Below are 116,246 nucleotides of genomic sequence, written 5' to 3'. Positions count from 1 at the left end.
CCCTGAAACTGAGCTGCAGCACGGTGGCCAAAACCATACGGTTTAACAGGACAGGTTCCACTCAGAACAGGCCTCATCATGGTTGGCCAAAGAAGTTGAGTGCATGTGATCAACGTCATATCCAGAGGTTGGTCTGCATGGCTGTCATTCCAGAAGGAAGCCTCTTCTAAAGATGATGCTAAAGATAGCCCGCTAACAGTTTGCTGAAGAAAAGCAGACTAAGGGCATGGATTACTGGAACCACGTCCTGTGGTCTGATGAGACCAAGATAAACTTATTTAGGTTCAGTTGGTGTCAAGTGTGTGTGGCTGCAACCAGGTGAGGAATACAAAGACAAGTGTGTCTTGCCTACAGTCAAGCATGGTGGTGGGAGTGTCATGGTCTGGGGCTGCATGAGTGCTTCCAGCACTGGGGAGCTACAGTTCATTGAGGGAACCATGAATGCCAACATGTACTGTGACATACTGAAGCAGAGCATGATCTCCTCCCTTCGGAGACTGGGCCGCAGGGCAGTATTCCAACATGATAACAACCCCAAACACATCTCCAAGATGACCACTGCCTTGCTAAAGAAGCTGAGGGTAAAGGTGATGGACTGGCCAAGCATGTCTCCAGCCCCAAACACTATTGAGCATCCTCAAACGGAAGGTGGAGGAGTGCAAGGTCTCTAATGCCGCGTACACACGATCAAACAATCGGGTGGAAAAGTCCGGCAAACTGAAGTCCGCCGGACAATCCCCCCGTGTGTAGCCTCCGGCATACCTTTTTGACCCGAAAGTACGGCGGACTTAGAAAGTAGTTTTCCACTCCAATCTTCCCACCGGACTCGCATTTCGGCGGACAATCCGGCCGTGTGTGTGCCAGTCCGCCGTACTTTTAAAATGAGCGGACTTTTCCCGCCCGGAGAAAAGTCCGCTCATTTCGAGCGGGTCTCCAGGTAGGCGGGGCCCGCGAAGGTGACGTCGCTGGCCCTGCCGCCTGGTATGGACTTAAAGGGGAACCCCAACGCCAAAAAAAATCGGCGTGGGGGTCCCCCCAGGTCCACATCAGACCCTTGTCCGAGCACGCTACCCGGCTGGCCAGGAAAGGGGGGGACGAGCGAGAGGCCCCCCCTCCTGAGCCGTACCAGGCCGCGTGCCCCCAACATTGGGGGTGCCTTGGGGAAGGGGGGGCGCGCGGCCCCATCACCCCAAAGCACCTTGTCCCCATGTTGATGAGGACAAGGGCCTCTTCCCGACAACCCTGGCCGTTGGTTGTCAGGGTCTGCGGGCGAGGGGCTTATCGGAATCCGGGAGCCCCCTTTAATAAGGGGGCCCCCGGATACCGGCCCTCCACCCTATGTGAATGAGTTTGGGGTACAATGTACCCCTACCCATTCACCTGTAAAATAAAGTACAAAAAAACACAACACACAAGATAAAATAGTTTATTGCACAGCTCCGGGGGTCTTCCGTCTTCGGGGGTCTTCTCGCCGGACTCCTCCGCTATCTTCTTGTAGCTCTTTTACTAGCAGAGAAGCCCGGCTTTCTTCCTCGCCGCCGGCCTCTTCTTCCGACTTCGGGGGTCTTGTCCCCCTCTTCAGTTCTTCTGCCGGGCCACCGCGCCTTCTTACAGCTCTTTTACAGGCGGTGGCCCGGTCTGCTGTCGCCGCCGCCTTCTGTTCTCTTCTTCTTCTTCAGATGTTGCCTCGCCGAGTCCTCCGCTCACAATGACGGGGACCGGGCACGCGGCGACTTATATAGGGACATCACCGGATGATGACCCCGCCTATTATGATGTCACAGTCCCAGCATCCTATTGGACTGTGACACCATAATGGGTGGGGACATCGTCCGGGATGTCCCTATATAAGTCGCCGCGTGCCCGGTCCCTGTCATTGTGAGCGGAGGACTCGGCGAGGCAACATCTGAAGAAGAAGAGGAGAACAGAAGAACAGAAGGCGGCAGCGGCGACAGAAGACCGATAAGCCCCTCGCCCGCAGACCCCAACAACCAGGGTTGTCGACAACATGGGGACAAGGTGCTTTGGGGTGGGGGGGCCGCGCGGCCCCCCCTTCCCCAAGGCACCCCCCATGTTGAGGGCACGCAGCCTGGTACGGCTCAGGAGGGGGGGCCGCTCGCTCGCCCCCCCTTTCCTGGCCGGCCGGGTAGCGTGCTCGGACAAGGGTCTGATGTGGACCTGGGGGAACCCCCACGCCGATTTTTTGCGGCGTTGGGGTTCCCCTTTAAGTCCATACCAGGCGGCGGGGCCAGCGACGTCTCCTTTGCGGGCCCCGCTCGAAATGAGCGAACTTTCCTCCGAGTGTGTGGGCGAGTCCGTTCATTTCAAAAGTAGGGCGGATAGTACGGCGGACTTAGTACGCCGTATTAGTCCGCTGAAAAAGTGCCGTGTGTGGGCAAGTAACCCGTTCGGAAAGTCCGACGGACAGTCTGGCGGGAAGTCCGCCAGACTAAGTCCGTCGGATAGACGGCTACGTGTGTACGCGGCATAACATCCACCAGCTCTGTGATGCCGTCATGGAAGAGGACTCCAGTGACAACCTGTGAAGCTCTGCTGAACGCCATGCTTTTGTTTTATTTTGTTTGTTTCATAGTTTTCATCTCTAGACCCCAAATGTTGAGGTCTAGAGAAAAGTTTATTTTATCCTAAAAGTAGATAAGCCAAAGAATAATAAAGGAAGATATTAAAGCGGGATTCCACCCTAAAGTGGAACCTCCGCTGATCGGATCCCTCCCCCCTCCGGTGTCACAATTGACACCTTTCAGGGGGGAGGGGGGTGGAGATACCTGTCAAAGACAGGTATTTTCACCCACTTCCGGGCATAGACTCCCGCGGGAGTCTACGCCATTTCCTGCCCTGCCGCGCTGTCTGCTGGGACACACACGGGTCCCAGTGACAGCGCGGAGATTTCCTATTGCGTGGCGCGGCTCGCGCATGCGCAGTAGGGAACCGGGAAGTGAAGCCGATTCGCTTCACTTCCTGATTCCCTCACCTAGAATGGTGACTGCAGCAGCCGAGAGCCGAGCGATCGATCGGCCTCGGCATCGCTGGAACCCGGGACAGGTGAGTGTCCATTTATTAAAAGTCAGCAGCTGTAGTATTTATAGCTGCTGGCTTTTAATATTTTTTTTTTTGGTGGAATCCCTCTTTAAGCAGCGATATAAATATAATGTATTATAGATTAATAGTCAATATAATTCTTACATATTAGGTATACGTTGAGGCTATAGGACCCTATTAGATATTAAAATGAATTTTTATTAGGGTGGCATATTTATAATTTGTATTAATCTTTAGTTCATGAATTTAATGTGTCGCTGCTGGTCTGTTGTACTTGTTTAGTGAGGTTGGTTTTGATATATTTTTCATTTTAAAAATGGGTCTATTTCCTTTTTCTGTTATTATGTAAATGTTTTGTTATAAATGGAAAAATCTTTTGAATAAAGAATACTTAAAAAAATAAAAAAAACTCCATGCCCAAGAGGGTTAGGGCAGTGCTGGAAAATAATGATAGCCACACAAAATATTGACATATTGTCACTTTTGGCCCAATTTGGACATTTTCACTTAGGGGTGTACTCACTTTTTTTGCCAGCGGTTTAGACATTAATAGCGTGTGTTGAGTTATTTTGAGGGGACCACAAATTTACACTGTTATACAAGCTGTACACTCACTACTTTACATTGTAGAAAAGTGTAAATTCTTCAGTGTTGTCACATGAAAAGATATGATATATAATAAAATATTTTAAAAAATGTGAGGGAGGTACTCACTTTTGGGTGGGGGCATTGTCTAAATGAAATGTATTTCTATTATTGGCTATTTTTTTTTTTTACAGTAGAGTAGGAATCTAAATCACAAAAGCATACAGGTCATCAAGAATTCATCCCCCCCATAGCGAATTCAAAAATAAAGAACAAAATCAGTAAGCAGATACTGCCCGAGAAAAATCACCTTTGAAATACTTTTATATTGAGTCCTGATGTTTGTAAGTTTATAGCAATATATATTATTATTACAGTATATTAGTAATATGTATTATCGATAAAAAAAAAAGATTGCAATAGGTATTATGAAATGCCTGCTGTACTATTTTATATGCATCTAACCTTGAACAGCAGATAAAATGCAAAAATCCATGACCATAAAATACAAACACACAGATTAACAAGTTTATTCAAACATTGGTCCTAGGTAAAAGATCTTTTTATGTGGAACAGAACAGAGCTTTATACAAGATCCAAGCTGAGAAGGCACCTGATAATAAACTCTCTCTTTATCCAACATGTGGAATACATTTGTACAGATCTTGGTTGGTTCACCACTTTCGACATCTCTAGGTTTTCTTGGTTTGTCCTAGATTTTACAGACTGCCTCATGATACGGTAGCTATAGCAGGACTTGTGCAAATTAGTAATCAAACAAGGATCGTTGAAATTTATGTAATAGCAATTCCTCTCTACAAATGGCCAATAGAATAAAAAAAAAAAAGAATGAATAGAATTAAACATGCTATGTTCTGAGCGGCTATTGAACCAGCATCTGCCGCTAACTAGTGGCTGACTGCACAGATGATACATTATTCCAAAGAAATTACCAATCTTCTCCATTTGCATTTTGAGAACAAGGAAAGTCTAAGTTCAAGTCTTTTGGAGAACATAAGGCAAATACACTCTTGAAATACATATACTGTATGTGAACCGTTTTAGGTTGCAAAGGATGCGAAATTTTGCTTAGTTACGTTGGCTATACACTTGCAGATTTTCAAATAAATCTTAATAGGAAAATTTGTATAAAAATTCTGAGTATGCCCGATGACTTGACAAATATACTTCAAAATTGAGTTTGCTTTTAACATTTGAATGGCCTTTTTTTGAGTAAAAACCACATTCACACAAATTTGTTTGCTCAAGAAAAGTTTTAGATCCTGCTCCTTCAAAATTTCTCATCACTGCAGAGGAAAATTAACATCAATTTGACCCTCACTAATGATTGGGCGAAATTCTACTCTTGTATGGCCAGCTTAAAGCGGTCCTCCACCCTGAAGTGGAAGTTCCGCTCATCTGATTCCCCCCCCCCCCCTCCGGTGCCACAATCGGCACCTTTCAGGGGGGAGGGGGGTGCAGTTACCTGGATAATCCAGGTAACTGCACCCACTTCCGGGACAAGACCCCCGCAGATGCCCCGCCCCACCCCCGTTGTGTTCTGGGAAACACACAGTTCCCAGGACACAGCGGGGACCAGCAGAGACGAACAGCGTGACTCGCGCATGCACAGTAGAGTACCGGGCAGTGAAGCCGCAATGCTTCACTTCCCGATTCCCTGACAGAGGATGGCGGCGGGGGCAGCAGAGAGATGAGCGATCGCTCGTCATCTGCCGCCGACATCGCTGGACCCTGGGACAGGTAAGTGTGAATTTATTAAAAGTCAGCAGCTGCAATATTTGTAGCTGCTGGCTTTTAATATTTTTTTTTAAAGGTGCAGAACCACTTTAAGTTGTGTATTCAGAGACCTCTTCTATGCTTCTTAGTCAAGCATGTAACACTTATTTTCCAGTTCAGATCTGCAGCTGTGTCTCCTACCTGCATACTAAGCAGACATCAGCATTAACACCCTGCTGATTTATTTTCCAATGAGCAGGCAGATAAAAAAAAAAAAAAAAATACATATGTGTTTCTATGTTAACTGTGCATTTAACCATTTGCTGGAGCCCCACTGTAAAGGAAACCTACTCTGGGAGAAATATGTAGGCTAATGTTGACCTCACCCTTTTTAAATGCTATATGCCTGGCTGTTAATGTCCCAAAAGCTTGAATACTTTAAGTGAAAATCACCCAGAATAAGTATGCATACCTTAGGAATACTGAGTACAACCTTGCTTGCTGCATGCTTATTTCAGATCAGAACATATTTATGTCAGGACGGAGCATTTTCAGGGGAAGGTCAGCTATGGCAGGCCTTGTGCATCATTCTATAAAAGGTTTCCATTAAAGGATCAGACCAGGTAAATTGATATTTAATGCCTGGTACATACAATGCGATTATCAGACGAATAACCGTCCAGTTGTTTTTGCATGCTAATCATGCTATCAAAAATAAAGCCATTACTAAAATTTATGAAAATGCTCATATGACAGAACAAAAATTTGGTAGTAATGTTATGCATATTTCGGAAGGAAAACTGTACTGGTAAAAATGAAAATCGTACGATCTGGTATTGTACGAGAAAAATTTTCTTCCTTGTTGCATGGCATAATATTGGATGAACTGTCATGATCGGCTCTCGAAAGCTGTGTACGAACGATTATCAGATTATCGTACGATTGTTTTGAAAGCAGTATTTTTCGGACGATTTTCTGATCGTGTGTATGGGTCATAACAAGTCTTGGTGGGAGATCTGTAAATTTGCTGCAGCAATTATAAGGGGATGTGATTTTACTGCTAGATCCTATAGTTATTGTCTAGTAGCTAAAACACAGGAGAAGGAGTAAACAAATCCTGCCATTACAGACATGCAAGTCTCCATGCCAAGAAATACAGAGTTAATAAGTAAAGATGAAAGATACCAGAATACACCAATAATTAAAGGATTCATTATGGATGGACTGATCCTTCAAGAACAAACTTATTAGAGTTGACTTTAAATTATAATAAAGAATGTTGTAACCCCCCCCCCCCCCCCTCCTTCGTACCTCTGTACCTCCCTGGCCTTCTGTCACTACATAACAATGATAACCTCAGGCCAGGTGAGTGCAGTCTGCAACTCCTACCAGTCAAGTGTGGTGGCTTTGTCGACATCTGTTAGAGTTCCTGGAAGCATACCAGAGAATACAATCTGCAACCCATGCCCTAGCTTGGGACTAACATGCAGGCAGCTTATAGAAGTATAGACGCATTTTGTATTTATTGTGAAAGCAGAACTTCCCTCTCTCAATCAACATTGACTATTTTTTTATTTCCTCTACTTCTAGCATTTGTAAATAGATAGCAAAGTATATTATATTTACCTGTTTAAACCTTTTTTTTTTGTACAATTCTTCAGTTACTTCCTGGTTTCAAGGCCTAGGCAACTGATGTCATACATCCCAGGAGTCCTAATGAGGAGAAGGGGGGGGGGGGGGCTTTCTCAACTAAGCACACCTTCCTGCCTGCATGCCTGAACTAAGGGCAAATGGATTCTAGGAAGTAAATGCTACATGAATCATCTGCCCTTATTCAAGATGGCCACGGCCAGAAATGCTAGGGGGTAATTTTTCAAAGCGAGTTCTCAACAAAATAAAGTCTAGAGACATGGATGGACGAGTTTTCTTTGAATGTTAAAAATGAAATAAAATAGTCTTTTCAGTTTGTGGTGCTCAGATGCAGTGTAGTTCCGCTTTAAGGGGAGCTAATGGGGGTGGGAAGATTCAATCATTCTTTATCATTTCGGTTACAATTTAGAAAGCCTCCACTCTTCTGACAATGACCTAACCTTGAACAGACTGTTCTCGAGTTCTGGCTTGTAAGCTAAGAAACAGAACTTAATACAGGGAAACCAATGCACCACAAACAAGATGACCTTGATCTATCTGGGTGAGCAGATATATAGAATAAAATAGATCTGCTGCAACTATCAATATATATGAAGCACAATAGAAAACAATGAAACTTCCATTTAAGGAATACGGCATTAGAGGCACATGAAAAACATTTTAAAGCACATAGTTTCTAAAAAAAGAAAACAAAAAAAAAAAACAAAGGTACAATGAGATTCTTTCAACTGTGGAAACTGGTTGTTGCAAGATAGGGATGGTTGCAGAAAGGAAGGTATTTTAGTGCAATTATATCACAAATGTTACATCTTATCAGGTACAAGCAACTGATTCAGGAAAATTTCCTCAGAAATAAGTTTGCGCTGCGATTCCCTACTTCAGATTGTCCAAGGATCTAACCATTTAAAAGTAAAAGCTTAGATATCCTCACCTCCCACTTACAGGATGAGTGCACATGGGCTTTTTTCTCATCTTGCCCCCTAGGTCAAGGGCATCCTGTTTGAGAGGAATTTAACAAATGTTATTGTTTAGTAACCTTAAAAAAAAAAAAAAAAAAAAAAAACAACATACACCATGCTAAAGGAATTAAACAAGGTTACATACTCATAAGTATATATGTAAATTTCCCATGTGAATATATATATATATATATATATATATATATATATATATATATATAAAAACACACACACACATAAAACAGTGCATGGCGTTTTCAAATTCATTTGTGAAAGTCCTTTAAAAAAAAAAATCACTTTCCACATTTCCCAACAGTGCAAGGAAATAAGGATCTCCACTACCATAGAAAATCAGGGCAGACTCATCTCCAAAGATGGCTCTTTAAATTATCAAGAAGGTATAATCAGGCAGGCTCCCTTTCAGAAAGTCAGGATCGGCTGTAATGGAGGATCCAAATATCTTCAATTCCTATGAGTCTGCTCAAGGAAAGTATATTTTGTTGCAGCCTCAAAAAATATAAATGACCGATAATTGTGCTCTTGGTTTCCTACAAGCAATATCTTTATGTATCAACCCCCCCCCCCCCCCCCCCCACACACACACACACACACACACACACACACAGTATAAAAACAGCTTGAAGCATTAGTCAATACAGAGCAGGGTAACTCCTGCAGCTGAACAGACTAGACTGATCATGCCGACAGCTACACAGGCATGCCAATTATCGGATCGCTGCTAGATATACTCATATTATCGATTATATGTGCAATATTAGATTTGTGTTCATTTTGAGCTGTACATCTGTATTGGTGTGGATTTGGCAATTACTCTGCAATCATGATTATTCCTTTAGCATGGTGCACGTTTTAAATTTTTTTTTTTTAATAGAAAGCTGTCCAACTGAGTGCTGTAGCAGATTTGTTTTATTGGATTTATTACAGGGTGAGAGTGAAGAAGAGTGAAGAATTTAATGCCCCTTCCAACATGCTCTGGTGCAGATCTTTGTGCAATGTGTCCAGGTGTACCAAAAAAGTATCAAAAAGGTCTCAAAAAAAAGCAGCCCTTCCCTTTTTAGGCCTGATTCACACCTATGCATTTTTAGTGCTTTTTGCATTTTGCAGATTTGCAGTACAGTCCATTTAACATGGTTTCCTATGGAACACGTTCTGTAGTGCAAATCTGCAAAATGCAAAAAGCACAAAAAATGCATAGGTGTGAATCAGGCCTTAAGTGGCTTGAAATTCTTGCTGACCCAGATTCTTTTCAAGCTCATTTTTGCAAGTTAAAGGTCACTAAAACTACCAATGTGTCATTGAAGAGGCTGCCAAATTGGAAAATACAAAAACACCACCAAAAATTAAGACTTTTTTTGCAAACCATTGCTTTACTCGCTTTAGAATTCACATTGTTAGATTAATTAGTGTTTTTACTGGAATGCTTTCAAATAGCAGAACCATAAACGAATCTTTCCTTTTCCTATCTTGAAATATCAATAACAGGCATTACAGACAAGAAAAGAAAAACAAAAACACAACAATAACTAAAACATGTTCAGTGTTAGTGCTACCTAAGGAAAAGTTTAGGAAACACGACCCTGAAGTGTAATTTCAGCTCAAGGGAAGCCTTAAAAGACAAAGCTTCTCCATAGACATTGCGTAGAGAAAGTTTGTGTATAAGAAGCAACAATAATTTTGTGGAAGACAACCACATGGGCTTCATTTCACGCAATGCTGTAGTATATACTGCAAGACTAGAACAAGGCATCATCAGGAATGTAGAACTCATATTCAAAGCATAATGTATTTCTTTAGTTCTTCTTCTTCTGGTCAGCATCTTCTTCATCTGTGTATTCTGTTGGTTCCTCTCCATCTCTCAGAAGTTTTCCCACATGGTGATACTTAACTGAAATAAAACACAAATAGCCAAGTTTATAAAAATAAATACACATGGGAGTGGATTTGTTAAAACCAGGAGAGTGCAAAATCTGGTGCAGCTGTGTATTGTATCTTCAATTAAAACGTTTCTAAAAAGGTTGTGATTGGTTTAAACAACAAAACAAAAAACAACAACAACAACCAAACATGTTATAATAACCTGCTCTGTGTAATGGTTTTGCACAGAGCAACCCGATCCTCTTCTTTTTGGGTCCCCCCCACTGCCAGTTAAAAGGGCAATTGGGAAGGCACCCTCCTGGGCTGCGCTTCTGTGAATGGACAGTCTTTGGCCTGGCCCTCGCTCTTTCCTCATTGATTCACTGGTTGTGTATGAGTGAGAAGTGAGAGTGATTTCATGCATATTGCTGGATCGAGATGGGGCTCAGGTACATATAAGGGGGAGTTGCACCCAGAAGGTTAAAGTCTTAAGGTTTTTCACCTTAAAAAAAAAAAAAAACCCACACACCTTCTGTGCTGCAGCTCCCCCCCCTCCCTCCTCCCTTTATTTATTTTTTATTTTTAACCGGAATCTGATCCAGTCCAGCGATGTGCTTGTGCGCGGTGGCAACAGCCACTGTCTCTCTCCTCATTGGACAGATTGATAGCAGCAGAAGCTATTGACTTTTACTGCTGTCAATCAAATCTTGTGACATGGGAGTGGGGGGGGGCACAGCATCAATGCAGCATTGGGCCTCAGGAGCGAACCCGCATGGGCCCCTCCCCCCCGGGGAAGAGTTTTTTCTGTGGGGGCACCCAATGAAGAGGAGGAGCTTGAAATGCTGGTGGGGCACCCCAGAAGAAGAGGATCGAAGCTGCTCTGTGCAAAACGTTTGCACCTAGCAGGCACGTTTGTTATTTTTAAAAACCCGAAGTTTACAACCACTTTAATACATAGAATGCGTTAAAGGTTCTAAAAAAAAAAATATATATATATATATATATAATTTTTTTTTTTTTTTCTGTGCATAGCTGCACCAGATTTTACACTCTCCAGTTTCAGCAACTAGAGCCCCATGGTTTACAGTGTACCTGTTACGTGGTTATCTATGCACAAACAAGCATTAAAGAAACACTTTAAACCACTTAAAAAAATGCAGCTAAATACAGCTGAAGACAACTTTTTAATGCCTACTTTGCATGCAACTTTTTTCTCCTCCATAAATTACTTTTACTTGCAATGTGCCTTTTAACTTGCAGGAAATTTGACTAGTTCGGGATCCCCTTACACAGCCCACTCCCTTCCTTGCATTCCATAATCCTCTCCTAGTCTACAAGTGTCTAATTGTTCTCCTTGCTGGCCAGGCTCCTCCGTCGCTCACCTTCCTACACAACTTTACGTAGCCACTGGATGTGGCTACATAAAAAGAAGGAGAATACTATAGTGCAAGGGTGTCCAACCTGCGGCCCAACACAAAATCGTAAAAACGTACTTAAAAATAAAAAAAGGTTGATTTAAAAAAAAAAAAAAAAAAAAAAGTTGTTTGTTTGGGACACACATACACTAAAAATGTATAGCTGATGAGCAAAAAAAGGAACAATCACTGAGATAGATAATGTACCTGAGTAATAAAACTTAATTAAAACACATATATAAAAAAAAAAAAAAAAAAAAAAAAAAAAAAAAAAAATGCAAGAGGGCAATAGAAAAAGGAGCGCGATATTTGACACGGTTTCACAAAATAACGCATCAATTTGCTGGTTCGATGGATCTAGTAGCAGCTCTCAGTGAATTCTCAAGGTGCTTATCAGATATTTTACCCTTTTGTGTACTTAATTCTTGAAAATAGTTGCTCACCAATATAGGTGCTGCTGAAAACTGATGACCTGAATAAGGTGCGATTGTGAAGAGTGGGATATTTCTTCTTTCAGATCATAAAACTCATTAAAGTCCAGTAAAGAGACGCTGTCAAATTTTTCTTTGGCTACATGTGTTCGCCAAGTGTAAACGCATTTTAACAAAACCATTTTTTCTTCCAACGTGGCTCAGGAAGTTCAAAGAGTTGGACACCCCTGCTTTAGTGTCACTTCAGTGACAGCTCGGAGTCTGGTAGGGCAGTCAACATCACTTCCATAATGCAGCTCCCAGCAGCAGTCTCAGCCCTTGTACACACGGTCGGAGATTCCGACAACCAAATCCGTCGGATTTTGTCCGAAACTGTTGTATACACACGGTCGGACAAAGTTGTCGGAAAATCCGATCGTTCAGAACGTGATGACGTTATTTCTTTACAACGGGACTACGTTCAGGCTAGTAGCCAATAGCTTTGATGTAGGAATTTGATCTGAGCATGCGTGGCACTTTGTCAGATCGGAATTCTCTACACATGATCGGAGTATGTCCGATCGGAGAATTTTGTCGGAAAATATTTCCGGCAAGTTGGAAAATTTGGTCCGACGGATATTCCGACGGAAACAGTCCAATGCAGACCACACACAGTCGGAATATCCGACAAAACGCTCCGATCGGACACATTCCGTCGGAATCTCTGATCGTGTGTACAAGGGCTCAGAATGAATCCATTGGGGCAGGTAAGTGTCCGATTATTAAAAGCCAGCAGCTGCAGTATTTGTAGCTGCTGACTTTTATTTTTATTTTTTTAGGGGGTACCCCACTTTAATACCATAAATAATAATAACAGGTTATTCGATTTTTACTCCAGGAGTATATAATGAGTTTGGCAATTCTAAAGAAATGCTTAAATAAAGCATTACATTTTTAACTAAACCCATTCGATTTTAGTCAACTAAAATAATAATAAAAATACATTTAGATGACTAAAACTAAAATGGGCTTTTAGTCAGAAGACTAACTAAAACAAAATCGAAATTTGACATCAAAATTAACACTGGTTGCCCAATGTTATTCGAGGGAGTTAAAAGGGTGTTGAAATTCACTGGTCAGTTCATGAAAACATTATTAAAATAGGGCAGCTTCTTATAGGAAACCAGTCAAGGTTTTGGCTTTTTCCAATCTATACTTAAATCTAGCTGTGAAAAGCTGTCCTTGCATACAAATCGAACAAATGTACATTTTCAATGTGTCCAAATTCTATAAAACTTATAGCAAAGCTTCCATGCCAGACAGAAACGTCTCTTAAAAGTGGTAGTAAATCGTTTTTTTTTTTTTTTAAATAACAAACATGTTAGGCCCCTTTCACACTTGTGCGACTTTGGACATCAGTTGTATGACAAGTTGTACCCCACGATTTCCAATGATAACCATTCATATATGTATGACTTCAAAGTAGTACTACTTGGGTCCGACTTTGACGTGAGTTGAGGTCCATAGACCTCATGTTTACACAGGCATTCCTTGAAATTGGGTCAAAATTGTGGCCGTAAAGTCGCAGCAGTGGGAAAGGGGCCTTATATACTTACCTGCTCTGAGCTCCCATCTTTTGCTTTGGGTCCCCTGCTAGCGCTCCTGGCTTCTCGCCTTCAAACAGTGCACCCAGAGAAAACAGCTTGCCCTGGGGGCACTGCTGCGCACTCGCTCACGAGCTGCTGCTCTATGCCTACATAAGACACAGCTGCGGCTTGCCCGCCCCTCTCTCCTCATTGGCTCACTGGCTGTGATTGACAGCAGTGGAAGCAGGTGGGTTCCCACTGCTGCTTCAGCCAATGAGAAGTCCCTGGCCAGCCAAGGCTATAATGAACACTGCTGGATCGGAGGAAGCTCAGGTAAGGATTGAATGCACAAAGCTAAAAAAACAAAAACAACAAAAAAAAAAAAAAAAAAAAAAAAAAAAACCTTCTGCCTTTAGAACCACTTTAAAAAACACACAAAACCTTCAAACTACAACTTCCACTGGAGGCCACATGCTGATACACAAGTTTAAGTGCTGATCTAGAAGTTCTAGTAGCTTATAACAAGAATGAACGTCTTCTATGACACAACTTACAGGTAAATTGTTGTTCCCAGTCACTTAATGTCTCCCGCTGTGAACCTGTTAAATCGGAGAGGTCATCATATGTATCGCTTAAGGCTTCTTTATCAAGGCAGAAAGTGGCAAGACCACGAGAAGCATCACGTCCGGCGAACACACCATAAGGCCCCTCTGCAACCAAGACAATAAAAAGTTTTAGAACACAAAACATGGCATCCACTTTATGAAGAAATCAGTTTTAGAACTGTAAGAAACCCTGGTAACCATTTGAATGAAAGTATTACTGCTCATAAGTATACACAAAATCTGTGCAATTATGTACGTGTATATATGTATGTCAAAACGTATACTTTGTATTGTATAACCAGCAAGAGGCTGCTGATTGTAGACAGATCACATGGGAACTTCAAGGTCTTTGGTGAGCACAACAGAAAACAAATACATAAGAGTATCTGTAATCTGGGGACTAGATTGTAAAATAATCGAAAAATAAAAAAGTTTGGAGTTGGGACTTTGTAGGGTGCCGGCCCACATCAGTCAGCTAGAAACTGCAGTATGTCCATAGACATTAAACAATTCCATGAACACATAGCTGGTGGGATTGGCCAAACCATCATTGTACATCTATGGGCAGCCAAACCGAGAGAGAGAGAAAAAAAACAAAAAAAAACAAACAGAGGAAAGAGAAGAGACACATTCTTCTAGACATAAAAATTAATCCAGCCTAATAGAACATTTCTAAATGAATAATAATAATAATAATAATAATAATAGCTAGCCAAAGAGTCTTACCTCTGCCAAGAAACAAGGTCAGCATTAAAAGAAGAATGGTTACCCCTTATTACTGAAATACATAAACATTCATTGTAACATCCTTTGTGTACTCCTGAACCCCCCTCTCTGTCTCTCGTTTGTTTGGAGTACATTACAAATCCCACAATCCATCTCGGGAGTGAGCAGGAGAGGGTGGTTATGTTTCCTATATACAGTGGGACCATGGAGGAGAACAAACTCAGCCACCCTCTAACAAAGTCATATAGCAGAACCCCCCCCCCCCCCCCCCCCCAAAAAAAAAAAAAAAAAAAAACCACCACCACAACAAACACATAAACAATTTTTTACAAAACAGCAAATTGGAGATTTTTTTTTTTTAAAACAAGAATTTGGTGTCACTTCAAAGCGATTGTAAAGCCCATATATTTTTTTTTATTTATCTAAAACAAGCCATTATACTTACCTGCTTTCCAATAATTTTGCACAGAGCAGCTGCGATCCTCCTCTTCCAGGGTCCCTCGCCAGCGCCCCAGGCTCCTCCTTTGTGTGCCCCCATAGAAATCTGCTTGCTATGGTGGCACACCCGCAGTCTCACTCCTGTGTTCCCTCCTCACGATATTTAATTGACAGCAGCAGGAGCCAATGACCTCTGCTGCTGCCGCCAAGTCCCTTTGAGAAGGGGAATACAGGGGAGATGAGGAGACTAGAGCTGGGACAGCGCTAGATCTTTGACAGGTTCAGGTTAGAGAGGGGGAGGGAAATATTTAGTGGAGTGTTTTTTTTTTACTCTAGTGCATCACAAAAAAAAAAAAAAAAAAAAAAAAAAAACACACACACACACACACACACACACACACACACACACACACCTTTAGAACCACATTAAAGTGTCACTAAATCCACAACAGTAAAATCAGTCTGTATATGCAGCAAGGCAAGCCAACACAGGCAGGGTAGCTGACTTGCACATGCTCAGTTGTGTCTTTTATGCTGGAAAGAACAGTTACTTGTTCTCAGAGCTAGCCAGGCCACACGATATTGACATCACACATGTGGGCGTGTATACAGGCTGAAGTGGAAGTCTCCTCCTTCCTGAACTCTCAGAACTGGAGAAACTATTTTCAAATTGCTATGTTTAGTAGCACTTTAATATTACGAAGTACAATAGACATATGGAAGGACGTACACTAGTTCTGGAATGTATTAGGCCCCTTTCACACGAGACGGATCAGTAATGATCCGCCCCGTGATGATCCGCTTGCACAGCGGGGATCGCTCCGTTGTCTCCGCTGAGCCGGCGGATAACAGGGCGGTCCCGACACACTGTGCAGGGACCGCCCTGTCAGCTCTCCGCTCTCCTCTATGGGGGATCGGATGTACACGGACCGTCTGTCCGTGTTCATCCGCTCTGCTCTGCAGACGGATAGAAAAATAAGATTTTTCTCCATCTGCAGAATCTGACAATAGCGGAGGCGGACCATAGCAGATGTTTATCCGCAGACACCCGCTATCCCATAGGAATGCATGCATGTCCGTATTTCATCCGCAAACGGATGGATGAAATACGGACATAATGTCTGCATGTGTGAAAGGGGCCTAAGATACTGCATTTGTTTCCTTTCTACAAAGAAAATACAACACACTCCTACGTGTCCTGCTTACTCTGGCTCAAGGTCAGGTATATGCAACGGTTTGGTATCACAAATAGGGTTTTACAATTACGACCTAGCGCCTTCCTATAAACAAGTTCATAACTTAATATTTACTGACTAATGCATATAGACAGTCTAAAGACTTTGCATTAGGACGTTAAAAAATCACATGTCGTAGTTACTAGTCGCACATTGAACTCTGTATGCAGTTAGAGCAGGATAGAAAATCAAAGATCACATGACCAACACACCAGGATATTTGAGCTTCCTTATCAGTTTGGAATTCTCAGTGCTCAGCAGCCAGGCTCTTTGAATAACATGACACAAGTAGCGTTTTAAACTATTTCATTTATTCTAAAAGTTCTCAACCACGTAGTTTAGAGGCACTGCAGATTGTAGAGTTAGATTTAGGCTCCATTCCCACCTGAATGTTTTCAGCTCATAAAACAAAAACAAAAAAGCCTCAGCTCTAAAAATTCAAGCAAAATCCCATTCATTTAAATGGCCCCTGTTCACAGCTGAGCGTTTTGTAGCCTGAAGCAAAACGCCGCAGGCTCAAAAAAGTAAAGGAGATTCTTTTTTGGGCAGATTACAGGCGTTTTTCTGCTTTTTACATTGGTGACCTTTTGACCTGTGCAAAATCGCAGCCAAAAAGTACGACTTTCTGTCTGAAAATGAAATGCTCAGGTTGAAATGCAGCCCAAATGAAATTGTTTGCCAGGTAATTTCTGCAGACCTAAAGGCCCTTTTCACACTTGTGCGACTTGCTCTGTGACTTGGGACTGCAAAGTCACATGACAAGTCATACCCAATGAGTATCATTAATATCTGTGCGACTTCATAGTAGTCCCTGTACCACTTTAGTCTGACTTTGATGCGAGTTGAGGTCCGTAGTGTGAAAGGGGCCTAAGGCTGCATTCACACCTGAGCGTTTCGTGTGCAGGCAGAAAGTCACACGTGTACCGTGGTTTTTGCCACGATTTTGTACAGGTCAAAAAGATCACCAATGTAAAAAGCAAAAAAAACGCCTCTATTATGCCCAAAAAGAAGCACATGTACTTTTGCACTGGCATTTTACGAGCTGAAACCGATCAGGTGTGAATGCAGCCTAAAAGGTTTCCACAGACATATGATGATAAGTAGCTCCCACGATCTGGTCACTTTTGCCCAGATCTGGCAACAGACCTATGACCGAGGATTGAGCAGATGCTACTGGTCAAGGGGCAGTCAGGTAGTTTGCAAACAGTTAAGGTTTTCTAGTTTCCCTTTGTGCAGGTACTATCCATTCTCAGCTTCCTCTCCACTCCTTTTCTTAAAGCGGAGGTCCACCCTAAAATGGACCTTCCGCTCATCGGAATCCTCCCCCCCTCCGGCGCCACAATTGGCACCTTTCAGGGGGGAGGGGGGTGCAGTTACCTGGATAATCCAGGTAAATGCACCCACTTCCGGGATAGCTCTCTGCGGAAAGGGGCGTAGATTACGCCCCTTTCCGCAAGTGTCCCGCTGCCTGCTGGGAAAACACACAGATCCCAGAGGCAGCGGGGACCGTCCTTATTGCGCAGCGCGGCTCGCGCATGCGCAGTAGGGAACCGGGAAATGAAGCCGAAAGGCTCCATTTCCTGATTCCCATACCCAAGATGGCGGCGGCAGCACCCGAGAAACGATCTACAGATCGGCTTCGGGTGCCGACATCGCGGGCGCGCTGGGCGGGTAAGTGTCACTATTTTAAAAGTCAGCAGCTGCAGTATTTGTAGCTGCTGGCTTTTAAAAAACCCGCTTTAATGTCTTTGATGTTTGAATACTAATGGTTATGAGTATCTTTACTTGTGTAAGAAAGACTAAAGATGCTCCATTCTATTGATGGCTCCCATTAAAAATGAGTCAAGTGTCTGATAAAACACAAAGCTACCGGCTCCGATAGTACCACTTACAGAAGGACAGAGAAAGCACAAAAGAGACATGAAAAGCAGGAAGAAAGTCCTTACTTTATGTATATGAAATATATTTTAGTGAAAAGTAGAACTAGAATTTCTACTGTTTAAAAGTTCTCATTTGCTGAGCCAGTTTGTTTGTGTCCAGTGGGCATCATTACGTAAAATGACAGAAAAAGGGAACACAAAAGGGGACAAAAAATAAAAAATAAAAGGGCACAGACACCTCACTGTGCTAATTTTCAACCATTGTCTCTCTTGAACATAGGATTCCAGTTCCCATGTTGTGGGCATAGTAGAGGAGTCGCTTAACCTTACTTCCATGTCCTATGCACCAAAACATACAAACATAGCAACTGGGGTGCAGAAAAATGGCAGCACGTGCTCTGGACTGATGGGTCAAAATGTAAAAGATTTCAAGCTGTAGCAGGAGGCAGTTTGTTTGAGAAGGGATGGTAATGAGTGTCTGAAGGCAACCGTGAGGCATTGTGGAGGATCCTTACAAGTTTGGGGCTGCATTTCTGCAAATGGACTTGGAGATTCAGACAGGAGCAATGGTGTCCTCAGTGCTGATAAATACAGGCAGATACTTATCCATCATGCCACACCATCAGTGAGGTGTGCTATTGGACCCAAAATGTATTCTGCAACAGGACAATAACCCCAAACATAAGGCTAATGTAATTAAGTAACATCCTCAGTGTAAAGAAGAACAGGGAGTCCTGGAAGTGATGGTTTGGCCCCCATGAGCCCTGATCTCAATATCAAGTCTGTCTGGGATTACGTGAAGAGACAGAAACATTTGAGACAGCCTACATCCACAGTTGATCTGTGGTTAGTTTTCCAAGATGTAAATTAAAGGAACAGTCTCTCCAAGGATTAACAAGGACAGTCACTAGGATCTCTTAAAGCGGTGTTGTACTCACAATTTAAAATCCTCACAGGCCATAGTGTTTCTCCCATAGATGCCAAAACGTACCTTTATAAAAATCCGATCGCCATAATTAATTTTTAATTTAGATTTCAAAGGTGACTTCCGGGCTCTCCTCCCGTGGGAGTAGGCGTGGTTATCGCCTTTCCCCGGCTCTGCAAAGTCCCCTGGGAGGTTTCTCACGTTGTTCCCATGAATCAGTGGGGAACGCTGTCCTGCCGAAATCTCGTGAGATTTCGGCATTACATGACGCCAATCATGTGACGAGGCCATGTCAAAAGGCACCATTGTTTATTTCGTTGCCATCACAACAGGGCGGGAACTTCCGAGGACGCCGCCCGTTGTGATGGCAACCCGAAGTTTTACGGCGCTGCTCGCTGCTAACAATGAGCATGCGTGGGATCCAGCGGTGAATGCTGGGAGCACAGCATCACCGCATCCCAGAAGGAAATGCTTGTAGGCTTCAAATGCCCACAAGCAACATGGAAACAGCCGGCATGAATTTTTAAAACTGTTTCTTCTGCAAGAAATCGGCAAGCCGGGGAGTAAAAAGCCACAAGTAGTGAGTACAAAAACACATTAGTAAAGGCATAGCAAAGACACAGAATAAAAAAAAAAAAAAAGATTCGGCAGCGGAATCCCGCTTTAATCAGACCTTTACTTACTGTGAAACTTCAAAGTGTAAATAATGATTTAAAAATGCAGTATAAACCTATATATTAGATGTCCAAATGAAAGGACGCTTCTAAAATTCAGTACCAAATGCAAGAGTATAATTTTTTATAAAATATATATATATATATATATATATATATATATATATATATATAAAATTAGTGCAAAAGTGCTAACATATGAGGTCTATGTAGACGAAATGCACCGGTTCGAGTCCCATCTAGGCCATTGCATACCATATATGACTATCCCCTGACTATACCGATGCTGTGCCCTGAGTACTTGAGTGCCTTCTGCAGGCACCAGCCAGATTCTATACTATACTATTCTATACTAGAACACACTAGAAACCAGGGGGAAGCAGTTGAGCCTGCAACCAGCAGAACCTAGAACAGCCAAAAGCAATCAAACTTTGCTCCACTGGCTACAGAGAAGCAAAAAACTAAATGTGCCCTATTCCTACTAGCAACCTAACTAGGAGAGTGCTACATAATTATGTGTTTTTCTTTTTAACTTTGGTCTGGCTAAACTAGGCTGCACTGTAACCTTCACAATATCTCACAAGACGACAAGATGACAGGCAGCCCTCTCCCTCCCAGATAGCAAGCAATTGAGATGAAAGTTTAAAATCACTTGCTAAGCTTTTGCTAGACTTGCCAGGCTTCACAAGTTTGTTGCAAAATTGCAGCAAGTCCTCATTGCATGACTCAAGATCAACTTTCGTTGCAAATATTCTGCAAGTCTGCTGCAAGTTCTGGTTCAGTTATGTTGTGTAATAGTCATCCCACCACCGGGGCACTGACTAGCAGAGCTCTTGCTGTAGACTCACCACTGCAACTTTGTTCTTCCTAGAGACTTGCCATGCAAATTTGCTACAAATTGGAAAAGTGTCAACTAGAACTTGTGCTTCCAGTGCTCTGCAAGTGTACAACTGGCCAGTGAAAAATGTGCAGCAAGTTAACAAGACTTTACACTTCAACACTGCCACAAATTTGTGGCAAGTTATCCTTGCTATCTGGGCTTCTAATCAGATCTCAGAGGAAAAACCCATCTCCTCTCTTCTGAGAACAAAAAGTACTCGGCTTCATAAACAGGCTGCCAGAGGAGATTGATTTCCTCTGCCTAGAACTGAGTTGAGGTAAATTACCTAAATTTCATAAAAATACCCCTATAGGCTGCACTTTGTACACAGAGCATATATGACTGGAGATGAAGTTGGAGGAAGAAGAAATAAGAAAGAAGGCCCAGCTTTCATCTGGTAAATTTGAAAAAAAAAAAAAAAAAAAAAAAATTATATATACCGTGTTTCCCCGAAAGTAAGACAGTGTCTTACTTTCTTTTTATCCCCAAAAGCCCCACTATGTCTTACTTTCGGGGTATGTCTTATATTGGAAAAAAATTGTCGAATTTTTTGTTTTAACCATAAAATTAACATTTATTAACAACCTGAACAGTATTGTATTCACCACAAAACAGTTTTATAAAAGGAAGTGCCAAGAATGTCTTGTTACAACATTGCATAACATGTAAAACAATGAAAAATGTTAAGAATGAACAGTGGAATACTGGAAGATAAAACAGATTTATGTGTGATACAGTACCACCTGCTGTATTTAATCCAGTGTGACACCTGCTGATACCCACTGGGTTACATACAGCAGATGATACCCCAGTATGCCAGTGTGTATGTTTTACTGATGTATGATTAATACTGTGTGCATTACCGTATTTTAAGCAGGAGGCGGCAGTGACAAGTGCAGGGGACGGCGCGGTGACGTATGGAGAGGGGGACGGCTCAGGCGTGGGTAGGAGGCGGCGCTCATTAAGATCAGAGGGAAATGGCAGACGCGGCGACGTATGGAGAGGGGGACGGTGCGGACGTGGGCAGGAGGCGGCGCGCAGCTAGATGAGAGGGAGGCGGCAATACCCCCGTGTTTCCCCGAAAGTAAGACATATGTCTTACTTTCGGGGTACAGCTTATATTAGCCGACCCCTCTGAAACTCCCGATACGTCTTACAATCGGGGGTGTCTTACTATCGGGGAAACAGGGTATATATATATATATATATATATATATATATATATATATATATATATATATATATATATATAATCTGGGCATACATGATTCTTTTTTTTCCCACCCATCCAGCAGGCTGAGCAAAAAGGAGCAGATTTCCCCCATCCACACATTCGATGTGGATGGAGGAAACTTTCCAGATGATTGATCGACTTGTGTACAACCAGCCTGAACATGGATTGAAATTTGGCTGGTCCCTGCAATTCGTGTATGAATGAAAAAACCTTAAGGCTGTAGAACCACTTTAAGTCTCTTCTGTATAAAATTCAAGATTATTCACTGCATACTAAAAAAACACCTACACTATTCAGATACAAGCTTGCATATAATGGCCCCTTTCTGAGTATAATCAGTCAAAATACAAAGTGCAATCTAAACTGTGCAAGTCATTCACGGTTTCGCAAATCATTTCAATGTTCAACTAAGTGTTGTGAAACTTGGACTCTTATCATGGTCACAGACAGGTAACTGGGCTTAGCACACACAAGCGGACTTTAGAATTCTTTACGTTTGAGGTGATCAGGCTGCAGTCAAAATTTAAACTGCACATGCTATAGTAATATCATTAATATAATTTTTTCCTTTTCTATTAATATGATAAAAAAATTTATGAAGATATATCAACGTATACATAAAAGTTTGTAATATTTCTGACAAACCCTGCCCTGGTGAATTAGCGATTCCAGATGTCAAAAAAGTAAATAAAAGGCAAAAAAAAAACAAATACACACACACACACACACACATTTGTAATCCAGTTTGGTAAATTTTAGGGCTGTTACTGATGAAAATTTTCGTGTTCGATTGATTTTTTTTTAATCACCCAATTTAGACTCTCAGCTGATCTCCTTGCATTGCAACTCTGCATTAGTCAGTGGTAAATGTGGTATACACTATATACAAACACCTGACACTAGTTAGTTTCCACAATCCATGACTTGACTTCACAGTTCACACAAATACGTTTTAAATTCAAACTGTAGCACTGACGCAAGTCATTTTTTTTTCCCACGGTAGTGTGACAATCCCTCCACCTCTGGTCTAACTAATCACTCTCGCCTCATGGCATGGACCCCTGTGCAAACAGGTGGTCGTGCAAGCGGGTATCAAAAGGGGTTAACACGGACCATAAACTTCTCTCACGTCTCCTTAGATCTCAGCAAGAACGCCAGGTCAAGGGTAGAAAGAAAAGATCTAAGTGCTCACCGCTTAAGTATAAGATTGAATTTTTGTGTTCAAACACAAACTACTCACATAAAGATGATAAAAACACAGCATGTAAAGCCGATAATCGTGTTAATTCCGTAGGGCAGCAGCGAGTGAAGTCATACGTAGCTCCTCCCCCATATGCGTTACTTTCAATCAGAACTTTAACGTCACGTCACAGGACTCCCCCCCCCCCTTCCCTTCGTTAGGGGACGGAGGCACTTGGGGAGGGGAAGGAGTGATGTCGATGTCCGTGACGTCAATGGATCTCCGATGGAACTCCCTGAAGACCCGGAAGCCGGCGGAGAGGCGAGTACCGATCAAAAAAAAAAAAAAAAAAAAAAAAAAAAAAGCGAGGAATTAATCTTTAATTTCCACAGCCCTAGTAAAATTTGACTGGACTGTAGTGTCCTTCTAGTTTGAAATGTTAGTGAAAAAAAAAAAATCCATGCATTATAAAAGGAGTTTGGGAGTTCTGTTTAGGAGCCTGGAAGCAAACGTAAATTATTGAGGTGGAGGAAGGCATGAGAGTCCACTGTCAACAAAACATTAATGGCAGCTCTTAGGACTGTTGGTTATATGGCTCAGAGGATCTGTTAAACCCTGGCACCAATAGTAAGGCTACTTTCACACTAAGGCGCTATAGTGCTAAAACTAGCATCTGCAAAGTGCCCTCAAAGAGCTGCTCAAATTCCAATGTGAAAACCCCGAGGGCTTTCTCACTGGAGCGGTGCACTTGCAGGACGGTCAAAAGCGTCCTGCAAGCCGCATCTTTGTGGCGCTATAGGAGCGGTGTATTCACCGCTCCTAAAACACCCCTTCCCATTGAAAACAATGGGGCAGGCAATCTCTATGCTTAAATTCCAGCGCTGGTGGATTCCTTCTCCAGCTCGCCAATTGCACAGGCGAGCCAAAAGAGGCACCGGAGGGGGGGGGGGGGGGTAGAATGATAGTCCCTTCCGCTTCCTGTAAGAACGAACGATCAAGTGGCTGAACTGCAGCTATAATTGATCTTACGTGCAGGTAAGCGCCAGCCAAAAGATGATAATATCTGGATGATGCCTGTAGCTACAGGCAGCATTCAGATATCCCTACTCAAAGTCCAGGACATCATATGACTTACCTTGGGCGGGAAGTGGTCAATATCCATAACAGCCTTAAAAATTTCAAGAGTCTACCAATTACTTATGACCCAGTATAACTATGTTCCACATATAAAGTAGAAGGATAAAAATGTGCACACATTCATATATTATGTATATGCAGTATACACACATGGCATGTACTGCCCAAACACCTTCTCTTATTATTTAAAACTGAGCAAACACCACATTGGATTTGCTAACATCTAAACTGGAAGAACCAGTTATGCCAACAAACCTATGAAATGTGACACCAGCCTGAAGGATTTCTGAACTCAGGTTTCTGATAAAAGAATGTTTCCTGTCTGATATCTATGGATTCACACCACAAAAGAAATGTATGTGCATGTGTCAGCTTTATCAGGTGTACGGCAAGCGACAATACCACTGTCTGCAATTGCTGCTTTATGCTCCTGTGACCAGGGGTCAATGCCTAGATGCCTAGGATACATTTTGCCGGATAACTAATTTGTCTACCTAAAATAAAATATATTAAAATAGTATGTTTTTTTTTCTTGTTTTGTTTTTTAAGGCCAAGTTCACCCTTTAAAAAAATAAAAAAAAAGTGCATGTATCATTTTGTTTTTAAATTTATTACGAGCCTGTAAAGTACTGCAGTGTCAGGGTCCTGCAGACTGTCAGAGTAGCTGCCTGCCGTACCTTGTATGAGCAGGCAGTTACTGAATGGTAGATCCCTTGTAGTTCATTGACAACTGCAAGCCCTCAACTGAAGGTTGATGGTAGCTGTAGTTCATTTATTCACAGAATTCTCAGTACCAGGTGGGTGGAGCCCTCGATCATTTAAAATTTTGATTAGTGAATTTAGAATTTTGATAGTGGGTGCAGGAAGAAGATCCCATGCCCACTGTCAGAATGAGGCCTCGTCTGATTGGTTACTAAATAATTACTGCAGACCACCACACATGATTTATCACGTTACTACCATTGAAATGAGCCTATCATTGAAATTCATATGATACATATCAGTACATTGCTCAGCATTATGAAATCACCTGATTTTAGGCAAAAAAAAAATTCCTTTCTTGCGATAAACAAAAGCAACTTCGATCACAAAGTCTGTGACTCAAACATTACTGAAAAGTCTTTTATTTAGCAGTGAAATAAGACAACTAAAAAGGCTGCCAACATGTACATAAAACTAACTAAAAACAGAGCAGGTTTTTTTTTTGTTAAAAAAAAAATAAATAATAATAATACACTTTGGTGCTATTGCTCCTGCAAAATTGATCTCTTTCACATGTATAATGGTCTATAATTACCCTTTAAAAGTCACTTTCCCTTTAAGTACTGGCAAGTCAGGCAAGTGTAAATTTCACAACCAATAAATTGTTAATGTTGAATGCAATGACCCTTGTCGCTCTCTGTGATTCGTTTATACTACGTTTTCCGTTTTTAAAAAGCTTTTCCACAAAAATTAACAATGAATCTGCCTCACCATATAGTAGCAAGGAAGTATCACAGCCCATTGGAAGCAATACCATGACTCTTGTCGGTTTACAATTCCTGACACAGTAATGCCTCATGCACATAGGACACATTGGGGTTTATTTACTAAAGGCAAGTCGACTTTGCACTACAAGTACACTTGGAGGTGCAGTCGTAGATCTGAGGGGGACATGCAAGAAAAATAAAAAATGGCATGTTTGCTTGTTTATGATTGGATGATAAAGTCAGCAGAGATTCCCCTCAGATCTAAAGTGACTGCGCTTCCAAGTCCAGTCGCACCATTAAAATCATTGTGTATACAATATAAATTGCAAACCTATTTTAGCTGAGCATAGAGATAAATGGTTGTAGGCAGGTTTATGCTGCTACATGCGTAAACCCAAACATAGGTAAAGCTGCATGCCCCTAGATGTCGACTGTGTGCATCTAGGATTGGATCTTGGTATGCATAAGTGGTTTTACGTGAAAAATAGTGTCTTTTCACAGTAGCGTATATATCAGGGCAGAAGTGCACCTGCCAAAAAGTGCTTTCATGAATAAGTCATACAGAAACCAACCAACATCAGAGAATTTTTGCCCAAGCCATGTTTTTACAGCACTATGAGCATGCCAGACATGTGCTGCCTGAGAAAGCCGATCATGGCTGATCTGTATGTGCCAGAGATGTCACAAGTGTACATAATCATCAAATGCCAAGATGTACATTTTAAAAGGCAATCTTGCCTTAGAAATATAATTTGGCTGCTGGATTGAGCATACCCGGCCACTTGTTAAGTGTCTCTAGGTAGACTTACATCTGTCTATTCACATAAAACGCCGTACCTAAAGTGTTTGTTAACCTAAAATAAAAAATAATTGGATCCTGTTCCCTTACACAGCACAGTGCTTTGTCATTTGGCCCCCTGCAACACCTGAAATACCTGGCTATACCTTCCCCCTGTAAACTGACCATGTTGCATCATGGCTGCTGAGCCCTGATACCGTGCTCAGTTTACGTGCCTCCGTCATCTGCAGCCCTGCTCTCAAACATCCTGTGTCCTCCTCCCCCCTCCCCGCCAGCTCATACCATTGCCTGCCCCCCCTGCTGGTATCTTAAGACATTGCTGTTGCTACCATCCCACGTTATAATAAAATGCTATGCCCCACTGTATGCGTTTCTACAAAATCCGCCCATAAAAATATATATATATATATATACATACACACACACACATATATATGTCACGTGATCGCAGATCGGCGCTGCAAAATAAGGCATTTATGGGCAGACATTTCAGAACACATTTACAGCGGGGCACAGCATTTATTTTAAAAGAGGGGATGGTCGCAACAATAGTAAGTGGGTTAGCAACCACTTTGCAGATTCTGAGATCTGAATTTAGCACATGTAATATTGTTTTCGAAGTTGAAAAACTTAGAATAAATCAAAAGACTTTTTGGTAGGTTGATTGGCTCCGGTCTATAATGGTCCTAGTTTGTATATGTATGAAAGTAAGTTAGAGACATTAGATTGTAAGCTCTTGACGGTAGAAACTGATGTGAATGTACAAGATAAATGTAAAATGCTGAATAAATAACTGTAATAAATCAATCTACTTTTAACACTTCCATGGATTAAATGAGACATGCTCTCACCTGGTCCATAAAACTTCTTCCCCCTTGTGACATCAAACACTTTGCTGTTAATGGCCATCAGAATCCTGGGATTTTGTAGACCGTCAAATTCTTTAAGCTGAGCCAGCGTGAAGTCTCTCTTCTTCATCTTAGGTAGTTGCTCTTCTCGGTCTTCTGATTGGCTGGGTTTATCCCCCCTCAGTATCTTGTACAGCAGATACAGGCAGAGTAACAGCAGACATATATTTAAAGGAGAAGTGAAGATCTCCACCAGGATGCCTTCTTCAGCCATGTTAATTACTTGCAAGTTCTCAGAGCCAGAGCATTCAATTCCACAGAGGTTAAATCCTTCCTACCTGCAGAACAAAACAAACGTCATGCTGAATAATTGATGTAGAAAACAATATCATGCATTATTCTGTAACCACAGGAGCGTGCGCCATGCGAGTAGGAATGCAAGCAGCACAATACATTGTGCATGCATGGTCTATGAAAGCTGTATGGAAACAAACAGAAAGGTTACAGATCCTACACATAGGTGTAGACTGGAAGATTTCCCCTTGAAAAGCAGACATTACCCTGAACTGCTACTCACTGTGAGTGCCGTGTAGTGTGTGCGTCTTCCTCCACTGTGTCACTCCCAGCTCTGCACAAGCCTTGGCTTCTCACCAGCACCATTGGCTAATACTGCATTCTTTATGTGCAGGAAGAGGAGTTTTCTTCCATTTCGATTTGTTCCAGGTCAGATGTCACAATAGAAATCTCTCTACAGCTCCCAACTTGTCATGTTTCACATGGACGACTCGAACTCCTCAAACTAGTGTCTTGTTACTAATCCTACTTCTGAGTTCCAGCCCTTCTAGCATGATTAAAGTGTGGCTATAGAAGAAAGGCAGATCTCTTCTCAGTATTAGTAGATGGCTGTAGGGATGAGCAGACTGATTGTCAAAACTGATTTTGTCAATTCCCAATTTCACATATTGCATGTTTAGGCAAAATGTGCGTATTTTTTTCTTCTGGTGTTTTTAGAGTAGTTTATTTTATATAAATTTAGTTTTTTTTTTGTTTTGTGCTTTTGCTCATTTTTATTTTACTTTTGTTTTGTTTGTTTTCTGTTTGTGAAAAAAAAATGCAACAATGAGGATGCTGAAAGAGTTTTGCTGACACAACAGGTCCAAAATAGTCAAAACTGAACTTCGGCCAAAACCTTTTTCTGGCACTGTAAAAATAAAAACACACGCGCACACACACACACACACGCTAAGCCCACGTACACACGGTCGGAGATTTTGGCAACCAAATCCGTCGGATTTTGCCCGTCGGATTTAGTCCGACGGATTGTGTCCGAAACTGTTGCATACACACGGTCGGGCCAAGTTGGCGAAAAATCTGATCTTTCAGAACGGGATGACGTAATTTCGTTACGATGGGACTACATTCAGGCTAGTAGCCAATAGCTTTGATGTAGGAATTTGATCTGAGCATGCGTGGCACTTGGTCCAATGAAAATGCTCTACACATGATCGGATTAGGTCCGTCCGGCCCAGTTGGTCGGGAAATATTTCCAACATGTTGGAAAATTGGGTCGGACGGAGATTCGGACGGAATCAGTCCGATGCATATCACACACAGTCAGTCAGATTATCTGACGACACGGTCTGATAAGACTCATTCCGACAGATTCTCTGACCGTGTGTACAAGGGCTAAGACCTAGTACACACGATGAGAAAATCATGCGAAAAATACAGCTTTCGGAGCGATCGTCTGATAATCTATTTGTTAGTACACAGCTCTCAATGGTTTATGCGAAAACATCCGAAGGGACAAGCACAACATTTTTTCTCGAACAATAACAGAATGTACGATTTTCAAATAATCAGTACAGGATTTTTACCGTAAAATAAAAAAAAATATATATTATATAATATATATATATATATATATATATATATATATATATATATATATATATATATATATATATAAAAATTGGAAGACCAAGACCACGCATTTGTATATTTCAATACAAATACAATACATTACATCTCTTCTGAAGTTGTATTCTGTCGTATGAGAATTTTCAGAACGTTAGTAACCTATTTATTTTCGATACAAGACTAGCATGCAAAACAAAAAAAAGGGAAGGAGGAAGGTCGACCATTCTTTTGATATTCTTAGGTGTATGAGGCTTAAGGCTAGGTTCGTATATTTTGCCCAAAATATGTGAAGCCGATCATTTTCCCTGCAGAAAACACAGGAAAAAAAAGTCCCCAACCCTTTTTCTAAAACACACCTGCAGGGCAACCGCACAGAACCTCATGGTGCTATGGCAACATGCAGTTCCATGCACTTGAAAACATGTTGTGTTTTCAGATGTGTGGGGGTGCAATAAAGGATTGAAAATGGCACCCCTGTGCATCTGCTCAAGAGCAGCACATTTTGCCTGTGGTTTGCGGAATGTTTGCGATTGACAAGCTTCCCGGGACCTAAATATGTGTGAACCTAGACCAGTGATGGCGAACCTTGGCACCCCAGATGTTTTGGAACTACAATTCCCATGATGCTCATGCACTCTGCAGTGAAGTTGAGCATCATAGGAAATGTAGTTCCAAAACATCTGGGGTGCCAAGGTTCGCCATCACTGACCTAGACTAAAGTAGGGTGTCCCTTGTGTCTAGGTTGCAGCATTACGTACAACTCTGAGGCCTCGTGCACACTGACATTTTCTCTTTTAAAAGCTCCTTCCAATCCAGAGATGTTCACAAATGTCATGGCTATCCTGGGACTCTCCCCCCTCATTGGCCAAGACAGCAGCAGGAGCCAATGAGGAGAGTGCGGAGAGGGGAGGTGGGCAGGTCTTATGGACACAGAGCAGCAGCTTGAGAGCAATCATGCAGCGGTGCTCCCAGGGCAAACAGCTTTCTCTGCAGGTACTACTTGAGGGGGGAGGAGCTAGGAGTGTCGGCAAGGGACCCAAAAAGAAGCGGGAGAGCAGGAAAATATAACAGGCTTGTGAAAAAAAGAAAAATAAATAAGTCGCCTGAAACTTGTGATAGGGTGTACCACATTTACCCACATCAAGCTTTTGTCATTACTTAAATTTATTGGCCAGAATAAATTATTGAATTAAATTAACACTCAAGCGCTAAACGCGCCTAGTGTTCAGCAGCTTCAATCGTTTTTTCTGTCAAAATGCTGTTGCTACAACACTCACTGGCAGTTGGATTTTTTTCTTGCCAATAAACTCTCCTGCCTGAAGCCTATAGGGTTTATTTACTAAAGGCAAATATACTGTGCACTGCAAGTGCAGTTACTCCAGAGCTTAGTTATTGAAGTAAAGCTTCACTTTGCAGAAGACTACTCAGTCACAATGAAGGAAAAACAGCACTTTTGCTTGCACATGATTGGAAGGTAGAAATCAGCAGAGCTTCCCCTCAAATCTAGAGCACGTGCGCTTACAGTGCACAATATATTTGCCTTTAGTAAATCAACCTCCCTGTGTGCATGGACACATAGTATAACATGCAGGGGATTTTAGAGGCAGGGAAAATAAATAAAAACACTAATGCCCCTAGAAGTACCTTCAAAAACACCCAGTGTGCAGGAGGCCTGACTGGCACTAATTTCAGTACAATGCAGTCAGCACAAAAAAAAAAAAAAAAAAAAAAAAAAAAAAAAAAAAAAGCACAAAAAACTGGCCATTAATGGATCGATATTTGGCCAGTTCAGCAGGGGCCAGCTGAATTTTGGTCCATCTATGGCTGTTCCCATTTAAGAGGAGCTGACCTAGTGATCTTCTCTTGAACAGGACTGTTGAAAAAAAATAGGATTTTTGTGCTCACCGTAAAATCCTTTTCTCTGGAGTTCATTGACGGACACAGCTCCATTAAATCTTGATCGTAGGGTTATCACGCTACCTTCAGGAGAGGACTAGGCAGAACATGCAAATACATCTGAAAACAGAACTGTACAGTTCCATCCAGGGGGCTGTCCCTCTGGCTATAACCCCTCAGCCTGCTTCCTGCAGCTCAGTACGTCAACAAGCAGTATAACCTAAAATATTAGGAGGGGTGGGTGCTGTGTCCGTCAATGAACTCCAGAAAAAAGGATTTTATGGCCAGTACAAAAATCCTTTTTTCTCTTTTGTTTATTGATGGACAGAGCTCCATTAAATCTTGACCATAGGGACGTCTCCAAGCAGTGTCAGAACGAGGGGTGGAAACAGCAAACAATACTTCACCCACAGCCAGAGGCGCTCCTCAACAGAGGAGTTGCCAGCTGAAACAGTCTCATCAGAACTTGCGGCCAACGTATGCATCAGAATGTGTTTACAACCAAAATGCCACTTTCTCTAACACGAAAAAAAGAGTGTAAATTGCAACGATTACACGGCCGCCTGCAAAACAAGCATTTGAAGATGCGCACACAAACTTTGTAGAACTTTGTGAAAGTTTGAACAGATAACCAAATTGTCACCTTACACACCTGGGAGACAGACGCTTGATGTTGGAAAGCCCGGGAGGTCCCAATTGCCCTGGTGGAAAGGGGGCACCTGCCCCATCAAGGCGCAAGCCTGAACCATGATCTGTCTGATCCACCGTGAAATGGTGGTCAACGAGACCGCCAGCCCTTTTTTCGGACCAGCCACCAAAACTAACAGAGTCTGACTTCCGGAAGGGAGTCGTGGCAGACAGATATACCCTTAGGGCCCGAACCACATCCAGGGAATGGAGGGCCTCCCCCTTAGGATGCGTCGGCTTAGGACACAGGGATGGTAGCACAATGTCCTTATTGACATGAAAAGCCAAAACCACCTTTGGAAGAAAAGAAGGCGGTGGATGCAACACCATCTTATTCTTGTGGAAAACCAGATATGGCGACTTGTAAGACAAGGCCGCCAACTCAGAAACCCTCCTGGCAGATGTAATTGCCACTAGAAAGACTACTTTGGTATAAAGAGTCAATAAGGGAATTTCCCTGATGTTCTCAAACTGCGGTTTCTGAAGCTCCGATAGCACCAGGTTCAGATCCCACGGAGGTAGGGGTGGTCGTACTGGAGGGACTACAGGCTGAACCCCTTGCACAAAAGGTGCTTACCAATGAGTGAGATGCCAGGGGTCATTGGGAAAAAAAAAAAAAAAAAAAACAGTCAAGGCTGATATTTGTCCCTTGATGGTGCTTAAAGACAGTTTCTGGTCCACTCCTTGCTGTAAGAACAGCAGGATCCTGGAAATGGAATAAATGTGCAGATGCCACCCCATCTCCTCACACGGAGAAATAAGCCTCCCACGTACGATGGTATATCTTCCGAGAAGAAGATTTTTCGTGCCCACAGCATAGTGGAAATTACAGAGTTCGACAGACCTTGGTTCCTTAGCACCTGGCTTTCAACAGCCATGCTGTTAAAACTAGCGATGGTAAAGCAGGATGGAGTATCGGACCTTGTGACAGAAGGTCTTCTCGCATCGGTAACCGTCAAGAAACATCCGCCACCAGGCGTACTAGGTCGGCGCACCAGGGACGCCGGGGCCAATCTGGGGCGATCAGTATCACTGGAATCCCTTTGGCCTCCACTCTGCGAAGCCGATGTAGCAACGGTTTGAGTGGAGGGAAGGCGTAAATCAGCCGGTACAACTCCCATGGAGCCACCAATGCATCTGATGCGTCCGCCCAAGGATCTCTTGTCCTGGATACGAGCCTCCGCACCTTTCGATTGAGTCGAGAAACCAGGAGATCCACTGCAGGCAAAAGAAGCCTGAACACCTGCAGATGCAATGACCATTCTCCTGGGTCCAGCATCTGGCGACTTAAGTAGTCCACCTGCAAGTTTTCTACTCCCGGGATGTAAATGGCCGACAGGGCCGGTACATGTTGCTCTGCCCACCGGAGGATGTGAGCGACTTCTTGTGCTCCAGCCGAGCTCCTTGTTCCTCCTTAATGGCCAACATATGCCACTGCCGTGGCGTTGTCTGACTGGATCCTGATCGGATGCCCTGGTAGCCTCATTGATCATGTGGAGAGACATAGCCGGATCGCTCAAAGCTCATTGATCGTCAACTGGGATTCCTCCCACGACCAGAGGCCCTGGGTCGACTGTACCCCCAGCACTCCACCCCAGCCGAGCAGGCTGGCATCCGTTGTGATCACCGTCCAATGAAGAGGCAGGAACAATTTTCCAGACCGAACGGCCGGAGACCTCAGCCACCAGAGAAGAGAATCCCTGACTAATTAGATCACCTGAATCTGCCGATCCAGGGAGAACGGAGATTTGTTACATCTCAGAGAGTCTGCAGTTTGTCTGAAGGGAGAAACACCCTCGCTTCCATGGAGTCCAGCAGTAAGCCTAGGTACTCCAGCACTAGTACCGACTTCTTGAGGTTCAACACCCATCCAAACTCCTGTAGAGTTTGCATGGTGATCGCCACATCCTCCCTTAATTCTGAGGTGGAAGCTGCCCTCAGAAGGAGGTCGGTTAGGTAATCCACGATTACGATCCCACATTGTCGCAGCAACGACAAAATTGGAACCAATACTTTGGTAAAGACTCGGGGTGCTGATGCCAGACCAAAGGGAAGAGCCACAGACTGGTAGTGCTCTTCCCCTACTGCAAACCGCAGAAACCTCTAATGCCCGAGGCATATGGGTATATGCAAGAATGCATCCTGGATACCCAGAGACCCCCTGATGGAGTGCAACAACTACGGAACTAACCAATTCCATTCTGAACCTCTGTACTTTCACAAAGCAGTTGAGGGCGTTTAGGTCCAGAATTGGACGTACCCCTTCCTTTTTGGGGACTACAAACAGATTGGAGTAGAATCCTTGAAAAATGTCCAGCTTTGAAACAGGTACTATTACCTCGCGACTGAGCAGGTCCCTTATTGCCCCAAACAGGGCCTCCCGACGAGCCGGGAGTAAAGGTATGCTGGGGGGAAAAAAAATCTGTTAGGTGGCCAGGAGAGGAACTCCATCTTGTAACCCGATGAAATCAGTTCACAGACCCATTGGTTGGACAGCCGAAAGGCCCACCGAGCTGCAAACTCCCGAAGGCGACTTTCCACCCGAGTGTCGGGCAGGGGCAAACCTTCATGCGGTAGTACTTTTGCTCTCAGGCTTGCGAGACCAAGGATGCTTTTGTCCCTCAGCAGTCGCCCTGCCGGTCTGGGGAGCGCTTACCCGATGTCCCCGGGCGGACAAAAAAAAAAGAAGCCTCTTTTGAGCTGAAAAGGAGGGCCCTTGCCTGTAGCGTGGCTCCTTACCCTTCTTGGACTGTGGGTGCAATGTGCTCTTCCCACCTGTGACATTCTTAACAATGTCATCCAGCAAAGCTCCAAATAGCCACTCACCAAGGAAGGGCAAATCCATTAGAGCTTTTTTAGATGCCCAATCTGCAGACCAGCATTTCAGACAGATCAGGCACCGTAGCACCACTGCTGATACCGATGCTCTGGGGAGCAGGGGAAGTGTATCCAGACATACTTAAGGCCTTGCACCAGCTGGTCTGCTAGTTCGACGCAGACTGAAGGAGACTATTGCTTCTACAGCTCATGGTGCAATAGTTTTGCCCACCCAGTATGGGTTCGCGACACCAATTCCGTGGCCAATACCAGTCGTAGCGCTGACCCCATTACCGTAAACATGGACCGGGCCACTGCCTCGGCTCTCCTGTCAGTAGGGTCCTTAAATGCGGGAGCCCCTTCTACCGTAATCGTGGTTACTTTATTTAACCTGGATACTGGTGGGGGGGGGGGGGTCAACGACCGGGAGAGCAGTCCATTTTTTAAGGAGACTCTCTTCAAAGGGGTAACGCACCACCATCCTTATATATGAACTTATCAAAATAAGTCAGATATGGAAACACCTTAGGTGTACGGGACGGTTTACGGGACCCAAAAGGGACCTACACCTCAGCAGAGGATCCTGCTGCATACTGTATTTTCAGGGTATCCCGCACAGCGGTGACAAGTGCTCCAACTAGCGCTTTTTCCTGCGTGGACCCGGAATCACCCTTCGCTGTCCAAACGGTCCTGGTCAGCATCCTCTGACACATCAGAACAGGGGCCGCCAGTCACCGCGGGGCCCAAGTCTGAATCAGAGCTCTCCCCGGAGGACCGTGTGGCGGGCCGCCTCCACCCTGGCAAAGAATGTTTCCAGGACCGCCGACAAAGCGTCCAAAGGCACTGCACTATTTGCAGGCGAGCCAGTTGCAATTGCAGGGAGATCTGGAGAAGAAACGCTAGCCTCCGACGCCACGTTGACCCACCCTGTCTGCCACTCTTGGGGATTTAGGACAAGGTACTCAACCCCACCCTCCTAGCTGCTAACAGACTGAGGGTCCCTACCGCAGGACTCACCACCCTGAATGAGGGCTGTCGCAATCACAAGTGTCCAGGAGTAAAAACCGTGCTGTTCTGAGGCACAGGAACCTACGCTGGGTGGAAAAAAGGCGCTGGGGCTACAGGAAAATGGCCACCGACCGTTCTTGAATAGGAAAAAACACAAGGAAAACAGCCAACGGCCATGCGCCTGACAGAGACTAACAGAAAATGGCTGACAGCCATGCTGTACACAAAGACTACAGAAAATGGCAGCAGCCACCGCTAATGGCGGTAGCACATGCAGAGCCCACAGACCCCAGCAGACAGACAGTTGACAGCACATGGACAATCAGCGCAGCCCTCAGCTAAGGGTCAGAGCCCCATGGGAGGACCCTTGGCCCAGGTACATACACCACACCACAGCCCAGCCCAGCCATGCAGCATCCCCCGCGCGGGAAGGGGGCACAGGGACTGGGAGAGAGGAAAGGGAGAAGAGGGAACAATAGGGCACCAATAGTTCCCCTAATATCAAAGATGGGACTTTGTTTAATCCCACTGATGCTGGGACATATTCTACTTCGATTGGCCCTGGTATACTGGCCCTTTGTTTAGAAAGTATAGAGACCCCTCAGATAGATCACTACAAATATAGATTTTTTTATGGCTAAAATTCAGCTTTAAAGTATAATCGAAAACTTTTTTTTCTTTTAATTTTGCTGCATCTCCTTATCTGCCCGCGATGTGTGGGGAGATAGAATGGTGAGGCAGACAGCTCTGGAGTCCTGGAGCCCAGTGCCTGCATGTTCTATGAACCAGCTGCCTATCACAAATAACACACCTCAGAGCCAATGGAACCCAAGCTCCTCCTCCACAATGACAGTACATCCACAACAGGAGGAGGGGGGGACATCTGTGTGCACAGAGCCATGCTGATCTGAGGTCTGTAAATGTAGGAAGGGGAGATTTAAACTGAGCACTCACACTGGGCAGGTTTGCACTAGAAGGATGACATTGAGGGGAGTTGGAAATGACACTGCAGGAATTTAAACTGGGGGGGATTTACACGGGTGAGTACGGGGGGGGGGGGGGATTATGCTGGGGGGAGTACACTGCAGGAGTTTTACATGGGGGAATACAATGGTGGGGTTACACTATGGGGGATTAAGCTGGGAGCGTACATTAAAGGGGGGGGGCGGATTTAACTGTTAAAGTGGTGTTCCAGCGATGTCGGCACTGCAGCTGATGTTTCCATCAGCTGTCGGGTGCTGCTGCTGCCATTGCGGGTGAGGGTACCCGGTAGTGCAGACTTATGGCTTCACACCGGGAACCCTACTCTCTCCTACTGGCCTGGCAACAGGGAGAGGAGGAGGGAGCCCTGCAATGATGTCACAGGCCGCGGCCCGGACGTGGGAACAGGATACCTGTCAAAGACAGGTATTCTGTCTCCCCCTCCCAAAAGCTGCCAATTGTGGCACTGGAGGGGGAGAGGAGACAAATGAGCGGAAGTTCCACTTTTAGGTAGAACTCTGCTTTAAACTGGAAGGATGTACACTGGGCGGGGGGATTACACTGTCAAACTGGGAGGAATACACTGCGGGGGACTGCAGTGGTGGGGTTACACTACGTGGGATTTAACTGTTAAAATGGAAGGATTTACACCGGGGGGGGGGGGGGAATTAAACTGGGAGGATGTACAGTGTTGGGGTTACACTACAGGAGATTCACCTGAGAGTACACTGAGGGGGGGGGGGATTACACTGAGGGGGATTTACACTACAGGGGATTAAACTGAGAGGGGGGGGGGGGTGATTACACGGGGGGGGGGGGAATTACAGTGCAGGGGATTTAGACTTGGGAGATTACACTGGGCTGCTCAGTCTAAACTGCTCAGCCCCATCTTTTGTCCCAGTCCAGGCCTGGGTGACACCATTAAATAGGAAGTGATATCCGACCGTGATGGTGTCATCCCCATCTGCGAAAGCGAACGGGATTGGCACGCCGACACCGACTGCCACGTTTACAGGAGCTGGTCTGGGGTGTGCATTTTGACCATTCACTGCTGGCCAGAAGCTCGTCTGCCCAATATAGCACTGGCAGGCTAGACAGGAGAAAACCCGATGCACTAGGCTGCCCGGGGTCTCTCTGACCCGCTCCTATCACTCCGCAGTGGCAGGACAGAGCACAGTGGGGGGCTGGGGGCCCTGCTCAGTGACCCAGGATGGGGGGGGGGTTGGTGACACCATGTTTTACTGCACCAGGTGACACCAACCCTAGTTACAGCACTGCTGTCCGCATTCCCATTAGGAAGATTCACCAGCTCTCTCTATCCTGTTCACCGCGATCATTGAAGGTAAAAAAATCCAGAAATTTGGAGAAAAGTAATAGAGGGGAAATCTTCCAATGCGGACAAGTTCCGGTGACTTGGGGGGTTCCAAAAGATTCCCTTAACCACTTTGCGCCGGGTGGACGTCCTGGGACGGCCTCAACTTTCCGGGGGTATATCTGAATGATGCCTGAGGCTACAGACATCATTTAAATATCAGCATTTTCAGCCGGCGATCCCCTGCACCATAAGAATGATCATAGCGGCTGTTCCGCCGCTTGATCGTTCTTACAGGCGGTGGGAGGGGACATCCCCCCCATGCCGCCACCCTCTGGTGCTTCTACCGACTCACCGCTTCCAACGGTGAGTCGCACACAGCATCCGCCGGCCCCCGGATAATGATCATAGAGATTTCCGGCGGATCAGATGGTCGCCGGAGTCTCTATGATCGTTCGGAGGCTGGGTGCAATGTTATGACATCACGCCCGGCCTCTGCATTCAAATAACAGTGCCGCCTCGGCTGGGAAGCCGTGATTTTTTATTTATTTTTGGTGAGGTACGGGGTCTTATTGACCCCATATCTCACTGTAAATAGGTCCGATCGTGCCATATTCCTATTACAAGGGATGTTTACATTCCTTGTAATAGGAATAAAAGTAATCAAATTTTATTTTTATTTTTTAAATGTCCAACTAAAAAATTTAAAGTAAAATTAACAATAAAAAAATAAATTTTTTTTTAAAGTGCCCCTGTCCCCATGAGCTCGTACGCAGAAGCGAATGCATACGTAAGTCCCGCCCACTTATGAAAACGGTGTACAAACCACACATGTGAGGTATCTCAGCGAACGTTAGAGCGAGAGCAATAATTCTAGCCCTAGAATCCTCTAACGCAAAACATGTAACCAGTAAAAAAAAAAAAATTAAAGCGTCGCCTATGGGGATTTTTAAATACCAAAGTTTGGCGCCATTCCACGAGCGCGTGCAATTTTGAAGCGTGACATGTTGGGTATCTATTTACTTGGCGTATCTTCATCTTTCACATTGTGCAAAAAAATTGGGCTAACTTTACTGTTTTTTTTTTAAAGCATGAAACTTTTTTTCTGAAAAAAACGTGTTCGAAAAATTGCTGCGCAAATACCGTGCGATAAAAACGACCGCCATTGTATTCTCTACAGTCTTTGCTAAAAAAAAAAAAAAAAAAAAACATAATGTTTGTGGGTTCTATGTAATTTTATACCAAAAAAAAATATGAATTTTACATGCAGGAGAGAAAATGTCAGAATTGGCCTGGATGTGAAGTGGTTAAAGAGGAAGTAAACCCTTACAAATGACTTTGACCTACAAGTAAGCCTAGATTAAGGCTTACTTGTAGGTCCAAGAAATATCTCCTAAACCTATATGGTTTAGGAGATATTTGCCCGAAAACGGGCACCGCTGTCTACGGCGCATGCGCCGTAGACAGCAGCGCGCAGGCGCACTAAACGCGGCAGTTCCAAGAATGGAGCTGCCGCATTTGTTGACTCCGTGCGCATGCGCGGGAGTGACGTCATCGCGGCTTCGCCGCTGTCATTCGGCGGAGCTGCGAGACGCCACAAGCAAGATGGATGCGGCGGACTACAGGGGACAGCGGTGACTTCGCTGGCTCCTGTGTCAGGTAAGTGACACATAATGGGCTACTATGCGATGCATAGTAGTCCATTATGCTTTACCTTTGCAGGGAAAAAAAGAGGAAGTAAACTCATCAGGGTTTACTTCCTCTTTAATTTGCAGGACAGGAAGTGAAGGGAAATCTCCCCAATGGGGCACAGATTGCAAAAATAAAAAGGTGAGGGGTTCTAGCCCTCCATCACTCTATACATTTGAAGAAGTTGTGTCTTTAGCTGGACTTTCCCTAACATGACACAGCAGGGAAATCTAGGTAGGAATTAAGCAAGTAATAAAGATAAGCTACACTTGTACTGATAATATGTGAATGTGACACGGATATGAAATGGACGTTCTCAGAATCTCCCTATAAAGTGGAAACCCAACTCCTCATAATAGCATTCCATGAAACATTATTTCCAATCATCAGCACACCGCCCCGACCCGCCTAATAAGTACCCCGTGCGATGTATTCCCAACAGGCAATGAATCCCCTCACACACAGAGGATGGGGGGGGGGGGGGCGGTCTGTACAATCACACCGCTCTCTATCATTCCATGACCCGCGACACCCAACACACACCCTCGGCAATATCGCTTCTCCATTATAGGACAGCCCGGTCATATGATCACGCGTCACTCTCTCCACTTCAATTACACCTGTTAATAACCAATAACGGGCAATGTCTGCAAATCCAATGTCCAATAGAAGAGTAGTAGCCGCCCCCATATCATGTATCCTTCCTATTCGGCCATGTGTCCGCTGTTATACAACATGGGGGGGCGGGGCCTGCCAGCATACTGTCCAATGATGAGGAAGGAAACACTGAGCTGCCAAATACCAATCAGGATGTCTCAGTGAGATTTAATATAGAAGTGTGTATCCGGGGGTGACCTCTTGTGTCGGTAAGTGGCTGTGTGTGTCCTGTGTACAGGAGAGTTGTGTGTGTGTGTCCTGTGTACAGGAGAGTTGTGTGTGTGTGTGTGTCCTGTGTACAGGAGAGTTGTGTGTGTGTGTGTGTGTGTGTACAGGAGAGTTGTGTGTGTGTGTGTGTGTGTGTGTACAGGAGAGTTGTGTGTGTGTGTCCGTCCTGTGTACAGGAGAGTGGCGTGTGTCCGTCCTGTGTACAGGAGAGTGGCGTGTGTCCGTCCTGTGTACAGGAGAGTGGCGTGTGTCCGTCCTGTGTACAGGAGAGTGGCGTGTGTCCGTCCTGTGTACAGGAGAGTGGCGTGTGTCCGTCCTGTGTACAGGAGAGTGGCGTGTGTCCGTCCTGTGTACAGGAGAGTGGCGTGTGTCCGTCCTGTGTACAGGAGAGTGGCGTGTGTCCGTCCTGTGTACAGGAGAGTGGCGTGTGTCCGTCCTGTGTACAGGAGAGTGGCGTGTGTGTGTGTGTGTGTGTGTGTGTGTGTGTCCTGTGTACAGGAGAGTGGCGTGTGTGTGTGTGTCCTGTGTACAGGAGAGTGGCGTGTGTGTGTGTGTCCTGTGTACAGGAGAGTGGCGTGTGTGTGTGTGTCCTGTGTACAGGAGAGTGGCGTGTGTGTGTGTGTCCTGTGTACAGGAGAGTGGCGTGTGTGTGTGTGTCCTGTGTACAGGAGAGTGGCGTGTGTGTGTGTGTCCTCTGTACAGGAGAGTGGCGTGTGTCCGTTCTGTGTACAGGAGAGTTGCGTGTGTCCGTTCTGTGTACAGGAGAGTGGCGTGTGTCCGTTCTGTGTACAGGAGAGTGGCTGTGTGTTACATAGTCAGTCAAGTTGAAAAAAATACACAAGTCCATCCATAATAAAATAAAAAATATCATACAATCCCATATACCCAATTCTATACCCACAGTTGATCCAGAGGAAGGCAAAAAAAAAAAACCCAGCAGAGCATGATCCAATTTGCTACAGCACTGCAAAAAAATCCTTTCCGATCCCAGAGAGGCAATCTGATTTTCCTGGCTCAACTTTACCTATAAAATGTCATTACCCAGTTATATTACGTACATTTAGGAAATAATCCAGGCCTTTCTTAAAGCAATCTACTGAGCTGGCCAGAACCACCTCTGGAGGGAGTCTATTCCACATTTTTACAGCTCTTACTGTGAAGAAACCTTTCTGTATTTGAAGATTAAATCTTTTTCTCTAGACATAAAGAGTGCCCCCTTGTCCTCTGTGTTGACCTTAACGTTAATAACTCAACACAAAGTTCTCTATATGGACCACGTATGTATTTATACATGTTGATCATATCCATCCTTAATCTCCTCTTCTCAAGAGTGAATATATTCACTTCCTCTAATCTTTCCTCATAGCTGAGTTCCTCCATGCCTCTTATCAGTTTGGTTGCACTTCGCTGCACTTTCTCCAGTTCCCCGGTATCCTTTTTGAGAACTGGTGCCCAAAACTGAACGGCATATTCCAGATGAGGTCTTACTAATGATTTGTACAGGAGGATAATGATCTCTCTCTGGAGTACATACCTCTCTTAATACAGGAAAGGACTTTACTCACTTTGGAAACCGCAGCTTGGCATTGCATGTTATTATTGAGCTTATGATCTACCAAAACCCCCAGATCCTTCTCCACCATTGATTCACCAGTTATACTCTCCCCCTAGTATGTATGATGCATGCATATTCTTAGCCCCACATTACATTTATAAACATTAAACCTCATCTGCCACATAGTCACCCAATTAGACAGTGTATTGAGGTCGGTTTGTAAGTTGGAGACATCCTGTAAGGACGTTATTGCACTGCATAGCTTGGGGTCATCTGCAAAGACAGAAATGTTACTTTTAATACCAGGCCCAATATCATTTATAAAGATATTAAAAAGCAAGGGTCCCAGCACTGAACCTTGGGGTACACCACTCATAACCTTAGACCATTCAGAGTAAGAATCATGAACCACTACTCTCTGAATTCAGTCTTTTAGCCAGTTTTCTATCCATTTACACACTGATATTTCCAAGCCTGTAGACTTTACCTTACACATGAGCCGTGTGTGGGGGAACTGTGTTAAACGCTTTTGCAAAATCCAAGTATACCACGTCCACCGCCACCCCTCTGTCCAAGGTTTTACTTACCTCCTCATAAAAAGAAATCAGGTTTGTCTGACAACTTCTGTCTTTCATGAATCCATGCTCGCTATTGCTTAATTTATTTTTTTTTCCCCAGCAAGAACTCGTCTATGTGCTTTTTTTATTAAACTCTCCAGTATCATCCCGACTATAGAAGTTAAACAGAGCATCAATCCTAGTTGGGGCCTCAATAAACGGACCAGTATTAGGTTTATACATTTTTGCCCTTTAACTTTCCCAGCAGTGCCATTACTCATTTCTGGGTAGTTAAAATCCCACATTATTAATCGCTGTCCCAGCCCTTTCCATCTGTGCAAAGAGCCGAGTCTCCACCTCCTCATTAACATTGGGTGGTCTATAACAAACTCCAATGATTAACTTTGAACTACGCACATCTATATGTACTTCCACCCATAATGCTTCAGACTCATCACTCTCTCCATCAACCAGGTCCTCTTTCACACTCGCTTTGAGATCACGTCTCACATAGAGACCCCGCCAACTTTCCTTTTTACCCTGTCTCTCCAAAAGAGTGCATAGCAAGGAATATTAATAGCCCAGTCATGTGAGGAATGAAGCCAAGTTTCAGCAAAACCGATTACATCATAGCTCTCCTCGTGCACCAGAGCTTCCAACTCGCCTATTTTGCTTAGCAGACCTCTGGCCTTGGTGAACAAACACTTTAATGCATTATTATATTTTGCTCTGGTGTTTTTCATATCTTGTTTAGTAGTACAAATGGCATTATAATTTCAAATGGTTGTTTGCAACATGGGAACTTTCTTGTCACCTGCCATAACCCTCCCCCCCATCTATCCCCATTCCACCCTCCATTAATGTCTGACCCTTAACTGACCTGTCTGCCCGATGGAATTCTAGTTCACCCTCCCCCCTTAATCCTAGTTTAAATACTCCTCTAGCCTTTCCATTAACTTCTCCCCCAGCACAGCAAACCATCTTTAGCATATAGGTTGCACCCCCAATGAAAAGTCAGCCCAGTGCTCTAGAAACCAAAATCCCTCCTCCCTACACCAGCTCTTTAGCCATGCATTCAGCTCTCTATTCTCCCCCTGCATTTCCTGTGTTGCACAGGCAATATTTCAGAGAATATCACCTCGGAAGTCCTTCCCTTCAACTTGCAGCCTAGTTCATTAAATTGATTCATAAGGAGCCTCCACCCTCCATGCATTCTGTCATTGGTTCCAACATGAACCAAGACAGCTGGGTCATGCCCAGCCCCTCCCAGTAATTTATTAACCCGTTCCACCAAATGCGGAACCCTAGCACCAGGGAGACAGCAAAACATTGGTTGAGGCGATCTTGGCGACAAATTATTCTATCAGTCCTTCTGATTATAGAATCCCCTATTATCAGCAACTGTCTAGGCCCTACCTGCACTCCCCTCATCACCTCTACTAGATGGGCTGCTCTCCCGGCTGTTAGGGGTAGCAGTGACATCTAGGGCTGACACCTCTATGTTTGCCACCTCCACAACTTCCCCCAACTTGGCAAATTTGTTTTGATGCACAAATACAGGACTGGCCTTCCTTTTCTGTGAGCCCCTTCCACTCCCTCTAACTACATTAATCCATCTTTCTATCTGATAATCCTGACTTGCCCCTCCACATCAACCCTACTGACCACTTGCTCAATGAGCAGAGGATCCCTTTCAGGGTTGTCCTTTCTGCCCAGTGTTGCAACTTGCTCCTCCACATCTCTAATGCGAGCTTCCAGAAGGGCAACCCACTCACATCTGTCACCGCGGTATCCATCCTGGAGCTGTTGCACCAATTTTGCATACACGTGGCACACTGTGCACTGAGCAAAACCTTCAACCCTGCTAGCACTCATTTCCCAGTTACAATATAATTACTTACAGTTACAGTTTAAGATGTTATTCACAGTTTAGAAGACTGTGTGTGTTTCCTGTGTACAGGAGAGTGGCTGTGTGTGTGTGTCTGCTGTGTACAGGAGAGTGGCTGTGTGTGTGTGTTTCCTGTGTACAGGAGAGTGCCTGTGTGTGTGTGTTTCCTGTGTAGAGGAGAGTGGCTGTGGCTCTGTGTGTGTGTGTGTTTCCTGTGTACAGGAGAGTGGTTGTGTGTGTGTGTTTCCTGTGTACAGGAGAGTGGCTGTGTGTGTGTGTGTGTGTGTGTGTGTTTCCTGTGTACAGGAGAGCGGCTGTGTGTATGTGTGTGTGTTTCCTGTGTACAGGAGAGCGGCTGTGTGTATGTTTCCTGTGTACAGGAGAGCGGCTGTGTGTGTGTGTTTCCTGTGTACAGGAGAGTGGCTGAGGCTCTGTGTGTGTGTGTTTCCTGTGTACAGGAGAGTGTGTGTGTGTTTCCTGTGTACAGGAGAGTGGCTGAGGCTCTGTGTGTGTGTGTTTCCTGTGTACAGGAGAGTGTGTGTGTTTCCTGTGTACAGGAGAGTGGCTGAGGCTCTGTGTGTGTGTGTTTCCTGTGTACAGGAGAGTGTGTGTGTGTGTGTGTGTTTCCTGTGTACAGGAGAGTGTGTGTGTGTGTGTTTCCTGTGTACAGGAGAGTGGCTGTGTGTGTTTCCTGTGTACAGGAGAGTGTGTGTGTGTGTGTGTGTGTGTTTCCTGTGTACAGGAGAGTGGCTGTGTGTGTTTCCTGTGTACAGGAGAGTGTGTGTGTGTGTGTTTCCTGTGTACAGGAGAGTGTGTGTGTGTGTGTGTGTTTCCTGTGTACAGGAGAGTGGCTGTGTGTGTTTCCTGTGTACAGGAGAGCGGCTGTGTTTGTGTGTGTGTTTCCTTTGTACAGGAGAGCGGCTGTGTGTCCCTGTGTACAGGAGATCGGCTGTGTGTGTCCCCCATGTACAGGAGATCGGCTGTGTGTGTCCCCCGTGTACAGAAGATCGGCTGTGTGTGTCCCCCGTGTACAGAAGATCGGCTGTGTGTGTCCCCCGTGTACAGGAGATCGGCTGTGTGCGTGTGTGTCCCCCGTGTACAGGAGAGCGGCTGTGTGTGTGTCCTATGTACAGGAGAGTGTCTGCTGTGCTGACATGTCCTCATATACCTAGGACGCAGTGTATACACTGTACATGGCCATCCTAAAGAGGGATCCGAGGCTGACTTCCTGGCAGAGCACACTATGCGGAGGGGTAGCTGGAGTACTGAGCCGCACAGCCACCGCCCCCCTTGATGTGGTGAAGATTCTTACACAAGTAGGCACCTTCCACTCCAAGCAAGGCTTCCTCAATACATTCCAACTGGTGTACAAAGCAGAGGGGCTCCAAGCGTTCTGGAAGGGAAACCTGACTGCATGCGTGCGCTTGTTCCCGTACAGTGCGGTTCAGCTGTCAGCCTATCACAGGTAAGTGCATCATGATGAGCTCAGTGGGGCTGGGTTTCCCGGGGGGGTCGTCATCTGTGTTTTCATCTATTCCTTCTAAATCATGCCTGTCAGCCCTGACACTTAAATGGTGTGCCTCAGCTAGCCCACACTAGTTCAATATTACCAATCTTTTTAGCAATGCGATTTTCTAATTGGGGAAATTCTTTTGTTAACTTGATGCATGTTGATGTTAAAGAGGGAGGTAAGCGAAAAAGTGCAGCAGTTTACAGCCGCTCTAAGGCTGGATTCACACCTATGCAGTTTTAGTACTTTTTGCAGATTTGCACTACAGTCCATTTAACCTGGTTTCCTATGGAACACGATCTGTAGTGCAAATCTGCAAAATCCAGCCTAACAGAGTTTTTTTTTTTAATCAAGTATACACCTAATGATGGCCATATATTCTTGATTTTATTTTCCAAAAAAACAATCAATATGCCACACACCAGGAAGTGGGCTTGGCCAATAATTGGAAGATCTGATCGTAAATTGTTTCTGACACGCAATCTCGTAATTTTGTTGATCACAATATGATTATATTTGTGAACTAAGCATTTCAGTGCTGCTGATTGATGCAAAACCATCCTTTATTTCCACTCTGACCAATTAGCTCAGTTTCACACAATGGTGTGGGGTGGATGCCGCTCTCTCCTGGCCAGCAGATGTAAGATGAGAGTAAGGCCTCTTTCACACCGACGTGCCGTTCAGGCCCGCCTGTCAGTTTTTCAGGCGGACCTGAACGGGTGCTCCATAGAGCTCTATGGAGCGTCGGATGTCAGCGGTGACATGTCCGCTGACATCCGACCCGCTCCGATCCGAAAAAGTGTAACGGAGGAAAAAGCTATTTTTCCATCCGTCTGCGGATCAGATCGGATGACGACGGGCACTGCGGTCCGTCGTCATCCGATCTCCCATAGGGGAGAGCGGCGCTGTGACAGGTCCGTCCCTGCGCAGTGTGCAGAGACAGACCTGTCATCTCCCTGCTCAGCGGGGATCGGCGGAGTGATCCCCGCTGAGCAAACGGACATCCACGGGGCGGATCAGAACTGATCCGCCCCGTGTGAAAGGACCCTAAGCCCTTATACACACACACACACACACACACACACACACACACACACACACACACTATACAACATTTTTTGTCTGATTTCCTTTAGATTTACCAAAACCATGCAGAGCAAGGGCCTGTCTGATTGCATACACATTGAAACTGTTAGCCCTTGTACACACGGTCGGACATTCCGACAACAAAATCCATTGGGTTTTGTCCAAAACCGGTGTTGCATACACACGGTCGGACAAAGTTTTCGGAAAATCCGATCGTTCTGAACGTGATGACATTTTTTTGTTACGACGGGACTACGTTCATGCTAGTAGCCAATAGCTTTGGTCTAGGTATTTGATCTGAGCATGCGTGGCACTTTGTCCGATCGGAATTCTCTACAAACGATCGGACAAAGTCATGTTGTCGGAAAATTTTATAGCCCAGCTCTAAAACGTTGTCAGTCGGATATTCCGACGGAAACAGTCCGATGGAGCCCACACGCGGTCGGATTATCCGACAACACTGTCCGATCGGACATTATCAGTCGGAATGTCCGACTGTGTGTACAAGGGCTTAAGGTTTATTATATGGTTTTGGTAAATCTGAAGGAAAAAAATCTTCAGAAAATTGTATAGTGTGTATCCAGCTTTAGGAATGGCCCCCAGCCTGCACTCCTCTGCAAACCACGCCTCCTGAAAAAATGCATTCAAAACGCATGTGTGTTTTTTAGCCTGACTAGGACTCCCAAACACCCATGAAACATGGAAAAGTGACAAAAAAAAAATGCAACCACGGTGGATAGATTTTTTACACCATTTCTATTTTTTTCAATAAGGGAGCTGCGATTTTGACATATGGGCATAATTTCTTTAACAAGGCTGTTTTGCTATAAAAGTTCACTATAGTATATGAGCCCAAACAAATGAAGCCCTGGTGTGCCTAAGATCAAGATGTATTTTGTTTTCTTTTTTCCCAGATCTGTAAGGGTCCTTTCACATGGGGCGGAACAGTGCTGATCCGCCCCGTGGATATCCACTTGCTCAGCGGGGATCGCCGAAGCAGGAAGATGATAGGTCTGTCTCTGCACACTGCGCAGGGACGGACCTGTCACAGCGCAACTCTCCCCTATGGGAGATCGGATGATGGCGGACCGCAGTGTCCATCGTCACCCGATCCGATGACAGATGGTAAAATAGCTTTTTTCCTCCGTCACAATTTTTCGGATCGGACCGGCTCGGATGTCAGCGGACATATCACCGCTGACATCCGACGCTCCATAGACCTCTATGGAGCATCCGTTCAGGTCTGCCTGAAAAACTGACAGGCGGACCTGATCGGATCGTCCGTGTGAAAGGGGCCTAAAGCTGGCGTAAGTCTTACTTATTTTTATTTTTTCATGCCTATTTTGCTGCAATGTTTTACCATTCAGAGATGCACCTTAGTGAAGCAAAAAAGCAACCTTACTTGAATTTTCCACATGCATGGTACACATTAAATGTCTAAAGCCCCGTACACACGACCGGACATTTCAACATCCAAAGTCTGACGGAATGATTTGTGGGCTGCAACGGACTTTTGATTCGCAAAAGTCTGACAGACTTTAGAAATGGAACATGCTTCAAATTTTTCCGCCAGAACTCTGCCGGACCCAGTTCCTACCGAGAAATTCGCTCGTGTGTATGCCATTCCGACGGACTAAAACCGACGCTAGTGCAGCTATTGGCTACTGGCTATGAACTTCCTTATTTGAGTCGAGTCGTACCTCATCACGTTCGAATCCGTCGGAGTTTGGTGTGATTGTGTGTGGCCAAGTCCGCTCATTCGGAAAGTCCGTCAGAACTCTGTCAGAACTCTCTCAGAACTCCGTTGAAAGTCTGTCTGACTTAATCCCTCGAAAAGTCTGGTCGTGTGTACGTGGCATAAGTTTTATTTTTTTGTATGGATCATAACAGGCAAACGTTCGCACACATTAACCCACATATGCAGACACGTGATTCTATTGCAGCCTCCCACTTCATCCTGATTATTTATTTTAATAAATCGGCCTCTTTGTGCACAAATGGCCTTAACAGTCAATGACCGTATAGAAATGGATGTATCCTTTAACTGGCCTCATCAGCTGCATCTTGTAAGCAGATCTGTAGGTTGATATGGGAGCTGCATTGCTTTCTCTATGTATGGCCAGTGTAAGGTCTGTTAAAGATATCTGTGCACACATTTGTCCAGTATCAGCGGCTATGTTACATACAGCTTTTCCAACCTGTTTGCTGCCTAAAGTAGCCACATTTAAATGGAGCATGTGCTTAATATGTATGCGTGTGGGATAAGGACCATTGATTGTAAGCTCCTTGAGAGCAGGGACTGATGTGAATGTATGTAAAGTACTGCTTGCATTTCTGATGCTCCTAAAAATCTCTCTAATAAATATGTGATCGTTCTGGTTAAGGAAAAAATCTTGTTTTGAACAAAGACACTTTTTTACAAAAAAAAAAAAAAAAAAAAAAGCCACAAGCAAGTGGTTATGTTGTGTTTTGTCACAGGACTATGTATCATCGCATCCTGTAATATTAAGCAGAATTCAGTCATGTGATATTCCGACATTTCAGATATCTCTTAGCACAGTTTAATTCTTGTCGCTTGGGCAGATCTACTGTACATGCTATGTACAAAGTTAGGCCTTATTTTTACAGAGCAATCCATGTAACAAGTAAAACCCAGTTAATGAGCTGAAAATGCTAGATAGAATAACACTGTGGTTGTGCTAAAGCTATCAAATCCACCTTTAGGTGGCCACAGATGGATAAAAATTGGACCAGTTCAGCAGGAACCAGATGGCTTTCGATTCATGTGTGGCCATCTGTTCCTCAGAAGTGAATCAGAATTTAATCTTTAGGTTGAATTCTGTCCAGTGGTAATGCTGGGAAAACGTTTGTCGATTTTAGAGGCTGCAGCTGCTGATCAATGTAACCTGACAGATGGCCATACACTATTGGATTTTTTTTCATTCAGCCCGCAAGACAAATTCCTCCATCCATACAATACAGTGCAGATGGCAGAATCTTTAGCGAGGCTACTGTGTCCAGACAGTTGGCACCAGCGGCTTTTAAAATACCCAAACAGTGGCTGCATCTGATTGGATTTTTCGATCAAAGGATGTTGGGCAGGAAGGGGCCTTCAGTTCATCAGTAACCAGCCAAATTGCAAACAGTTTATGGCCAGCTTTAGTACTGACACTGTTTATGAGAGACATCTTTGTACATGGATTCTGGTAGGCATTGTTGAATGTCTACAGTAAAGTGAGGCAGCATTTGCTTTATTGCTTATATATTTCAATGTGTTTCCCATCTATCCCAGGAGCCTAGGTATTTGAGAAGCTGTCCCTGGATTTCCATATAGACCATGAGATTACTACTTTAAAAGGATAACGGTGTGCTAGGGCATTATACCGATGCCCTCCCGCCCCCGAAAAAAAGAGAGATAAGTCACAACTGGACCCATTCTAGAAGTGGAGCACATTAAAGTTTAAAGTGGTTGTAAACCCTCCGCCACAACTTTGTCCCATGCAAATCAGCATAAAAAACCATAATGAACACCGCTTGTAGATATCTTCGTACATGCTTAGTATTGTTGTAATACTTGTTGTTCTGTAGAATGAAGTTACTGAGCATGCCCAGATCTCCCCTGATTTAAGGCACACTCTCTGTGTCTTATCTATCTGTTATCAGGACTTCCTATGGCATAGCTCTGAACTCTGCTAATCACTCAGAGCTTCCTCCTACACACCATGTGACCTCACATAGTCTAAATATTGGCCATTACTGCAGTCTTATCAGCTGAAGCTGATAAGTCTGACAAAGGGAAACAGAGCACAAGTAAATACTATGAAATAAAACAAGTCAGCTATGTACAGGGAAGCAGAGTTGCCATAGAAACTTTGGATTGAGAAGGAGGCTTGGTTAACAATACAGGAAGTGCTCAATGTAAGGGCGGAAATACACTCCACTGTGGACTCAGAAAACAATACTTAAAGTGGGGTACCCCCTAAAAAAAAAAAATTAAAAGTCAGCAGCTACAAATACTGCAGCTGCTGGCTTTTAATAATCGGACACTTACCTGCCCCAGGGTCCAGCGATGCGGGGGAACGAAGCCCCCCCCTCGCTCCCCGCTCCGCTCGCGGCGCCGTCATGCATACTGTGGGCACCCGGCTGTGGCTTCACAGCCGGGCACCCACTGCGCATGCGCGAGCGGCGCAGGGCGCCGTGATACGCCGTACAGTCACCTGGGACACATGACAGGTCCCAGGTGAATGTGCGGCGTGAGGAGAAGTGATGTCACCAGCCCGGGCAATGAGGAAGGCAGATTACGAGGGACCCCCCTAGCAACCGGTATTTAGAGGTGAGTAAAAAAATTTTTTTTTTTTTTTGCCAATTATTTTTTTTAAATTTTTTTTACTAATTTTAAGCAGTTTTTATTTTTTGGTGGCAACACCACTTTAAGATAGCGCTGCCTAACCCCTGGAAACAAGTTTTTTAAAGTTTGTTTAAACAGTAAGTAATATGCAATTTGGGCTGGATTACAGTGGCTATAGTCTGATAATGACTTATTATAATGGACTAAATGAAAAGAAGCATCAGAGTGGGAGAGTTTACTTCATCTTTAAACTGCTCTGCAACTTTGTCCAATGGAGTGCAGACCCCATGTAAGCTCCATGTGGGATGATGAAGGAAGGTTCTCAATGCCCCCTCCTCATCATGTGACAGTTTTTGAATCTAGCGAGCAGTGCATCTTGGGAGAAAATATGATTCCCCCCCCCCATGGCACAGGAACATGGTACATGTGGGTAAGTGTGTGTGTACCGGGGTGAACTTTCACGAAATTTATACAAATTATTATGACTTTTAAAGCTGTGGAATAAAAAGTATGTCCCGACCAAGTTATTTAAAATTGGCATTGAAAAATGCTGAACTGAAAGTGTCCTCTGATTACATGATATCGGCCATTCATCCCCTTCTCAGTTTACTAGAAAGAAGTGGCTGTTATTGCTGCCTTTGTCATTGGGGAGATTTCCCATCACTTCCGTTTTCTTCAGACGCCCATCAAATAGACAGGAAGTGTGGGGAAATCCCCCAAAAAGTGAGGCGGATACCAGGAAAAGGTGGGCTTTATATGAAGAAGATCTTATTTACAGATACCTGACGACATACCAACTTCCCTAGTTGTATGCTTGTTCCAGGTAAGTGACTTGGAAAGTATTGATGCCATGGATCGCCATACTAGACTGGCTATTTTGCTGTTTTTATATTAGACTTAAAATTTATTTTTCTATGAATTTTTAATATGTGACTGCTACAAATATCACCTGTTTACCTCTGTACTGATTTGTGTTTTCACCATAGGCTATCCGTGCTGTTTATGGATGATTTAGGACAAATTTCACCAAGTAAAGCCATTCTAGCTGGAAGCGTGGCAGGAATGCTGGCAGCTATAGTCATCTATCCTACTGATGTCATCAAGACCCGACTTATTGTACAGAACAGCTTGGAACCCACATACAGAGGGATCATTCATGCACTATACACTGTGTACTACCAGGAAGGATTCCGACCATTATATCGAGGGGTTTCACTTTCAATTCTTGGTATGTTATTTTTATCAATATTACATTGCAATTTATTCCATTTAAAGTGTAAAGAAAATTATAACTACTTTGTGTTTTTTTTATTTTGCTATCTGAATAACATTGGGGAGATTTCCCCTCACTTCCATGATCAAAACAGGAAGTGAGAGGAAATCCCTCCAAATTTAAAAAATCTGTGGTTGTTCCCAGGGTCATCAGAACCAGTGTCTCTCAATTGGAGGATTTGGTGACAACCCAGAATTTGGGAATTTTCTTTAACGTTCACCCTTGGTAATAATGAACACAGAACAAATCTCTCTAGCCGGAGCACACACAGCAATCACAACCCGACAAGTGTTTTAATCCCCACCTCAACCCTATTAAAAATAAATAAAAAAAAGATTTAGCCTTTAGTTACACTTTTTAATGTCTACAAGTGTACAAGTGCACACGTTAACCACTTGACTTCTGGAAGCTTTTACCCCCTTTCTGACCAGGGCATTTTTTGCAATTTGACGCTGCCCTACTTTAACTGGTAATTGTGCAGTCATGCAACACTGTACCCAAACTAAATTTGTGTTTCCCCCCATCCCCCCCCACAAATAGAGCTTTCTTTTGGTGGTATTAGACCACCACTGGGATTTTTTATTTTTTTTTGCTATACAAACAGACCGCAAATTTTGAAAAAAACAAAAAAAACAGTATTTTCTACTTTGTTATAAAAAATATCCAATAAACTCAAATTTTTTCATACATTTAGGCCAAAATGTATTCGGCTACATGTCTTTGGTAAAAAAAAATCCCAATAAGCATATATTGATTGGTTTGCGCAAAAGTTAAGTGAGGGGGGAAAAAAGTATCTGATCCTCCTCCTGATTTTGTATGTTTGCCAACTGACAAAGAAATGATCAGTCTATAATTTTAATGGTAGGTTTATTTTAACAATAAGAGACAGTGTCAACAAAAATATCCATAAGAACGCATTCCAAAAAAGTTATAGATTGATTTGCATTTTAACCATCTCAATACAGGGCACTTGCACCCTCTTCTTGCCCAAGCTATATTTCAGCACTGTCACACTTTGACAATTGTGCAGTCATACTACACTGTAACCATGTGAAATTTTTTTTTTTTTATATAATTTTCTTCACACAAATAGAGCTTTCTTTTGGTGGTATTTAATTTTTTCCTTAAAAAAAAAAATTGAAAAAAAAATGTTTTTGTCAGTAAATTTTGTAAATAAGAAAATTTTTCTCCTTCACTGATGAGGCAGCTCTTATGGGCACTGATTAGGTGGCACTTAGGAGGAGGCACGAATATGCTGCACTGATAGGGGGCACTGGTGGGCATTGATGGGCAGCACTGACTGGCATCACTGATGGCTTCTCATTGCTGGCATTTGTGGGCACAGATTGGTGGCAATTGTAGGCACTGATGATCAGTGCCCTGATTACATCCCTAGATGTCCTCTGTGAGGAGATGCCATTGATCAGCTCTCCTCTCCTCACACTCAGTCGGTGTGAGGCGAGCAGGGCCGATTACAGCATCTCCGTGTTTACATGTGACCGGTTGTGATTAGACACAACCGATCACATGGTTAAAGGGCCGCGGCTCTTTACACAGATCAGGGCTGCATAGTGTCCTAGCAACACAACATGGCAGCGATTGTCGCGCTATGGGGCCCTCGGGGGCATGCGAGAGCGGTCGTTCTGGGAGGCTGTCCTATGACGTCCATCTATAACGAGAGCCACACAAACGAGGCAAGGCAGCAAGTGGTTAATGAGTGAAATAGACATTTTATCCCCCTATCAATCGACAAGATTAATGTCTCCCAAGTGTCTTCGTACAGATAACAAGCTGAGATTAGGAGCACTCCCTTTAAGGGAGTGCTCCTAATCTCAGCTTGTTACCTGTAAAAAGACCACAGGAGCAATCAATCAGATTTTCAATCTCTCCACCATGGCCAAGACCAAGGAGCTTGAAAAAGCTTGAAAAAGGAGCGCGCATTCCTCCCACCACCAGGGTGCGCCAGCCCAGAAACATGCTGCGATCAAGCCTGTGAGGTCATCCCCTTTAGCACTGTGATCCAGGAAGTTCTGCACCATCATACTATCTTCCTGCTGGCCTGGAGAGCCCACAGAGCAGCTGAGACAGCATACCTTCTACTGACCAGTATGATGGATGCCCCACAGAGCGTTTACCCACAGATGTACCCTTCTTTGTTTACCTAGATTTAAGTTACTATGTGTTTTATTAATACACACTTTTACAGTCTAACTGAGAGAAGACTGCATCTGTTTTTTTCTCAAAACCTTAATGACTTGCAGAGGATCTGCAAAGAGGAGTGGGACAAAATCTCTCCTGAGATGTGTGCAAACTTGGTGGCCAACTATAAGAAAAGTCTGACCTCTATGATTGCCAACAAGGTTTTTGCCACTGAGTACTAAGCCGTGTGTTGCTAAGGGGTCAAGTACTTATATCACTTATTAAAATACAATAAGTAATTATTAGTACAACACCCCCCCCCCCCCCCCCCCTCCCAATTACCCCTTTTTGGAAAATGTTTATTGAGAGGCATGTTGAGCCCATTAAATTAATAATTTTTTTTCTTTGTCACAAGTGTTTAAAAAATGACACACAATTTTTTACACAAAAGTTGTCGCTTAAATGATATATTGCTCACGCATGCCACAGATTACACCCCCAAATACATTCTGCTGCTTCTCCTGAGTATAGGGATACCACATGTGTGGGACTTTTTGGGAGCTTAGCCGTGCTCGGGTCCCGAAAACCAATCACCGCCTTCAGGATTTAAAAGGGCATGAATTGCTTATTTCAATTCCTCACTACCTATCACAGTTTCAGAGGCCCTGAAATGCCAAGATGGCACAAACACCCATTTTTTTTTTTTTGTCACACAGTATTTGCGCAGCAATTTTTCCAGGCGTAATTTTTTGGGAAAAAAATACACCTTTTTTTTTTTAAATGCACAAAAACACATTATATTGCCAATTGTTTGGTAAGATCGAAAAGATGATTTTACGTCGAGTACATGGATACCCAACACAACATGCTTTAAAATTATGCACGCCTATTCAGCGGCGACAAACTACGTATATTTTTAAAAGCTTTGACAGGTTACCACTTTAGATTTACAGAGGAGGTCTACTGCTAAAATTATTGGCCTCAATATGACGTTTGCAGTGATACCTCATATGCATAGTGCAGTGGCTGTTTACATCACCACCAATGGACACACCTGGAGAAGAGGTCCTAGAATTTTTTCTTTTGTAAAACATTCCAGTGTTTATATAAAAAAAAAATTAAAAGCATACTGCTGAGTAGAATAGGTGGTGAAAAAGGCATGTTTAAAAGCTTCATTAGGTTCTCTCTGCCTGGAGACCAACAGGTCACCTCTGTCAATCTCAATGGCACGTATAAGTGCCTGATCGAATTCAGGAGGGGGTAGTCTTTTTCCAAAAACCTATTGCTGAGGGTAGAGGCTTCTCTCAAAAAATCATCATGATTAGAGCAACTTTGTTTCAACCGCAGGAATTGACTGACGGGAAAGGATCTCAGCTAGGTCAGATGATGGCAGCTACTAGTGCTGATAAATCCATTCCGATCAGACTCCTTAAAGTAGGTGGAGGTAACAATCGCCCCCTCCACCACCCTGATCTTAAATCTAGGAAATGGATCTCGCTTGCACTAGATTCATGTTGGAGCTTGATGCCCCTATCATTGGCATGAATTCATCTAGTGAGCACTGATCTCCATCCCATAGGAGGATGATGTCATCAATGTATCTTTTCCAGAGAACCAACTCTGGTCTTGGCCTACCATAGATGACATACTCCTCCCATTTGGCCATAAAAAGGTTGGCCATGCTGGCCACACCTCTATCCTATAAAGAGTAGGAGACCCCAAACCAAAAATAATTATGGCCCATGGGAAAATGGACCAATGATGAAATAAACTCATGTTGGACGTCTGTCAACACATCCAAACCTAAATAATGCCTGACTGCTTCTCGACCATGTAAATGCGAGATTATAGTGTTAAGAGATGACACATCTGCGTTTGCAAAAATGTAACTGGCCTTCCAGGGGGGTGTACCGGATCCTTGTGCACCTTCGGGAGATAATATATAACCCCCCTTACAGGAAACCCCACGGTGAGATTTAAGAAGGAACTTGTGACTCTTGTGGAGGAGGGTTTCTAAAAAGGAGAAGTTGTTTTTGGTTCTGGTAGCCCCTCGGGTGCCAGTTATATACTATTTCCCGAAGGTGCACAAGGATCCTGTACACCCCCCTGGAAGGCCGATCATTAGTGGTATTGATTCAGTTACTTCCAGGGTGGGGAAGTACATTTTCTACAAGCATTGGTGGTAAAAAAAAACTTTTGTTCCTGCGAGATTCCATGCAAGTCATTAATCTTCTCAAAGATATTGAGTGGAAGGATGGTTACATTTTTGCAACTGCAGATGTGTCATCTCTGTACACTATAATCTCGCATTTACATGGTCGAGAGGCGGCCAGGCATTATATGTTTGGATGTGTTGATGGATGTCCAACGTGAGTTTATCGTTGCTCAATTTTGCCATGGGCCATAATTTTTGGTTTGGGGACTTGATAGAGGTGTGGCCATGGGCGCTAAATTTGCGCCCAACTTGGCCAACCTTTTTATGGCCAAATGGGAGGACATCATCTATTGTAGGCCCAGACCAGAGTTGGTTCTCTGTAAAAGGTACATACAGTGGTGTGAAAAAGTGTTTGCCCCCTTCCTCATTTCCTGTTCCTTTGCATGTTTGTCACACTTAAGTGTTTCGGAACATCAAACCAATTTAAACAATAGTCAAGGACAACACAAGTAAACACAAAATGCAATTTGTAAATGAAGGTGTTTATTATTAAAGGTGAAAAAAAATCCAAACCATCATGGCCCTGTGTGAAAAAGTGATTGCCCCCCTTGTTAAAACATACTATAACTGTGGTTGTCCACACCTGAGTTCAATTTCTCTAGCCACACCCAGGCCTGATTATTGCCACACCTGTTCACAATCAAGGCATCACTTAAATAGGAGCTGCTTGACACAGTAAGGTCCACCAGAAGATCCTTAAAAGCTACACATCATGCCGAGACCCAAAGAAATTCAGGAACAATTGAGAAAGAAAGTAATTGAGATCTATCAGTCTGGAAAGGGTTATAAAGCCATTTCCAAAGCTTTGGGAATCCAGCGAACCACAGTGAGAGCCATTATCCACAAATGGCGAAGACATGGAACAGTGGTGAACCTTCCCAGGAGTGGCCGGCCGCCCAAAATTACCCCAAGAGCGCAGCGACGACTCATCCAAGAGGTCACAAAAGACCCCACAACAACGTCCAAGGAACTGCAGGCCTCACTTGCCTCAGTTAAGGTCAGCGTTCATGCCTCCACCATCAGGAAAAGACTGGGCAAAAATGGCCTGCATGGCAGAGTTCCAAGGAGAAAACCACTGCTGAGCAAAAAGAACATCAAAGCTCGTCTCAATTTCTCCACAACACATCTTGATGATCCCCAAGACTTTTGGGACAACATTCTGTGGACCGATGAGACAAAAGTGGAACTCTTTGGAAGGTGTGTGTCCAAGTATATCTGGCGTAGAAGGAACACTGCATTTCATAAAAAGAACATTATACCAACAGTAAAATATGGTGGTGGTAGTGTGATGGTCTGGGGCTGTTTTGCTGCTTCAGGACCTGGAAGACTTGCCGTGATAAAAGGAACTATGAATTCTGCTGTCTACCAAGAGATCCTGAAGGAGAATGTCCGACCATCTGTTCGTGTACTCAAGCTGAAACGAACTTGGGTTCTGCAGCAGGACAATGATCCTAAACACACCAGCAAGTCCACCACCGAATGGCTGAAGAAAAACAAAATGAAGACTTTGGAGTGGCCTAGCCAAAGTCCTGACCTGAATCCTATTGAGATGTTGTGGTATGACCTTAAAAAGGCCGTTCATGCTCGAAAACCCTCTAATGTAACTGAATTAGGACAATTCTGCAAAGATGAGTGGGCCAAAATTCCTCCAGGACGCTGTAAAAGCCTCATTGCACGTTATCGCAAACGCTTGGTTGCAGTTGTTGCTGCTAAGGGTGGCCCAACCAGTTATTAGGTTTAGGGGGCAATCACTTTTTCACACAGGGCCATGATGGTTTGAATTTTTTTTCACCTTTAATAATAAACACCTTCATTTACAAATTGCATTTTGTGTTTACTTGTGTTGTCCTTGACTATTGTTTAAATTGGTTTGATGTTCCGAAACACTTAAGTGTGACAAACATGCAAAGGAACAGGAAATGAGGAAGGGGGCAAACACTTTTTCATACCACTGTAGATGACGTGCTCCCCCATATGGAATGGCGATCAGTGCTCACTGGATGAATTCATGACCTGTTTGAATGCCAATGATAGGAGCATCAAGCACCAACATGAATCTAGTGTAATTGAGATCCATTTCCTAGATTTTAAAGATCGGGGTGGTGGAGGGGCGATTGTTGCCCCACCTACTTTAACGAGTCTGCTCGGAATGGATTTATCAGCACTAGTGGCTGCCATAATCCAGCCTAGCTGAGATCCATTACCGTTAGTAAATTCCTGTGGTTGAAACAAAATTGCTGTAATCATGATGATTTTTTGAGAGAAGCCTCTACCCTCAGCAATAGCTTTTTGGAAAAAGACTACCATCCTCCTGAAATCGATCAGGCACTAAGTGCCATTGAGAGGGACAGAGGTGAGCTGTTGGTCTCCAGGCAGAGAGAACCTAATGAAGCTTTTAAACATACCTTTTTTCACCACCTATTCTACTCAGCGGTATGCTTTTATTTTATTTTTTTAAACACTGGCATGTTTTACGAAATTATTAAATTATAGGACCTCTTCTCCAGGAGCGTCGATTGGTGATTTGCAGAGGGACCTCCGCTTTGAGACTCCAAATGGCACCTAATGTTATCTTTTTTATTTATTATTATTATACAGGATTTATATAGCGCCAACAGTTTACGCAGTGCTTTACAACATTAGGGCAGACATTACAATACATTTCTTTAATTGTAGGATTATAATTATTAATGTGCAGGGGAGACTTTTCAATCCAATTAGACTCAGCAACGCCATCATATTAAACCTTCTATTACATGCTCTACCAAGCGTGTAGTCTACCTTATACGGTGCCCTTGTGGGCTGGAATATATTAGCCGTACTGTCCATATGCTCCAGGTTAGACTAAAGGAGCACATCACCAATATCAAGAATGGCTACCCCAAGCACAGCCCCTCCAAATATTACGACATCCATCACAATTGGAACCCTAAGGGTACCGTATTTTTGGGTATCAGCAAATATATGGGTAATTGGAGTGGGAGTAATAGGACCAGGGGGTTGTCCAAGCTTGAAACTAAGTCGATTTATAAGGCTAGGACTTATTATCCCTTTGGCCTAAACATTGAGTGGGATGTGAATGGATTCTTTAGCAATTCTTAGTTTTTCATTATGGTTTAGCCAGCCCTCTTATGCTACCTCGTACACTGTGTACATTGGATTTTAGATGTATGTAACAGTTACTTTTTATTTGTATATTTTTATATTTGTAATATTTCTAGTATTCTTACTGATGATATTTGTATACTCCACTAGATGGCGCCATCTTCTGGCATACTGCATTTTCAAAATATATATTTGAACATAGTACATGATCAATCACGTGTAAGTTGGCTGACTTTCACATACATATATGATTGTGGCTAGTGTTTCAACAATGATAATTTCCTTTGCCTGCTATTTACGGTTTGATTATGCTGGATTAGCGGTGTTTTGCCCATTGGTCAGCATCCTTGGTTTGCTTTCAAAGTCGATGCTGATGCCTAAACATTTTTTATCTTAATGCAAGGAATGCATTAAAGTGGTTGTATAGTCCTTTTTGGGACTTTTACCTTCAGGAAAGCCTATAATAAGGCTTACATGTAGGTAAAAAATATATCCCGCATGCGCGGGAGTGACCATATCGCGGCTCCGGCCACTTACAGCGTCAGAGCCGCGAAACCCAGAAGAAACTCTGAGGGAGCTGACATGGATCGGACCAGGATGTCGGGGCCTCGTTCTAAGGTAGGTATTTCATAATGAGCTAGTATGCGGTGCATACTAGCTCATTATGCCTTTTCCTTTGCAGGTGGGGAAAAAAACACATCAGCGGGTTTACAACCGCTTTAAGGTAAGAGAAATGTTTAGTCTTTAGAACCACTTTAAGGTCATGTTAACCACAGTTTTACTGCGGTAGAATGGCACGGGTGGGCAAAACGTTATTTTGCGACGCTTTGCGTTGTGGCCACTAGGGGCGCGCGTGCCAATGCGCGTTGCCGGCGGGCGCGATGACTGCCGGGCTACCGAGATAACTTGTGACACAGCGAGAACTGGAATCTGTATTCTGAATGTTCCAGCAGCTCATAGCCCTGTTTAATTCTGGCCATTGTCACTGGCTGCAGCAGCTCGATGTCCAGCGCTGATGGGCCTGCTAATGTGCAATCTATCTACTCTCTGCAGTCCCTCTGCACGCTCCCATACATGCTGGTGAATGCCCTGGCTCAAATGATATCCCCAATAAGCCTTTGGCTACAATGACAGTCACCCCAGACAGATTTCTCTCCCAAGCATGCCTGGCCTTGCATTTTTATCTGCACAATCCTCTGTAGTTGGAGCCACTATCATTGTGAAAATGTACCTAGACTACTTATTGATGGGAAAAATAATACCCTTTTTTTTTTTTCCAGGAGCAGTTCCATTTTCTGCTGGTTTATTCTTCATGGATGCAAGTCTGGACAGGGTCTGGCAGGTGTCTGGGGCCCGTTTAACACCTTTACAGAACTTTGTAAATGGCTGCTTGGCTGCCGCTGTAGCCCAGACATTGTCTTTTCCCTTTGAAACTGTCAAGAAGAAAATGCAGGTACAGCTTTTGAACATGTGTTGTGTTTTTTTTTGTTTCGTTTTGTTTTTTTGACTGTTGCCTTTCTTGGTAAAATAAAGTTTTAGATAAATCTTCATACTGTATGCTAAGTGTTGAACAGCCTGCTCATTAGCCACATATATGTATAAGGCCTCATGCACACTGAACGTTTTTTAACGTTTTTAGCTGTTTAGCTGTTTTTGGCTGTAGACGTTTTTTTTTTTTCTACTGTCATTAAACTCTCCATGTTATCCTATGTGTCCATGCACACATAGGCTGTTATCAGCAGTTTTGGGCAGTGGGTTCTGAGAGACGTTTTTCAGCTGTAAAAACTCGCTAACGCTGATAAATATCGATAAACGCTCAAAAACATCGCTCACCGGCGTTTTTTTAAGTTTTTGATCTATTTGAAAAAAAAAATCTTAAAAAAAATAAAATAAAAAAAAACGTTAACGTGAAAAAACCTTATTGCAAAAACATTGAAAAAGTTGAAAAACTCACTTCAAAGCTACTGACGTTTTTTATAACGTTATTTTAACGTCCAGGGTGCATGAGGCCTTACTGTTGTTGGTTTGCTATAGCAGGAATTGAAAAGTATTAAAAGATCTGTGCTCTCCAAAGTTGCTTATGGCCATGGAAGGCATTTTAACCTTCTGACTAATCATAAAACTGCTTATTGGTTACACAGATTATTTACATATAAATTAAGACAATTCCATGTAGCTTCAGGCTTGGAAAAAATTATATATAATGTTGGAAAAGCTGGAAGCCCAACTCCGGCTATGTTTTATTTAGTCTTGTATAGAGTGGGGAACAATTACCGTATATACTCGAGTATAGGCCGACCCGAATATAAGCCGAGGCCCCCAATTTACCCCCAAAAAACTGGGAAACTTATTGACTCGTGTATAAGCCGAGGGTGAGACATGCCTGTCCATCCCTGTGTGTGTGTCCGTCCATCCCTGTGTGTGTGTCCGTCCATCCCTGTGTGTGTGTGTCCGTCCATCCCTGTGTGTGTGTGTCCGTCCATCCCTGTGTGTGTGTGTCCGTCCATCCCTGTGTGTGTGTGTCCGTCCATCCCTGTGTGTGTGTGTCCGTCCATCCCTGTGTGTGTGTGTCCGTCCATCCCTGTGTGTGTGTCCGTCCATCCCTGTGTGTGTGTCCGTCCATCCCTGTGTGTGTGTCCGTCCATGCCTGTGTGTGTGTCCGTCCATGCCTGTGTGTGTGTCCGTCCATGCCTGTGTGTGTGTGTGTCCATCCATGCCTGTGTGTGTGTCCGTGCAGCTGTGTGTGTCCGTGCAGCTGTGTGTGTCCGTGCAGCTGTGTGTGTCCGTGCAGCTGTGTGTGTCCGTGCAGCCTTGTGTGTCCGTGCAGCCTTGTGTGTCCGTGCAGCCTTGTGTGTCCAGCCTACCTGTGTCCCGAGCCTCCGTCCCGTCCCGAGCTTCCGTCCCGTCCCGAGCCGAGCCTCCGTTCCGTCCCGTCCCGAGCCTCCGTCCTTCTGCCATGCCAGGATCGCCGCTCTTCGTCGGCGCCTCGACGGCCATTCCACTGTTCAAAAAGCCCCGCCTCCGTCTGTGATAGGCGGAATACTCAATTTCCCAGCAGTCTGTGTTCCGCCTATCACGGACATCCTCTCATCCTCGTCCGTAGTATGAGGATGAGCGGATGTCCGTGATAGGCGGACCACTGACTGCTGGGAAATTGAGTGTTCCGCCTATCACAGACGGAGGCGCGGCTTTTGAATTATAGAATGGCCGCCGTCTGTCTGCTCGACACGCTGATCGAGCAGGCAGACGGCGATGACTCGAGTATAAGCCGAGGGGGGCACTTTCAGCCTCAAAAAAGAGGCTGAAAATCTCGGCTTATACTCGAGTATATACGGTACACCTTCTTCTTACTGGGTAGGTTTGAATGCCTGGAAATGTTTTTTTGTTTTGGCTTTACTTTGTTTCCTGGTGAACCCCCACTTCTTGTCCTGATCTCAGGAACAGAAAGGGAGGGCATATCTCCACAACAAGGTAACTGAAAGGGGAAAAAAAATTAAACGCTGACAAATTTGTAACTCTTTCATACTCTTTCCAAAACAAAAAAACATGTTTGAAGCTAGATTTTAAAGTGGTTGTAAACCGTTACAAACCACTTTGACCTACAGGTAAGCCTAGATTAAGGCTTACCTGTAGGTCCAAGAAATCTCCTAAACCTATACGGTTTAGGAGATAATTACAAAAAGACAGGCATGCGCCGTAGACAGCGGCGCGCACTGAGCACGCCGCAGATCGCTGCGATATGCCGCTTGTGTCGGCTCCCGTGCGCATGCACGGGAGTGACGTCATCGTGGCTCCGGCGAATCACAGCATCGGAGCAGCGAGACCCGGAAGTCACTCCGGGATACATGGCAGCTGGGAAGATAAAGGAGGAGGACGGCTTCGGGGGCTTCATTCTCAGGTAAGTTATTCATAACAAGCTAGTATGCTATGCATACTAGCTCATTATGCCTTTGCCTTGCAGGTTGCATTTTTTTTTTTAAAGTGCCTTTACTTCCTCTTTAAATAAACAATGACTGGGCACCATCATGCAACATTAGCAATAGATGAGAACCAAGAGCCCACAAGGCCCTGATTGGGACTTCCGGACTTGTTGGTGGCCTGGAGATATCAACACTTGTCTTTGTCAGGGCTGTTTTAAGCCAACATTTATAGCCATCTTTATAGCACATGTAATAAAAAACTAGCGTAACGCTTTTCTGCATTTGTGTTTTAAAAGCCTGTCATTGCTGACACCCCTTTTGAAAATTCTATGGCCTGGCTGTCATCCTGACCACTGGGTTCAATTCTTTGAATCACTGGCCAGGAACAAGTATACCAATAAGGATATCTAACTTTTCTGTGCTGCATGCTTCAGTAGGTAAGTATCACAGCCAGATGACCAGCATTTTCAGAAGCAGGTCAGCAATGTCAGCCCCCATATTTATCTCCCTGTTTCTCAGGCAACATAACCTCGCCACTCTGACTCAGCGTCTTTAAAAAATGTAGGGCTTGTTCACACCACAATTTCATATTGTGGATGTGTTTTTGCATACACATATAGGTGCATTTTTTTATGTGTTTTTCACCCGCTTATATGCAGTCGTGTGTGTGTGTGTGTGTGTGTGTGTGTTTGTGTGTGTGTGTGTGTGTGTGTGTGTGTGTGTGTGTGTTTTTATGGGTTTGTTTTTTTGTTTTTTTACATTTCAAAAATCCTTATTTTGATTAGGACAATGTGCATTCTGGTTCAGCCCCACACGTTTTTGATGAATTTTGGGCAAAAAAAAGCAGCACGATGTACTTTTGTTGAAAGCTCTGGAACCCAATGAAGATGAGTGGTTTTGCCACATTCCAGATGTGTTCCATACAGGAAGAGTGCAACATGTTCTACTTTTTGATGACTGCACTGGTGTGAACTAGGCCCATTAGAATCCATGTTAAACACGGCACATGCATTTTTAATGCAGAATAAAAATGCGCTAGAATGCATCTGGTGAACCATCCCTAAAAACACGCTAGAAGGCATTTGGTGTGACCAACCCTTACAATAGCATAAAGTTGTTGGGGAGCTTGGCTTGTAAGCTCCACATGAACAGGGACTGATGTAGATGAGAGAGATGTATGTACAGTATCTCACAAAAGTGAGTACACCCCTCAGATTTTTGTAAATATTTTATATATTTTCATGTGACAACACTGAAGAAATGACACTTTGCTACAATGTAAAGTAGTGAGTGTACAGCTTGTATAACAGTGTAAATTTGCTGTCCCCTTAAAATAACTCAACACTCAGCCGTTATTGTCCACTGGCAACAAAAGTGAGTACACCCCTAAGTGAAAATGTCCAAATTGGGCCCAATTAGCCATTTTCCCTCCCCGATGTCGTGACTTGTTAGTGTTACAAGGTCTCCGGTGTGAATGGGGAGCAGGTGTGTTATCATTCTCACGCTCTCATACTGGCCACTGGAAGTTCAACATGGCACATAACGAACTCTGAGGATCTGAAAAAAGAATTTTTGCTCTACATAAAGATGGCCTAGGCTATAAGAAGATTGCCAATACCCTGAAACTGATCTGCAGCATGGTGGCCAAGACAATACATCGGTTCAACAAGACAGGTTCCGCTCAGAACAGGCCTCACCATGGTCGACCAAAGAAGTTGCGTGAACCTGCTCAGCGTCATATCCAGAGGTTGTCTTTGGGAAATAGAGGTATGAGCGCTGCCAGCATTGCCGCAGAGGTTGAAGAGACGGGGGGGGGGGGGGCAGCCTGTGAGAGCTCAGACCATACACTGCTTACTGCATCAAATTGGTCTGCATGGCTGTCATCCCAGAAGGAAGCCTCTTTTAAAGATAATGCACAAGAAAGCCTGCAAACAGTTTGCTGAAGACAAGCAGACTAAGGACATGGATTACTGGAACCATGTCCTGTGATCTGATGAGACCAAGGCCGCATACACACGGGCGGACTGTATGGCCTACTTAGTCCGCCGAAACACATTTCAGCGGACAGTCCGCTCGTGTGTGGGCTTCAGCGGACTTTTTCAGCGTGCAGTCTGGCGTACTAAGTATTTCGGAATTTCCGTAATTCTGTCCGTCCTACTTTGGTTTCAGCGGACAATCCGCTCGTGAGTAGGCTAGTTCGACGGACTAAGAATGGCGCATGCTCAGAAAGGATTTACACGGCGGAAGGGTGCATTGCTGTGTATTGGACTTCCTATTTCCCGTCGTACGTGCTGTACACGTCATCGCGCAAGCTTTCGACGGACTGTTTGTGCATCCGTGTGTGGTCAAGTCCGTTCATTCGAAAGTATGACGGACTGTCCGTCGGATTGTATGACGGACTAAGTAGGCCATAAAGTCCGCCCGTGTGTACGCGGCCCAAGATAAACTTATTTGGTTCAGATGGTGTCAAGTGTTTCTGGTGCTGCCAGCACTGGAGAGCTACAGTTCATTGAGGGAACCATGAATGCCAACATGTACTGTGACATACTGAAGCAGAGCATGATCTCCTCCCTTAGAAGACTGGGCCGCAAGGCAGTATTCCAACATACAGTTTTCATGTGACAACACTGAAGAAATTACACTTTGCTACAATGTAAAGTAGTGAGTGTACAGCTTGTAAATTTGTTGACCCTCAAAATAACTCAACACACAACCATTAATGTCTAAAGCGCTTGCAACAAAAGTGAGTACACCCTTAAATGAAAATGTCCAAATTTGGCCCAAAGAATCAGTATTTTGTGTGGACACCCTTTATTTTCCAGCACTGCCTTAACCCTCTTGGAGTCCTCTTCCACTTCTCCATGATGACATCACAGAGCTGGTGGATGTTAGAGACCTTGCGCTCCTCCACCTTCCATTTGAGGATGCCCCACAGATGCTCAGTAGGGTTTAGGTCTGGAGACATGCTTGGACAGTCCATCGCCTTTACCTTCAGCTTCTTTAGCAAGGCAGTGGTCATCTTGGAGGTGTGTTTGGGGTCGTTATCATTGTTGGAATACTGTTGTTGGAATACTGCCCTGCAGCTCAGTCTCTGAAGGGAGGGGATCATGCTCTGCTTCAGTATGTGGCAGTACATGTTGGCATTCATGGTTCCCTCAATGATCTGTAGCTCCCCAGTGCCGGCAGCACTCATGCAGCCCCAGACCATGACACTCCCACCACCATGCTTGACTTTAGGCAAGACACACTTGTCTTTTACTCCTCATCTGGTTTCTGTCACACGTTTGACACCATCTGAACCAAATAAGTTTATCTTGGTCTCATCAGACCACAGAACATGGTTAGAGTGATCCATGTCCTTAGCCTGCTTGTCTTCAGCAAACTGTTTGCGTGCTTTCTTGTGCATCATCTTTAGACGAGGTATCCTTCTGGGATGATAGCCATACAGATCAATTTGATGCAGTGTGCAGTGTATGGTCTGAGCTCTGACAGGCTGACAACCCCACCCCTTCAACCTCTGGAGCAATTCTGGCAGCACTCATATGTCTATTTCCCAAAGGCAACCTCTGGATAGGATGCTGAGCACGTGCACTCAACTTCTTTGGTTGACTATGGCGAGGCCTGTTCTGAGTTGAACCTGTCCTGTTAAACCACTGTGTGGTCTTGGCCACCATGCTGAAGCTCAGTTTCAGGGTCTTGGTGCTCTTTTTATAGCCTAGGCCATCTTTATGTGGAGCAAAAATTTGTTTTTTGTTTTTGTTTTTTTCAGATCTTCAGAGTTCTTTGCCATGAGGTACCATGTTGAATTTCCAGTGACCAGTATTCTCATAACACCAAATTTAACACACCTGCTCCCCATTCACACCTGAGACCTTGTAACACTAACGAGTCGCATGACACTGGGGGGGGTGGCTAATTGGGCCCAATTTGGACATTTTCACTTAGGGGTGTACTCGCTTTTGTTGCCAGCAGTTTAGATATGGCTGTGTGTTGAGTGAGTTATTTTGTGGGGACAGCAAATTTACACTGTTATACAAGCTGTACATTCACTGCATTCTAGCAAAGTGTCATTTCTTAAGTGTTGTCACAGATAAAAGCTATAATATTTACAAAAATGTCAGGGGTGTATTCACGTGTGCATGCGTGTGCAGGACAGCAGATGTCGCTGCACTGAAACTTATAGACCTTGGCTCAATAATTGGACTATAAACTTTAGGCTGCCTGGAAGTGACTTGAGGACTTGCCTTATCATGTGCTTGGAATTTGATGACCACTAGGTGGGGCTCCAGGGACAGAAAATCGTATGTCATTTCCAATGTCCTTGACAGCTGCTAAAGCTACCTTATACTTTGTGCATTGTATGTTTCTCTATAACCCCTTGACTTTTTTCATTATATTTTTTGTCTTTAAGCTGTTGTGTATAAAATCATTACCTTGGCAAGCTCTTATAATTTATTCAAAAATAATTTCAAGTAGTAGATCCATTTTACTGCCCTGTTACTTCCTGTGTTGTTCTTAGTTGCACATGTCCCACGGGAAGGCCTGAAGTTCCCATATTTTGAAAATCTGCTAAAAAAAGGAAAGCGGGTTCAATTCTCTTTAGAATCTGTATTTAACTAGCTACCTGAGAAGGAAATGTGTCCCTTTTTATAGATGCAGATCTCCCTGTAAAACAATATACTTGTTTCAATTGTGATTTTAGAAAAGGGGTGCTCCGCGCTGATCTCTAGATCTGTACCCTACATCCAGTGCATTTTCCCACACAGATTTCAATCTTTGCTGCCCATTTTTAGATATTGAAAATGCACATATAGTTGTAGGCGTACAAGTGAACCCACAAGTACACAGATGGCCTTATACTGAAGTCTGCACATTCACATGTTTGCTTTCTGTGATGGCCATGTTCATTCTGAAGGCAGAGCTGAAAATATTGACTCCTAGCTGGTCACTGGTGCCATTTGACAGCGATAACCTGACAAATAGTATTGTAAAAACTGCTTTTTTTTTTTTTTTTTTTTTACATGAATCACCATCGGCTTCTTAAAGAGGAAGTAAACCCTAATGGGTTTACTTCCTCTTTGATTCCCTGCAAAGGTAAAGCATAATGGACTACTGTGCATCGCATAGTAGTCCATTATGTGCCACTTACCTTACACAGGAGCCAGCGAAGTCACCGCTGTCCCCTGTAGTTCCGAGCGTCCATCTTCTTGGTGGTCTCCGTGGAGCCGACACTCGCGGCATATCGCCGCGATCTGCGGCTTACCCAGTGCGCCTGCGCGCATGCGCCGTAGACAGCGGTGGCTGTCTTCAGGTAAATATCTCCTAAACCGTATAGGTTTAGGAGATAGTTCTTGGACCTACGGGTAAGCCTTAATCTAGGCTTACCTGTAGGCCAAAGTGGTTTGTAAGGGTTTACAACTACTTTAACCACTTCCCGACCAGCACACGACGATGTACGTCGACAGAATGGCACGGGCAGGCATATTGGCGTACATGTACGTCCAATATTCGTTGCCGCCGTGCCATCGGGAGCGCGCCGGCGGCGGCGCGCTCCCGCGCTGGTCGGGACCCCCGTGAGTCCGGTCGCGGGACCCGCGGACTCGATCGCCGCGGGCATCCCCGCGATCGTCTCACGGAGCGGCCGAATGGAGGAAATGCTGTATAAACAACATTTTTCCATTCTGCCTAGCAACTAGTGACGCTGATCTCTGCTCCATGTGATTGGAGCAGAGATCAGTGTACACTAAATGAAAGCCCAACCCCCCCACAGTTAGTAACACACCCCTAGGAACACTTAACCCCTACACTGCCACCCACTGGTTAACCCTTTCACTGCCAGTGTCATTTACACAGGAATCACTGCATTTATATAGCAGTGATTACTGTATAAATGACAATGGTCCCAAAAATGTGTCAAAAATGTCCGATGGGTCCCCCACAATGTCGCAGTCACAATAAAAATCGCAGATCGCCGCCATTACTAGTAAAAAAAAAATAATAAAAAATTATTAATAAAAATGCTATAAAACTATCCCTATTTTGTAAAAGCTATAACTTTTGCGCAAACCAATCAATAATCGCTTATTGCGATTTTTTTTACCAAAAATATGTAGAAGAATACGTATCGGCCTAAACTGAGGGAAAAATTTTTTTTTTTATATATTTTTGGGGGATATTTATTATTACAAAAAGTAAAAAATAATGCGTTTTTTTCAAAATTATCGCTCTATTTTTGTTTATAGCGCAAAAAATAAAAACCGCAGGGGTGATCAAATACCACCAAAAGAAAGCTCTATTTGTGGGAAAAAAAGGATGTTAATTTTGTTTGGAAGCCACGTCGCACGACCGCGCAATTGTCAGTTAAAGCGACGCAGTGCCGAATCGCAAAAAGTGGTCTGGTCTTTGACCAGCAAATTGGTCCGGTCTGAAAGTGGTTAAGCTGGATACACACTGTCAGTTTTTTTTTTTTTTCTTTTTTTTTTTAGCCAGCGGGCAGAACAAAAAAGAAAAAAAAGCCAGATTCCTGCATCCACATCGCATTCCCTGTGCCAAAGCATTATACGGTGGGGACTCTCCGCTGTCAAAATACTTTGATATGCGCTGATCGAATTAAAATATTTTAACATTCTGAGAGAGAAGCCGATTGTTGGATTGACTTCTCTCTAGCGGGACTGGTCGTAGATGGATCAAAATGCGTCTGGTCCTCGCAGAACTGATCAAATTTCAATCTATCTGTGACCAGCTTTGATGAAAGCTGAACTCTCAGTTGGCTCACAGTTTGATGCAGCATCAGTGCTCTCCGCCCCACCTGTAGTCCCTGCTGTTTGTTTTAATGGAGTTGGGTACACCCTCCATTCATATACCAATCCAATACCTGGTGCCAGTGACATATCAGCACAATTGGGTATTGTAATGTGAGGAGCAGAGGGTAACGCCTATTCTTATGCATATAGCTACTTTGGGAAAGCATATTTGCATATGTATAATTGCAGAAGAGTGATTATTCACATTCAAATGGACTTCTCCTGTAATGCTGAAGACCTTTAACTGCTTAATCGGGCAGCTTTTCAAGTTCTGAAGAAGCTGCTTGGATGAACTTTTAAATGTCTTCAAAATTTTAAATCCTTTCACAGACCTATGTACAGTATTTCAGAGGGCTGTGGGCAGTGCTGTACTGATTTAGCAACTGACCGTTTGTTGGCTACCGTCTACTGATGTTCGTTGTTCACTCTTTTAAATTATCTGTAGATTCACTTTTTTTTTAATTGAAAAACAAACTTTATTGAAAAAAAAAAATAATAATAAAAAAGGGGGAAGGAAACAGAGAAGATAACATACATAGTAAGCATACATAAAGGTACATCAAGTAATGAGGGCCAACCTGGCCAAGGCAGTGTTGCATACATGAGTTCTCTGGGTTAGCTGCGCTGCATAGGGTTTAGACACCCGTCATGGGTAGAGTCATTATAAGACCAATCCGTGTCAACCAGGGAAGGGGCAGCAGGCATAAAAAGAAAGGAAAAAAAGGGGGGGAGAGGGAAGGGGGACACAATACAAGTAGGCCCAGGAGGTGGAGGAAGCACAGAAAGGGAAAAAACAGAGGGGGGGAGGGGGGCAAGGGATCAATATAACAGCATATCAAGTACATGTTTCCCCATCCCCCAACCATCTGCCCCATATCTGCTCGTATTTAAGTGGACATCCTCTATGCGTATATATCAATTTCTTATACGGGAGGGTATCGTTAACCTCTTTCTTCCAGCATTGGACCGTGGGGGGGAGGGCCTGCATCCAGCCCCGAGCAATCACTTTTCTCGCCAGGAACAGAGTTTCATGTAAAAAGGTACGAAGGGACTTGTCAGCATCTAACTGTGGTCACATAAGCAGCAGCCCGGATTATACGTGGGTCTGAACCGTGCTACCTTCTGGGGGGTCAGGTATGTCCTATGTACAATGTACAGCTGTGTGAGGCGGTCCGAAAGCCTGGGGGATACTCTCTTCACATCCCCCAATACATCATCCCATTCCTCATCCTCAATTGTTCCAACATCCACCTCCCATCTGGCCTTGGCGGCATAAGCCAATGCCCCGGAGCCTGGGAGACGGATGGTGGAGTAGAGTGTGGAAATCAACTTGGTCGGCTCAGCACCTGTGATTATGTCTACTATAGGAGGGACTGTCAGAGGGGGGTTGGAGCCGGCAAATTGAGTCTGTAGCGCATGTCGGAGCTGTAAATATCTGAAGAAGAGATGGTTAGGGAGTGTGAATTCTTCCTTTAGCATTTGAAAGGATTGAAGCCCAGTGCTAGTCATAACTTGGTGCATGTACAAGATCCCATACCGCGTCCAAGCTGCGGGGTCCGGAACGGACAGCAGTTCGGGCAAGTGAGTGTTGAACCAGAGAGGAGTATAAGAATGAATCTGTGGGGTTCCAAGTTTGTTAAGGGCCGTCCGCCATATCCTCCTGTGGTGCGTCAACATGTCTACTTTTTGATAGGGGGAACTTCTTGACAGTGGGGCCCTAAGAACTGACTGAAGTGGGGTGTGGGCAGGGTCATCAGGGCATTTACAAAGTAATGTCTGGTATCTTGGTAGCTCGCTCTTGTCAAAGTGATAAAAATGGGACAATTGGGAGGCAAGATAATAATCCTGGAAATCTGGAAGGGCAGCCCCTCCCATTGTCACTGGGTTCTTCAGAAGTCTCCAAGACAATTTGTGTCTGCTGTGGCCCCATATAAATGAATTGAGAATTGATTCAATCGTCTTGAAAAAATGTTGTGGTATATACAGAGGTGCATGCCACACCAAATAAAGTATCTTGGGCAGAAGTATCATCTTGACAAGATTGATGCGTCCCATAACACCCAGAGGTAGTCTGGACCAGGTTTGTGTCTTGTTCTTGATCAGGGTGTAAAGGGGTTCAATGTTTAGGGGTACATAGTCTGTCAGCGATGTAGTGACCTGCACTCCCAAATACTTAATCACGGAAACCCTAGGGAGATCTAGAGGAGGGGACGTGGGTACAGGGGGGAAATGATCAAGCGGAAGGATCTGGGATTTGGACCAGTTAATGCTCAGACCCGAATGACTACCAATACAGTCTATAGTGTGGAGGGCTGCAAGAAGGGAGGGACCCGAGTCGGCTAAGTATAGGAGTGTATCGTCAGCATACATCCCAATCTTTTCCTCCAGGTTTCCTATCCTAAGGCCACGAATTTTGGCGTCTGCGCGAACCATAATAGCCAGTGGCTCCACAGCCAACGCGTACAACATGGGGGAAAGGGGGCAGCCTTGTCGAGTCCCTCTCTCCAGTGGGAACTGATCAGAGAGCCAGCCGTTCACAAACACATTGGCCCTCGGGGATTGATACAGGAGTTGGACCCATCGGATAAAGTTGGGGCCAAGTCCAAATCCCGAGAGGCATTCCCACAGGTAGTTCCACTCCACGGAGTCGAAGGCCTTGGCAGCATCCAGAGCCACCACGACCCGCGAGCCGACTTCATCATGGGATCCCTGGATGTTCATAAGTAAGCGGCGGATATTCATGGCGGTGTTTTTTCCTGGCATAAAGCCAGTCTGGTCAGGGTGGATCAGGGAGAGGATAACCTGATTAAGGCGGGAGGCAAGAATCTTGGCCAATATTTTAATGTCGACCTGTAGTAGAGAGATAGGTCTATATGATTCCGGATAGTGTGGGTCCTTCCCTGGCTTGGGAATCACAACTATTTGTGCTTCTCTCATGGAGGGGGGTAGGATTCCCCTGTCAAATATGGACTCATATAAGTCATGGAGTTTAGGGGTCAATATTTCAGAGTAGGTGGCGTAAAATTCTAGCGGCAGACCGTCCAGTCCTGGTGCTTTAGAAGTGGCCAGAGAGGAGATAGCCTTGGAAATATCCTCCTCAGTAATGGGGGCCTCCAAAAGGTCACGTTGGGCGTCGGTCAGTTTGGGAAATGTAATTCTCGCTAGATAGTCTCTGGTGGCTTGGGGAGTATGAGTGACCCGAGTGGCGTAGAGTGCTCGATAAAATCTCGCAAATTCCTCCGCCACCTGTTGCGGATCAGTGATACCATTCCCCTGGGTGTCCATCAGGGACACCACGACTGGGGGATGGGAATCTAAGTGGGCGAGGTAAGCAAGTAGTTTGCCCGATCTTTCTCCATACTCAAAGATCCTTTGCCTACAGAAAAAGATCCGTTGCTTGGCCTGTTCCGTATGTAATTGGGAGACCTGTCGTAGTTGGAGCTTAAGAGCAGTGGCTGCGTCAGGCGAGGGGTCTCGATGAAACTCCTCCTCCAATCTTTGTAGGTGGTCCGTAGCCTGTTGGACAACAAGTTTGGACGACCGCTTAAGTCTGTTAATACGCGTGGTGAGCAGGGAGCGGGCGTAAAGCTTAAATGTGTCCCACACTATGTCGTACGTAGTGGAGTCCCCGTTAACCGCAAAATAGTGCTGCAACTCCGTAGGGATGTCCTCCTGCTCCCGCAGGGCGGCCAGCCAAAATGGGTTCAGCCGCCAAGTAGGAGAGGGAGAGGCCCCCAGAAGCCGCATCGTAATCCAGTAGGGGGCGTGATCCGAGAGGATTCTCGGAGCAAAGCCCACATCTTCCAGTCTGGGTGTCAGGGTCTGTGAAATGAGAATGAAGTCAATTCGGGACATTGTGTTATGGCTGGCTGAGAAGCACGAGTATGCTTGAGCATGCGGATGCTTGTGGCGCCATGTATCCACAAGAGCAAAGTCGGTCAATATACGGTGTAGTCTGGTATGGGCTGGTGGGTCACCAGGGGAGGCAGGGGTGCCCATGCGATCCAGAGCGGGAATGAGGGTCATATTAAAGTCCCCCATCCACACTGCCGGCACCGAGGGGTAGTGTGCCATAAATGCAAGGCCCTCCTTAAGTACAACCGAGTTATAGGGAGGGGGGACATAGCAGGCTATTATCAAAATAGGGGATCCATTAATGGTGGCATGTAGGAATACATATCTGCCCTGCCGGTCCATCTGGAGCAGCACTAGATTAAACGGCACCCTTTTAGCAATTAGGACCGAAACCCCCCTGGAGTATGAGGTGTGGGTAGCATGGTACGCCCAACCTATCCACGGCTTCTTAAGAGAGGACTGGAGATGGCCAGTAACATGGGTCTCAACAAGCGCGATAATGTCAGCACGCTGAGACTTAAGGAATGTCAGGGCGGCAGTGCGTTTTATCTTATTCCGCATGCCTCTGACATTCCACGTAAGGAACTTTAAAGAGCTCATGGTGGGCGCAGGGCGTAAACAATAAACCATAGACGGGCCAGAATCAACAGGGCAGTCATGGCCAAGTCAGTGCGCACAGAACACAATAGCAGCCAATTCCAAAAATGCATGTATGACTTTAACATGGTACCTTTAGCATAAACAAACGTTAGCAAACATAGTGGTATAAGAAAAATAAAAACCACAACATCCCACCCCCCACCCAGTCCAGCGCCACCCCAACACGGCTTGGACATCATACCCCATAACTGGGTACCAACAGGGGACATCCAATGTTTAGAATCCATTGGAGGCAAGGAACTTAATTGCAGCGAAGCATAGATACCCAAGGTAACAGAGAGAAAAACAAAGGGGGAGAAAAAAAAATCAGACAAATGGGGGAGGGAGAAGAGCACAAAAATCATCTGTAGATTCACTTTAAAGAAAAGCAGGTAATTCTGGGCTATTAAAAACCATTTCAAGCTCTTATATTTTTTTCCATTTTGAATGGAACCGAAAACAGTGTGTAAGCTGCCATTGCCCCCTCATTTTGAAACTTCTGGTTGTCTCTGGTTTCAGTACCCTGAGTGCCCACCCACACGTGAATATGAGAGAGCTACTGCTGATCTCCATACTTCTTCCAGGTCAGTTCCTCAGCCAGTGGTAAAGTTGGATAATGAGCATGGCAAATGGGCAACTAGCAATTTCATGGGGGGGGGGGGGGGGGGTGGAGGGAGTCGGCAATGAAAGCAACTTGTACTTGCATTTTTTTTTCACCATAAGTTACTTTTGAACCCCCCCCCCCCGACTCGATTATAAAACATCTTCCTACTTAACGTCCAGTTACGAGGATCTGGTTACTCAGTGGGCAACATTGTCCTTTGCCAATTAGTGGGTAAAAGGCAGTGTTTGTCTCACACTGTTTTAAATTTTGAGGTGGTGAGGCTTGGGGTGCTTGAGGAAAAGGGTACTCAATCCCTGTAAGCTTCAGCTGTCTATGTGGGGTATATTATTGTGTATATGGAGTTTTTCCATTATTGTTTTAATTGATTCAACTGGATTAACGTGTGTCTTCTCTCCCCCCAAGTACACTAAAGACGGTCATAGATGATGCGATGGTTGCAGGAAAGAAAATTACTCAATTCCCTCAACACAGGCAGTGTTTATGGGGGAACCCCTCCCGCAGAGCTTTTGTGTTCTCCTGGTGGGGAGGTTGGTGAGGGTAGCTGTCTATGCCGGGAGAATACGGGGATTACTGCTAGTGGCTCTAGCCGCTGGCAATAATTGCATGTTAAAAATCCAGCGTGCTGGTTTGTACCTGTTTCTGTAAATATTTGATGGGGTTATTATAATTTATGTACAGGACTATAGTCCATAATTTGATTGGTGAGAATGGAAATGTGCTCTTTTCTTTTCATCGTGATATGCTATGAAGCTGAAACCCTTGTTTTAAAACTGAGAGTCTAATCTTTCAAGTCGTTAACCTCCCTGGCGATATGATTCAGTCTGGAATTAGGTGCTGAAAGCGGTACAATTATTTTGCATGGAAATCTGGCGTTTATTTTGTAGTCCTGTAATTCTTAGGAATAACTCTCTTAAATCTCTTCAAACCAGAGTCTAGTAGACATCCCAGGTATGATAAAGTTTATAATATAATAAAGAATAATAAAAATTATTCAATAATGGAAACAAATCCTAAAACACTGAAAAGGGACACTTTTTGGTTGCTATGGACAATCCCCAAATTCCAGGCAGAAAAAACAGTATTTATAATATAAAAGTGCATGCAGGGCACTGCACAGACCACTAGGGACAAAGGGGATGTGTAATTTTTTAATACAGTACTGTAATCTGTAAGATTACAGTGCTGTGTGTGTTTTGTGTCTTTTTTACTTTTTTGAATTTGCCGCCGTTCTCCGCTCCCGTGCGCCGTAACGTTGCAGGGAACGGAGTTCGGCGGCATTCGGCACTGTGAATCGAGCGGAGGACAGCGCAATCACACAGCGCGGCGGACATCGCTGGATCCAGGGGACAAGGTAAGTAAGTCTCCCTGTGTCCTCCCCTGCATCCAGCGAAGCGATCCCGAGTCTGGCTCGGGGTTACCGCTTCTATCAGTAAATTCCCAACCCGAGCCAGACTCGGGACTACCGCTAGGGGGGTTAAAGAAGAAGTATGGGAATCCTGTTTTTCTGCAGATTCATACTTACCTAGGTGGATGCAGCATCGGTGAGATGCTACATCTGTCCCCCGGTGCCTCTTCACTGAGAGCCGAGCCACTGAACACCACCAATGGCTCGGTTACCACAGATCCCCGAGAGGAGAGCTGCTGACTGTCCTACTCTGCTCCTCCTCACTCACTGAAGAGCTGAGCTGTGGAGAGGCGGGGAGCGTCCATCTTAGCGTCTCGCTGAGCGGCTGAGACTGCCATCAGTCCAGGCACCTGGCAGATCCAGACTTCCAGAGTCGGGTCACGTGGTGCCTGGACTTATCTTGGTGACGTCCGCAAAGAGAGGACTACAGACTCTCCTGAAAACGTGTCACAGGAGTACAAACGATTTGCACTCCTGTGACCCATAGGAGAAGCCCAGCCGAATGAGTCCAGGCTGGACTTCTCCTTTTTAAGTGTTATAAACGCACAACAATAAAATCAGCCTGTACAGTATATGCACTAAATAATGCTTGTCATACTCACTGTGGAGCCTAAGGGGTTAATCATGTGCATTGTGTAAAAAGGTTATTTGATCCTGTCTTCTCTGATCTTCCCCGTCTTCCACAGTCCTCAATCCATCTCCTGATAGTACAGAGCCTTGGAGGCACTCTGCACATTCTCAGTTTGATGTGTATTGCTAGGAACAACTTTTTTTTATTATTATTTTTTTTTTTTGTGGGAGGAAAACTCCTAAAAGCTTTAACCAGTGCTTGGCCAGACACCTATGGAAGTCACAAGACTTCTATATACTGCGGATGAGAAAAGGTATTTGGCAGTTTATAATTACAGGCATACTACACTTTTAAGTACGCATCAGTGTTTAATTACTAAAGCTGGAAAGTGCAAAATCAGGCCCACTTCTGCATAAACCAATGAGCTTCCAGATTTTATTACCAAAGCTTAATTGAACAAGCCAAGGTTAGACGCTCATTGGTTTCTATGCAGAGGTTGACCTGATTTTTCACTTTCCAGCTTTAGTAAATAAACACTGATGCATACTTAAAAGTGTTGTATGCCTGTGCTAAAATAATTGCATTTCCATGTTCTGTGTACTGTGGGAGACCAGATATAGTGAATGCAGGGTCCAGGGTTTAGTAACGCTGTGAGTGTGATTCTGTAATGTCTTTGGAAACCTCTCTAAAATAGCTGAACTCGGGGCACTAAAAAAATTCTTTGAACATACAGGTACATGTTCCTCAATAGCACAAATGATTTAATTCCGCTTTTTGTGCTCCAAATGCTTTTGCAAATCCAGATGTTACCTTTTTAAAAGTGGGGACATCATAACTGTGCTGTACTTAAAACGGGAGTCCGCCGGGAGTTCCGCCGTTTTTTTTTTTTTTTTTAAAAGCCAGCAGCTACAAATACTGCAGCTGCTGACTTTTAAAATAAGGACACTTGCCCGCCCAGCGCGCCCGCGATGTCGGCACCCGAAGCCGATCTCTCGATCGTCTCTCGGGTGCTGCCGCCGCCATCTTGGGTATGGGAATCAGGAAGTGGAGCCTTTCGGCTTCATTTCCCGGTTCCCTACTGCGCATGCGCGAGTCGCTCTACGCAATAAGGATGGTCCCGCTGCCTCTGGGATCCGTGTGTTTCCCAGCAGGCAGCGGGGGACTTTAGGAAAGGGGCGTAATCTACGCCCCTTTCCGCAGATAGCTATGCCGGAAGTGGGTGCAGATACCTGTACTGTACAGGTATCTGCACCCCCCTCCCCCCTGAAAGGTGCCAATTGTGGCTCCGGAGGGGGTGAGAGGATTCCAATGAGCGGAAGGTCCACTTTAGGGTGGACCTCCGCTTTAAACTGTGCAGGGAGCAACGCTGTGGGTGGGACCAAGAAAGGTCATCTGTCTGCAGGGGTTGGGGGGGAGGAGACGAGACCAGTCACCTTGCACAGGGAAAGAGCGGCACTGACTGGTCTGCACTACAGGTAATCACTGCACAAAGGCAATAAACCAGAGTTGTTTCATGTTGGATTACTGCACAGATCTGCAATCAAATACACCAAATCTCAAGTAGGAAAACTCATGGCTCTTGTGTTTGTACAATATTTGTTTAGTCCAGAGTTCAGCTTAAAATGCTTGCTTCTGAACTAAACAAAGGTTATCTAAATACAAGATGCCTAAACCTATCGCATACAAGGCAACATCAGTTTTGTGGCCTGCCACAAATGTCCCTTTAGATACAGTATACAAGGTGCCTGTTAGTAAACGTACTTCTGCGAAGGAGGGCTGAGATTTCACAAGTGCTGAGCACAAGTCTCCTGGGAATGTTAATCATTTTAGACTTTGGCCAGAAATGATGGCAGTTTTCCCATCATGACACTAACCTTTAAAAAGCCCCCTACAGTCAAACTCTTGGAAAATGTGTTTTACGATCAAACCTTAAAGTATGGGCATATATAAAAAGACCCCCAATTTTAATCCAGTAACGTAATCATAAAATACTTCAACTGTCTGAGGAAAAAGGTAGCTTTGAAGGGCAATCCGTTTACTGCATTGCAAAGTTCTGTGAATATAAGACAAAATAAGCATGCTGATTGGAGGAGAGATCACAGAGACGACCTCGTCAATGTGCTGCTGTTCATTCAGTCGCAGCCTTGACCAAGATGTGTTGCTTTTTGGGAAAAATAAATAGTTGGGATCTTGGTATAGTTTGTGGCAGGGATGTCTGGATTAGAAAACTGGTTAAACTGGTTAAACGCAGATACACATTTTTGGCAGGCACAAGAGTTGACACGCCCATTTCAAAGGTGTATTTAGCAGATTTCCTACACTGAAAGCGAGAGGAACTCGGGATGTTTCCCGATCCCTCCCACGATTAATGATTTCAGAAGTGACGTGTATTGCGTCACTTCCAGGGTCACAGCTCTCATTCCTCGGCTGGTGTAGCCAAGGATGCAGCTATTTAAACAGAATCTGTGTTTTGAATAGTTGCATCGGAGGACAGGGGAGATATTAGATGTCTAATAGACACCCAATGTTTCCATAAAGAGCAACTGTCACCTGGCTAAAGTGGGACTTTAATGGTATTGGTTCATAATTAACAATATATGTTAAAATGGTTAGATGGAATTCTTTAAAATGTAATCAAGTTGTAATCGCCAGAACAGAAAATGAAGATGATGAACACCCAACGCGTTTCAAATTAGTTATTCTTCATGGGTGCATAAACATTAAAGTAAGGAGATTACTTTTTTTGGAAGCTGTGAGTACACCTTGAAAGAAAAAACAGGATTAAAATATCGGTTGCATTTTGTCCTCTGAGTGTCACAGACAGGCATCAAGACCAGTGCCCAACCCGTGAAGCACTGGGGTGGGTACTTAACCAGGAGCAAGGTGTAAATATGTATGCTAGAACTAGGATATCCATGCAATGTCAGTAACTTGTAGATTGGTTTCATTGCACAGTCACCAAGGGTAACGTAAAATCATATAAAGTGGCATGCAAATAGTGTTACACCACCTGCAAATTTTTGCCATACCTCTGGACATCACACAATTGTGATCTGTTCGTTATCCATTTAGGTAAATGCATGGGTAAAAAAAGTCAGTAGGAAAGGGGGTCTATCCCAGGAACTCCAAGGACTGAAGTGTTGGAATTAGTCTGTGCAGTAGGTCGTCTGGTCTGAGGACAAATGGATGTTGGTACTCAATTAGCTACAATCTTTTTGTCACCTGGTCATGTCATCACGTAGTGGGCTTATTAGCCCATTTGTGATAGTAGTAAAGTAAAAAAAAGTGTAAAAAAGAATAAAAATAATTGTAAAAAATTAGAGCACCCCTGCACACACCCCATTATAAAAAGCAAAGCATAGAGCAAGCATGTGTATGTAAACATCAGTTCCTACCATACATGTGACTTACAATTGCGAAAGTCCTAGTGAAAACAATATTTCTAGTAACTGATGACCTGTAAAGGCGGTTAAAGCGTTGCCTATAGAGACATTTTCGTGCCACGGTTTTTGCCATACCATGGGTGTTTTGAGACTTGACATGTTTGGTATCTGTTTATATGCTGCAACCCCCATCTTTTTAAAGTTTACAAAAAAATTAGGTATACTATGTTTGTTTGCTCTAAACTTTTATCTTCGGCAGGCCATACATATTTTCTGCAACCACAGGCAGGGGCGAGTGGGGAAATCCGTGCCCGCGGTGAGAAGTGAGTGATTATCGTAAAATAATCCCGCAGACTGGTTGTACCCAAGTTGATCTATCGATCAGCTTGGTACATTAAACCTGCTCATTAACGGTTTGAACATCTGCTAGTTCACCAGGCACTGGCCAAGATTAGAACCGTGTATGGCCAGCCTAAGTGTATTTTTTCCTAAAAATATCCATTTGATAAATACCTGCGCAAATATCGTGCAACGTAACAGTACAACTACCATTATTGTCCAGGGTCTCTGCTTTCAGAAAACATATCACTTTTGGTGTGTTTAAATAGATTTCTAGCAAAAAAAAATGCAGAATTGAATGTGTGCAGAAAAAAATGGCCCAGGTAGACAGCAGGTGGTTAAGCAATAAAGCCGGTCACCTCCCGACTCTCTGTGATGGGACAATGAAGGAGCAGCAGCTCTTTTGTCTTCTCTTATCAGTACATACAGTATGCATGCAACAGAGCTTAATTGTCTCCCAGTGCTTCTCTGTCTCCCAATCTGTTTTTAACGACTCCGAGGCAGATATCCAATCTTAATCGGGTACATAGACTAGCTTAATCTAAAAATACATTTAGTGAAAATGTAATAAACAAATTTAGTGTCCATAACAACCAACCAGACATGATCTTGTACTGGACTGACTCCAGCAAATTGAGCTCGGGCTGCTATGGGTTACTGCACTTTGTTCCTAGACGTTTGCACTTTTTATTGCAAAAGTACAATAGTGTGAACTCCCAGATAAACTGTTTTCGCTAATGTGGTTAGTACCTGCTTGACCAGTTGTGTGATCATTGTCCTTAATCCTGATACAGTATTTAGTTTTGTCTCTGTGGAGACTGTGGGTGGTTACCTGCACTGGAAAAACAGTTCTTTTGATCTTTGATCAGACTATATCAGCATGAACCTGATAACCCAACCGCTATACTGCTAAGGTATATGGAGGTACTAGTGGAATGCAGAGAGGTTATGTCATTTAGAGTGCGCTTGTTGCCTTCAAACATCCAATGAGAAACCTCATTACAGCCCTTTAAAGCGGGAGTCCGCCGGGAGTTCCGCCGTGTTTTTTATTTTTTTTTTTAAAAGCCAGCAGCTACAAATACTGCAGCTGCTGACTTTTAAAATAAGGACACTTACCCGCCCAGCGCGCCCGCGATGTCGGCACCCGAAGCCGATCACTCGATCGTCTCTCGGGTTCTGCCGCCGCCATCTTGGGTATGGGAATCAGGAAGTGGAGCCTTTCGGCTTCATTTCCCGGTTCCCTACTGCGCATGCACGAGTCGCGCTGTGCAATAAGGATGGTCCCCGCTATCTCTGGGATCCGTGTGTTTCCCAGCAGGCAGCGGGGGACTTTTGGAAAGGGGCGTGGATTCTGCGGAAAGGGGCGTTCCTTTCTGCAGAATCTATGCCGGAAGTGGGTGCAGATACCTGTACTGTACAGGTACCTGCACCCCCCTCCCCCCTGAAAGGTGCCAATTGTGGCGCCGGAGGGGGAGGAGGATTCCAATGAGTGGAAGGTCCACTTTAGGGTGGACCTCCGCTTTAATACGTTTCTGGTATGAAGAACATCCCAAATCATGATTTCAATAAAGTGGTGTGTGTGCGTGTGTGTTTTTTGTTATCCATAGTTATGTGCCAGACTTACAGCTTGTTCCATTACTCAGTGGACTGGTTTATGGTGAGCACACCGTTGGACCCCTTGGCAGATGATGCTCCAAATTCAGGACTTTTTTTGTTAGGATTGGGTCATGCAGGATTATATCATAGGGAGAAAATAAAAAAAATTCCAAAGCCAGAATCTGGATTGAAATGACAAAAAATGGTAATCCAATTTGTCTGCTCTTTCTTCCTTCTCTTTTGCCTCCCATCATATATTATCAACCAGTAGGGAAGGAAGCAGGGAAAAGGAAGGAATTGGGTTAATTCAGTTGTGTACCTAAGGCTGGATTTACACCTATGCAGTTTTTGTGCTTTTTGCATTTTGCAGATTTGCACTACAGAACGTGTTCCATAGGAAACCATGTTAAATGGACTGTAGTGCACATCTGCAAAATGCAAAAAGCACCAAAACTGCATAGGTGTGAATCCAGCCTAAATGAGCTTCAACATTTCTCAGCAAAGCAGTTTGTATCAGCTTGGAGCTAAAGCGGCGTGGTCATGCAGTGGGAATAGTGATTAGAACTGTTCGGTGTATCACTAGAGGGGTAACCGGCAGGAGGAAGGTCTTGATTCCTCTGTGTAGATCTTTAGTTATTACTGGACGGATCACCAGCAGGTGGAAGGAGGTCCTCATTCCTTTACATAAGTAGATCTTTAAGCCTAGTACACACAATGAGATTATCGGACAAATGATTGTCTGTTGTTTTCATATGACGGAATAAAAATTCAGAAGTGATGTATTGTATTTTCAGACGAAAACTGTTCTGATTAAACAAATATCGTACGATCTGTATCATAGGGAGGAACATTTTTATGTTTGTCCCTTCGGAATGTCTTGGACAAGATCTGTGTACTAATGATCAGATTATCATACGATTGCTTTGAAAGCAGTATTTTTGTACAATATCTATTCCAATTCTGATCATGTGTGGGGCTTTAGTTAGACTTAATTTAGAATACTCGTGGAGACCTCACTTCCACAAAAAATGTTAAGATGGAACAAGTTCACAAATGGAGAAAGGTCTGGGGATAAAACATTAGGAGAGCCTTCAGGAACCTAATAAGGATTGAGGATCGCAAATTGGGAAATATGATTGAAACATTTAAATACATTAAAGTGGAAGTCCACCCTAACACTAAAATCTCTAAATCTACAGGAGTCCGCGATTTGTGAAATTGCTATAGATGCCTTTTTTTTTTTAAGCTACTCTGGTCCGGTCTCCAGCAGCGGAAGCTGTTCAGAGGAGACAGCTGACAACAGCTGGGAAATTAATGTGACATCACCCATAGACCTTACTATGGGGCTTCCGTTATAAGCTGCCTCCTCGGCACCCACCTCCACAGATGGTGGTTCAGCATGGGACCAGAGCGGCTTCAAAAACTGTATGTATAGGGATTTTCTTCTTTACAGGGATAGATGAGATAGTCTTAAGCCTTGTACACATGATTAGAGGTCAACCGATATATCGGCCGATATTTGCCGTTTTTTAATTAATCGGCATCGGCCGATTGTGCTGATAAAAAGCCGATTTAGAACTACAGGGGGACTTTGAAATGACTTCTGTAATAGAAGTCAGTGGTCATAGAAACGTCTTTCCTCCTCTCTGGGCAGGCTGCCAAGAAAAGAACAGAAAGATACAATGTATACACTTCTGAATGAATGAAGTCATCTCTGTGTGTAGAAGTTCTCAGTTTAACCATTTAAAGACTAAATCTTTTCTGACACTTGTTGCTTACAAGTAAAAATCCTGTATTTTCTGCCAGAAAATCACTTGGACCCCCCAAAAATTATATATATTTTTTTAGCAGAGATCCTAGGGAATAAAATAGCGGTTGTTGCAATATTTTATGTCACACGGCATTTGCACAGAGGTTTTTCAAATGCATTTTTTTGGGAAAAAAATACACTATTTAAAAAATAAAAATAAAATAAAAACAGTAAAGTTAGCCTGTTTTTTTTTTTTTGTCCAAAAGACTTGACTACCTGTTTTTATTTAATACATAGGTTTTTTTTTTTTTTTTATCTAAATCATACATACAAGTAAACTGATTGGAGGTTTGTTTTGTTTAATAAATGTTTAAATGTAAGAAATTTTCTGTATCACTTATGAAGACTGCTTTCACACTGGAGCGGGCAGGCGTTGATGGTAAAACGCAAGTTTTAGCGGCTCTTTACCATCATTTTAGCGGTGCTATTTGGCTGCTAGTGGGGCACATATAACCCAGCTAGCGGCCAAGGAAGAGGTTAAATGCGCCCATGAAGCACTGCTGCCAAATCGCATTGCATGCGCTTCGGCAGTGGTGCCCATTCATATCAATGGGCAGGAGTGGTGGAGGAGCGGTATACACCACTCCAAACGTGCTGCTTGCAGGACTTTTTTTTAAGATCCTGCCAGCGCATCGCCTCAGTGTGAAAGCACTCTGTCTTTCACACAGACTGCAGGGGAGACGTTTTGCAGGCACTTTACAGGCGCTATTTTTAGCCCAAAAGCGCCTGAAAAACGCCCCAGTGAGAAAGGTGTGTTAGATCAAGGGGGATTAAAAAAAATAATAATAATATGTAAAAAAGGAAAAAAATAAAGAAATAAAATAAAATCGGCCTAACATATCGGCCCAAAAAAATCGGCATCATATATCGGCTATCGGCCGCCATGATTTCTAAATATCGGCATCGGCCAGAGAAAAACCCATATCGGTCGACCTCTACACACGATCGGAGAATCCGTCGGAATGTGTCCTATCGGACCGTGTTGTCGGATAATCCGACTGTGTGTGGTATGCATCGGACTGATTCCGTCGGAATATCCGTCGGACCCAATTTTCCAACTTGTTGGAAATATTTCCCGACCAACTGGTTCGATCGGACATACTCTGATCATGTGTAGAGAATTTTGATCGGACCAAGTGCCACGCATGCTCAGATCAAATTCCTACATCAAAGCTATTGGCTACTAGCCTGAATGTAGTCCCATCGTAACGAAATTACATTATCACGTTCTGAAAGATCGGATTTTTCGACAACTTAGTCTGACCGTGTGTATGCAACAGTTTCTGACAAGACCCGACGGAGAAAATCAGACGGATTTGGTTGTCGAAATCTCCGACCGTGTGTACAGGGGCTTAGATCGTGGATGCCTTTAGATTTAGTGTTAGGGTGGACGTCTACTTTAAGGGTGTTAATAATGTTCAGGATGGCAGTACTTTCAGTATGAAGCTGAGATCAAGCATACCAGGGCATGACCTCAAAACCAGCAGGAGGAAACTTCAAAACGAATCTCAGAAAGTAACTATTTTACCAAAAGAAGTTGAGGCTTGCAATAGACTTCCAGCAGAGGTAGTGAGCCAGCCAACAGCAATAAGATTCAAACTTGCTTGGGATGAACGTTGATCTACGTTATACTAAGACAAATAGGGTAAAGGGGGGGGGGGGGAGAAATGGGGCAAACTTGATGGACCACTTTGAACTTCTGTCACTCTTCAGTGTTTCTCTGAAAATCTAAAATATAAATTGGCATTATTTAAGGCCCCATTCACACTTGGCCGCTCTGAAAACTAGGGCAGAATTCAATGTTTCTGCCCCTGTTATCAGAAAGGCATTATTTCTTAATGGTATTCCAAACGGAGTACAATTTTCTTGTGAAAAAATGGGAGAAAATCATGACAATGCGCACTTGAAAAACCCACAACACTCCACACCCGCAAAGGTTCTGGAGCTTCTGCGATGTGTTTTTCACGCACCTGCAAAAATTGCACAAAAAACAGCAAGCCAGAACTCGTGTTCCCACTGCGTGAATTGTAATGGGGCTTTAAATTTATCTGACAAATGTAAAGAGAACCTTTACTAAAACACTGTACATTCCCTTACTTGTTTTATTCCAGTAAGATTTGTTTTTTAATCACATTTATGTAATATTTCCTTTTGCTGTAGATCTATCTGTTCACAATGCTGTCTGATGTGTTTGCAGCCTCTGCACTTTCAATCGCAAACAGGTAACTGTGACAGTTTTGCAAACTTTGCTTTAGATTTTTCCCGTAAGAAGTGGCCAGAAGCAGATTTTTATTGGAACAATGCTACTTCTGAGCAGCAGTGGGAGGAATTTATTAATCGATATAGGGCAGCACAGTGGCTTAGTGGTTAACACTTCTGCCTAGTAGTGCTAAGGGTCATCAGTTTCAATGCCAACCCACGGCACTACCTCCAGGTACTCCAGTTTCCTCTCACACTCCAAAGACATGTTGGTAGGTTAATTGGCTCCGGTCTAAAATGGCCCTAGTATGTGTGACTGTGAGTTAGGAACCTTAGATTGTAAGCTCCTTGAGGGCAGGGACTGAATGTTTTTTTGTATTTAATATATATATATATATATATATATATATATATATATATATATATATATATTTATATTACACACACGCACACTTGTGCTCATAGGTTTGCATACACTGGCAGAATTTATGATTTCTTGCCCATTTTTTCATATGAATAACACAAACTTTTCTTTCACTCGTGGTTAGTGTTTGGCTGAAGCCATTTATTAATCAACTGTGTTTACTCTTTTTAAATCATAATGGCAACAGAAACTACACAAATTGCCCTGATCAAAAGTTTACATACCCCAGTTCTTAAGATAGTGTATTGCCCCCTTTAAAATCAATGACAGCTTGAAGTCTTTCGTGGTATTTGTGGATGAGGCTCTTTATTAGAGCTGCACGATTCTGGCTAAAATGAAAATCACAATTTTTTTTTTGCTTGGAATAAAGATTACGATTCTTGCAGTGTAACATCTTCTTTCACATTATACAAAAAAAAGTTGGGCTAACTTTAGTGTTTCTTCTTTTTCTTCTTCTTTTTTTCTTTTTTCTTTTTTTTTATTCCTTAAAGTGTATTTTTTCAAAAAAATTGTGTTTTGAAAATCCGCTGGGCAAATACGGTGTGACATAAAATACTGCTAAATAATGCTAAAAAATATATATCATGTTTGGGTGTTCCAAGTAATTTTCTAGCAGAAAATGATTTTTACTTGTGAGCAACAAATGTCAGAAAAGGTTTGGTCTTTAAAGGGTTAAACTTCTTTCCTTTGATAAAAGAACGAAAAGATACTTTGTTTCTACTTATTTTTGGCATTGTGATAAAACTTGGCAGGCTGCCTGGATTTTTTTTTCTTCCAGCTGTCTGCACTTGTTAGAATTGGACATGCTGTTTTGAAGATCGGGAAGGGGAAAGATTGTGATTTTGATTCTTAATGATTAATCATGCAGATATACTCTTCTCAAATGGTAAAGTGTGGCAAAAAGCCTCCAGTTCCTGTAAATTCTTGGGCTGTCTTGCATGAACGGCACGTTTTGAGATCTCCCCAGAGTGGCTCAATGATATTGAGGTCAGGAGACTGAGATGGCCACTCCAGAACCTTCACTTTATTCTGCTGTAGCCAATGACGGGTCGACTTGGCCTTGTGTTTTGGATCATTGTCATGTTGGAATGTCCCAGTATGTCCCATGCGCAGCTTCCTGACTGATGAATGCAAATTTTCCTCCAGTATTTTTTGATAATATACTGCATTCATCTTGGACATCAATTTTGACCAAATTTTCTGTGCCTTTGTAGCTCACACATCCCCAAAACATCAGCGTTCCATCTCCGTACCTTTCTTCATAGGCCTTGTTGACTCCTCTCTGTGCTGTTTGGCATATTGTAAGTGGGATGCTTTGTGGCATTTGCGTAGTAATGGCTTTCTTCTGGCAACTCCACCATGCAGCCCATCTTTCTTCAAGTGCCTCCTTATTGTGCATCTTGAAACAGCCACACCACATGTTTTCCGAGTCCTGTATTTCACCTGAAGTTATTTGTGGGTTTTTCTGTGCATCCCGAACAATTTTCCTGGCAGTTGTAGCTGAAATTTTAGTTGGTTTACCTGACCGTGGTTTGGTTTCAACAGAACCCCTAATTTTCCACTTCTTTAGAGTTTGAACACTGCTGATTGGCATTCTCAATTCCTTGGATATCTTTTTATAGCCCTTTCCTGTTTTATACAGTTCAACTACCTTTTTACCAGGGATCCTTTGACAATTATTTTGCTTTCCGCATGACTCAGAATCCAGAAACATCAGTGCAGCACTGGATGAAAGATGTAAGGGTCTGTCAGAAGTCCAGAAACTCTTTGACCTTTTATACACACAGACTAATTACAAGCAAACAGATCACAGGTGAGGATGGTTACCTTTTTAATAGCCATTAAAACCCCTTTGTCAACTTGTGTGCATGTTATCAGACCAAAATAACCAGGGTATGTAAGCTTTGATCAGGGTCTTTGGGTAGTTTCTGTTGCCATTATGATTTAAAAAGAGTAAACAGAGTTGATTGATAATAAATGGCTTCAGACAAACACTAATCATGAGTAAAAGAAAAGTTTGTGTTATTCATATTCTCTGAAAAATGGCCAAGAAATCATAAATTCTGCCAGCGTGTGCACCGTATTTATTGGCGTATAACACACACCCCAAGTTTAGGAGGGAATTTAAAAGTGGTTCTGCACCTTTTAAAAAAAATATTAAAAGCCAGCAGCTACAAATATTGCAGCTGCTGACTTCTAATAAATTGACACTTGCCTGTCCCAGGGTCCAGCGATGTCGGCGGCAGATGATGAGCTCGTCTCTCTGCTGCCCCTGCCGCCATCCTCTGTCAGGGAATCGGGAAGTGAAGCATTGTGGCTTCACTGCCCGGTTCCCTACTGTGCATGCACAAGTCACGCGGTGCGTCTCTGCTGGTCCCCGCTGTGTCCTGTGTGTTTCCCAGAACACAACGGGGGGGGGCATCTGCGGCGGTCTTGTCCCGGAAGTGGGTGCAGATACCTGGATTATCCAGGTAACTGCACCCCCCTCCCCCCTGAAAGGTGCCGATTGTGGCACCGAAGGGGGGGGGGGGGTTCAGATGAGCGGAACTTCCACTTCTGGGTGAAGGTCCGCTTTAAGTAAAAAAACTTACATTTAAATGCCTATCAATGCAGCCTTGTCAGTGTCCATCTGCAGCCTTGTCCACTTTCATTTGCAGCCTTGTCAGTGTTGCCTTGTGATTTGCAGCCTTGCTCCAGTGTCAATGCAGCTTCAAAGTTTAAAAATGGCACCGCCGAGATACAGAGTCGGATGTCCTGTGTATCTCGGCGGCGCTCTGTGGCTCTCGGCTCCTCTCGCAGTCCTTGGGTCTGACTGAGCAGAGCCGAGAGTAGCTGAGAGGAGCCGAGTGCCGCCGAGATACAAATAGCCGAGTATACTCGGCTCCACTCCGCTCAGTCACGCCCAGTCCCCATGTTATGTCCATCATAGGGCGTGACTGTGAGCCGAGTACACTCTGCTATTTGTATCTTAGCGGCACTCGGCTCCTCTCACAATTGGCGGGGCATGGGCGTATAAAATGCACCTGTGATTTTCCACTGATTTTAAGGGGAAAATGTGTGTGTTGTACGCCAATTAAATAGGTAAACCTATGAGCACAACTGTGTGTGTTTAATATAAATATGTAATTATTTATATTTTGTGTGTGTAAAGCGCTGTGTAAGTTGATGGTGCTATATAGGTATCTGTAGTAAATAAATTTACTAAATCTGTCTCCTAAAAAAAAAAACTATTTTGTGTTTGCTGTATGGTAATGTTAATAAACGCCCATCATTCTTTGTAATAGTGTGTAGTATGTACATTGATGACCCAGCCACTGCTATAAAAAGGTAGCTTCATCTTCCAGGAAATGATCAGTTTGCTGTTGATAAGTCACCTTGCTTGGAATAAGAGTTTCTGATAATTTTACTCCGGGCCATAAACTCAGCCTGTGTGAGTCCTGCCGGTTTCTGAACTGGTAATACCTGTTCTGGGCGTAGCATTCAGCTATTTGCAGCTAAGGAGGACATAGTACTGCACTGCACACGCATTATACTACATTACTGTACATTGTGTACTCTTTTCAGCCGATCAGCTGATATAGTTTAATATCGCTTATTGGCTAAAGATGGCTGTCCATTGCAAAATACATTTATACAGCTTGTATGTACATGTAAACTACACTAACCTGTAACAACCAATCAGAAAAACGATTTTGCTGGTTTGAGTGTATTGTAGTCTGTTTGCCAGGAGTGACTATAATTTTGTACATTTCATTACGGTTAGCACTCACTTATTGAAAAAGCCAATAATAATTTTTTTAACAGTCCATATTTCTTGAATTACCAGAAACCTACATTGAGTGCACTGGTATTGTTAACCACTCTCCAATGGTGTCTTTATACAGTACTCATATGCACTTTGGCTGACACTAGACTTTTATGCTGGGTATACACAGGTCGAAAAATCAGCTGGAAGCGGTTGGTTTGGCAGAAACTACCGACTTTCGGCTTGTGTGTACAGCAGCTTGTCCGACAGAAGCCAGTCTCGCAACCAGCTTCTGTTGGGCAAGTATGCAGAAAAACCAGCACCGATCAGCAGCCTGATCATTGCGTTCCGGTGGGAAGAGGAGGAGGGGGGGGGGGTAGAGGGGTAGTCCCCCCTTTAGAACACAATACCTCAGCGGGGGAGATCACTGCACTGACGTCAGATGTATAAGTATGGCAATCTGTACTTTATTTTTTATTGTTCATCCCACTGGGTTAAACAAAACCAAAAAATAAAACTTCTAGTAATTTTTGTGCAGGGGCTTAAATGGCACAAGCAAGCTCCGCAAGTTCTCTTTTTCTTGAGGACGAACAATAGCGACTGGGACAGATTTTCTAAAGCTGCTTATATACTATTTTCAAATGATTAATAAATATGTCGATTTTTAAACCAACGTTATATACAAATATCCAAACAGTTGAAAATGAACGTCAATTTGACCTTACTAATTAGAAAATCGAACAAAAATTTTCAAATGGTTTTATTTAAATTTTATTGGTTGAACTGGATGGACTTGTGTTTTTTTTTTTTTTTTCAACCTGACTATGTAAATTGAATTCTATTATTGTATGGCCAGCTTTATGGCTGTCAATAAGCAGACCTTTACCCCTTTTACTAACCTTCAATTTTACATTTTTCGCATCCACTTTGTGATTCCCCCGAAGGCACTAGTGATATAGCCCCAGCCAAGCAGATGCCTCCTGGGAAGGAAACATCACTAGTGCCTCCTGGGAGATTCTTAACCTGTGACATCTTGCAGTTTCTAATATTGCATATGCACAAGATGAAGCATGATAGTCTCTCATGCTGCGTATAGCATTAAACTGATTTTCTGTAATAAAATCTTCCTGATATCTTGCAAACGGCATTAATATATATAATACATTGCACATAATCAAGTACACTTGCCTATGTCCACGCTCAGGGGCGGACTGACAACTCATGGGGCCCCCGGGCAATAAGAGATTAGGGGGCCACACAGTATACATACACATACAGTATACACACACACAGACACATACTGTCCCTGGTTTTATTGAGGCTGGCAACCCTGATGGGGCCCCCTAGTTGCATGGGGCCCTTGGGCAGTGCCCCAATGGTCAGTCCGCCCCTGTCCACGCTGCCTTTCCTTCTTGTGGATCCCTTTTATAGTTTTCCTCTGTGCAGCCAGTGTCCCTGCTCCCACACTGCCATTTTTTTTTTTTAAGTATTTTATCCTGTGAATGTGCACGATGAAACATAGGACATCATCCATTTTAACTTGCTCATGCGGAGGAATGCATTATTTAAAAAAAAAAAAGGGGGGGGGGAGTGTAAAGTCATACAGCACATGTGCCAGACGTGGCACATGACATCATACATTCCATCTTACACATCTGCAGGACAAAATACTTTTCAAAATGGCGTTGTGGGAGCAGGGACACCAGCTGCACAAAGGAAACCTAAAAAGACATCCACAAGAGGGAAAGGTAGCATGGACATACAGTGTCTCACAAAAGTGAGTACACCCCTCACATTTTTGTAAATATTAGATATTTTCATGTGATAACACTGAAGAAATGACACTTTGCTACAATGTAAAGTAGTGAGTGTACAGCTTGTATAACAGTGTAAATTTGCTGTCCCTTCAAAATAACTCAACATACAGCCATTAATGTCTAAACCGCTGGCAACAAAAGTGAGTACACCCCTAAGTGAAAATGTCCAAATTGGGCTCAAAGTGTCAATATTTTGTGTGACCTCCCATTATTTTCCAGCACTGCCTTAACCCTCTTGGGCGTGGAGTTCACCAGAGCTTCACAGGTTGCCGCTGGAGGTCCAAGATTTAGAAGCTTTTTTTTCTCACACGTGACGTTTCCTGCAGCCTAGAAAGAAAAATGTTTATTCTGGATGTTTTGGAATACCTTTTAAAACCTAATTTATTTTCTTTCGATGGTGAATGGTTAAATTTTCGCTAAATGTTCGGTAAATTTTTGCCATCATTGGACAATTTATATATGGGATGGTGGGAGAATCTTCTTCTAATCCATACAGACTTATGAAAAAAACATTTTTTCGCTACATAGACAATTTAATTTTCACTATGGATATAGCTTTTGGTTCTTTGGATGAATTTTTGAAGTATCTCAATCACAACAATATGAACCTAAAAGTCACAGGGCTCTGTGATAAATATGATGTTCATTTGTGTGGCCGAGGTACTTCAATACATACTGGACTCTACAGGAAACCTCTTTCAGGAAATACTTTGCTGAAGGCCAGATCTGGCCATCTTCGACACCCCGCCAGAGGTATTCCTGTGGGCCAGTTTCTCAGGATTTACAGAACCTGTAATAATCCTGTGACATATGAAACAGAAGTGTACACCTTACTACTTTACATTGTAGCAAAGTGTAATTTCTTCAGTGTTGTCACATGAAAAGATATATTTACAAGAATGTGAGGGGTGTACTCACTTTTGTGAGATACTGTAGGTAAGTGTACTTGTTTATCTGCATTGTATTCTGTTTTATTGCTGTTTTCTTGCAGGAAGTCCGATATGGCACTTGGCCAAGGATTGAGTTGTTAACCTAACCAGCAGGTTGAACAATAAACAGACCACGCCTCAAATGTGTGGATGGGGGAATCATTCCCGCTGAGCTATTGTGTTCTGACAGTGGGAAACATCCCCACTTCCAGAATACAATGATCAGTGCTGCCGGCTATAGCCGGTTGCTCTGGTCGAGTGCCATTTATCCGAAAGGCTGGTTCTACAGAAGTCAAATTTCAATCCATGTCTGGGTGGCTTTAGAGGCTTTTGTGGTTATTTTTGTGGTGAGTATATAGGCTTATGATAAATACTTGCAGCTCTCTGTATACATTGAATGTAAATTTCTTATCTCTTTTGCAGGCACAAAGCCACATCCTTCCTCATTGTGGGGGTGTTGATGTCCACTTTAATGGAGTAGTTGATTGTTTTAGACAAATTGTGAAGATAAAAGGTATTCTGAGCCTTTGGAATGGATTGACTGCTAATTTACTGAAGGTGACTTGTTTTTTGTTTGTTTTGCTTCTTTTTTTTTTTTTAAAGTGTATGTAAACGCTAACCATGAACATCTTATTTGCTCTCATTCGGTCTGTTAAATTTTCCCATTGAATGCGTTTCGTTATATCTCTCCAACAAATGTAAAAAAAAAAAAAAACCTGTTGATCTCATCAGAAATTCAGAGCTGTCCTGTTCCTGTGTTATTTCAAATAATCTAATCAGTCCTACTTAACTCTCTTCTTTTGGGTGCTTTCACACTTGGGAACACGCCCATTCAGCAATTAGATGCGAAAACTCCAGTTCATGCAGTAATTGCATGCAAGTTACTAGTTCCTAGCCACAGACTGCCTGTGTCCAGAACCGATCACTGCATGAGCGATTACATGTGAGTGGGCACAGTTAGCTGTCAGAGCCAACAGCCTCCCAATGCTTTCAATGGAGTTGCCTCTTGCAGCCAATCATGGGAACCCCTACTGGGGTTCTCGCATCCGATTGCCGAGTGGGTGCTTTTACAAGTGTGAGTGCACCTTAAAACTAAAACCTCCTTGTCTGCTGTGGAGAGGTGGAGCATACCTATGCTTCAGAAAAAGATAACTGGGCAGGGCTGACACAATTCCTTGCATTTTGGCAAAAAAAAGGCAATGGGGTTGATTTACTAAAACTGGAAAGTGCAAAATCTGGTGCAGCTCTGCATAGAAATGAATGCGCTTTCAGTTTTTTTTTTTTCAAAGCTTAAGTGAGCAAGCTGAAGTTAGTATCTGATTGGCTACCATGCACAGCTGCACCAGATTTTTCACTTGTCAGTGTTAGCAAATCAATTCCAATATGTTGTTGGTTCACAATAGGGAATTAGGAGCTGAGTGTATTTCTACAAGGCTTTCTAAGGCCTGGGCTCACAGGAAGTAGGCTAAATGATACTTGGTGTCATTCAGCTCAGAAGAGGAATAACACTGAATTAGAAACTGGGTATATTTGTGAGGGACAGTGTCAGAAATCAGGTGAATATAGCAGCCAAACCTGCTTTTTCTTTTTAAAGACCTGCACAGGTAACCATGTTGTGTTTTGGGCCAAGTTGGACCTTGGCTTTATAGGCCCAGTAGGTGATGTTTGAGAGTGATCTGAATGTGTATTGTGTCTGATCGCTGACTGAAATCTATGGGCACCTTAAAGGAGTTGTAAATTCTCCACGAATTTGGATTTGAAAAACCTTCTGTGCTGCAGCAGCCCGCAGAGCCCCCCTTTTCTTTTTCATACATCATGGCAGTGGTGTATTTTGGTTTTGTGCTTCCCTAGGCAAGACTAAAATCGGGCACCCCCCCTCTGAATTTGTCACACCCCTTCCTGTTTAAGACCCACCCCTTCATCTGTCAACTCCATCCCTTCCTATTTAGGCCCCACCTCTTCCTATTCGAGCTCCACCTCAGGAGTTGGTCAGAGACCGCGGACATGATACAGGAGTTGGTCAGAGACCGCGGACATGATACAGGAGATGGTCAAAGACTGGGGACATATACAGGAGATGGTCAGAGACTGCAGATATGATACAGGCGATGGTCAGGGGCTGCGGACATGGTCAGCATCCTCCTTCCAATACATTTGCCAGTCATTACTTACATGACACATCACTGTGACCGCCCCCTCCGCTGAGCCCCGCCAAGCTGACGTGAGTCAAGACCTCCCGCCCAAGCATAGCCGCTGTAAGCTGAGAGGGGACCACCCCTGCGGCCGTGCACAGCCGAGGTGAGCTGAGACCGCCCCTCTGCTCCAGCCCAGCTAAGCAGGGGCGCCCCCCCGCCTGAGCACAGCTGAGGTGAGCTGAGACCGCCCCTCAGCTCGCACAAAGCCAAACCCAGCTGAGTGGGATGGCCCCCCTGCCCGAGCACAGCCGCGACATTCACTTTATGCCGCTTTATGGGGGACTCTATTTGTGTGGCTGTCAGAACTCGTGGGGGGCTTTTTCCGTGTGGGGGTGGCTTTCTTGCAGCCCCCCCCCCTGCAAAGTGCCGCCCTAGGCCTGGGCCTTGTCGGCCTAGGCCAAGACAGCACTGCATCATAGGACACAGAGTTAGGCTAATATTCATATATTCATTAGCTGCTGGGTTATACTTCAACTCAAGGTGAATGGACGCTGGTAGACCAAAGCTCTTTAGACAGGGGTGATCCCCTATATAACCGCTTCCATACAGGAAGTACTTCAGTTTTTTACTATGGTCTGGAAAGTGGATGGCATGGTTGTTTGAGCTCTCTGAGCTCCAGGTCTCTAGTCCCACAAACGGTTCTTAAATGAATCAAGGGATTGACCGATTGGATCCATTTGACACAGGCTCTATATGCTTAGATAAATGGTACCCAAGCCTCGCAAATAAGACTCCAGATCCTGCGAGGTTTTGCTTGTAATGCAGCCTCCAGGCGCTGGACCCTGCGAAGTGGAATCCTATACGCCACAGCGCGAAGGCGTTCCTGCAGGGTGTTGTACGGGTCCAAGGGAGTGGACCCGTAACATGAAAAAGGTACCCAGTCCTTAAAGGGTTAAACAAGAACTTGACTTGTCCAGTAGATAACATACAGGGCTTGAAATATCCCGTTGACAAGAAATTGGAGTCACTATTAAAGGCTTCCTTTTCTTTGCCCAGTTCAGCTATTCATTCAGCTGTTGCAGCAATTGGTATCTGCCAGTTCATAAAGGATCAGATCAGACGACCTGACAGGCCTAACCAGGAGGATCATAAATACTGAAAAGTCAACCTTGAGACCAGCTCAAAGTCTAAAGTATTTAGGTCTGATCCTAGATACGGTCCAAGCAAGAGTATTCTTGCCACCCACAAGGGTCTGTGCCCTGAAGGATCAGGTGTGTCAGATTAGGGGCACCAGACAGCCCTCCATTCGGCTCTGTATGAGTCTTCTAGGGAGGATGGTATCCTCCTTCAAGGCGGTACCCTATGCCCAGTTCCATTCCAGGCCTCTACAACCAGACATCTTGTTGGCTTGGAACAGGTGGTTGCAGGATCAGAACCTGCAAAAGGAAAGATCCTTCCTCCTGATAACTTGGAGAGTACGGACTACAGATGCCAGTCTCTCAGGCTGGGGAGCAACCCTAGAATGCTCACAGCTCGGGGGAAATGGTCAAGGACAGAACAGATCCTGCCCATCAACATCCTGGAATTATGGGCAGTACAACTGGCCCTACGGTCCTGGACGGCAGAGCTTCAGGACTGCTCTATTGGGGTTCAGTCCGACAATGCCACTGCAGTGGCCTATATAAACCACCAAGGCGGTACCAGGAGTCATTCAGCTCTGAAGGAGGTGAACCACATACTAGCCTGGGCAGAGGAACATGTTCCAATTCTATTGGCGGTCCATATCCCAGGTGTAGAGAAGGCAGATTATCTCAGCTGCCAGCAGATCTGCCCGGGGGAATGGCCCCTACCCCCAGGGGTGTTCCAGGAATTTTGCCAATGTTACGGATGGTCAGAGGTCGACTGGCATCCAGGTTCAACAAGCTACAGCAGTTTGTAACCCGAACGAGAGATCCTCTGGCAATCGGAGCAGATGTTCTGGTAGCTCCATGGAGCCAGTACTCCTTGGTTTATGCTTTCCCTCCGATCCCTCTCCTTCCATGTTTGTTGCACAGGATTCAGAGAGAGGGAGTTCGTCATTCTGGTGGCACTAGCCTGGCCAAGAAGGCCCTGGTGCCACCATATTGTGAGACTAACAATAGACGGGCCATGGACACTTCCACGCCGCTCCGATTTACAGTCTCTAATTTTAACGGCATGGCTATTGAAGCCAGGATGTTAAAGGACCGTGGCATCTCGGAACCAGTGGTGTCTACCCCAGTGAATGCTAGAAAAGCTGTCACTAGGAAGATCTATCATAAAGTCTGGAAGACTTGTACTGCTTAGTGGGAAACCAAAAAATAGCCCATTCATAGTTAGTAAGGTTGAATAAAGACACCAGTCCAATCTGAGTGTCTACAATTGTCCCTATCGCTGTACATTGCACACTCACATTGGTCCCTACCCTGAAGGAGCCCACAATCCAAGGTCCCCATTCATATACTAGGGCCAATTTTAGACAGAAGCCAATTAACCTACCTGCATGTCTTTGGTTTGTGGGAGGAAACCGGAGTACCCGGAGGAAACCCACGCAGGCACAGGGAGAACATGCAAACTCCAGGCGGGTAGAGTCGTGGTTGGGATTCAAACCAGCGACCCTTCTTACTGCTAGGCGAGAGTGCTAACCACTACACCACTGTGCCGCCCATTCTGTATAGTTTTCCTGGATCTTTACCTTTTGGACATATTGTAATTGCAATCACAGATATTGATGATAAAACAAACTGTCAGTACAGACCAAATTATGATCCACTAATGCTTTTTTCTTTTTTTATTTGTTTTCAGATTTTTCCATATTACGGTTTAATGTTCAGCACTTTTGAATGTTGCAAACGGTATTTCCTCTACCAAAACGGTTACCTTGTATCCCCGCTCAGCAACCAGCTGATGCCGGGAGTGGATCAGAGTCTGGGGCCCTGGGAACTGCAAGAACTGCGCAAGTTTCTCCGGCAAAAGAACATCGAAAACAGAAACCCTTCGTTAAAAAGCTAAACCAGGAGGACAGGAGAATACTGTAATGCTAAATTTGTACTTGTATACCTTACATGTAGGTGTACTGGGAGATTAGAGTATTTATTTTTTGGAGCAGCAGCTTGTAGACTGGTCTATGACTAATTGTGATTTTATTCATGGATTTTTAAAGAGGACCTCCCTTTTTGCTTTGCCACATGTGCAGAGAACACCTCCACCAATATGAAAACCTCAATCTAAGTATCTGATGTCCTCTGATTCTAGGAGACACTTAACTGAAGATCATTTCCCTGCTTTACTAGTTTCTTACTACAGTTTTGTATTCATAATATGCTGCATTTTTGCCCTAGGGGGCATTGAGTGAATGGCTGATCCAGTCAGGGGAACTAAAGATTTATAAAAATACTAGTAACACTGCAATATTATATACAGCTATATTCAGAGTAGGGGTGCAGCCAGCTGCTGAAAGCCCTTAAAGTGATACTAAAGTCAATTTTTTTGTTGTTAAAAATAACAAACATGTTATACTCGCCTGCTCTGTGTAGTGGTTTTGCACAGAACAGCCCCAATCCTCCTCTTCTGGGGTCCCTCTTTGGCTCTCCTGCCCCCCCCCCCCCCCCCCCGCTTAGTGGCCCCACAGCAAGCAGCTTGCTATAGGGTACTGGAGTTGAGTAGCAGCCCCCTCTTCTCATTGGCTCACTGACTTTGACAGTAGCGAGAGCCAATGGTGTTCTCAGCCAATGAGGGAGAGTACCAGGCAGCTGAGTCTCTCCTGCAACTTCGCTGGATCTAGATGGGCTCAGGTAAGTATTAGGGGGGCTGCTGCACACAGAAGGTTTTTTATCTGAATGCATAGAATGCATTCAGATAAAAAATGAACTTCTGCCTTTACAACCACTTTAAGGTCACCACACACATTACAATCTGATTTATATCTATCAAAACTGTTGTTCAAGGGCCTGCCTGAGTGCATACAAATTGGTTAGATTAGGTAGGTGCTCATATTAAATCACATGGTAACTCCAACGTTGATTGTATGGTCAGATTGTACTGTGTATAGCAACTCTTAGCTCAAGTGTGACATATCTGTATTGTAGTGAACCTCATGTCAGTACTTTGAACTGCCATTGTCTCAATTCCAAACTTTTAGATTCTACTTTAATTATCCCAGGGTTGGTTTGAATTTGGTGATTTCAAACATTACTGTTTTATTTGAGAGGTGTCGGTAGTGTATCGGTTAAAGGTATACCAATAATGGTAATGTATGAGCAATAACGTGTATTTTGTTGCTGACAATGATTTTTCAACACTTTGTGTAATATATGCTTAAAGCGGCATTAGACCCAAAATCAAACATTTTACTATGTCGCAGTTCACCAATTCTTAGATGTGATGGCTGCATTCGTTTTTCTCTTTTAGGCTTTCTTTCCTTTATTTTCATTTGGGGATCTGGCCAGTAAGTCTGTTACAGGGTTGAGACAAACCATTTAACACCAACAAGGATGCTTATGATGATCGATCAGCATTTATTTATTTATGTAAACCTTTATTCCAAAGGGAAAAAAAGTTTGCTGTAACTTCTTATACATAGCTGAAGTTTGCCTTCAATTTGCTAGTGTATTTAAATCTGCTAGTACATCAGACACTGCCCTCCTTCCAGAATAACAATACTGCTGTCCAAACGTGCCCCCTGTTCTCCTTCATCCTGAGTGGGGGAACACTAAGACAGGAGGTGTGTTACTGGCCAGATCAGGTGAAAATTAGGGGGGGAGAAGATTAAAAAAGAAAACAAAAGCAGCCACCACATCCTAATGATTGGTAAGCTGCAATATATGATGTTTTTGGTTTGGGGTTTAATACTACTTTTAATGTGTGGCCAATGATAACTAATTTCTTTATAGAAAAGGGAACATGTCAAACCACATGTATTTTTAAAAATTAGTGCCACAGCTCTTGGGATCACGGAAATTTTTCAACATCTTTGAAAATGTCGTACTGTTGCAGGAACGTTCTGCTATGTTGGCTACATGATAAAATACACCTGCGTTTTTAACGGTGGAACAGGTCTCTCTGCGACTGAGACCAGCCGGTGTAGAACCATCATTTGCTGTTCATGCTCCCATACCAGACGGTAGAACTGTGCTGCCTATTTAGCTTGTAAAACACCTGAAGAGTGCCCAACAAGCAAAATGCCATTCATTTCAATGGCACCTGTTCACATCTGAGCATTTTGTCACCTGAAGCTCAAAAACGAACATGAGCTTCTTTGGGGCAGATGACAGGTGTTTTTTTTAGCTTTTTACATTAGTGACATTGCGGTAAAAATCATAGCAAAATCGTGGTAAAAACAGGCAATTTTGAAACGCTCAGGTGTGAATGCAGCTTTAAGGTACATATGGATATGCACAGTGTGTGTACCTTGAAACACTGAGTTGTGTACACAGTCACGGTTGCTGTGTATTTGTTGTTACAGCATCTGTTGTCAGTCCTGATCATGTTTGGTAAATTTTTGTGCAGTGAAAGAAAATTCTAATGGAAAAAAAATATATAGTGGAACTTCACCCACTACTTATCATTTGGCAGTGTTTTGGGGGGGGGGGGGGGGGGGAGGGGAGCAGGTACCTGATTTTGACAGATACCCACTCCCTTCTGGCTGGATCGCCATGGCGATCATCTGCAACATCTTCTGGGTCCTTCACATACCTTGCAGTGTCCTCTCGAGTACCCCCAAATGCAGTTGTTACTGTCTTTGGCTATGAGTGTGCCAGTTTATGGGGGTGCTGAAAAGGTGTCCCCTAAATGTGTGGCGGAGGGGGGGTGGGGCCGTTCCTGACTCTGCATCCCAAAGTCAGTATTTACATACCGAAGAGCCCCAGATTTTTTATTCAGCTTTTTATCAGTGCAAAGGATCACTGTAGTGGCAAAATAACTACAGTACATACTGGAGATAATTTTACTACTGTGTATTAAAGTACTGACTGGGGCTAAGATCAAGGGTGGTCACACACCTCTAAAGACTGGGCCTAAATCAGGGATGGTTAAGCACAATTCTTTGTATTAAACATTCCCCTGTATGGTACATAACCTATTAAATAGGTGAGAGGCTGCTATAACATTTGCACAAATTAGTTAACTAATATTCTATTTTAAATGTTCTTTTTATTTTTCAAAATGTAATGTTTATTGTAAAAATGTAATATGGTAAAATATACTGTAGCTAGTAGTAGTTCAGCCTTTTCAACATTAATAATGTATTTATTTTTTTAGGGTTTGTACACCAAAAGAAACAATAGAGCTGCACAATTAATCGTTAAATTGTGATCTCGATTCAACCCCCTTGATAATCTCTTGCAGAGTTTGCTGATTCTTTCATATAATAAGGGGAGAGACTTATCTGCTCACTCAGCTGTCAAAAGAAAACATCTGGGCAGTCTGCCAAGTTTTAACATGAAACATTGTAACTAACTCTTCCTTCTTAGATCAAAGGGAAACTTCTGTGAGTAAAGAAAAAAATCCAGGCAGTCTGCCACTTTTTGAAAACGTATAAATGCAGGAAGTTTAACCACTTAAAGTCTCTATCTTTTTCTGAAACTTTCTTAAGATAAAATCAATATTTTTTTGTTAAATTACTTGGAACCCCCAAACATTATATATATATATTTTAGCAGAGACCCTAGGGAATAAAATGTGAATTGCTGCAATATTTGATGTCACACTGTATTCGCCCAGCAGTCTTTCAAACGCAATTTTTTGGGAAAAATACACGTCAATGAATAATAAAAAAAAGAAAACGAAACTGTAAAGTTAGCCCAATACTTTTTTTTTTTTTTTTTTTTTTTTTATGTGAAAGATATTATGCTGCGAGAATAGTGAGAGAATCGTGATCTATCTTCTAAGCAAAAAAATTGTGATTCTCATTTTAGCCAGAATCGTGCACCTCTAGAACACCACATATACCACCAGAACACCAATATATATGTACCATGTAAAAAAGTGAGGCTAAGATTACAAAGTGGGGCTAAAAGGTAGGGTTGGGCCAACCCTAAGCATTTGCCAATGCTCCGATACCTGAAACTGTTACCTTTTTGGGGTGCGTTCTAAGATCATACAAAATGAATGGGCTCAAAATGCACTGCAAAGAATCGCATGTGATTTGAACAGAAATGTGGTGTGATTCTTGTCCGAATCGTATTCCGTTCTGCCACTGCTCCTGTGTGAATCCAGGCTTGTCATAGTAATTTCACCCTGGGTTCACACAGAGAAATTGCGGGAAACGGCATTTGATTTGGACCGGAATTGCACCACATTTCTGTTCAAAACGCATGTGATTCTTTGCAGTGTAATTTGAGCCCATTTATTTTGTATGGGCTCAGATCCCACCGCAAAGGTATCGGCAAGTACTTGGCCGAAAGTATTGGTACTCATTGGTAATGAAAAAAAGTGTTGGTGTAATCATATTAAAAAGTAAGGCTAGGGTGGTTCTGTTACAGACTTACTCCGTTATTTTCTGAGATTTTCCTACCGAACCTACAGTATACTCCCACAAGACTCGTCTCATAATGCTGATCTCTAAACAATCGCCCAATCATTTCCTGCAGTAGCACTTACTGCACATTTGCTGCTCAAAGAGACTTCTTATGACTCAGGAAAATACCAATATAAGCCAACTGTATAAAAGAATAAACTCATTTTGTGATCCAATACATATTTTTACATGAAGTCTATCAGTTTACGAATGACATCAGTACAGATTTTTTTTTTCTGCAATGCTAGTGTGGGATTTGAAATGGGTAGTGCTGCTAAAGCTTCAGAAGATGTATAAAATGACATTCTAATCCAGAATTGGTAGAATGCAATATTGTGCACCTTGTAAACCCATTGCCGAAAATAGGAAGTGTTATACTTTTATAATTAAAGAATATGTAAACCCAACAGTTCCTATTGCTGATATGTGCTTGCTGTACCATGTACTTGTATGAAAAACTATCCTGGTATTGCTACCTTTTGTGTGAAATTCCTGGTGTTCCTGCCAGTCCCTGTTTTTCTATCAAAAACTAACCACACTAGGCATGAGAGCACAGCATGGTCAGTTCTCTAGCTATGCTGGGAACTCTGCCTGCTCTGCTCCAATGATCAGCCATTCACTGGGAAGACCAGTGCACTGCTGTTTATCCTTCCCCAGCTCTTATGTAGCTGAAAACAGGGAATGTGATCACTTATAAAGCTTGACAAAAAGGTATTTATTGTGTGTGTGTGTAATATGATTTTTTATAACCGCTTACCTGTAAAATCCTTTTATTTTGAAGTACATCACGGGACACAGAGCCATAGAAATTACTATGTGGGTTATAGTCCACCTTCCGGTGCTGGACACTGGCACACCCTAAACAGGAAGTTGCCTCCCTATATAACTCCTCCCATACCGGGAGTATCTCAGTTTTGTAGCAAAGCAATACACGTGTATACTAGAACAAGGGGCAGGACCTTTGTGTCCCGTGATGTACTTCAAAAGAAAAGGATTTTACAGTTAAGCTGTTATAAACATCCTATTTTCTTTAATCATACATCACGGGACACAGAGCCATAGTAATTACTATGTGGGATGTCCCAGAGCAATGCCAACTGAAGGGAGGGAGACAAACAAAGTAGGGCACCATGAGTACAGAAGATTTATACTGCAGCCTGCAGTACCCTGCGCCTAAAGGCGACATCCTCATGTCTTTTTACATCCACCAGATAGAATCTGGTAAATGTATGGATTGAAGACCAAGTTGCGACCTTGCAGAATTGAGCCACGGAGACTTGGTGATGCACTGCCCATGAAGAACTAACAGCCCTACAGGAGTGCATTTTGATTTGAGGGGGTGGAATCTACTGCTTTAAACCAAAAGCATGAACGATTACTTGTCAAATCTATTTAGAATAGATTTCAATGCTGCCTGTCCTCTTTTAGGATCTTCAGGCAACATGAATAAAACATCTGTTTTCCAAATCTGAGCAATCGCCTTTAAGTAGACTTGACTGCTCTCACCACATCAAGAGAATGTAGTGATTTTTCTTCCAAAGAACAGGGTTCTGAAAAAAATGAAGGTAGAACAATATCCGGTTTCGATAAAAACCTGATACTACCTTTGGTAAAAAGTTAGTATGAGGACTCAATACTACCTTATCCTTGTGAATAATAAAAATATGGCTCTTTACAAGAAAGAGCAGCCGATTCTGATACCCTTCTTGCAGCAGATATTGTTACCAGAAAAATATAGTTCCCTTGGTAATATGTCGTATCGGACCAAAAAAAGGCTATTTTGTAATGCCAACAAAACTAAATTCAAGTTCCAAGGGTTCAGGGGTTACCTAACTGGAGATTAAGCCATGTAAAAAAAAAAGGCAGCGGGGACCGTCCTTATTGCGCAGCGCAACTCGCGCATGCGCAGTAGGGAACCGGGAAATGAAGCCGAAAGGCTCCATTTCCTGATTCCCATACCCAAGATGGCGGCGGCAGGACCCGAGAGACGATCTAGAGATCGGCTTCGGGTGCTGACATCGCGGGCGCGCTGGGCGGGTAAGTGTCACTATTTTAAAAGTCAGCAGCTGCAGTATTTGTAGCTGCTGGCTTTAAAAAAAAAAAAAATGCGGAGTCCCGGCGGAGTCCCGCTTTAACCATTTCGACCTATTTTATCATCACATCAGCCTGAGCTTACAAAACAGTACTGGATTGAGCTGCACTGACTTTTGTATGGGGGGGGGTCTCTAAACAAGGATGGAAGGGAAATGGCAATTAAGGATGCGTCTGTGATTTCAGTTTAGGATTTAAAAAATGCTCGTTTTCATAACAAGTTTTGTCAGACCTTTTCTCTTGAATATGAATAGCAACTTGTATTCTAATCCAATGTTCTGCCTTTTTCTCCTTGTGTCAGTAACTGCATAGCATTTGAGATCTTACGCCGCGTACACATGACCGGACTTTCCAGCAGACTAGGTCCGACGAGGACAATCCGATCGAGTGTGGGCTAGTCCGATCGTTTAAAAAAAAAAAAAAAAAAATCAGACGGACCTAGAAATAGAACATGTTTCAAATCTGTCTGACGGACTCAACTCTGACAGACTAAAAATCGGGGAAATCGTTCGTCTGTGTGCTAGTCCGACGGACCAAATACGACGCAAGGGCAGCTCTTGGCTACTGGCTATTGAACTTCATTGTTTAGTCCCGTTTACGGACTTAGTCCGTTCGTGTGTCACCAAGTACGTTCTTTCAGAAAGTCCGTCGCAACTCCGCCGAAAGTCCGTTGGGAAGACCGTCGGACCTAGTCTGCCAGAAACTCCGGTCGTGTGTACGTGGCACCAATGTGCCCTAATGGCAGAGTATGTTGCTGAGCTGGGATTATGATGATTACTTTTCGGTTCAGAAAGGAAGCAATGGCATCTGTTTCCAAACTGTGTGCAATGTCTGTACAGGATTATCATAATTCAATGTTATTCTACCACTTTGTTCATTAAAATTTTTATATATTTTTTAAATATATGTAAAACTGCATACAACGTGCATTAAAGTCAATGGCACGGAGCCACCTGGTGTTTTTTTTTTTATTGTTTTCATGCACAGCCATTTTAATACAACTATTAAAATGTTTTGCTATATATTGACAAACGTTATCTGCCATTGAGAATGGAACTGCACAGACAGATTGCAATACATGTATTTTAAGAAAAGAGGCTCTCCTGGGATAAATGAATACAGTAAAACCTTGGTTTGAGAGCGTTTTGCAAGACAAGCAACATTTTTTAATAAATTTTGATTTGATATACAAGCGATGTCTTGATATACAAGTAGCATCATGTCACAACTGAGTATAAAAGAGAAGAGAGGCGCCTCTAAGTGTAGCAGTATGGTTACATTAAAGTGGAAGTAAACCCATCGATTTAAACAGTTAAAAAAAAAAGGCATGCCGGGAATGCTAACTGCACATTGGCTGTGCTCTCAGCCAAACTATCAAACCATCCAATGGCTGGTGTCATAACTAATCACATGTGCAGCACCATAGCAGTTGAAGGTTAAACAGAGGCAAAGATGGTAGCTTCCTTGGCTGAAAACGATAGGGGAGTTTACTTTCACTTTAAGTGCCGGTTCACACTAGTGCGATGCAGGAACCCTGCGAATCAACTGCGGGTTCCCGCATCGCACTTGACACGCACGGCAGTTCACACTGCCATATGCGATCTGATGGGGAGTGTCATTATATGTTAACGACACCCCCATTTCAGCTGGCATATCGCACTGCGAACTGACAGTTCGGACATGAATCGGATCGCATATGTGTGAACACACATGCGATCCGATTCTGGTCCGAACAGAAAAAAGGGTCCTGTGCGTGTTTGGACCGAATGTATGGCTGACATCGCACCCGCACAGACATCGCATGTAATGTGAACAGCCGTGCGCTGCGAATTACATGCGATGTCTGGCATCGCGCTAGTGTGAACCGGCACTTAATGAAGGTTCAACATTTAGCAACATATTGCTACACTAATGCTGCGTACACACGATCGAATTGTCCGGCGTACTTAGTCCGGCAAACAATCCGACAGATAGTCCGGCGGACTTTCTACCGAACGGACTTGGCCACACACGGACACACAAAGTCCGGCGTTTGCTAGCGTGATGACGTACAGCACGTACGACGGGACTAGAAAAAGGAAGTTCAATAGCCAGTAGCCAATAGCTTCCTTTTCATAATTTGCTTATGAGCGTGCGTCATTCTTAGTCCGCCGGACTAGCATACTGACAAACGTATTGTCCGCTGAAACCCAAGAAACTTTCTAAGTCCCCCGGACTTTACGCTGAGAAAGTCCGCTGAAGCCCACACACGATCGAATTGTCCGGTGAAATGCGTTTCGGCGGACTAAGTACGCCGGACAATTTGATTGTGTGTACGCGGCATTAGAAGCGCCTCTCTTCTCTTTATACTCTGTAGCTCCTTTTGGATTTTGCTTTCAATCCCCTTGTGGAGGCTGCCATTTGCGGACGGACATTTTAAGGTTACACAACCTGATCACATTGCTATAATCTTTTTATATAGAATATAAACTATAAAATGCTTTGGAATACAAGCATGTTTCTGGAACTAATTATGCTCGCAATCCAAGGTTTAACTTTACAAAACATCTATTTGGGAACCAGTAGTGGCTCAATTCACCAGCAAACAAGGCTTTTCCCATCATATCACAGCTCTTGGGTTCCTGGTCATAGCATCTGCTATATCACTGGAATTCTGCTGCTATTCAGAGACAAGATTGAAGAAAAATGTATTGGTAAAGCTGACACAGCATAGAGGAACATTCCTCAACATTTGTTTACAGAACACTAGTCCTGTGCCATCACAAAGTAGGCAGCCAGGCATTAAACTGGTTGTATACCCGAGACATTAAATATGAACAAAGTATATCCCTCTATAGTAAGTGCTCTTCATGGAGACAAGTACAAAGTATATGCTGCCTTTGTTCCCTTTGCTATAATCATGAATCACTTCTGACAAGTTTTCCTGACACCAAGAGAAAAAAAGGTGACGGGGAGGGATCTCCAGCTGATTGACAGCAGCCTCAGCTTTGTTCCTGTGTGAAAGGGGGGGGGGGGTGTTCCTTCCCTCCTATCAGCTCTCAGAGCTCTCCTCACTGATCTCTGCAGAGTGTAATTTAAGCTCTCCACCCCTTTTTTTCTGACAGTTTAGACAAGCTTTATAAGTGCTAGACTTTGAAGGGATATAGAGAAGACTGCAGATAAAATAAGTACAAGTTATGTAGGAGGATTTGTTTAATCTCTGTGTATCACCTGAGGCCAATCACTTCACTGGGTATATGTTAGGGTCCTTTCACACGGGGTGGATCAGTACTGATCCACCCCATGGATATCCGCTTGCTCAGCGGGGATCACGAGAGCGATCTCCGCTGAGCAGGAAGTTGACAGGTCTGTCTCTGCACACTGCAGGGACGGACCTGTCACACTGCCGCTCTCCGATATGGGAGATCGGGTGACGACAGACCGCAGTGTCCATCGTCATCCGATCCGATGACTGATGGCAAAATAGCTTTATCCTCCGCCACACTTTTTCGGATCGGAGCTGCTCGGATGTCAGCGGACATGTCACCGCTGACATCCGACGCTCCATAGAGCTCTATGGAGCATCCGTTCAGGTCCACCTGAAAAACTGACAGGCGGACCTGAACGGATCGTCCGTGTGAAAGGGGCCTTAGGGTTTACAACCACTTTAAATAAGTAGTGTATCAGAATCCACCCACTTGGCTGTTTCACCTGTGAATTAGGACGCTATTATGGCACTGGGATGTGGAAAGTTGGATGTCCATAGAGAACTGGACTTATGGCTAGTGTATTTGTGGCTTCCTACAGATTAAGTTACACAAGTACAGTGCATCTGGAAAGTATTCACCGCACTTCACTTTTTCCACATTTTGTTATGTTACAGCCTTATTCCAAAATGGATTAAATTCATTATTTTCGGCAAGTCTACAAACAATACCCCATAATGACAATGTGAAAGAAGTTTGAAATATTTGCAAATTTATTAAAAATGAAAAAATCACATGTACATAAGTATTCGGAGCCTTTGTCATGACACTCAAAATTGAGCTCAGGTGCATCTGGTTTTCACTGATGATCTTTGAGACCTCCTCGTGCACATACCTGCCTGTATAAGGTCCCACAGTTAACAGTGCATGTCGGAGCACAAACCAAGCCATGAAGTCCAAGGAATTGTCTGTAGACCTCTGAGACAGGATTGTATCGAGGCACAGAAAAATTAGAGCACAGTGGCGTCCATCATCCGTAAATTGACATTTGGAACCACCAGGACTCTTCCTAGAGCAGACTGCCTGGCCAAATTGAGCGATCGGGGGAGAAGGGCCTTAGTCAGGGAGGTGACCAAGAACCAATGGTCACTCTGACAGAGCTTCAGCATTTCTCTGTGGAGAGAGGAGAACCTTCCAGAAGAACCACCATCTCTGCAGCACTCCACCAATCAGGCCGGCAGTAGAGTGACCAGACAGAAGCCACTCCTCAGTAAAAGGCACATGACAGCCTGCCTGGAGTTTGCCAAAGGGCACCTGAAGGACTCTCAAATCATGGAGAACCAAAATTCTCTGGTCTGTTGAAATAAAGATTGAACTCTTTGGCCTGAACGGCAAGCGTCATGTCTGGAGGAAACCAAGCACCACTCATCGTCTGGCCAATACCATCTCTACAATGAAGCATGGTGGTGGCAGCATCATGCTGTGGGAATGTTTTTAAATGGCAGGAACTGGGAGACTAGTCAAGATCAAGGAAAAGATGAATGCAGCAATGTACAGAGACATCTGCTCCAGAGTGCTTTGGATCTCAGACTGGGGTGAAGGTTAATCTTCTAACAGGACAGTGACCTTAAGCACACTGCCAAGATAACAAAGGAGTGGCTACAGGACAACTCTGTGAATGTCCTTGAGTAGCCCAGACTTGAACCCTATTGAACAATGGCTGTGCACTAATGCTCCCCATACAACCTGATGGAGCTTGAGAGGTCCTGCAAAGAAGAATGGGAGAAACTGCCCAAAAATAGGTGTGCCAAGCTTGTGACTTCATACTCAAGGCTTGAGGCTGTAAGACCCCTTTCACACCTCACCGCCGATAGCGTGGGCGCTATTTCTAATGCTATAGCGCCTGCAAAACGCCCTGGTGTGAAAGGGTGTTATTGTTGAAGCACCTTTGGCTCCAAAGTATTGAGCAAAGGCAAAAATACTTATGTACATGTGATCTTTATCGTTTTTACAAAAATGTGGAAAAAGTGAAGCGGATTCACTGTGGCATGTAATAAAAATCAATCTTGCATAATTGTACAAATGCGCCAATGATATTCAGTTGAGCTCTATACATTGCTACTTGTGTAGCTTACTACATAGTAAGTTGTTCCATCTGTTAGTTACTCCTAGCAAAAAAAAATGAAAAGGCGGACAAACTCCAACTGCCCTGGCCACCATTCTGCTTTCTGTGTAGCACAACCCTGGAGTGAGTATCTATCATAATGCTCACAATGGCAAGCACCATGTGACACTGCTGACCAATGAAAAGCACATCTGAGGCTTCTTATTTCAGTAAGGTGTCCCAGAAATGTATAGTGCTTGGAGTCTGGGGAGGAAGGGTCGGGTGGTGACCAGGATATTTGGACATTTATGGATATTTTTATGAAAAGGTGATTTTACCCCTTAATTAAAAGGCTTTACTTACAAAAAAATTATTTTTATGAGGTGACTGCCAGCAACTTAAACCTCTCAGTAATAAGGGATTTAACTTAATTATATTTATTTGATTGGGTTTTTATGTGATGGACCAACACAAAGTGGCACATAATTGTGAAGTGGAATGAAAATGATAAATTATTTTCCAAATTTTTACGAATAAATATCTAAAAAGTGTGGCATGCGTTTGTATTCAACCCCCCCCCCCCCCCCTTCAGTCAATACTTTGTAGAACCACATTTCACTGCAATTACAGCTGCAAGTCTTTTTGGGTATGTCTCCACCAGCTTTGCACATCCAGAGAGTGACATTTCTGCCCTTTTGCAATTTCTCTTTCAATTTCTATTCTTTGCAAAATAGCTCAAGCTCTATCAGATTGGATGGAGTGCATCTGTCAACAATAGTTTTCAATTCTTGCCACAGATGCTCAATTAGATTTAGGTCTGGACTTTGACTGGGCCATTCTAACACATGAATATTCTTTTTTCTAAACCATTCCATTGTAGCTCTGGCTGTATGTTTAGGGTTGTTGTCCTGCTGGAAGGTGAACAGCCACACCAGTCTCATGTCTTTTGCAGACTCTAATGCCGCATACATACGATCGGCATTTCGGCCAGCAAAAGACCGATGAGAGCTTTTCATCAGAAAATGCGACCGTGTGTAGGCTCCATCGGAATTTAGCTGGCCGAATTCCTGCCAGCAAAAATTTGAGAGCATGAAATTCCACTCGTGTGTATGCAATTCTGACACGCAAAAACTCATGGATGCTCAGATTCAACTACAAGATGGAAGCTATTGGCTACTGGCTATTGAACTTTCTTTTTCTAGTCCCGTCGTTCGTGTTGTACGTCACCACGTTCTTGACGGTTGGAATTTGGTGTGACCGTGTGTAGGCAAGACAGCTTGAGCCGAATTCTGTCAGCAAACCATCAGCCCTTTTTCCGACCATAATTCCGATTGTGTGTACGCGACATTACAGGATTTCTTTTAAGATTGTATTTGGCTCCATCCATCTTCCCATTAAATCTGACCAGCTTCCCTGTCCCTGCTGAAGAAAATCATCTCCCCAACATAATGCTCCCACCATCATGTTTCACGGGGGGATGGTGTGTTTAGGGTGATGTGCAGTGTTCGTTTTCTGCCACACATAATGTTTTAATTTTAGGCCAAAAAATCAATTTTGGTCTCGTTTGACCAGAGCACCTTCTTCCACATGTTTAGTGTCTCCAACACATGGCTTCTCACAAACAGCAAACTAGACTTCTTATGGCTTTCTTTCAACAATGGCTTTCTTTTTGCCATTCTTGCATAAAGGCCAGATATATGGAGTGCATGACTAACAGTTGTCCTGTGGACAGATTCTCCCACTTTTAGTTAGGGGTATCAGAGTAAAGGAGGCCGAATACAAATGCACGTCACACTTTTCAGATATCTATTTGTAAAAAAAAATCTGAAAACCAATTATTTTCCTGCCACTTTGTGTTGATCTATCACAAAATCCCAATAAAATACATTTACGTTTTTGTTTTTAACATGACAAAATGTGGAAAATTTCAAGGGGTATGAATATTTTTTCAAGGCACTGTATGTATCCGGTCAGAGAATGCTTTGCATACATTGGGGGGGGGGGGGGGGGGGGTTCTTCATCTACCTCGCTTTTTTTGTAGCCAAAGCAAACCGGACAGTTATAGTGTTAGACCATGGGTTATTCAGCTTGCTTCACCTGACTGTCCATTATCAAGTTTGGAAAGATCATTTGTGTGTCTATAAGGGTCAACTTGAGACTTCTAGCTCAAACTACTTCTCCAATACCATAGAGAAAAATCTTAGCAACCCTAAACACAGCTCTGTAGCACATTCTTAGATTGACAAAATAAGGCATCACATTCTCACCACAGCACGTTTCTTCCACATCTACCTCGCTTTTTTTGTAGCCAAAGCAAACCGGACAGTTTTAGTGTTAGACCATGGGTTATTCAGCTTGCTTCACCCGACTGTCCATTATCAAGTTTGGAAAGATCATTTGTGTGTCTATAAGGGTCCACTTGAGACTTCTAGCTCAAACTACTTCTCCAATACCATAGAGAAAAATCTTAGCAACCCTAAACACAGCTCTGTAGCACATTCTTAGCCCCTGTACACACGGTCGGAGATTTCCACAACCAAATCCGTAGGATTTTGCCCGTCGGATTTTGTCCGTCGGATCTTGTTCAAAACTGTTGCATACACACGGTCGGACAAAGTTGGGGAAAAAATCCGATCTTTCAGAACGTGATGACGTAATTTCGTTACGATGGGACTACATTCAGGCTAGTAGGTCGGGAAATATTTCCAACATGTAGAAAATTGGGTCAGACGGATATTCCGACGGAATCAGTCCGATGCATACCACACACAGTCGGATTATCCGATAGGACACATTCCGACGGATTCTCCGACCGTGTGTACAAGGGCTTAGATTGACAAAATAAGGCATCACATTCTTGCCACAGCACGTTTCTTCCACATCACTGATCCGCAGTTTTACTAGTTCTCTCCCGTTTCTCTCTAATTGACTCTGCATCTCTGATTAAATTGGTCTCTAATATGAAATCTTCCACCTACTTGAGCCTATTCCCACCCATTTATTTAAATCCTGCTTTAGTACTCTATACCCCATTATTCTTATAATCATAAATTACTCTCTTAGCACTGGTTTTGTACCAACAATCCTCAAAACTGCCACTACCACCTTGGTACCAAAAAACCCAGCATGGCTCTGGACAATTTAAACAACTTTCCCGCAATATTTAACTACCCCTTCCTTGCCAAGATCTTTGAACAGGTTTCGATATCTCAGCAATATAACCACCTGCCCCTAAATAATCTATTTGAACCCCTCCAATCTGGTTTTTGGTAACTGCACAGCACAGACACTGCCCTGGTCAAAGTCACTAAGAACCTTCTGTTAGCTTCTGATTCCGTCTCAATAACTAATCTTATTCTACTGGATCCTAGTTCTGCCTTTGATACTGTAGACTACAGTCTTTTACTCTCTTGCCTAGAAACCATATTTGGAGTCTCAGAATTAGTTCTGAAATGGATTAGGTCATATCTCACTGATCGCAGTCACTTTGTTTCGCTTGGAGGATTCCAGTCTAAAGTTGGTCCAGTTTAAGTTCAGTGTCCCTCAGGGCACAATCTTGGGTTCCTTACTTTTTAGCATTTACATGTTTCCACTTGGCCAACTGCTTAAATCTCATGGGCTCAATTATCACTTCTATGCTGATGACATTCAGATATACAGCCACGCTAAACCAGATTTTACTTTGGCTGCTTCTATTCTATCTCACTGTATGTGTGATATAAAAACTTGGATGGCCCATAATTTCCTTTAATTAAACTGTGGCAAGGCTGAAGTAATGTTTATTGGTGGCATACCCCCCCCCCCCCCCATCAAAATTCTGTAAGGCCAGTCCTGATTGCTTATCTATACATCTATAGATACTGCACTTGACCTTCAGTCTAAACTTAAAAAAAAATATAGGGGTGATATTTGATGCTAGTTTAATCACTTGCTTACTGGGCACTTAAACCCCCCTCAGTCCCAGACCAATTTTCAGCTTTCAGCGCTGATGCACTTTGAATGACAATTGCGCGGACATACAACACTGTACTCAAATTAAATTTTTATCATTGTTTTCCCGCAAATAGAGCTTTCTTTTGGTGGTATTTAATTACAGCTCGGAGTTTTATTTTTTGCTAAACAAACAAAAAAAGATGCAAAAAAAAATAAAAAAATCATGTTTTAATAGTTTGTTATAAAATTTTGCAAACGGGTCATTTTTCTCCTTCATTGAAGTGCGCTGATTAGGCGGCACTGATAGGCTGCACTGGTGGGCACTGATGGGCTGCATTGGTGGGCACTTATAGGCTGCACTGGTGGGCACTGATGGGCATAGTTAAGGCGGCACTAATAGGCACAGATAAGGCGGCACCGATGGGCACAGATAAGGCGGCACTGATGGGCAAAGATGGGCACAGATAAGATGGCACGGATGGGTGGCACGGATGGGCACTGATAGGTACCACTGATAGATGGGACTGATGGGCACTGATAGGTGGCACTGATAGGTGGCTCTGATAGGTGGCACTGCTGGGCACTGATGGGCGGCACTGCTGGGCACTGATGGGAGGCACTGGGGTGCAGCACCTTTGAGGCAGATTGTGGGCACTGCTGGGTGGCACTGTGGGCAGTGCTGGGTGGCACTGTGGGCACTGCTGGGTGGCACTGACGGGGGCACTTACTTTTAATAAGTGGGGCACTGCAGGGGGCAGGTGGGCACTGGCAGGTGGTCGCTAGCAGGGCTGGCCGTGATCGGGACTAATGTCGGGACTAATAGCCGATTACTGGCTCCGTTATATCACATGATCAGCTGTCATTGGCTGACAGCTGATCACGTGATAAGGGGTCGGGACCGACCCCTTGCACGGATTGGTGATCAGGCGAGTCTCATGGACTCGCCGATCACAGAGCGCGCCCCTCAGGGGGCGCGCAGGCCGCTCGTACACGGGACTACGTCAATAGACGTAGTGCCGGAAAAGG

The 116,246-nt window shown here is 43.8% G+C and overlaps 2 protein-coding genes across 3 annotated transcripts; one reads left to right on the top strand and one right to left on the bottom strand.

The window, feature by feature from the left end:
* Window positions 1-9,359: 9,359 nt before the first annotated feature.
* On the bottom strand, window positions 9,360-28,045 carry PGRMC1 (progesterone receptor membrane component 1). 2 transcript variants are annotated; one of them, XM_077484251.1, is made up of 4 exons: window positions 27,885-28,045; window positions 27,311-27,645; window positions 13,832-13,987; window positions 9,360-9,897 (listed from the first exon to the last, which is right to left on the bottom strand). In XM_077484251.1, the coding sequence occupies exons 2-4, from the start codon at window positions 27,579-27,581 to the stop codon at window positions 9,803-9,805; spliced, it is 522 nt and encodes a 173-aa protein (XP_077340377.1). In that variant the 5' UTR covers window positions 27,582-27,645; window positions 27,885-28,045; the 3' UTR covers window positions 9,360-9,802. The 2 variants fall into 2 exon arrangements, with proteins under 2 accessions (XP_077340377.1, XP_077340462.1); XM_077484336.1 differs by having other exon boundaries at window positions 27,868-28,014.
* A 12,295-nt stretch (window positions 28,046-40,340) lies between these two features.
* Window positions 40,341-106,946, top strand: SLC25A43 (solute carrier family 25 member 43). Its single transcript, XM_077484119.1, has 6 exons — window positions 40,341-40,483; window positions 45,675-45,967; window positions 52,433-52,674; window positions 61,459-61,631; window positions 94,662-94,796; window positions 99,197-106,946. The coding sequence occupies exons 2-6, from the start codon at window positions 45,696-45,698 to the stop codon at window positions 99,401-99,403; spliced, it is 1,029 nt and encodes a 342-aa protein (XP_077340245.1). The 5' UTR covers window positions 40,341-40,483; window positions 45,675-45,695; the 3' UTR covers window positions 99,404-106,946.
* The last annotated feature ends 9,300 nt before the right edge of the window (window positions 106,947-116,246 follow it).

This window comes from Lithobates pipiens, unplaced genomic scaffold (assembly GCF_037356315.1).
Source record: "Lithobates pipiens isolate NorthernLeopardFrog02 unplaced genomic scaffold, aLitPip1_a1.2 Scaffold_1, whole genome shotgun sequence".
Lineage (NCBI taxonomy): Eukaryota > Metazoa > Chordata > Amphibia > Anura > Ranidae > Lithobates > Lithobates pipiens.
Note: the sequence above shows the minus strand (reverse complement) of the source record. Positions and strands in the feature narration are given on the sequence as shown.

Coding starts and splice junctions, on each gene's coding strand:
- PGRMC1 (XM_077484251.1), bottom strand. CDS start 27,581: ATGGCTGAAGAAGGCATCCTGGTGGAGATCTTCACTTCTCCTTTAAAT. Junction 13,988..27,310: donor GAAGAAGTTTTATGGACCAG/GTGAGAGCATGT, acceptor TCTTGGTTGCAG/AGGGGCCTTATGGTGTGTTC. Junction 9,898..13,831: donor CTGGGAACAACAATTTACCT/GTAAGTTGTGTC, acceptor GTTTTATTTCAG/TTAAGTATCACCATGTGGGA.
- SLC25A43 (XM_077484119.1), top strand. CDS start 45,696: ATGGCCATCCTAAAGAGGGATCCGAGGCTGACTTCCTGGCAGAGCACA. Junction 45,968..52,432: donor CAGCTGTCAGCCTATCACAG/GTAAGTGCATCA, acceptor TTTTCACCATAG/GCTATCCGTGCTGTTTATGG. Junction 52,675..61,458: donor GGTTTCACTTTCAATTCTTG/GTATGTTATTTT, acceptor TTTTTTTTCCAG/GAGCAGTTCCATTTTCTGCT.